The sequence below is a fragment of the Melospiza melodia genome, chromosome 10, assembly GCF_035770615.1.
Source record: "Melospiza melodia melodia isolate bMelMel2 chromosome 10, bMelMel2.pri, whole genome shotgun sequence".
NCBI classification, from domain to species: domain Eukaryota; kingdom Metazoa; phylum Chordata; class Aves; order Passeriformes; family Passerellidae; genus Melospiza; species Melospiza melodia.
In genome coordinates, this window is record NC_086203.1 from 12,746,224 (window position 1) to 12,890,402 (window position 144,179).

At 38.7% G+C, this 144,179-nt stretch overlaps 2 protein-coding genes across 3 annotated transcripts; both read right to left on the bottom strand.

Annotated features, from left to right (window-relative positions):
* Positions 1-566: 566 nt before the first annotated feature.
* On the bottom strand, positions 567-101,913 carry ATG7 (autophagy related 7). 2 transcript variants are annotated; one of them, XM_063164409.1, is made up of 18 exons: positions 101,722-101,913; positions 101,272-101,326; positions 100,353-100,470; positions 99,480-99,557; positions 98,912-99,028; positions 98,220-98,369; positions 97,646-97,734; positions 96,651-96,772; positions 95,573-95,663; positions 94,164-94,308; positions 93,163-93,321; positions 90,376-90,570; positions 83,535-83,741; positions 82,332-82,447; positions 81,223-81,298; positions 80,048-80,128; positions 63,571-63,693; positions 567-3,761 (listed from the first exon to the last, which is right to left on the bottom strand). In XM_063164409.1, the coding sequence occupies exons 1-18, from the start codon at positions 101,897-101,899 to the stop codon at positions 3,729-3,731; spliced, it is 2,133 nt and encodes a 710-aa protein (XP_063020479.1). In that variant the 5' UTR covers positions 101,900-101,913; the 3' UTR covers positions 567-3,728. The 2 variants fall into 2 exon arrangements, with proteins under 2 accessions (XP_063020479.1, XP_063020480.1); XM_063164410.1 differs by lacking the exon at positions 567-3,761 and adding an exon at positions 43,226-43,401.
* A 3,746-nt stretch (positions 101,914-105,659) lies between these two features.
* Positions 105,660-115,836, bottom strand: HRH1 (histamine receptor H1). The gene is made up of 3 exons (XM_063164411.1): positions 115,757-115,836; positions 110,189-110,339; positions 105,660-108,722 (listed from the first exon to the last, which is right to left on the bottom strand). The coding sequence occupies exon 3, from the start codon at positions 108,663-108,665 to the stop codon at positions 107,217-107,219; it is 1,449 nt and encodes a 482-aa protein (XP_063020481.1). The 5' UTR covers positions 108,666-108,722; positions 110,189-110,339; positions 115,757-115,836; the 3' UTR covers positions 105,660-107,216.
* Between the last annotated feature and the right edge of the window lie 28,343 nt (positions 115,837-144,179).

The window sequence follows — 144,179 nt, forward strand, 5'->3', positions numbered from 1 at the left end:
CTTAAAGGATTGGAAAGGGCCTTGAAGATGATCCAGTGCCATGGGCAGGGACATGCAGAAAGTTGGATGAAAGTATCCAAGATGACAAAATGGGAATTTTAGTTTACCTCAGTGGGCTTCTCTGAGGACACAGGGAAGGGCAAACATTTTTCCAAGCTCAAACTCCATGGTTTTAAGGCCTGGAACAGCCACTGCAGTTTCTGCCAAAACACCTTCTGCTGAGGCAAAATCTCCTTGGTTCTTGGGAATGGACCTCCTGTGGTTCCTTCTCAACCAACCTGTCTGGGCCACCATGGACCTTCCTCTCTGGATCTCAGTGGGATTTGCAAATATTTGGGCAAATATCCCAGAGCTGAAGGCTCCAGCCTCAGAGTGGCCACAACTGTGGTGGCACCAGGACAGTCCCAGGTGTCCCTGAGGGAATCCATCCCCCAGAATCTCACACTCCTCCCTCTGATGGATGTGGTTCCCAAATCCTACACCCCAGGCAGCAGAACACACTGCAGGGGTGATGGAGGAGCAAAATCCCAGCTGGCACAAGTGGGAAATGACAACAGGAGCTGCCATTCATTCCATCAGTTCCTTTAATGCTCAAGTACAAAAGTGCTGTCAGAGCTCTCCACTGAGACCTAATTTAACACAATTAATGTCCCCAGATGAGGCAAGGGGGTGTCACAGCTGCAGGCTGCCATAAAATGCCAGTAAATTCCTATTAGATAATGAGGAATGTGAGCAGGATCCTCTGAGGGCTCTCATTCCCTCCTCCCAACAGGTTTGGTCAACACCTGGAAAGCCCTGGCTGGGCTCTCCAGTGGGAGTTCAGGTTCTTCACTGTTTATTGTTTATATTTACTGTTTAAAAGGAATCATAAACAACATTTTGTGAACTGTTGACTGGCACCAATAGAGAGAATTCAGTATTTTTCTCTTCCCTGTGCCATGGTGGAGCACAAATAACATTAAAATCCCAGGAAAGGGATAGTTTATCTTGTCCCAGTAAACAGCAAGCACTGGAGTGGGCTCTGTGCAGAAATCCTGCAGCCAGTGATTACAAGGCAGCAAATAAATGTGTTTATCTGTTGTTAGTATTTGAATGTACATTCATTCATGCATTGGAATGGATTCTCACTCAGTAAATGCCCAGAAATTCAGAAAAAAGCAGCAATTTACAACAGCCTGCTTTGGAGAATCCATCCCTGCTAATGTGGGGGAAATCTGCCTCTGGAAATGGAGATGGACTGGGAATGGAGAGAAAAGGAAAGGAAATTTCAGGACATTTCAGGGAAGGGAAGGGAAGGGAAGGGAAGGGAAGGGAAGGGAAGGGAAGGGAAGGGAAGGGAAGGGAAGGGAAGGGAAGGGAAGGGAAGGGAAGGGAAGGGAAGGGAAGGGAAGGGAAGGAAAGGAAAGGAAAGGAAAGGAAAGGAAAGGAAAGGAAAGGAAAGGAAAGGAAAGGAAAGGAAAGGAAAGGAAAGGAAAAAGGAAAAGGTAAAGGAAAAAGGAAAATGAAAAGAAAAAGAAAAAGAAGAAAGAAAAAGAAAAAGAAAAAAGAAAAGGAGAAAAGGAGAGAGAAAAGAAAGGACACCAAAACCCATCAAACCCCAGAGTTCAAATGTTACAAAACCACAGACATAGAAACTTTTCTGCTTCTTTTCCAGTGAGGAAACAATCCCAGCAGCTCTGCTGGAACAAGAACAATTCTGGGCCACGAGGAGAACAAAAACAACATTTGAGTGAGACAAGGGCAGATATTCCAAGGCAGAGTGAGGAGTTTCTGACATGAGGGCAGGACAGAGCCCAGGCAGTGGCAGAGGGAGGGAAGGACACCTGGCACTGACCCTGAGCCTCCCTGCACAGACACCTCCCAGGCTGAGTTTGGCTCTCCAAACCATCATTAATGTTTACCAGGCCCAGAAAGATGTGCAGCTTTCAAGTCTCGGATAACCCCAAAGTGCAAAGCCATTCACACGCCACGCTCAGCAGCTCCCAAAGATAAAAAATGCAGATTATTCCCTTTAAACTCTCCTGGCACCAGCTCGTGGCTCCAGCTGGACTATGGCATGGCTAAAACCATGGCTGCAAAACCATGTTTAAAAAAAAAAAAAAAAAGCTTTAACATTGCACATTTCAGGGTTTCAGTGTCAGTCTACAGTGCCTGACCACCAAGAGATGATTTGCTCTGATTACCAGCTCAGATTTACCAAATATCTTGCATTCATATATAATTTTTTATATTTTCACTTTTATATTTCACCAGACATTCCCCTAGGTAAGAAATCATGTAAATATAATGATTAGGATAATAAATAAATAGAAATAATTGCTATTTTAGATAATAATGACTATTTTAGACAATAATTGCTATTTTGGACAATAATAACTATTTTAGACAATAATGGCTATTTTAGACACTTGGTGCAAACTTCAGCAGGTTTCAATAAATAATTTCTGATCAGAAGATGGGAGTTGCATATTCTTGACCTGACTGAACTTGTTTTGACTGGGAAATTCTCTACAAAATAAAAATATTCACAGCTTATGTTAAGGAAGGAACTAAAATAATTGGATTGACCAACTAATTTTGATAATATATCTGGGAAATAGAGGCTGCTTGGCAGATAAAGTGATTTACATTTTTTCTAAGTGAGTTAACTCATAAACCCCACAATATAAAGCTATGAAAGGGATTTCAATTTCCTTCTAAAACCTATTCCAAGTTAAGCCCAATAGATTCACTTTCAATTTTGCAGTAAAATGTGCTTTGAGATTTCAAAACTCCATTTTTCTCAAGCTGTTTTTTTAAACTCCAGGATTCTCAAACTCCTGTTTTTGCTTATGGAGCCACTTGAAAAAATTCAACCAACCAAAAAGGAGAAGAGAATTTCTCTTTTTGAACACCTGCAGGGTTCTGCATGAGCACACCCAAGAACAGCAAAGTCAGGGAACAAATTTCTCTTTTCACTGAAGCATTTGACTGAATCAGTGACCCACCACCTCCTAAAGTGATTTTTGACCATAGAACAGAGATTTCTCTGAGCTTCAGGGGAGCCTAAGCATTATATAAAGGTATTTTGGTCTTTCCTGGGCAAAAATCAGCCAATCCACTTTGTTTCCACAGCATGAAAAGATGGGATCTTCACAGGGAATAACAACAACTCCATGGACACATCCAGAACAACTGCACCTGAAATTCGTGTTTGCAAATAATCCCTGTGGTGGAGGCAGCAGGTTCAGCTCCTTCCCCACTCCTCCCCACCTTTAAACATTGAATTTAACTCCCAAGAGCAGAAATCTTCACAAATTCCCACTGAAGTGGCCCAAATCTGAGAGAGATGAAACAAGCCATTCAGAAATGCTGCTTGGACATGGCCACTGAGAAGCAAAATAAAACCTGGCCCAAACAAACCACCCGAAGTTACCTAAGCAGCATTTTTTAGATGTAAGCCATATTTAGAAGCTTAAAAAAAAAAAAAAAACAATAAAAAAAAGAGAGACCAGGTTTAAACACAAGGCCATTGCTGCAGTTATTTACACAATAAAAATGAAAACATGGTGAGCTCTGTCCATAAGAGAAGAGCTGCTGTTGCAGAGGAGTTATTCGTGGCAGGACGTGGGCTCTGTTTGTTTGTCTTTCCAGCAGCCAGGAGGGGAAAGCAATCATTAACTCCTCCAAGCACAGATAAAAGGCAGGGCTGCACCCCGGAGCATCCTCCTCCTCCTCAGCACCTGATTTCAAACTGTTTCATCATCGCTCATGTCCCAGATCTGCAACAGAAAAAAGGAATTTTAGGTTGTGCACTTGAAATATGCTCTTAAAACGCTCTGGAAAATTCACATTTCTGTCTATAAGCAATAATAAATAGCATTTTATGAACTGCTGACTAGCACCAATGGAGCATTACAGAAAATTCAGTATTTTTCTCTCAACAACCGTACACCAACAAGTATTTGTCATCTTGGGGATATTTTTAACACTTACTTTTCAGCATTTGTCACTTTGGTTATTTGGTATTTATTATCATTTACAGACAAGAAATCAATTTGGTTATTTTCTATTTATTGTCATTTACAGATAATGAATAAATGTGGCTATTTGCAAATTTATTATCATTTATAGTGAGTTTTCTTTTTTTGGTAATCTTGGGGGGTATTTTTAACATCTATTTTTCATCATTTTTCACTTTGGCTATTTGGTATTTATTACCATTTCCAGGCAATAAATCAATGTGGCTATTTGCAATTCATTATCATTTACAGATAAATCAATGTGGCTGTTGCTATCTATTATCATTCAAAGTAAGGGTTTTTTTATAATCTTGGGGGTATTTTTAACATCTACTTTTCAGCATTTTTCACTTTGGTTTTTTGGTATTTATTATCATTTACAGAAAATAAATTAATTTGGTTATTTATTATTTATTGCCATTTACAGATAACAAATAAATTGGCTATTTGCACTTTATTACCATTTAAAGATTATAAATCAATGTGGCTCTTTGCTATTTATTATCATTTAAAGTAAGGGGTTTTTTTGTAATCTTTGGGGGTATTTTTAACACCTCCTTTTCAATGTTTGCCACTGGCTATTTGGTATCTATTACCACTTACAGTTAATAAATCAATGTGGCTATTTGCTATTTATTATCATTTACAGATAAATCAATGTGGCTGTTGCTATCTATTATCATTCAAAGTAAGGGGTTTTTTATAATCTTGGGGGTATTTTTAACATCTACTTTTCAGCATTTGTCACTTTGGTTATTTGGTATTTAAAGATAATAAATAAATATGCCTATTTTCTATTTATTATCATTTACAGATAATAAATCAATGAGGCTATTTGCAATTTATTACCATATACAGAAAAGAAATAAATTTGGTTATTTTTTATTTTCATTTACAGATAATAAATAAATCAATGCAGCTATTTGGCATTTATTATAATTTACAGTTTGGCATTGGCACACACTTCATGTGAATAATCACTTCTAATAAACAGCTTATTTTACTAAACACTGCAGAGAAATTCGAGACATTGATGAAGAATTAATTGGTCATTTTCCACTTAGATATTAGATCTCACAAATAGCATCTGAAGGACAAGAAATTATGTGGAAATTTGGACTTTTTTACTGCTTAAAAAAGAATTAAACTACACCTTTTTTTCCTGCTGTATAATATTATTGTACTTTTATTTTCTGACTTGCCCTTGGCCAGTAAATGGTTCTAGAGTGGGGAAAAATGAACATTTCCCCAGAATATCCACGTGTCCTGTGAACACACTGAGGTGCAGTGGTGGAAATTCCCAGCAGGGATTTGCAGAGCTCTCTGGGGGGAGAAAATATTCTCATTAAATCTTTCAAGCTTTTCCTTCCTGAGCAACAGGGATGCTCCTAAAACACCTTTTTCTGATATTTATTCTGATATTTGTTCTGATATTTATTCTGATATTTTTTCTGATATTTCTCAGAGGTTCAGCTCATGGCAAAGCCCCTCTTTGCACCTGGCAGGGTTTAAGCTCAGGATTAACTTGGTACTGAGCCTTGTGCTGGATTTAATCCCAACAACAGCGAGCTTGTAAAGCTGCATCTGTGGCTGGGAGCATTTCAAACTTGCCCAAATGATCTGCAACACTTGTGGAGTGCTGCAGATGACACATGACAAGTGGTTTGGAGCAGAAACACAAAAATGCCATTTTTTGCAGAGCACACAGCCCCCAGAAATCCCCGAGCAAAGGAGCAGCAGCGTTTCTGTGCCCCAGGGGAAATCAAACACAACTCGTGCGCTGGCATGCGGTGGCCAGCTGAGTTAATCTCTCATTTTACATCCTGGCCACTAAAATCCATCCAGCCCCTCTGGCAGCAGCTCCTTGGGCTGTAAATTCTTCAGGGCACAAAGCAGGGTTTGACATGCACCCAGTGCCGGGACAATGGGGCACTGTTCTCACTGCAGTGGGCAGACAAATAAAAAATACAAATAACCCCTTTTCTACACAGGCAACAATTGACCTATAGCTTTAATAAACCCTCAGAGGGAAAAAAAAAAAATGGACTACTTCTGGAATTTAAAAACGTTCTGAAAAATCACTTCCAATCCAACTGGGGAAAGAAATAAAATCAAAGGAAAACTCTAATGGCAAGGTTTTGTCTGTTCCTAGAAGAGGCACAAAATGGTGGTGTAAATCCTTGTGGAAAATGCTGAGGAACAGTTTGTTTACAAAAGGAAAAAAAAGAGTTTTCATCCTGCCCTAGATGAGCAGCTCAGAGCCTGCCAAGGCAAACACAAATGTCCAGCTCGCCAGTCAGGGTCAAGGATGTGGAAAATAAATACAAAAACCCAAATCTTTAAATAGAGTTTAGGGTATGATTCAAGGCAGAGAAAAGCAGAAATCCCAAGCTCAGACAGTCCCCCTAGCCCAGAGCCTGAAAAGAAAGCAGGACTGACAAGGAAACTCCCTCCTATCCAAAGCTCAGCTCTCTCTGAACAAAAAGGAGGCTCTGAACAAAAAATATTCACAAAGACACTGAAAATGAGGTTCCCAGGTACTTAACCAACACTCAAACATCCTGGGTTGAGAAGGATGATTTTTAAATGCTTGAAAGTATTTTCTCTCCAGAACAGAGTTTTATAAGCAGTTTACACTTCATGCAATCCCAGAACCATTAAACCATAGAATGTCTTGGGTTGAAAGGGACTTAAAGCTGATTTTTATTCCATGGGCAGGGACACTTTCCACTATCCCAAATTGCTCCAACCCAAATCCAACCTGGCCTTGGACACTTTCAAAATCCCAGCACAGCATTTTCTATGATTTAGAAACAAGCAGGGTTTTTAATGAAAAGAGAACGCATTCAATTAAATTCATTTATATTTCACTGAATAAGAATATGAATATGAATATTTAATTAAGTAGCTATAAATAATATACATTATATATTATATATTATATATTATATATTATATATTATATAATATATAATATAATATAATATAATATAATATAATATAATATAATATAATATAATATAATATAATATTATATTATATTATATTATATTATATTATATTTTTATTTACATAAAATATAAAAATAAAAATATAAATATATTATATATTTAAATATAAGTATAAATATATTTAATTAATAAAATAAAATCAATTTAATTTATATTTAATATAAATTCAATATATCTAACAAATAGATACAGAGATATCTTAACAAATTACACACAGAGGGAAGAAGAAAACCCAAAACAAAAGAGGAAAATTCAGTGCAGAAGTTAACAATTGCAAATTGACTTTAAGATAACAAACTCCATGGGATTGTGCAAAGGAAATTGTGTGTAACACTGACAGCTGAATCATCACAGGCTCCTGACTAAGAGCAATAAATGTTTTCAAAAATGATGTGTAAACTTTAATAGGTGATGACTGTGCAAACTCTGGGGATGACTTCAAAAGAGTGAACCTTGTAAGAGAGGAAATAAAATACAGAAAGCCAAGAAAGACACTGCGTGAAATGACTGTCAAAAGAGTCTGGTTTGGATTTGAATGATGTGAATTTGGATTTTTTCATGTCTCCTCTGTCCTGCAGCACACCTGCTCTTATGTGTACTATCAAAAAATGGATAATACAGATATAAAGGCAAACCCAAACCCAGCTCCAGAGCCACAATTCCCACTGATTTTCCACACCTCCAGACTGCACTTTCAATAAATCCAATGGGATTGGGAGTCTTGCCTTTCCTCCCTAGCACACAACACCTGCAAACTGAATTTCCACAACAGCAGCTCCAAAACTGGTGCTCACCCAGGCAGGCTTTGCATCTCCCAGTTAAAGATTTCCTTTTAAGAGAGGAAATCAAATACAGAAAGCCAAGAAAGACATTGTATGAAATGACTGTCAAAAGAGTCTGGTTTCCAAAGCAAGCTGTAAATTTGGATTTTTTTCATGTCTCCTCTGTGCTTCAGCACACCTGGGTGAGGCAAACCCAAACCCAGCTCCAGAGCCACAATTCCCACTGATTTTCCACACCTCCAGACCGCACTTTCAATAAATCCAATGGAATTTGAAGTCTTGCATGCCCTCCCTAGCACAGCAACACCTGCAAACTGAATTTCCACAACAGCAGCTCCAGAACTGGTGCTCACCCAGGCAGGCTTTGCATCTTCCAATTAACATCTGTGATTCAACCAGATAATGATTGTTTATCTTCTGAATAAACTTGCAAGAATAGAAATGGACCTTGAGGGGATTCTGAGGAGTTTCTTGCCTCCAAAGCGCCAACCAAGCAAGCAAACCCCACATGTGCTGTTTTCTACACACAAGTGAGGTTAATTTACAGACACATGGAGCAAAACATGGTGCTCAGGAGGACCTGGAGGAGATTTTTTTTTTTTATGCAAACCACAGGGTTTTCTGTGCTGTGAATGCTTCACATATGGTGGGGAGTAAGGAGTAAAATTCTAAAGGCTGAAAATGAAATGTGCCATCAATCAAAGAGCACAGCTGAGGCTCACATGAGGCTTCACTGAGCAACCATCAGAGCTCACTCTGTGATTTAGAAACAATCAGGCTTTTTAACGAATAGACAACACCTTCAAGCAACTTGCTGCTTTACAGCAGTAAAATGTGAGTTTTTTGATAGCTATGAGGTAAATCATGTTCTTTACCACACAGAGGATACATCAGGATTCTGGCAGCCTAAATCCCTTTGCAGTGAGGATATCTGGCACAAGTGGGTCCTTGCTGGATGCATTGTGAAGCTGCAGGCAGCCAGAGGAGAAGCCCTAAAATGGGAAAATAACAAAGTCTGCCTGGGTGACACCAGTCTGGGGCTGTGCTTGTGGCAGGTCAGTTTGCAGGTTCCAGGTGTTCTGTGCTGGGGAGGAAATGCAGGACTCAGCTCCACTGGATTGATTGAGAGAGCAGTCTGGAAAATCAATCAATCTGTGGGAATTGGGGGCTTTCCCCTCCTCATTCTTCCTATTATTTATTATTCCACATATTCCTCTTATTATTTATTTATCTATTTGTGTGGACATGTGGCTGAATGTGCTGAGGTGCCCTGGCCAGGCTGCACCTACCCCTGTACAGTTCCACTGGATTTATTGAAAGTGCAGTCTGGAAGATCAATCAATCAATCAATCAATCAATCAGTCTGTGAGAATTGGGGGCTTTCCCCTGCTCATTCTTCCTATCATTTATTATTCTAGATATTCCTGTTATTATTTATTTATTAATTATTTATTTATTTGTGTGGACATGTGGCTGAATGTGCTGAGATACCCCGGCCAGGTTGCACCACCCCTGTGGGACTCAGTTCCACTGATTTATTGAAAGTGCAGTCTGGAAAATCAATCAACCAATCAATCAACCAATCTGTGGGAATTGGGGGCTTTCCCCTCCTCATTCTTCCTATCATTTATTATTCTAGATATTACTGTCATTTATTTATTTATTTATTTATTTATTTATTTACTTATTTATTTATCTGTCTGTCTATTTGTGTGCACATGTGGCTGAATGTGCTGAGGTGCCCTGGCCAGGCTGCACCTACCCCTGTACAGTTCCACTGGATTTATTGAAAGTGCAGTCTGGAAGATCAATCAATCAATCAATCTGTGAGAATTGGGGGCTTTCCCCTCCTCTTTCTTCCTATTATTTATTATTCTAGATATTCCTGTTATTTATTATTTATTTATTTGTTCATTTATTTATTTATTTATTTATGTGGACACGTGACTGGACTATTTATTTATTTATTTACTTACTTATTTGTGTGGACATGTGGCTGAATTAATTAATTAATTAATTAATTAATGTGGACACGTGGCTGAATCATTTATTTATTTATTTATTTATTTATTTATTTATTTATTTATTTATTTATGTGGACATGTGGCTATTTATTTATTTATTTGTTTGTTTGTTTATTTACTTATTTATTTGTGTGGACACGTGGCTGAACGTGCTGAGGTGCCCTGGCCAGGCTGCACCACCCTCTGTGGGACCTCAGGAACAGCACCAAAAACCAAAGTACACCCTGAATTTATGAAATCCCTGCAAGCCTCAGCCTGCAGCCCGTGCAGACACACTGAGGGGGTGATTACAAAGCTCAGCACCCTCCTCTCATCCCTCCCTCTGCACAGGGATCCCTTCCCTCATTTCCCTCAAACCCAGCACATTTTGAGTTTTCCCCACTCAGCAATTCCCTTCCCATCCCCCTTTCCCACAGGAAAGAAGCCCCAAAATCTCCCACTAAGGGGGGGATTTTGCTTTGCTCAGCCTGAGCAGGGCACTCCTCACTGTCCAAAATCCAGGAAGAAATAATAACAATAAATAAATAATAAATTTAAAATAAAGAAATAAATCATTAAGAAATATCAGGAATATATAGAATAATAAATTATAGGAAGTGCTCAGGGCACTTCTCACTGTACAAGATCCAAGAATTATCAAAAATAATAATAATAATAATGGAAGGAAGGAAGGAAGGAAGGAAGGAAGGAAGGAAGGAAGGAAGGAAGGAAGGAAGGAAGGAAGGAAGGAAGGGAGGAAGGGAGGAAGGGAGGAAGGGAGGAAGGGAGGAAGGGAGGAAGGGAGGAAGGGAGGAAGGGAGGAAGGAAGGAAGGAAGGAAGGAAGGAAGGAAGGAAGGAAGGAAGGAAGGAAGGAAGGAAGGAAGGAAGGAAGAAAGGAAGAAAGAAAGAAAGAAAGAAAGAAAGAAAGAAAGAAAGAAAGAAAGAAAGAAAGAAAGAAAGAAAGAAAGAAAGAAAGAAAGAAAGAAAGAAAGAAAGAAAAGAAAGAAAAGAAAGAAGATATAACAGTAATATCTAGAATAATAAATGATAGGAAGAATGAGGAGGGGAAAGCCCCCAATTCCCACAGATTGATTGATTGACTGATTGATGTATTTTCCAGACTGCACTTTCAATAAATCAGTGGAACTGAGTCCCACAGGGGTGGTGCAACCTGGCCGGGGTATCTCAGCACATTCAGCCACATGTGCACACAAATAAATAAATAATTAATAAATAAATAATAACAGGAATATCTAGAATAATAAATAATAGGAAGAAAGAGGAGGGGAAAGCCCCCAATTCTCACAGATGGATTGATTGATCTTCCAGACTGCACTTTCAATAAATCCAGTGGAACTGTACAGGGGTAGGTGCAGCCTGGCCAGGGCACCTCAGCACATTCAGCCACATGTGCACACAAATAGATGAATAAATAATAACAGGAATATATGGAATAATAAATAATAGGAAGAATGAGGAGGGGAAAGCCCCCAGTTCCCACAGACTGATTGATTTTCCAGACTGCTCTCTCAATCAATCCAGTGGAGCTGAGTCCTGCATTTCCTCCCCAGCACAGAACACCTGGAACCTGCAAACTGACCTGCCACAAGCACAGCCCCAGACTGGTGTCACCCAGACAGGCTTTGTTATTTTCCCATTTTAGGGCTTCTCCTCTGGCTGCCTGCAGCTGCACAATGCATCCAGCAAGGACCCACTTGTGCTCCAAGACCTCATCCTACCCAAGTCATTCCCCCAATTTTTTTTAAATAAAGACCTTCTAATTTCCTCTAATTCAGCCATACCCAGAATCAGGCCACAATCTGAATATTTACCTATCACGTATTTCATCCTGACACATCGATTCCAAACTTAAACATACAGAAATTAACCTAAAAAAAATAAAAATCCAATCCAAGGCTTACAAAAACTGCATTTCTTTCTTCAAGCTCTTTATTTAAGCAGCAGGTGCAGCAAAGGGTGGATAATTTCTCCCTGCACACAGTGGCCCTATCCCAGCTGGCTGACAAATCCCTGGCCTCCCTTGTACCCCCACAAATTCTATTTTTCTGCCTCTGCCCCTCAGTTTTCCCTTCACTATCTTGCAATAAAATCAAGTCCATCGACCTTGCACATTATTTTTTTTGTTGTTTTTCAGTGTTGGTGGCCCTGACTGCTGCTTGTTTTGCCATTCCAACCTTTCCAAAATTCTGTATTTCCAGCCCACAGCCCCAGCTTGCAAGGTCAGGGTGATGGGGATTCTCATTTCAATCTCAGCAAACAAACTCTTCTACAGGTTCCTCTTGTATAAATCTTTTTTTAAATACAACACTTAAAAGCACAGAATTTAGGTTGGAAAGGACCTTAGAGCCTAAACATCTGAAGGGCTTTGAAAGCTGTTTTTAAGAGCAAAACAGAAAAAGGCAATTAAACAGCACAGAAAATATTTATTTACAAATAAACCTTTAGCTAGAAGTTATTCTTAATATCCTCAGTTCCAAGCAGTAGCACCAAGCACTAATTTATCCCTCCTGGGTTCAGAGCAGTTTTCCCAGGTATTCACAGAAAAGGACATGAAAACATTCACAAAAAGGATTTTTTTTTGGTCACCACTAACAATTAATGAAACAATACAAAAAAAAGAGAAACAAACAAAAATGCACACGGGGGTTTTTCTGGTATAAAAGTGCCCCAGACAGATTTCCTTCCATTGTTCCTTTTCTATGAGGGAAGAAAAGTCCCAAAGCACAGCAGCAGCAAACACAAACCCCATTTCTCTCCTGTTTTTGGGCTAAAAAGGGTATTTTTTAGGGCACAGCACTGGAGCTGCTGCAAAGCCTCCAAGAGGAGACTTTTAAATTCCTTTCTTTGATAAGAATATCAAATCTTATTTAATTTCTATTACCAAGCCTTTTCTTCAGGCTCTTAGAAACTGCAAACAAGTGGGAAAATAAACAAACAAATAAATAAACACACCCCAAGCACGTTTGATGATTATTCTGTTTTGGGTGGGATTTTTAATTTCATTTTGCTACCACCAACAGGCAGCTGTCCAAGGAGAAGGTGTGCTTGAAGGAAGCCACAATTAATGGAAATTCTGTCAAAGGGATGATTAAATCTGATAGAAAGCCTTTGACAGAAATGAAAATAAAATTGTAGTGTTGAATAGTGTATGTTTGAATTCTTCTATCACCTTCCCCCTTTGATGTGCCCAGGTTTGACATTAAAAATAAAACTCCAAGTTTATCATATTTATAAGACCTGCACAAAAATTGATAGTACAGATGTAAAGGCAAATTTCCTTTCAAAGCTTGTATAGGAAATGTGGATTGGGCACATAAAGGGATCTCAGAATAATCTCAGAATCCATTTCTACACCTGAATTTCTACACCTACATTTGAATTTGCCGTAAATCCAGAATTTGCCATGTCCCACTGCATCATTTTAACCCCCAGGTGATGCAGAACTGCTGTCAGAGGCCTCTAAATGAGCTTTCAGGTGATAAAAACCAAACATTTGGCAATTCCTGATTAAAATGGAGCAGCAGATTAACTCCACAACTGAGCTGCAGGAATGAAATATGCAGAAATAATGAGGAGATTATAAAAGATGGGACCCAAGGGACACTCAGTGCTCCAAGGGGCTCAGAATCCCTGAGCTCCAGGACTCCTCTGGAAATCATTTTTGTCCACCCTTCACCCAAAGCAGGGCCCAGAGCCTCAGGGAGTTCAGCTCCTGTCACAGAACCACCCCAAATTCCAGAATGGTTTGTCCAATTGGGAGTTTTAACAATTCTGACATTTCCCAGCTCCTCCAAGAACCCTGACATGAGATTAAATCGTCTCTTGAAACAAGGATCATCCTGGTTAAATTAGCCCACAGCTGCCAGAAATTTATACATATTTATCATTATCATCCTCACAATGCTTCTTCACAGCCCCTGACAGAGCAACACCCTCCTGCCAACACCAATCTTCCCAAGAGCTTAAAGATGCTGAAATCTGGAATTCTGTTCATCTCAGAGCACCTAATTCTCATTTATTCCAGGAATTTCATGGAATTAGGATTTTGGGTGGGAGAAGGAACTTGGATTGACATTTTTAAATCAGATCATGAGGGGACACTGCCCCTGAGAACTAAGCAAAAAACTCCAACTCCTTGGATTTGATTTTTGTTTTATTTTTAGGTTAATTTCTGTATGTTTAAGTTTGGAATTGATGTGTCAGGATGAAATAGGTGAATATTCAGATTGTGGCCTGATTCTGCAATTCTGCTCACCTCAGAGCAGCCAATTCTCATTTATTCCAGGAATTGCCACTGTGGGAGGAACCATCCTTCAGCCTTCATGGAATTGAGATTTTGGGGTGGGAGAAGGAACTTGGATTGACATTTTTAAATCAGATCATGAGGGGACACTGCCCCTGAGAAGTGGGCAAAAAACTCCAACTCCTTGGATTTGATTTTTTTTTTTATTTTTAGGTTAATTTCTGTATGTTTAAGTTTGGAATTGATGTGTCAGGATGAAATACGTGATAGGTGAATATTCAGATTGTGGCCTGATTCTGGAATTCTGCTCACTTCAGAGCAGTCAATTCTCATTTATTCCAGGAATTGCCACTGTGGGAGGAACCATCCTTCAGCCTTCATGGAATTGAGATTTTGGGGTGGGAGAAGGAACTTGGATTGACATTTGTAAATCAGATCATGAGGGGACACTGCCCTTGAGAACTAAGCAAAAAACTCCAACTCCTTGGGTTTGATTTTTTTTTTTTATTTTTAGGTTAATTTCTGTATGTTTAAGTTTGGAATTGATGTGTCAGGATGAAATATGTGATAGGTGAATATTCAGATTGTGGCCTGATTCTGCAATTCTGTTCACCTCAGAGCAGCCAATTCTCATTTATTCCAGGCAGGGCACACTGTGGGAGGAACCATCCTTCAGCCTTCATGGAATTGAGATTTTGGGGTGGGAGAAGGAACTTGGATTGATATTTTTAAATCAGATCATGAGGGGACACTGCCCCTGAGAAGTGGGCAAAAAACTCCTCCTCCTTGGGTTTGATTTTTTTTTATTTTTAGGTTAATTTCTGTATGTTTAAGTTTGGAATTGATGTGTCAGGATGAAATACGTGATAGGTGAATATTCAGATTGTGGCCTGATTCTGGGTATAGCTGAATTAAAAGAAGTTAGAAGGTCTTTTAAAAAAAAATCTACAAGGGGAATAAAAAAATCACAGAAATGCTGGAGGGTTTAGTAACTGGTTGGAGAGCTCAGATAATTTTCAGATGAGCAGAGATTCCCATATCAATAAAAAGAATTACTGGAAGGTCACCTAACCCAGACTGAGACACGTTTCAGCATTTCAAGTTTGATCAATCCCACTCTACCCTCAGCAAACACAAGCAAAATATACATTATTCTAAATAATGCCAAACCCAACGACAGGGATCCTTCTCAGCTCAATTCCCACTATCAGAAAAGAACATTTGGCACAAAAACGAGCACATGTCCCACATGCAGTTATGTCACTTAAAATGAGAATTTTGTGCACAGCTTTAGCATCACCCAACTCCCCCTCATGCACCGAGGAACAGAAAAATTGAAATGCACTCAAAATATGAATCCATGAAAAGTTGGATTTACCCAGTGACCTCACTATTCTCATCATTGCTTCCATGGAGATCCATGTGTGTGTACACAACATTTCTGTCTTGTGGGGGAGGCAGAAGGAGGTAGGGAAAGCTTCCTCCTCTCTCCTCTTTTACAGGAGGAATGCTCCTTATAGAGTTAGAAACTGAAATAATTTCTGAAAATATGAATTGAGGGAATTAAATAACATAGTTTGCAGTGTTAAATGCTCAGAGGATAGTGGATTATCAGATTTATTTCATGTTGTATGCTGCAGAAATTAGGGGAGATAAATCCATTTGTTTTAAAATCTTACTGCCAGTTTCCCTCCTGATTATTTCCTGTCACTTTTCCCATCAGCTTTTTCAAAATAAATACTACCCAGAAAATTGCAAGTTGCTGGGATAAAAGCTCAAAGAGGAATAAACCCCAGTAATTAAAGGTAAGGTAATGATGTTCTAGAAATAGAAGAGGCAGATCAGGTTTCTGGGTTGGTTTGGTTACAAATGGACAGAAAAACCTGAAAAACAGAAGGTGCCTCAGCAGTGAGAGACTTCTGTAAGCACCTGCCCTGCTCTGGAAACATTTGCTAGGCTCTTGCAATAAATTATCAATAAATTATCAATAAAATAACATTAAATGAACTATAACAATAAATTATCAATAATTGATAATTTATTGTTCATTTATTGTTCTTTTATTGTTAATTTATTTATAACAATAAATTATTTATTGTTCATTTATTGTTATTTATTGATAACAATCAATTATCAATAAATTAACAGTAAACAACACAGGAAGACTCAACTTCACTCAGAACCTTATGTACTGATTAAAAACCATATTTCCAACCCAGGTTCTGCTGCAAACCTGTGTCCAAGTGTCAGATTTATCCCTGTGGCACTTCAATTAACACAGAAATGGAACAAACCAGAACTTTGATGAGACTGTGCAGAGATTTTGGGCCTGGAGGCTCTTGCAGGGATCTGGATTCTGCAATTCCTTTTAAAATTGCTTTTGATTTTCTGACCACAGAATTTCAACATCTGCTGGACTGACAGACTGTCTGCAAGCAGTTGTGTCCCAGTTATCAAATCTTGCTTAATTTGAATTTTTCTCTGGAGCTGCTGTAACCAAGTGGGTGCCCTCCTGCTCTGCTGCTGGTTTTCCATTCCCAGGAGCAGAACAATGTTCTCCCAAGCTCCTGAAGGAGGGAGGTGGTCCCTCAGCTGATGGGGACATGGTGGAAGTTGTGGGCACCAAAGGATGGACATTGGATGACCATGGGTGGTCATTGGTGGCTGTGGTCACCAAGGATGGACACAGACGACCACAGACGACCATAGATGACCATGGATGACCAGAGATGACCATGAATGACCATGGAAGGATGGGCATTAGATGACCATGGGTGGTCATTGGTGGCTGTCATCACCAAGAATGGACACTGATGACCACAGATGACCATGGATGACCACAGATGGCCATGGAAGGATGAAGGAGGGGCATTGGATGACCATGGGTAGTCACTGGTGGCCGTGGGCACCAAGGATGGACACAGATGACCATGGAAGGATGAAGGATGGACGTTGGATGACCATGGGTGGTCATTGGTGGCTGTGGTCACCAAGGATGGACACAGATGACCACAGATGGCCATGGAAGAATGAAGGATGGACATTGGATGACCATGGGTGGTCATTGGTGGCTGTCATCACCAAGGATGGACACTGATGACCACAGATGGCCATGGATGACCACAGATGACCATGGAAGGATGAAGGATGGACACTGGATGACCATGGGTGGTCATTGGTGGCCATGGGCACCAAGAATGGACACAGATGACCACAGATGACCACAGATGACCACAGGATGACTCCTCCCAAAGCTGCTGGAAGAGTCCATCACCACCCCAACCATTTGGTGTCTCTGAGGGCACTGAACTGTTCAGTGACCCCAGACCAAGCCCACCCTGCTGCACCTCCTCAGCTGGGCTCAGAGGGACAAACACAGCTCCAAACCAGCCCTGTGATTCCAGGTTTGTCCTGCCCAGCTTAGCAGAGCCCAGCTGCAGCCCAGGAGCTCTGGGTGGGGCTGTCCCAGATGTGCCCCAGCACAGCTCCCAGCTGCTTGCAGGGTTTACAGCTTGTTCTGGCTCACAATTCCATCTGGGGTGCCTTTGATCTCCTGGCCTGCTCTGATTGCAGCTCCAGGAGTTTCTGGGATCACAGAGAACTCCTGAGTCCAGCTGAGAGGGACAGAGTGAAAAGCCACTGGAAAATCTGATTGCAGGCAGCAAACAGAGTGAGAGTGGTTTCACAATGGGAATACAGAACTGGGATGTTCAATGGATTGGCCATAAATTGATCCTAAAACAAACAACAGGTCTCCTGTACTGTGAGGACAAACTTCACTTCTTCATGGCACCAAAACTACATTACCCTAAATATCTCATTTTTGTCACTTCACCTCTCCTTCCCCTGCAAAGAAAGATCTGGAATACTCTTATGAGGTTGTTCTGAATAATTTTGAACAATTAAAAGAGTTTGAATTTAAACAGAAAATGGTCAAACACTGCAGGACCCTCAGGGCTATCCCTCTCTTGCTGGGATTCCCAGGTGATTCCAGGCTCCATCAGCACTCAGCAGGGATGCATCCCCGTGCACCCACCCAGAATTGCCAATCCTGCTCCATTTGGTGCCAGGAGGAGCAGGCCCCAGCAGCTTTTGGAACATAGAATATGCCATGAGTGCCACCTTCAGAGGTGCCAAAAAAAATGATATATATATAAATAAAAAGTTAAATATTATAAAATAGCTATTATAGAAATTATATATTTTATAGTATTATAATTATGATATATTTATATTTTATATTATAGAAATTATATATTTATACATCTATCTATCTGTATCTATCTATATATCTATACATATCTATATTTATCTCTATCTCTATCTATCTCTATCTCTATCTCTATCTCTATCTCTATCTCTATCTCTATCTCTATCTCTATCTCTCTCTATCTATCTAAAATTTATATCTATATATATACCTCCCCTATATCTCTATTTATATCTATATGTATATATGTATGTATGTATGTATGTATGTATGTATGTATGTATGTATGTATGTATGTATCTATCTATCTATCTATCTATCTATCTATCTATCTATCTATCTATCTATCTATCTATCTAATCTATCTATCTATCTATCTATCTATCTATCTAAAATGTACATCTATATATACTCCCCCCAACCTAAAAGCAGGTTTATACTCTTTTATAAATATTTAAAATCATATTACACTTCTGCAATCACAGAATCCCAGAATAGTTTGGGTTGGAAGGACCTCAAAGCCCATCCAGTGCCACCCCTGCCATGGGCAGGGACACCTCCACTGTCCCAGGCTGCTCCAAGCCCTGTCCAGCCTGGCCTGGGACACTGCCAGGGATCCCAAGTTCAGCTCCAGAACCTCCTCATTCCCACCCTGATTCCACACCAAATCCCCACATCCCTTTTCCTGGCTCAATGGAACGTCCTTGCAAAATGCCAGGGCTGCATTCAGCTGTTGTGTAATGCAGAGACTTCAAAAAAACCCCAACCCCAACCCAAACAGCCCCATAAAGGACATGGAACACAAAGCACAGATTTCCCAGGAGCAGGATTCCACCCAAACATCCTCACTGGGAGCTCAGAAGTTCTTTGTTCTCAGAACTGTATAAATTTTTTATATTTCAACTACAACCTGAGGTTTTGATTTCCTCCACACCAGGCATGGCTGCTTTCCCCCATTTCATTTTTCATTCTGGGCAGCAGAAGATCTTTTCCAATGAGCTAAATCTGAATTAGGGACAATCTTCTGTGCCCCTCTGCACAACATTTAATACAGTTTAGTTGCATTGTGAAGATGAAGAAAAATTTGCCTTCATCTTTAGAGCCATGAGTTGTTTCTTCCACAGACAAAATTTTGTAGTGGCCAACACTTGGCACAGGCAAATAAATTGATAAATTATTCCAGACACACACAGCTGTAATGGAGAGAATAAACTGTTTACAGGGGTGATTTTTTACAAATCACAGCTCTATCAGTGCACTCTTTAAGATAAAGCAAGTTTTAAAAATCTTCTTGCTCACACATAATTCACCTACAGGAATAACCTCCTTTTACAAAGCAATTTCTTTCTTAAGACAAACTATCAATGCAGTATTTATATATATATATATATTATCTATTTAACATATATATATATATAAAGAGTCTGCAGTGTTTCACCATTTTCTGTTTGAATTCAAACTCTTTATATATAAATAAATAAATAAATAAATAAATAAATAAATAAATAAATAAATCTAAAAATAAGGTTATTAAACAAGTTAAGCTGTGCTGCCATTATGATGTCAAAAAATTTAATCTTCCAGTGAGTTTAGCATCTCAGCTGAATCTTTTTTATTTTAAAGCTTATTTCTTGCTGGCAGAGGGGGATTGCTATAGGAAAGAGGGGTGGCATTTGTTTTTCATGTGCAGCTCCAGCTGAAAAACCTACACAGCAAATTTAAATATTTAACCAAATGCTGTCTAATTATTTCAATAAATAAATAATCTATAATTAGTACAAACCCATGCTATGTAATTCTTGTTTTGAAAGTCGAGGAGATGTTTTTTCAGTTCATAAGGTTTCTGAAGGATGAAATGAAGCTGTCCTAGTGTGGTGTACTCATTCCCCACTGATCTGATCCCTAAACATTGTTCAGAGTGAGGTTGGTGATGTAAGGCAGGAGCTGCTCATGGAAATTTCTGTATCTCTTTGTGCAGCCCCACTAAAAACCCAAAAACAACAACAAAAGTTCCACCACATTAACCAGCAACACAAAACCCACCCAGCCCTTAACAATCCTATCTCAGGTTTGCATCTGCACGCTTCATTTTCTGGGATGAAGAGCAGCCAGGATTCCAGACTGGCTCAGAAATCTCCTCCAATCACCAGAGACAAGGAGGGATGTGAGGGCACAAAGCCCTTCTCAAAATCCCTTTCATCATTATCATCACCATCCCTGTGTGTGTCCAGCTCTGGGTCCTCCAAACCCCATCCTCAGTGCCAGGGCAGCAGGTGATCACTCATCCACCATGGAAAACCTCATTTTGGAGGATTTTCACTTCATTAACAACACCCATTTTACAATGAAAATATATCCCTGAGATACTCAATTATACAATTATGCATTCTCGTTTCTTTCCTACTCTCTGCCCATTAAAAACAACCTCAAAATTTTAGGCTGGAGAAAATGAGAACTTCACTGAAATTGAAGCAGAAATAACCAAGGCAAATAATAAAAACATCATAATTACAAGGTATAATAATCCCTAAAACTAATACTAGATAAACCTTATTTCTGGCTGAGCTTTAATTAGTGATTTCCCTGCTCCGTCTCTTATTCATTGTGCAAAAGCTGCCCTGGGGATGTCCCTGCAGAGCTCCAGACTCACACTCAGGAGTCTCCACAATAAATAAGAACCTGAGCAGAGCTTCTCAGGGTTTTCCTGTGAGTCGTGGTGTCACCAAAGCTGCTGTGGCCATGAATAAACAGCACTGCATTTTCTGGCTTTGTTCTCACAAAAAAGCAAGACCTGCTTCCAGGGAACCCAAAAATCCTGAGGCTGGCAGTGCAGACTGAAGTGTTGCTTGAAAAATTAAAAGTTCCTGAGCAAACCCCCCAGTGAAGAGCCCAGGAACAGCTCAAACATCTGTGCACAAAGTGAAAAACTCCTCTCCCAGTTGGGAGCAAGCTGGAACTTGCGTGGGGCCCTGCAAACTCCTTAATTGTTGGGAGCAGACAAAGTCTGTTTAGTCATGTCTGCTCAGGGGGAAGGGTATTACAACACATCTGCACTGCCTCTCTCCACACAGGTCAAAGCTGCTTTTCCACCCTTTTATTTCCATCTCAGAGCCCCCTCAGCCAGGCTGTGCCCAGGAGCTCCCAAATGAGCAGGGAAAGGACAATCCCCACATGGCTGCAGGGATTTTGTGGAAGAAACAGCTCATGGCTTTAAAGGTGAAGGCAAAGTTTGCTTCATCTTCACAATTCTACGTTAAATGTTGTTCAGAAGGGCAGAGAAGATTGTCTCTAATTCAGATTTAGCTCATTAGAAAATATCTACTGCTACCCATAATAAAAAAATGAAATGGGGAAAAGCAGCCATGCTTGATGTGGAGGAAATCAAAACCTCAGGTTTTAGTTGAAATATAAAAATCTTTACAATGCAACTAAACTATATTTATTTGCCTGTGCCAGGTGTTGGTCACTACAAACTTTTATCTGTGGAAGAAACAGCTCATGACTTTAAAGATGAAGGCAAATTTTGCTTCATCTTTAAACTCTATTAAATGTTGTGCAGAGGGGCAGAGAAGAATGTCTCTAATTCAGATTTAACTCATTAGAAAATATCTTCTGCTACCTATAATGAAAAATGAAATGGGGAAAGCAGCCATGCCTGATGTGGAGGAAATCAAAACCTCAGGTTTTAGTTGCAATATGAAAATTCTATATAATTCTGAGAACAAAGAACTTCAGCGCAATAATGATGCTTTTATTTATCACACCAGAAGGGAAATATCAGAGGTAGACATGACTTTAAAGATGAAGGCAAACTTTGCTTCATCTTCACAATTCTATATTAAATGTTGTGCAGAGGGGCAGAGAAGATTGCCTCTAATTCAGATTTAGCTCATTAGAAAATATCTACTGCTACCCATAATAAAAAATGAAATGGGGAAAAGCAGCCATGCTTGATGTGGAGGAAATCAAAACCTCAGGTTTTAGTTGAAATATAAAAATCTTTACAATGCAACTAAACTATATTTATTTGCCTGTGCCAGGTGTTGGTCACTACAAAATTTTATCTGTGGAAGAAACAGCTCATGACTTTAAAGATGAAGGCAAATTTTGCTTCATCTTTAAACTCTATTAAATGTTGTGCAGAGGGGCAGAGAAGAATGTCTCTAATTCAGATTTAACTCATTAGAAAATATCTTCTGCTACCTATAATGAAAAATGAAATGGGGAAAGCAGCCATGCCTGATGTGGAGGAAATCAAAACCTCAGGTTTTAGTTGCAATATGAAAATTCTATATAATTCTGAGAACAAAGAACTTCAGTGCAATAATGATGCTTTTATTTATCACACCAGAAGGGAAATATCAGAGGTAGACATGACTTTAAAGATGAAGGCAAACTTTGCTTCATCTTCACAATTCTATATTAAATGTTGTGCAGAGGGGCAGAGAGGAATGTCTCTAATTCAGATTTAGCTCATTAGTAAATATCTTCTGCTACCTATAATAAAAAATGAAATGGGGAAAAGCAGCCATTCCTGATGTGGAGGAAATCAAAACCTCAGCTTTCAGTTGCAAAATAAAAATTTTATACAGTTCTGAGGACAAAGAACTTCAGTAGAATAATGATGATTTTATTTATCACACCAGAAGAGAAATATCAGAGGTACATAACAGCTCTTAAATAACTTCTGTGCTAAAGTAGTAGCACTTGATAGGTTAATGCAGAAGGGGGGTCTGAAAATACAAAATTGACTTTTCTGAGCTCCCAGTGAGGATGTTTGGGTGGAATCCTGCTCCTGGGAAAAGTGTGCTTTGTGTTGCACATCCTTTATGGGGCTGTTTGGGTTTAGGAATCCTTGGAGACATCTCCAAACGGAGCTGCAGTGCCCACTGAGGGCCACAGACCAAACTGGGGCAGGAATTCTAAATGCTGTCTCCATTGCTAAGAGGATGGAGCAGGTAGCAGGATTCTTTCTAAAATATTCTAGCAAGGTTTTTATCCATGTTCCCAACCAGCCAACAGCTCTTCCTGCTCCACAAAGCTGGGTTCATGTCCCAAAAGCAGCAAAATATTTAATATTAGCACATTACACACATTATTTGGGTGCTAATTAGCAGATTACACACATTATTTGGGTGCTAATACATTAGCTCACAAGTCTTACTGGTTTGGATCTCTCTGTCTCATTGGGAGCACGAGATGACCAAAGGTGGACTGATTCTGTTGGAGTTTTTAAATTTACATGGAAATTTCCATTCTTCCCTTCAGCTTAATTTTGCATTCTGGAGAATTTTAAGCTTTGCGTGTGATAAAGACACAATTTATTTTACCAAATTATTAATTAATATATAAAAATACATTTAATAAATGGTTTAAACTTCATCCCTTCTGAACAAAAGCTTTGTCTAGGCTTCATGTCTCAATAAAGAACTAAGCAGGATTTATTTTTCACATACAGAAAACCCTAAAAGATCAGGTTCAATAACATAAATTATTTATCTCCATCAATGCCTCCAAGTTCTAATCTGGGCCAGTGATAACATCAGTGCCATTGCTTTGGAGACAATTGCTGTTTGCTTTATTTAGAGCAGCCAATCCAAAAGGGATTTATCTCCAGCCTAGAACTTTTCCCACACCAAGGAGAAAGGAAATTCACGTGGATCCCAAGTTCAGAGCTGGGCAGGCACATCCCATTATCTCACCGGGGGAAATCTGATTTTTCAGTTCTGGCACTGCTGCTAACAAAAGAAAGGAGTCAAACCCCAACAAATCACTCAAAAGGCAGCACAAGTAACAAGTTATTAGAATTATAAAAGTTCATGCAAAGATGAAAAGTGCCATAAAAACTTATGGAAAATTATGCAGTGAGTCAAGGGTTACTAAAAACAATGGGATAAGTGCTGCATTTCTATTTCTTCGTGTTTGTAACAGAGCTCAAAGGACATCAGACCAGCAGGACAATGGGATAGAATTGTGTTCCTTGACTTATTCACAATTATTATGTACTAATAAAGGGAATTTTTGTTACTCTGAAAATATGGTGGTGTCACTTTGATTTACAATCCATAAAAAAGGGAAATTAGAAGCATCTCCAGAAAGGGCAGCACCTAAACGGATGAAATCATGCAGCAGTGAGACTGGAGGATAAACATGTTTAGGTTGTCTGATTATTGCTGACAGCTCTCTGAGAAAATGAGTTCAAGGAGATTTATTGGAAGTGTTTCATAGAAACTGAGATGAAAGATTTATTGGCTGGGTCCTAAAATCACTGCAGAGTGGAAGCATCCTGCAGGGGAAGGAAGGTGCCAGCACTGGGGAACAGAGCTCAAGAGGAGACTAAAAATAAAATAAAATAAAATAAAATAAAATAAAATAAAATAAAATAAAATAAAATAAAATAAAATAAAATAAAATAAAATAAAATAAAATAAAATAAAATAAAATAAAATAATTTTTGAGACAAGCTGAGAGTTTGGTCATGAGATGCACAGATCAAAACGTGGAGGAGCCTGTGGCGATTGACAGCATAAAGGACAAAGGTGCTGGAATGAAAAAATCCCTTGCGCAAAATCCGGACCAGCATCTTTGAGAAATACTGGGATATGTGGGAATATTAAGATTTTTGAAGTTTAAGAACTGGGTTGAACAAAATAACTGAGTTTTAAATATTGGGATGTGTGGCAATATAATGACTTTTGAAGTTTAACAATCGGATTGAACAAAATAAGTCAATCTTAAATATTGTGATATGTGGAAACATTATGATTTTTGAAGTTTAAGAACTGGGTTGAACAAAATAACTGAGTTTTAAATATTGTGATATATGGGAATACTATCATTTTTGAAGTTTAAGAACTGGATTGAACAAAATAACAGAGTTTTAAATATTGGGTTGTATGGAAATATAATGATTTTTGAAGTTTAAGAAACTAGATCAAACAAATAAGTCAATCTGAAACATCATGATATATTTGGAGTATTATGATTATTGAAGTTTAAGAACTGGATTGAACAAACTAAGTGAATCTCAAATACTGTGGTATGTGGGAATATTATGATTTTTGAAGTTTAAGAAACTAGATTAGACAAAATAAGTCAATCTGAAATATTGTGATATACGGGGAATATTATGATTTTTGAAGTTTAAGCACCAGATTGAACAAAATAAGTGAATCTCAAATACTGTGATATGTGGGCATATTATGACTTTTGAAATTTAAGAACCAGACTCAATAAAATGAAGGAATCTTAAATACTGTGATATATGGGCATAATGATTTTTGAAGTTTAAGAGCCCAATTGAACAAAATAAGTGAGTTTAAAATATTGTGATATATGGGAATATAATGATTATTGAAGTTTAAGAACCAGACTAAGCAGGATGGGTTAATTGTGACAGCTCTAACAAAGCAGATCACAACTGCTGTGTTCAAGGACTGGTGGCCACGAGCTCATCCCCACCCCAATGCAATAGGTAAGTTTTAAATATTGTGATATGTGGGAATATAAATGATTTTTGAAGTTTAAGAACTGGATTGAGCAAAATAAGTGAGTTAAAAATATTGTGATATAGGGGAATATAATGATTTTTGAAGAATCAGATTAAACAAAATAAGTGAATCTCAGATATTGTGGTATGTAGGAATATTATGATTTTTTGAAGTATAAGAACTGGATTGAACAAACTAAGTGAATCTCAAATATTGTGATATGTGGGAATATAATGATTTTTGAAGTTTAAGAACCAGAATAAATGAGATGGGTTAATTCTGACAGCTCTAACAAAGCAGATCACAATTTTTGTGTTTAAGGACTGGTGGCCATGTGCCTATCCCCACCCCAACGTAATAAGTGAGTTTTAAATATTGGGATGTATGGGAAAATTATGGTTTTTGAAGTTTAAGAAACTAGATTAAACAAAATAAGTCAATCTGAAACATTGTCATATATGGGGAATATGACAAGATTTGAAGTTTAAGAACTGGATTGAACAAACTAAGTGAATCACAAATATTGTGATATGTGGGAATATTATGATTATTTAAGTTTAAGAACCAGATTAAAGGAGCTGGGTTAATTCTGACAGCTCCAACAAAGCAGATAGCAATTGTTGTGTTCAAGGACTGGTAGCCATGATCCTGCCCCACCCCAGTGTAGTAAGTGAGTTTTAAATACTAGAATATATGGGGATATTATGATTTTTGAAGTTTAAGAAACTAGATTAAACAAAAGAAGTCAATCTAAAACACTGTGATATATGGGGAATATAATGATTTTTGAAGTTTAAGAACCAGACTGAACAAAATAAGGGAATCTTAAATACTGTGATATATGGGAATATAATGATTTTTGAAGTTTAAGAACCAGATTGAACAAACTAAGTGAATCACAAATATTGTGATATGTGGGAATATTATGATTATTGAAGGTTAAGAACCAGATTAAATGAGCTGGGTCAATTCTGACAGCTCCAACAAAGCAGATAGCAATTGTTGTGTTCAAGGACTGGTGGCCACGAGCCTGCCCCACCCCAGTGGAGCTCAGCTGACCAAGCAGGGCAGCTTTTATCACTTGTGACTGATCAAAACCTGCTCCAGACTGCTACTCCCAAAGGGCTGCACAATGGGAATTCCAGCCTCCTGCTGAACCTCGTCCTCCCAAATTGCTTTGTCTGTTTTGGCCCCGGGCTGTGTATTAGAAATGATAAAAGTGCTTCTCTCCAAAAGCTCCGGTGCCAGTGTCAACATGACAGAGTGCTCGTGGCTACGAGGGGGAGAAGGAGGAAGGAGAGGGGCAGGAGGGAGCTCTGCGCTCATGCTGGGCAAGTAGGAACAGAATTTCCCTCCCTGGCTGGAGCCCAGGCTGATCCCACCGTATTTTCAACCTTCTCCAAGTCGGCTCGACTGGAAGAGCTGCTCTGGCAGCAGCCGCAAATCAAACTTGTTGTAATTGTTCTTACAACACAAAAAATGAAGGAACGTCCCTGGAAACGGCTCTGTGCCTTTGATATGTGCTCAGCGCTCTTTCAATCAGGGTTTGCCTCCTTCAGAGACGCTGGAAAGGAACAGCCGACCAAGAAATAAAGAGCATTTCTTGAAAAGAAGCCAAAATGCAATGTTTTATGCTGACCTACACACTGGGGTTTTTTTTCCCCCCCTCAATGAGTGAACAGAAGTTCAGTTTCAGGAGGTGAATACCTTTTTGACAGCACATAAATTAGAATTTGGGACAGACAGACACACAACCCCAGCACGCTGTAGTGGCTTGTCACAGTGCTCAAAAATCACAGAATATTCGGAGTTGGAAGGGACCCACAGGAACATCCAAATTACACCCAAATAAGACTTCTCAAATATAATAATAATAAAAATCATGACCAAGATCATCAATTTTCAAATATAATAATTAAAATCATGACCAAGATCACAGAATCATAAAACGCCTGGGTTTGATGCACACAAATGTTTGACCAAGAGCCAGAAAAGAAAGTCTGAACAGTCACTTATTTAATGCTGAAAAATTATCCCTCTACCTAAGGAGAAATATTTATAATTGCAGACATTATAAGGACATAGAGGATGTGTTTGAGGAATTTGCAAAATTCAAAGGGAGTTCACAACACTGCAAGGCCAATTTGAATTTTTAACTGTTTTGACTCACGCTGTTATTAATTTTTATGAGCAGAAAACACTTTAATAACAAACACAGTCAAAACATCCTGCAGACAAATGCAGGTAAGATTCAATTTAAAATAATACACTTTTAATTTACACAATGTGCACATCCCTGTGGAACACGGCAAAACTTTCCACAGAGCACAAAGCCCAAAACCAGACTGTGAATGCAAACCCAGCAAGTTACCTAGGTTATTCCCTTTAAAATTCAAACAAAATGCAGGATTCTTACCTTAGATTTTTGTTTATGTACAGTAAGCTCCCACAGATTTTATTTATAAACTCTTGCTTGGAATTTTCAATTATTTTATTCTCTACTGCTTCTCCTTTTATGGCCATCTGTTTCTTCCCATATTCTGCCCCAAGGCACATCAGCTGTCTCCACAGCTGAATGAAATCCCCATCTCTGGCTCAAAGGAAAACTTTTTATTTTTTGTTTATTTGTTGAACTAGAAAGAAGCCACCCATCAAAAGGTGAAACCTTTACCTATGAGTTGGGTCTTGGGATGCTGCACACATCCTCCCCACAAATATCTGTATATTCTGACTTGGAAATGCAAGAAAATAAGCAGGTTATTCATTGTGGGAGACATAATTGTTACTAATGTTACAACTGCTCCTAAATGTTTTATAATAGAGTTAATTTCTGAAAATTTTCTCTTCAATCCATGATTCTCAAATGGATCATTTCTTCCATGTAATAACTGAGTAGTGAACAGCAATGTGCAGAAGGAAAAATAATGATCTCAATCAGTGCAACTTAAAATAAAACAAAACCTGGTGCCTGGCTTGGCACAATGCAAGAAAATTCTGTTTAAATTAGAAAATTATAAATGGGCATGGCTGCCATCACTGACTCAGAAGAGAAAGTGAGATACAGTGAGACACAGGAGAGGGGATGTGCAGAATTTGGAAGGAGGAAGTTCACAAAGAGCTATATTTAGGCTTTTTATCTAAAATTTTCCAGAAAATGTTTTACAGCCAAGAGTCTCAAGATGAAAGAAAAGCTGCTTGGAACAAGAGAAGCATCCAGCTATGAACAGCAAAAGAGTTTCCATCAAACCACGCACAAATCCCCACCAGATCAGCCCAAATCCATCAATTCCCACCAGATCAGCCCGAAGTCACCAATACCCACCAGATCAACCCAAATCCACCAATCCCCACCCAACCAGTCCAAAATCCACCAAATCAGCCCAAAGTCACCAATTCCCACCAAACCAGCCCAAAATCCACCAACTCCCACCAGATCAGCCCAAATCCACCAATCCCCACCCAACCAGTCCAAAATCCACCAAATCAGCCCAAAGTCACCAATTCCCACCAAACCAGCCCAAAATCCACCAACTCCCACCAGATCAACCCAAAGCCACCAATTCCTACCAAACCAGCCCAAAGTCACCAACCCCCACCAGACGAACCCAAATCCACCAATTCCCACCAAATCAGTCCAAATCCACCAAACCAGCCCACAGTCACCAATTCCCACCAAACCAGCCCAAAGTCACCAATCCCCACCAAACCAGCCCAAAGTCACCAATCCCCACCAGATCTCAGAGCTCACGCTCCTCATTTTGCCCTGACCACTCAATCCCCTCCAGCCCCTGCTGAATTTGAGCCCCCAGACCCTCCCTGGAGGGCCTGGAAAATGGGAGATGGAGTGGAAGGTGACCCAAACCAGAATCCCACAGCAGTCTCAAAAGGCAGTGGGGATGGCTGAGGATGGAGCTGTGTGCTCAAACAGAGCAAATGAGTGAGCTCAGCCACCCCAGGTTTTGCAGCTTTTTCTTGGCACGTAAATATTCTACACCAAGAGGTTGTTCTGCTTTTCCAGCTACTCGGTGCCCCTAAGACAAGGTGTTTCCTTCTCTACTACAAGATTATTTCCCTCCCTACTACAAGGCATTTCCTTCTCTACTGCAAGGTTATTTCCTTCCCTACTAGAAGGTATTTCCTTCCGTAACACAAGGTTATTTTGCTCCCTACTACAAGGAGATTTCCTTCCCTACTAAAAGGGATTTCCCTCCCTACTACAAGGCAATTCATTCTCTAATAGAAGGCATTTCCTTCCAGAAAACAAGGGATTTCCCTGCCTACTACAAGGTTATTCCATTCCTTACTACAAGCTATTTCCCTCCGTAGTACAAGGCACTTCCTTCTCTACTACAAGGTTATTTCCCTCCCTACTACAAAGTTATTTCCTTCCCTACTATAAGGCATTTCCCTCCCTACTACATGATTATTTCCCTTCCTTATTACAAGGTTATTTCCCTCCCTACTACAAGGGATTTTTCTCCCTACTACAAGGGATTTCCTTCCCTACTACAAGGTTGTTTCCCTCCTTACTTCAAGGCATTTCCTTCCCTACTACAGTGTTATTTCCTTCCCTACTAAAATGTATTTTTCCCTCCCTACTACAAGGCATTTCCTTCTCGAATACAAGGTATTTCCCTCCCTACTACAAGGTTATTTCCTTCCCTACTACAAGGTTATTTCCTTCCCTTCTACAAGGTATTTCCTTCTCTAATACAAGACTATTTCCCTCCCAAGTACAAGGCATTTTCTTCCCTAATACAAGGGATTTCCCTCCCTTCTACAAGGTATTTTTCCTTCCCTACTACAATGTATTTCCTTCTCTACTACAAGGTATTTTTCCCTCCCTACTACAAGGCTATTTCCCTCCCTACTACAAGGTTATTTCCTTCCCTACTACAAGTTTATTTCTCTCCCTATTACAAGCTATTTCCCTCCCTAGTACAAGGCATTTCCTTCTCTACTACTAGGTTATTTCCTTCCCTAATACAAGGGATTTCCCTCCCTACTACAAGGCATTTCTTTCTCTACTACAAGGTTATTTCCTTCCCTTCTAATAGAAGGTATTTCCTTCCCTACTACAAGGCATTTCCTCCCCTACTAAAAGGGATTTTTCCTCCCTACTACAAGGTTATTTCCTTCCCTAATACAAGGTATCCCCTTCCCTACTACAAGGTTATTTTCTTCTCTAATGGAAGGTTATTTCCCTCCCTACTAGAAGGTTATTTCCCTCCCTACTCCAAGGTATATCCTTCCCTGCCAGCCCTGCTGTAGCACACCCATTGCTCCACGTCACCAGCTCCAGCTGAAAAATCAGATTAACAGGGATTGGAGCAAGCAGTCATGTGGAGCAAGCAAGGGGATCACTGAAGGAGTTTTCTTGCTCAGTGCAAGCTGTTACACCCTGACTGCTCAACAACACATCTAAAGAGAGAAAACATCTTTAAAACCAGGCTCAAACCAGGCTAGGCCAGGCTCCATGTGCCTTCAGTGACTGGAACACTGAGGAATCACTCAGGTCCTGATTCCTGCCTATGAAAGAAACCCTGCCCAGAACTTCAACAATCACAATATTCCCACATATCACAATATTTTAGATTCATTTCTTTTGTTTAATCTGGTTCTTAGACTTCAAAAATCCTAATATTCCCACATATCACACAACTCCTCCTGCTCAGGAGATAAAAATCACTCTGTGTCTTTGGGGACTGAGATTTTCATTCTGCTCCCTTTGAAGTCAGCCAGAGTTTTGGCATTTATCTCCCTGATGAAGGATGGGATCCCAAAGTGTTTGTTCAGCCCTTCTGGAAGGATGCCAGCCTTCATAAAATCCATTGAAATGCATTTTAAAGACATGGCCAATCCAAATATTTATTTGCAGGCTCCCAGACACATCCCAGTATCTGGCATTTCTCTTGCAGCTGAAATGCAGGCTGCTGCTGCTTGGCAGAGGCACTGACATGCTCCCCACGTTTCACGAGCCAAAATTCCTGTTCCTGCAAGCATTCAAAGCAGGAGCTTGTAAAGACTCAGCAGCACTGAAATGCTGCTCGTGTTCCCATCTTCACTCACGGAATAGTGCCTTTGATAAATCTGGCCCAGCAAGATTTTAATCCTACTGTTGGAAGAAGTTCATGAACTTAGCAAGGTTTTGCCCTGGAGGAAGAATCCTCCTCAAGATAAGCTATGATATTTATTTTTCCAAAAATTGCTTCTGTTGCTCCAATGAAAAACAAGAAGGCAACAAAAAAAGCTCAGGGTGTTATTAGCAATACTTTCTAAGAGTCCTGGGAACTAATTAGGGTGGAAAACAATTTTTTCCATGGTGTGCTGGTTACCACCATGCCCTTATATTTTCACCACACATTAGAACAATTGGTTTTTTCCCAGGTTATTTTAGAATCACAGATGGAATTAGAAGCTCTTTCCAGGGGAAAGAGAAAAGACAGCAACCATTTTCCACACCTGCACAGTCTGATGCATTTGCAGAGTGCACAGGTGAAAAGATCAAATAAAAGCAAATCCTCAGCACAAGCACTCCAGGCTTCTGAGAGTTCCTGCATGAACACATTTTGAAAAGACTGACCTCCAGCATTCCTTTTTTTGTACTTTTGCTTTTTTCTTTCTGAATTATTAACATGCATTGATTCTCCAGAATTGCTATTTCTGCAGTCTTTTGAAAGCTCCACGATTTCTATAAATATAATTTCCTCACCTTGCTGTCTCCATTATAGGCACAAAGTTCAGCACATATTCTTCATATTTATACTTAATTCATCTTTAAATCTTTCATTATGTCAAGAATTATTTGAGTTTTGCATAGAATTATAGAAAGAAATTAAGTTAGGGACACCTGGAGGTGATTTATTGTATGGGAAACTCATCCCATGGAAAAATCTCCCCTGGGATAATGTCACTGTCTTCACCTTTTTGCTTCCCCACCTCTTTTTCTGCTTAGAAAGACAGAAATGTTGGGTTCCAGGTGCAGTGCCTTAATTACAGGATTATTTTAAATTAATTTAAATTAGATAAAAGTGTGAAAGTGTGGAATAAAATCACTTTTAACCCAAACCCATTCCTCAGGATCCTATAAATTATCCTCAGAGTGAAGACCCCTCTGCTTGCACTGGAAATTTAAAATCAAAATCTCACCACACTCCCGGGGACAAAACTCAAAAGTTCTGCTTTGTAAAATCACAAATATTTATGACTAAAGAATAAATATTTATCACTCTGACAGCAGAGTGATTTTTCTTCAGCCTCACACAAATAAGCCTGTCCTGTAAATTGCCCCTTTTCTTTAATTTTAACCTCAATCAGAACCAATTCAACACCAATTCAAGGACATGACTTCCCTCTAAACAATATCATACAAACCCTAGAGTAAAGGAAACAATGCACAGGTGTAGCCTTGTCTTTTTAACTATGAGAAAAAATTCAGTCAAACCAAACACTTTGGAGGTTGTTTTATTTAGTGAAGACTAACAAGTGCAAACAAGCTAAAGACACCTCTCAATTTAGGATTATTTTCCTCCTAGCAAAAAAAGGAAAAAAAGAGTATTTTTACAGTCAAATGATATTAGATTTTTTTTTAAATATTAAAATATCCCCCTCAATTATTGAAATCCCTCAAAAGACAGCTTGGACACAATAAAGAACCATTTCCTGACTGCTATATATTTTCTATTCAAGACAACTAAAACTAAGATAGCATGACAGCAGAAATACTTCCAAAATCCAGCACTTTGCAGAGAAACTTTTCCCTGTTACATTTCAAACCACCACACACAACAGAAGCTTGAGTTTCCATGTTCAAATATATTCTAATACACTCAATTTTGGTCAGCATCTTACACAACCCAGAGCCACAGAGGTATCTCTAGAAAATAAACCCCAGAATTCCATCTCTATCCCACATCCCAAGGCCCACATGCCACAACTCCAGTTCTGAGTCACAGGTAGCTGGAAAATTGACTAAAAAGTCAAAATAGAGTAGAATAAGCCTGGGTCAGCTTAGAATTGCACCAGGACCCTCCAACTATGTGGAGGAGGAGAGGAAGAGGAGAAGGGGGAGAAAAAGAAGGAAGAGGAGGAAGAGAAGGAAGAGAAAAAAGAGAAGGAAGGAAGAAGAGGAGGAGGAAGAAGAGAAGAAAGGAAAAAGAGAATGAAGAAGAGGAAGGAGGAGGAGAAGCAGCAAGAGAAGAATGAAGGAAGGAGGAGGAGAAGGGACAAGAAGAGGGAAGAGCAGGGAGAGAAGGAGGAGGAGGAAGAGAAGGAAGAGACTGAAGAGAAGGAAGAGAAAGAAGGAAGAAGAGGAGGAGGAAGAAGAGAAGGAGAAGGAAGAGAAGGAGAAGGAAGAGAAGGAGAAGGAAGAGAAGGAAGAGAAAGAAGGAGGAGGAGGAAGAAGAAGAGGGAAGAGGGGGAAGAAGAGGAGGGAGAGGAGGAGGAAGAAGAGGGAAGCATTTACCCCTCACCCGCTCCTTGGGGAACACAGGCAGGTGGATCTGCAGGAAGTTTCCATCACTGAACTGATTTTGCTGTTCAATCATCCCAGCACTGCACTGAGTTTATTCTGCAGCCTGTGCCCTTGCTGGGTTGGGGCTGTAATTTTGCTTTCCTGTGATTCTCCCTGGAAATAGGAGAGGGCTGCTGTGGCATTCACATTTTCTGATAAAATCCCTTCACTCAGGATTTTTCTCCTGGGAAGCTGAGAAGCCTCAGAGAAAAAGGGAAACAATTCTTATCTCATTTGCTTCTCCTGTGTTGTGCTCTGTGGAATGTGTTTGGAGATTGTTTACCCACAGGTGATTGTTCCATTGCATTCTGCTGTGAGTTGTTTTCACTCTTTGGTCAATCAGGACCAAGCTCTGTCAGGACTCTGGAGAGAGTCACAAGTTTTCATTATTATCATTTTAGCTTTCTGTAAGTATCCTTTCTGTATAGATTAGTATTAGCATAATATACTAAACTATTAGCATAGTTTAGTATAGTATTCTTTAAAATAACAGAGTATATAATACATAATATCACAATATATAATATATATTATATAAATATACTAATATATAACATTATATCTTATATCTTATATATATATTATATATTGTATATATGTAATGTAATATATCATAAAATAATAAATTAGCCTTCCAAGAACATGGAGTCAGATTCATCATTCCTGCCCTCATCTGGGGGAACACAAATACACCAGGCTGCTGCAGTGTGAGGAGCTGGAAATGATCACCCAGACTCCTCCTCTGCTGCTCTACCCAAATATTTGCTGAGTACCCCAAAGGCTGAAGCCCCGTGCAGAGGGTGAGCCAAGCTCCAGCTCTCAGCTTTGGGATATTTGCCTGACATTTCTACATTCACAATTTTAATCACTATTTAAATCGTGGTAAGAGGCTCCACAGACACGAAACTCCAGCAGTTTGGCTGCAGAATGAACAACAAAACCTCCTCTGGAATAACAGCAGCAGGAATGTCACTGGGAGCACAGCTCAGGAGCTGAGTGCACACAAGAGGCTCAGTCCAAATCTGCAATTAGGGTTGTTTTTATCCCATAAGAACCCCAAAATATCTGAAGATGAGTATTTTAATGCATGGGAATTTTAATACATTTGACTGTTGAATGGATAAAAATCTATTTCAGCTACTTCCAACAGAGTTTCTATACTTTGATTTTTCAATTCCTTTCCGTAGCAACCAAGATAAATAGCAAAGTGAATTTGTCACCTCCATCTTCACTGCTAGAGTGGCTTGTTTTCTCTCCTGTGCCAGATTTCCCTAAAGAAAAGCATTTCTCAGTGAACCGAAGGAGAAGTTTGGAATATTGGAGTCCCAGTTGCTGAAAATACAATTTTTTCTTTAATTTTTTCCTCCTTGGAGAGGGGAATGTGAGAAACCACGGGCACTCCAGGCAGGAGAACGGAGCTGGAGCGTGAGACAATGCAAGCGGGAATCACATTTTGTCATACCTGCACTCTGGTAAGTCTGAATTTCCCTGATTTTCCCTAGAGAAGTTCTGGAGAACAGCTGGGAAAAGTCTCCTACACAGGCAAGAGCTCTCAAGACTTCATTAATTTCTGTCAAAACTCCATCATGCTAATTAGGAGCTAATTTATAACCTGAAGATATTGACTGGAATGGAGTTAACTTCAAGGAGTTCAAGATGCCTGTGTGTGAAAATTCTGATAGATATTGAGAAATCCCCCAGAGGCTTCAGCTCTAAATTAATCCTTCAAAAGGACACAACTGTACTGCAAGCACCACATCAAGACTGCAGATGTTATCTCCCCTAATTCCCTTCCACAGAACAAATCAAACAGAGCTGCATGTTGTAAAGTTCTCTGGAAATATGGAAATTGTTTGAAATAGTTCAAAGCACAGCCCTTGCAATGGGACAGGGGCTGCAAAGTGAGGAGATTAGAGAGAAAAACACCACTAAATAGATTGAAATTATAATTTTTCAGCATTTCATTGTTACTACAGATACCTCTCTTAAATACAAACAGGATCTGCCTGCTATTATTTATATAATTTATATTTATTTATATTATTTATTGCCCTTGGCTGCAAAGTTACTGCACCTCATGACGTTAGAGAGAAATACCATTAAATATATTGAAATTATAATTTTTCAGCAGTTGATTGTTACAACAGATACCTATATAAATACAATCAGGATTTGCCTGCACTTTGGACAGAACTGCAGGAATAAATTAATTTAAGAGTTGGATTTATATCATTACAACTAAAACTTTAGATTCATATTATTAAAACAATTGCCCTTGAAATGGGACAGTGGCTGCAAAGTTACTGCACCTCATGACATTACAGAGAAATATCACTAAATATCTTGAAATTATAATTTTTCAGCAGTTGATTGTTACTACAGATACCTGCCTTAAATACAAACAACAGGATCTGCCTGTACTTTAGAAAGAACTGCAGGAATAAATTAGAGTTGGAGTTATATCATTACAACTAAAAATTTAGATTTAATTATTGCAACAATTGCCCTTGCAATGGGACAGCGACTGCAAATTACTGCACCTTAAGACATTAGAGAAATGCCACTAAATAGCTTGAAATTAAAATTTCTCAGCATTTCATTGTTACTACAGATACCTATATAAATACAAATAGGATCTGCCTGTTATAATTGATATTATTTACATTATTTATTGCCCTTGCAATGGGACAGTGGCTGCAAAGTTACTGCACCTTAAGACATTAGAGAAATGCCATTAAATAGCTTGAAATTAAAATTTCTCAGCATTTCATTGTTACTACAGATACCTATATAAATACAATCAGGATTCGCCAGCACTTTGGAAAGAACTGCAGGAATAAATTAACTTTAGAGTTGGATTTATATAGTTACAACTAAAAACACTCTTAAGATACTTTAATCACATATCTACTTGTCTGTTTTCACAAAAAGATTAATGAAGTTGATTTAAATACCTAATCCTGCCAGATAACATGATAATTTCAGAGAAGGGAAAACTTAGAAAGCAAGCAAAACCTAGTTTAAAATTTAAAATAATATGTTTAAAAACATACTGAGAGTTATGATCACGGAAAGACCTTGCCCTAAACCCTGACTTTATTCTCAATAACCACAACAGGAAAGCCTGAATGAGCATTTCTGAGCGCCACAGCCCTCAGCAGCTCTTTGATTCTGATTTTTGAAATAAAACCCTTTCATAAAAGAGCTCATGGTACAAATTTTGTGCAAAGAGCCTCCAAAATCTCCCAGTATTTGCTTAGGAGCGCCCTTAACATATTTGATCAACAGCAGGTTCCTATAAAAGCTACAAAAACTATAAAACATTCTTTTATTTGCTCCAATTGCAGACTGCCATATCCATTTCAGAGCTGAGAGGAGCCAAATTTACTTTAATTCACGGTGAATTTTTGTTGTGCTGCTGTCAGACTGGAAGTGCCCATGTCCAATCAGGCCCAGCTGCATTTCCAGCCAAGCACAGAGAGCACAGCAATGCTGAGATAAAAACTGGAAAATGCCTCTCTTTTGCTGGATTAGGGAAATAAATGGTAAAAGAATGCATCCCCCACTCACAACAGGCACTTTCAATGTCATTGGTTTTCTGTTTGGAACTATCACACAGCAAATAAAGATCAACATTTGATTTTGCTTTGATTTTTTTTTTTTTAATTTTAAATTGGGTTTTGCTTGCTTTCTAGGTTTTCCCTCCTCCTTTGAAATGATCATGTTATCTGGAAGGATTAGGTATTTAAATCAACTTCATTAATCACAGTTATTCTGTGAAAGCAGACAGGTAGCTATGTGATAAAAATATCTAATATCTAAATATTTTAAATAATAAACATTTTTAATTATTTAATTACTTTAAATAATTTTTATTACTTATTTAATTATTTAATTATTTAAATATCAAATATTTAAATCAACTTCATTATTCACAGTTATTCTGTGAAAGCAGACAAGTAGATATGTGATTAAAGTATCTAATATTTAAATATTTTAGACATCTTTTAAACATTAAATATTTTTAATTATTTATTTAATTACTTTAAATTATGTTTATTAATTACTTAATTAATTATTTAAAGATCTAATATTTAAATCGACATCATTAATCTTAGTTATTCTGTGGAAGCAGACAGGTAGATATGTGATTAAAATATCTTAATTGTATTTTTAGTTGTATATAAAGTTGTATATATGATATAAAGCCAACTCTTAAGTGAAGGCCCACACAGGGATCAAACCCTGAAATTTGGTGGTTTTAGTACCAGGCTCTGATAAACTGAGCCAATAATAAAAAAATCACCTCAGAATATCTCTGGGGGGTCCCATAAATGCTGTGGGGACACTCCTGAATTGATTCAATACAACAGGAAAATAATCTTATCAGCAAGGAAAATAATCTTATCAGCAGAAGAAAGAAATTGTTGCCTTTCAACTCTGTTTTCTCCTCATCCTCAGCAGCTCTCAGGAGATGCTAGCAGGCACAATATTCTACATTTTATATGTATTTATTTTATATTTTATACATTTAATATATATTTTATTTTATTTATATTTATTTTATATATATTTATTTTATATCTTATTTTTTTACATATATAAATTTTTTTCCCCCTCCCAGGGATCACTTGGGATAATTTTTCTCACAATTCTCAGGGGGAAGGGAGAATTTCTCTCACAGGAATAATTTCCTCTCCTCAGCCATAAATTCTCTGTGGGCCAAGCACAAGCGCCCAATTCCCCTGGACAAAGGAGGAGCTCCACCACTGAGAAACCTGGACTAAAACCCTTCCTGCTCCCTTCCAGAAGAGAGACCTGATAAACATCTGGGCTCTGCAAATCACTTTGGGATGTTTGGATTTGTAGCAAACTGCTCTCACGCTGTGCTCCACCATCACATGACCCTGCCCTTTTCCAAGAAAAACCCAGGCAAACCCAAGCAGAAAGCCTCATTACCATCAACTCTTTTTGCTAAAAACTTACATAATTACCCTGCAATCTCTTCTAAGATCTGATTTATTCTAGCTTTAATCACTCACTTCAATGAAAGGATTATTTCATATAAATCTATCTTTTCACTTCAATGAAAAACACAGGTCTCCTTCTCTTTGCTGCATGTATTTTGTTTACCACTTGCCAAGATGTTATTTCACATATGTGAAAAGAAAACTGGCCTGAGCACATGTGAAATAAACTCCTGGCAAAGGCACTTTGCTGAGAAGATGAGACTCACAAGAAAAGCCTTCTACTTTTTCCAAAATCAACAAAGGTATTAAATAAATAATAAAAAAAAAAAAAACCTCATAAAAAGGAAAAGAAAGGATTTTCCAGGTAACTCTGGATTTCAAAGTTATGAAGATTTTCCTCAGAAGACCTGAACATCTCAATTGTGTGTCCAGCAGAATGGCAGAGTTCCCATGCTGAGACAAGGCAGAATTATAAAATCCTGGTTTTATTCCAGTCTGTGTTCCTCACTTGTTTAATAAGACTGAAAACTCCTGATTAAATCATCAACAACTCTGATTAGAAATGGTTTTATTGATTAGGATTGTTGTTAGAATTCTGATTACAATCGTGGGAGAAAGCACTTAAATTCTGCAGCTTTCCTTGATTTTTGCACCATCTTGCAAACCCCACATTATCATCCATTTTAGTCCATTAGAAATGCTTTAATTACTAATTTGAGAGCTCCAATTTGAGATGTCAAAAACCAAATTTCTGCCCTCCTGAATGCAGAGTTCCAGCAGACCAACACTGAATTGCAGGACAGGAATTTGTTGCACACACAACGTTTGCATCTCTCCAGTTCTCAGCTGGGGCAGAAAATGGTTCCCAGCCAAACGGATGCTTGTAAAATTGAAAATGAAATTATTTCATTGAGCAGCTTCATCTCACCAAATGTGCACAAATTCAGCCCCCAGGAAAGTTTTGCAGGTGCAGATTTACCAGAAGGTATCTCAAAGATGGAATTTTAGGAGACACAAGCTCAGGAAGAAAATTATTACAAAGCTGCTACGTAACTTCAATGTTATAAAGAAACATTTTCTAATATTTATTAAATGGTCATTTAATATTTATGGATATGGATACATATTAATATGGATAATCTAAGTATCTACTTAGTTTATCCATAAAATACTGCTAAAATCAGATTAAATTACAACATCAGCTATGCCACACTTGCCCATAAGAGATCAACTCTGCAGCTTGGACAAACTTACATTTATTTCTTTCAACTTCCCAACAGCCAAAATATAAAAGTAAATGGCACAAACACCCATTAAAAACTCCCTTTTAAAATAATATGAAGGCAAGCAATTTTCTCACAATTCTTAAAACTTTACAGGTGAAAAAACAGAGTGAGATTGAGCTCCTTGATAAAAACCCAGAAGAGGAGAACAAAACTCTGAAAGGATCTGAGGATCCCCAATCACTCTTTTTCTGCAAGAAATTCACATTTCTTTCTAACCTCAAACAAAAAAATATCAAAGCTCTGAGGAGATTTATGACAAATCAAACTGCCCTTTTATCCCTGTCACAAACCACAGATTTTGGTTCAAACCCAGTTATTATGGAAAAAAAGAAATCCAACTTCCACAGCCCAGCACAAAACACTGGCAGATTTAGAGCCCTTCAACGTCTTATTAGCAGAAATTGATGCCTTTCAAGTCTGTGTTCTCCTCACTCTCAGGAGATGCTAGCAGGTATAAACATGTTTTTATTTTAATTACAGAACTGCATTAGTGCTGTAACTGATTCCCAGCCCCAGCAGATTCTAACCGAGTGCCCATTGTGCATAACAATCATTTAATGGCCAACAAACCATCATAAAGAAAGCTTTAATGAAGAAAGCTGGAAAGCTGCCCGAATTTTATGGCAGCACACTCCAAAAGAAAGAGTTACAATCTGTATTTAAGATTAAGAGAGCCTTTTCATCCAGATGGCCAGAATTAAATAAGGCAGCGCAGGGAAATTTTCATCAAAAGCTAGAGCAACATGAAAGTCCCAAAATTCCCCCAGTAAACCACAACTAATTATTTCAAACAGAGGCTGCACGTTCGTTTTGTGTTGGGAAGAAGTCAGAGGGAAATCCAATGTGAATGTGTTGCTTTTTCTGTGATAATTCACTTTGCTTTTCTATCAAAAAAGAAAGCAGCAAGAAATCTCTGCAGGCAGAACAGTTTGGGCAGCTACATAATAAAATTAAAAAAACATATATTTAAAGTTAAAAGTTTAATTAGATTTAATTAATGAAATTAAAATTAAAGTTCAGTGTAATTAAAATTAGAGTCAAAAATTAGAAAATTAAATTCAAGGAGTTTGCAAAATAAATGAAAAATTCTTTCAGATTTTCAGCTTTAAGATACAGCTGAGTAAAACTGAAGCTGTTGGACCTGAAATTTGAAAAGGTCCTTAGAGTCAGTATTGTTAATTAATAAAAGACACCCAAATTTCACCCAAGTTTGCTCCCCTTTGCCTTAATTCTCCTGGAAGTGATCAGCCCTGCTCAGAAGATGTTGCTTTCTCTGTGATAATTCACTTTCTCTGTGATAATTCACTTTACTAGCTTTTCTATAAAAAAAAAGCAGCAAGAAATCTCTGTAGGCAGATTGTATTATTTTATTATTTATTTAACTGTTGGGACAGTTAAATATTAAAATTTTCAAGGAATTCACAAAATAAATGACAAATTATTTCAGATTTGCAGCTTTAGGATACAGCTGACTAAAGCTGACTCTCTCAAATTGTTATTAAAAAGTATAAATCCCAATTTTTAGTAGGGCAATAAAGCAGCAAGAGGCTCTGCTTTTCAATGACTCCCTTTTTGCAGAAACCCCAGCGTGCAGAGGTACACAAAGAACTTGATTGCTCAGCTCCTCTACAAGAAAAACATTTGTCTTTTGCAAAGATTTTTTTTTATGTTGATGAAATAAAACCTCTGTGAAATTCATCAATTAATTAGAAATCACCGAGTCCTGCCAAGTTTGAACTTGCACAGACCCAGCTTGGTTTCACCTCCCAAAACCACCCAGGACCAGCCCAATTTGGACACCTTGCTCTGATCTTCACATCCATTCCTTTGATCTGTTTGCTGAGCTGCTGCCGAGCTCATAAATCACTTTATTTCAGTCAGAAATACTGATTCAGACAGGAAAACAAGGGATTCTGCTGGGAGTGGGTAAATCCAGGGAATAATGTTGTTATTCCACAGCATCCTGCTCCCTGCCTCAGCCCTGGAACACCAGAGCAGCCCTGGAAAATGGAGAAATAATCTGCTTTTTGCCACACTGACTTTCTGCTCTTGCAGAGTTGGAAGGAGATCAGGGCATCTTTGATTTGTGGGCTTTTTTTTCTGTTTCATGATTTTCAGACAGCAGCAAGCTTTGAAAGGCTGCCAGGCTGCCTCAAACGAGGAAGGAGTGACAAGGTCTGAGCACTGATGGCACTGCTGTCCACATTTATATTTTGTGCTATTGATGGAACTGCAGTTCCCTCTGCTCCCAAACATAAACAAAACCACAAAAGCTGCCAGTTAATCTGCTTTTTTTTTCTGTAAAAAACAGCAACATTTCTACCTCAGGGATTATAGAAGTTGAGGAAAAACTTGCTGAGAATGTGACACGCGCAAAGGTTTGACAAAAAGGAAAATAAGACCCAAAAATCTGAAACCTCTGGTGCATTCATCCTGGCTGCACAACATCTTTCAATTTCTAAATGTTATCATTTTCCCTCTGAGCTCTCTCAGGGTGAACAAAATATTATTGACATGACTCAAAATCAGAAAAAAATACTGCAGCAGCAACGTGGGAGCTGAATCCCAAACTGTGCTGCTCCTGCATTATCTGTAAATGGAGCAGTAAAAAGGAAATCCTATCCAAAAGAAATAGTGATGGAATTGCTGCTCCCTGTGGGACAAGGATTGCTCATCCCCCTTATCCCAATTTTTCTAACAAGGCTCTTGTGCAATGTCAGGGTTTGTGCTGCTGTGGACACAAACTGGGCACTGGTTTTTGTGCCAGGAAAATCAGAACTGCCAAGGGTTCAGAAAATCAGAACTCACTCTACAGCAAAAGGCAAATCCAGTGGAGCTGTGGATGTGGGCAGCTATTCAGCAAAAACAGCCCTGAAAGGAGAAAAATCAAACAAAAGAAAATTCACACGTGACGTTTATTAATGAGAGACACGGGAGGGAAATCTAATTGAGGAAAAAGAGATCAAAATTGCCAAAACAAGATGCAAAAGGAAGTTGAAAGCAGCTGGCTTGAACTATTCCAGCTCTTCCTGCAGGACTCCAATAAAGCAGTGAAATATCAGAGTCAGGCCTGGGTCTGCACTTGGGAATTGGCTCCTGCTCCAAAGCTCTGCTCTCTGCTGTACAAGGGAATTCTTAGGATAACTCAGTTAAAAATTACAACATACCACACTGAAATAAACACCGGAGAACAAATAATTATAAAATAGCCATTAAAATGCCCCCCCAAATCAATGTATTGTTTATTTGTGGAATGCCTGCAATTGTTTTTTTAAGGGGGTCATAAAAATTCCTCGCTCACCAGGAGTCCATTCATGAGGGCAATGAATTTCCAGAAAATCCAATTTTTTATATAGCTCAAGAGAAATATTTTTGGATGCAAACTTTTTAAAAAATACCGCTTTTAAACGAATGGCTTTATTCCTTAAAATGAACAAAGACTTGTCTGCAACGTAAGCAATGAAAATAAAATGAAAAGAAAGGAAGACCACAAGTCTTGTAACCTAAACACAATAGCCATTGTCTGGACTTCCCTATTTCCATGAAGAACATCTGATTTTCATTTGGGATTAGAACATTCTGCTAAAAATTACCAATGCACTGGGATAAAACTTAATTTAAAATTTCCAGATGAACAGCTTTTCAGCTAGGATCTGATGGCTGCTCCATAAGCGAGAATTCCCATTGAAACTCTGGAACAATGATTAAAATGCAATATTGAATCCTTGCTGCAATAAGTTTTGATGATCTCAAGAGAGAACAGCAGAAAATAAAAACCCACATAAAACTCAGATCCACTGGCAGCTTTTGTCAGTGCCTGGCCAGGGAAAGCCTGGCTGGTGGCCTGATATGTTTGTAATTCCAAGAACTTCCAGTATTTTTCTGTGAAGGGTTACTCAATTTCCAGGGATAAAAATTCAACTTTCAGCATGCTGGAGTTGATGGTGAGAACAGGGATGAGAAACTTCTCTCTGATTCTTACTTCCTTGCATTTTCTGCTCAACAAAAAGCTATGGAGAGACCTGAGGTGGACAAAAAATGGGAATAGAAGGGGCTCCTTCTCCTTTTTGTTTGTGTGAGGGGGGTGAAAACAAATCTGGGAACTGTTGGTGATGTCAGCATGCTCTGACATGTTTTTATTTTTGCAATAAAAACACACAAAACCCAAGGGCCCAGAGAAGCTTTGCTACAAAAGCTGAAATACAAGAGGTTCAGCCCAGCTTTCCCTTGTGCTCCACTCTTGCCATGGAATTGGGGTGAAATAACAGCAAAAATCCAGAAAAAAATGAAAAATCCTGACAGAAAAAAGAGGGGCAGAAACAGATGGACTCAGTCTTGTCTGAATGAGGGCACACATCTCATTCTGACAGTGGAAATATAATATTTTTTTTTTTTAAAAAAGTTATCTGAGGACATCAGTATCCTGTGGACAGCCTTGAATTTCCAAGAAATTACATAAATTTCAGGCATGAAGAAGATAGAGAAAAAAAAAAGATTTAAAAAAGCTTTTTAATATATATAAATGTTAGAGTTTAAAGTGTAACTTTTGATATTTAATTGTCAATTGTGGAGGTAGCGGGCCTTGGCAAGAGCTGTGGATTGCAATAATTCCCCAGGCACACAGGGGGCAATGGGCTGAAGGAATATTTCCCAAAAATGCCTCCTAAATGACACCTGATCCTCAACAGGCAGGAAAAACAGGTACTGGCAATTTCTCATTGCTCAACGGGGATGCAAATATTGGAAGGTGCATGTTTGTACAAGAAGAATGGAAAATCAAGCAGAATATTAAACTGACTTTATGGGGAGCACAGAATAAATGCTGGGCAAGGCACTCACCTCTCACTAAAGGAGCAAAATAAAACACAGAACTTGATCCTAACCTTAAATCCCGTCTTTGTATGGAGGAAATTTAAATATTTAAATGCAAACAAACAAAAAAAGGGTATAAAAATTAAGTATAAATCAGTTAACAGCACCACAGTATTACTGATGTGATTCATTTGTCCAGTAGCTGTTTAAAATGGAAGTGTTTGCAAGCATAAATTGAATAAATGCTGCATTACTCAACCAGATTATTGTGAAAGAGCAGAAAGACTGAAGAAAAATTATGTTTGGTTTTTTTTTTTTTTTAACATGACAAGGTTCAGGGGAAGTGCAAGAAAGGGCCAGTAATGAGTAGCATTTTTATAATATTCTGCTAAAAAAAAAGTCCATTATTGAAAAGTGAATTGTCTAGAAGCATTCCTGTACCAGTTTACAAACAGCATTAGAACAAAAATATACAAAAAATAACAGGAAGCTGCAAGTGTTGATTCTGAGAGTTTACCATGAAATAAATTTGCAAATCTGGAAGATGTGAAGATTTTTTTTTAATTTAAAATCCAACATGCAGAGAAAGCAAAGGAAACACTCAAAGCCAATGCAAGCAGGTGTGAACCAAACAGAAATTATTGAGCACAGAGGACATGGGAGCACAAGTGTTGGGATGTGGGAAACCCAAAAGAAGCAAAAGATGGGATTGCAGTGAGTGAATGAGACAGGAGAATTTCATCACTGAATTCACAGCAATGACACATTTGGGTAACTAAAGCAAAACTGAGAAAATGTTAAAAATAAACCAAACTCTGTTGGATGGGGCTGGAGCTCTCCATAGTAAACTGGAGGAGCACAATAGGAGGAGGGGAGGTTTTCAGTGCTTAACAGAAAACATTTGTGGCCCATGAATGAAATAGCTCCAGCTCCCAGCAACAACGACAGAATTGTCACAGCAAAAGGGAAACCAGGAACGTACTTAAGAGCAAAAATAATCCCAGTGGCTTGCACAGCAGTAACATCTGCGACCACGGCAATGTAAGCACAATAAAGAATGAGAGCTGTCTTCCTCCAGCTTTAAAAATACCTTTGGTGGCAGACAGAGAGAAAAATGAGCTGAGGGCTTGCAGGGCCAGAGAAATCCCAGCTGACCAACAGATTTTTTTGCTAATTGCCGTGAATTTATAATCTGGGCAAGAGATTATTTCCATTCTTCCCTTCTGCCCTCCAACTCTGTGACATCCAGAACAAACAGATTTTTGCATTTGACGGTTTTGATTCTGTGATGTCCTTCATATCATGGAATGAGAAGTCCTAAATTAAAATATTTCAGTGCCACTTGGCTAATGCAAGGCAACACTTTAGAGCAGGCCAGCCTGTCCACTCTGCTGCCTCTGCAGGCTCTGATTTACCTCCAAAGGGTGAGAAACACACCCCAACACAGCTGGGATGGGCTGGTTTCTGAGCTGGGCTCCTGCAGGACCAGCAATGATCCCCTGAAGGACCAGAAATGATCTCTGCAGGATGAGAAATGATCCCTACAGATCAGGAATGAAGTGTGCAGGACCAGGAATTGTCGGTTTCTCGGCTGTTTAGGTGGCCTGGAAAGGCCCAGGGTGGCCTTGGACAGCCGGCGCTTCAAAGGACGAGAAAAGGCTTCAGGTTTTTTCTCGGTCTCGGTGTTTATTAATTGTTTATCTAAAAGATTTTCTTTCAGCCCAACAGAGGTCTGCACAGCAGCCAGCCATGGGCACACTGAGAGCCCCCGGGGCGGTCACCTATCTTTATACCCGAAGTTACGTATACAATGTTTATCATTTTTCCCCAATACCTTCTACCCTTATTGACCAGTGCTTTACTTTTAGTAATAACCAATCCCAAAGTGCCAACATCACCACAGAAGATGGAGGCCAAGAAGAAGAAGAAGAAGGACAGGACATGCCCCAATTCCTCCACCTTACTTCTTTAGACCCCCCTGTACAGAAATCCTAAACCCTGTGTTTTACACTCTAATTAACTTATCCCTTCACCATTCACCCAGTGAAATCCTCCCATCCTCATACAGGTGTCGTCTCCTGTGTAGGATCAAAGTCCAGCCACCAGACACTTCTGGCAACATTCCAGGACTCCCGAGCCCCCCAAGGGTGATCTCGGCCACTCTGCACCTCCATCCTGAGGTGCTGAGATCCCACAAGGAATGATCCCCTGAAGGACCAGAAACGATCTCTGAAGGATGAGAAATGATCCCTGCAGATCAGGAATGAAGTGTGCAGGACCAGGAATGATCCCTGCAGGACCAGGAACGATCTCTGCTGATTTATACTTAATTTTTGTACCATTTTTTGTATGTTAAAAAAATGTCCTGTTAAAAAAATGATCCCTGCAGGACCAGGGATGATCCCTGCAGGAGCAGGAATGATCTGTGCAGGATGAGAAATGATCCCTGCAGGACCAGGAATGTGTGGAGGATCAGAAATGATCTCTGCAGGACCAGCAATGATCTCCTCAGGACCAGCAATGATCTCTGCAGGACCAGGGATGATCTCTGTAGGACCAGGAATGATCTGTGCAGGATAAGAAATGATCCTACAGGACCAGGAATGATCACTGCACGACCAGCAATGATCTCTGCAGGATGAGGAATGATGTGTGAAGGACCAGGAATGTGTGGAGGATCAGGAATGATCCATCCCTGCAGGACCAGGAATGATCTCTGCACATCAGAAATGATCTCTGCAGGTCAGGAATGATCCTCTGAAAGACCAGGGATGATGTGTGAGGGACCAGGAATGATCTCTGCAGGACCAGGAATGTGTGAAGGACCAGGAATGATCCCTGCAGGACCAGGAATGTGTGGAGGATCAGGAACGATCTCTGCAGATCAGGAATGATGTGTGCAGAATCAGGAATGATCTGTGCAGGATGAGAAATGATCTGTGCAGAATCAGGAATGATCCATGCAGGACCAGGAATGATCTGTGCAGGATCAGAAATGATCTCTGCAGATCAGGAATGATCCCCTGAAAGACCAGGGATGATGTGTGAGGGACCAGGAATGATCCCTGCAGGATCACCAATGATCTCTGCAGGATCAGCAATGATCTCTGTGCTTCCCCAGCTGTTTCCTGGGAATAGGAGCGCCTTTGTGAGTCCCACATGTGTCACACCACATGGGCTGTGGGACTCCTGCAAATCCCCTCATTTGTTTTCTCCCTGGGCTCCTCTCTCTGTCAATCCCATAACCCCAAAGTGCTCCCAGAGCTCACCTGGATCCTCCAATTCCTCTGGAATGTGTCCAGCCTGTCACCCCAGCCAAGCACAAGGTGCACCTGGGTTCCTTTGTGCTCTCTGTCTGCTGAACTTGCCCTGGGAGCTGCTCCACAGCCCCCAGAGATATTTCAAAAGGTACAAAAGACAACAAGTATGAAAAATTACAGGTTTTACCCTGCTGGGAGATGATTTATTGATGCTGGGAGCTTAATTTAGTAATCAGACACTATCTGAAGAGAAAAAAAAAAACCCCACTCAGCCATGGAACAGTTAGATGAGAAAGCTATTCCAACTTTTGATGTAGTTTTGTCCCAAATTCAAAGTTAAAAAGAGTGGGGAAGAAGTTATCCAATTTACTGAAATCCAATCTCACCCTGCATTTCACCCAGGGCTGTCCCTCAGTCAGATTTTTACAGAACCAAATTCCTGAGTCACATTATAGAGGGGAAGAGTCAAAGGCAGCTCCAGAACAATCTCTGCCATTACATATTTGCTCTTTATAGTATTGCTTGTAAGGGATTAATGTTGTAAGACTTATTTCAAAACTGCAAAACCTTTCATCATTGATTGTGGCTCATTGCTCATTCAGACTCACATTAATTCCCACAGCACTAATTCTGCATCGTGCTATCAAGAGCAAATGATGACTGCTGAGCTCATTTGAAGAAAGCAATAAATAATTTGCAATTAATCATCTGTTAAAACAATAATCCTTTTGAAACATCTCTGCACAGAAAGGAAAGGAATGGAATGAAATGCAGCTGTCTAGAAAGCATTTCTGGATCTCCCAGCACTCTCTGAGCTGGGTTAGGGAAGCAATGTCAAAATGCTGCCAGTTTTATCCAGCTGAGATTAATGAAATGATGCAGTGGCTGTGAGATGCACTGAACTCCAAGCTCACACAGAAAAGAGCCCTTGCAGCAGCTCAGCACACTGCAGAGCTGTTTCAACCTGTATTTCTCCTCTGTTTACACCACCCATGACCAAGTTTTGCAGGAAAAAAAAAGCCAATTCCTGTGACGCTGTTCACAGGGTCTGAGGATGAGGGAAGAGATGAGGATCTGACTCCATATTTCAGAAGGCTGATTTATTATTTTATGATATATATTATATTAAAACTGTACTAAAAGAATAGAATAAAGGATTTCATCAGAAGGCTGGCTAAGAATAAAAAAAGAAAGAATGATAACAAAGGTTTGTGGCTGGGTCAGAGAGTCCGAGCCAGCTGACTGTGATTGGCCATTAATTACAAACAACCACATGAGACCAATCCCAGATGCACCTGTTGCATTCCACAGCAGCAGATAATCAATGTTTACATTTTGTTCCTGAGGCCTCTCAGCTTCTCAGGAGGAAAAATCCTAAGGAAAGGATTTTTCATGAAAGTAGTCTGTGACAAATTCCAGTCCTTGGTTTCTAAAGGCACGATTCCCCACTCCCCCTTGCCTCGGCCAGACCCACATGGCCCTTGCTGTCACCCAGCCTTGCTCCCAGAATGTCTGATCCCAGAGATCCAGCCCATCCCAGCAGCTCAGGCCATTTCCTCCCCCACAAACTCAGCAATTACAACTCATTTCAGAAATATAAACCTGATCACATCAACTCTGCTGCAGCTCACTGCACTCATTAAGCTTCATTTCTCTGGGTTTATTCCTTTCTGTACATTATCCAGTGATCTGGAGGCCTAAAGAATGCTCCCATAAAATTCATCAGAGGCTCAGTGTCAGTTCAAAGCTGTCAAACCTGCTGATTCATTTCAGCAGCATTTGCTGTGCTTCATTAATTCTAGATCTCAATGTTTTCAACCAAATAATGAAGTTATATATAACTCCAAGCAGCAGCAGCAGCACCAATAAATCCTTCAAGCCTTTGGCAACTCCTTTAATCCAAGGTAATCATGTTTCCTTGTATAACAAGTCTTGTGATGTCTGTAATAGCAGCTCACTATAGTAACAACAGCCTTCATGTTATAGCTCTCTGCATGCCTCCAGTATTAATCAGTTGCCAGATTTAAATATGAAATTAGAGAACCCTTGATACTCTTCCTGAAACAGATATGCTAATCAGAGCCCCCCCTTCCTCCCAAATTTAAAAAAAAAAATCCAATAAAGATCAGGCCTGTGGAGTTGTTGATGGTGGAGTCAAAGATTGCAGCTTGCTGGTTATTGCTGTGCTCTATTACCTCATCCCTTCCCATTAAAATAACAATCCCAAACAGCCAGGCTGTTCTATAGGCACTTTTCTCTGCCACAAGCTCTTTTCCTTGGCTCTTCAACAGAAGAATGAAAAAAAAATCTCACCAGAAGAGAGGATTGCAGATTCGTGCTAGAACTGGGAATATCATTGGCCTTCGAATGCAGAGGACACAATGATCAGAACATTCATTTTTCAATTTAGAAATTTCTTAATGAAAACAGCATTCTTCTATTTCACAAGTGAGCTTAATCCTAGCAATTTTCCAAATACACTTTTGCTAATACTGTCCTGAAAACTCCTGCAGCATCCTCCAGCAGCTGTTACCTGAAGGGATGTTAGCCTGACCAACCTTGCTGGAATTTAACCTCATTTAGCAGAAACTTTGTGACCTTCATGCCTCAACCTTAATAAAATGATATTTAAATAAAATTATATTTAACTAAAATGATATTTAACAGAAAACTTTATGACCTTTGTGTCTCAACTTAAATAAAATGATATTTAACTAAAACGATATTTAAAAGAAAACTTTGTGATCTTCATGCCTCAACCTAACTAAAGTGATATTTAACAGCATTACTTCCTTTTCCCCAATCTCCCACAACCATCTCTCATTTCTACCCTATAAAAATAAAAGTCACAGTCAGCTCCTTGAACCTTATCAAAATGTTTGGCTATAATCAAGATTTTACTTTGTTGAGCAATCCAAACATAATCTGCCGGCATAGATCTACAAATTAAACCATATTAAATTGCATGTTAAATGCATTCAACAATTTGATCAGAATTCTAAAATACAGATTAAATCCAGAAAGCAGAAATATCAAATGCAAAGAAGTTTCTTTTAGGGGCTGGAAATAACATCTCATTTTGCATTTGCATCTTCTCTGCCTGTTAGCCTTTTCAGATCTAGTAAACATGAAAATCCTTAAATTAAAATCCTTAAATTCTAGTGAGAATTAAAAGCCTCAGTTTTATGACTGCCTGGCCCTGAAAAGAAGCGCAGGGAATCAGAATTTCTTCGATCTGAGCCTATTGCCTGTGGAGGAGGAGCTGCAATGAGTTCCAGAGCGTGAGTTCCTCTTGCAGAAAGGTGAGCACAGCGATGCCAGGCACAGCCCCAGCAGTGTTTTCACAGGCACCATGTGTGGCAAAGGCAGATGCAGAGATTAGCACACGTAAATCACTCACCCAGGCAGGGAAAAAAGCCCTCCTCCACTGCCAGCTAAGACAACTAGCACAAAATGCATGTTTTTACAAGGGCTATTCAAAGAAATAGCAGGAGTGGGGAGAATGACTCACAGGCCAGCAAGCTTCACACACTGCAGCTACTCACAGTGAGAACACAAAGGGAATTAGGACTTAGATGATGATTTTTTTAAAAAAATAACCAAGAAGCATTAGCAAAACCAGCTGCTGCACTGTAATATTTCTAAGCAGCTTTGTTATGCCTTCATGTTCTCTTCCAGTAGGACTTTTCTCTTTCTGACTTGCATTGGTTGTTGGCAGTAGACGTCAGACAAATAAACTTTTCAACAACATAAAGACTTTTAAAGCTGCATCTCTTAACCCCTATCTATCCCCTTGAGAGAGGGCAACTCCTGAAACTCATTGCATCTCTTCCTCCACAGGTAACAGGTTCATAGCTAAGAAATTCTGATACTTTGGGCTTCTTTTCGGGGCCAGGCACTCATGAAGCTGAGGCTGGATTTTAATTCTCCCTAGATCTGAAAAGGTAATGGGCAGAGAAGATGCAAATGCAAAATGAGATGTTATTTCCACCCCCTAAAAGAAGCTTCTTTGCATTTGATATTTCTGCTTTCTGGATTTAATCTATGTTTTAGGATTCAGATCAAATTGGTTCTTTTTTTTTTTTTTTTAATAACCAAGGAGCATTAGCAAAACCAGCTGCTGCACTGTAATATTTCTAAGCAGCTTTGTTATGCCTTCACGTTCTCTTCCAGTAGGAGTTTTCTGACTTGCATTGGCTTTGCTGTTGTTGGCAGGCTGTCTCAGTAGACATCAGACAAATAAACTTTTCAACAACATAAAGACTTTTAAAACTGTATCTCTTAACCCCTATCCCCCTGAGAGCCTGGGAAGTGGTTGCTTAATTCTTTACAGGTTTGGTTGTGCCTCCCTTCTCTATTTCTGTGACTGACTTCCTTTAGTTCCCAAAAAATAAACAAGCCTCTAAGCAGTTATCTCCATCTAAATCACACTTTGTACCTATTTCCTAACCATGGATTTTTTGGATTTGTTGACAAACCTATTGGATTTCACACTTGACTTGCAGGGGATTAAATTCATTGCCTGGTGGGCTTGAGTCACTACTTTACAATTACAGGAGTTTATTTTGTATAGAACAAATACTTCAACAGAACTCTCATTTGCAGATGAGATGTGCTGATGTGCTTGCATACTTAGAGTTTTTACCCAAATTTTTATTATATTGTATTATAAAAATATTTTATTATAAAATATAATATTATTAAAATAATTTATTATTGTCATTATTATTAATATCAAAATTTTATTATTATGATAAATTATAACTTATTATTTTTATTAATACATATTTATATTATTTATTCATCACCCTACTATTATTTATTATTAATTATTTTATTAATTATTCTATTTATTATTATTATTATTATTATTATTATTATTATTATTATTATTATTATTATTATTATTATTATTATTATTATTATTATTATTATTAATTCATAATCTCATCACAGCTTTAAGGTCATTCTAATTAGACCAATTTTATTCCATTTACTTTTGTGTTTTAACTGGAATAGAGTCAATTCCCCTCGTGTCTTAGAGAGCGCCATTAAATGGCATTTTGCAATATTTCACACTTCAATAATCAGACAATTCTGCACATCCCCCTTCCTGCACAGAGATGGCAGCAGAACTGCTACACACAGACTTCAAATCACCTCTGGGAGCTGATCCTGATCACATTTTAGCCATGAATTTCCTTTCCACCTAAAAGTTAGGCTTGCAGCTCAGCCTAACTTTTAAAAAGTTCTGTTGTTAGATTTGCAGGTCTAGCATTTTCTATTTACCAAAACACTCCTATTTATCCAGTAAAATGGCATTATTTTAAGGTTTTTATGTAACAATTAAATGACTAAAAATCATCAGCACACCTGTAGGATAACAAAAAGTTTTCCTGTATATGAAAATAACAAACTCAGTAACTCAGAAGCAGCTTTTGCTTTATGAAATATCACATGGAGGAAAAGCTTTGGTGTCCCAAACTCAACACTACAAAATGCAATAACTCAGCACTAATTTAAAGCACATTATTTAATACCTAGAGTGGGGTTTTTAAAGGTTGAGAGACCAAGAAAACAGAAACTCATCCTAAAACTTTTATTTTTTTTTAATGTTATGATCCCCAAGCTTAAAAGTGAGATACTTTTCTCTTGGCTAATTTTTTATTACATGCATAACTTTTTTGATGTCTCTTCATGAGGTCAGGCACAACTTTAATTTACAATTTACAAGATTTTCCTTTCCAACTAATTTGACTCTGAATCAACTAAGAGAAGTCACTGCTAAGGAGAAATTATCACTGAAGAGATAAGAGAGAACCAATCCTTATCTTCTCAGGCACAAAGTGGCTCATCTTGGAATCAAAGCTGGGTTTTAACTACAGAATTGGTCATTAATTTTTATCTCTATGAAGATATCAGGTGATTTCTCCAGGACTGCAGCCAATTCCATAAAAACAACTATTCTGCATGGCAGATTTCAGCTGGGAGCCAGGTTTTAATGTGTTCCAAAAAAAGTGCTGGAAAAAGGAAACTTCAGGAAAGGAAACTTCAGGAGAACCTGAACTACAGTGAGGGAAAGGGAAAGGAAACACCAGCACTTTGCAGAGATGTTCATTAAAGTGCAAACACCAGGAAAATATTCAAAGAGAAAGAGAGCTCAGGCCAGTAAGAGCCAGGTTAATATTAATTTTAAAGGCTCTCAAATCTGCCTGCTTTATAAATTAGTGTCAACCAAAACTCAGTAGCAATATGGATGCAAATCTTTAAACACTCACTCTGGTAAAATTATTTCATGGTTCACAAACGAAGAAAACCTGAGCCAGGGTTAAAACTGAAGCTGAGAAGTTCCTCACAAACAGTTTTCCATATGAGATTTCCACCTAGGAGCATGTCTTAAAATTGATGTTCTGCTCTTAAAATTCGTGGTGCTTAATTTCCTCTGTGACTTAACAACTGCTGGCATTGAAGAGAGGCTGTGCTGAACCCACAGGATTTTCCAGCAGCTCTTCACATTTCAGTCAAATTCATTTATTACCATTTCCTATATTCCTATATATTTACTATATCCCACTTATATTTACAGGAAAATTGGCCCCAAAGTTGAAAAGAAGCTGATGCTGCTTGTGCAGAGGGGTTTTGGGGTGACAAGCAGCTGGTGACAATCAGAGAAGTCCAGGAGGTGTTTCCAGGGAAATCTGGATTTTAAGGAGCAAATAAAATGAATAAAGAAAATAATCTGCTGGACATTTCACAGGATGATCAGTGGACATTGATCCCTATATATATTCCCATATATTTCCTATATTCCTCCTACATTTACACATATCCTCCCTATATATATTCCTATATATTTGTTACATCCCACCTGTATTTACAGGAAAATTGGCCCCAAAGTTGAAAAGAAGCAGCTGCTGCTTGTGCAGAGGGGTTTTGGGGTGGCAATCAGCTGGTGGCAATCACAGAGCAGCTCCCTTGGGGTATGGGATAATTGCCTGCGTGGGCTCACCCTGACAGAAATGCCCTCAGAGAAGTCCAGGAGATGGTTCCAGAGGAAATCTGGATTTTCAGGAGCAGGCAAACACAATTAACAATGAAAATAATCTGGTGGACAACATTTCACAGGCTCCAGGATGATCAGAACACATTGATCCCTATATATATTCCTATATATTTCCTATATTCTACTTATATTTACACGAAGATTGGCCCCAAAGTTGAAAATAAGCTGGTGCTGCTTGTGCAGTTTTGGGGTGAGAATAGGATGACCAGAGCACATTGATCCCTAATGAAGTGACTTAATTAACCCTTGAGGGCATGCTGAGGCAGCCCTGCCCCAAGACATCCACAGCACCTCTGGGCAAGGCTAAAACAATTGGTGTTTATTGAAATCTGGCACTGATTTCCTCTTCTAAAATTTCAGCAGCAAAATTTCCTCTTCTTTAAAATTTGATTTGATTTGAACAAGCACTCATGTACTCTTGGTCTGAGATGCACATGGTAGAATTTATGGTCTTAATTAGAATTAAGTTCATCAGCGTGTTTGTGTTGTGTAATTTCTTATTCTCCACACGAGAATAACAGAAAGCATCTTGAACAGCCTATTCATTCTTCTTTGTGACAAAGTAAATTGGAATGGAAGAGATTTAATCCCTGAATTTCATTACTTCTTCTTTACTGGAGATTTTTTCTTCAAAGGAAGAAGAGTTAACAGAGTTTGAAACTCTTTCTAGAAGAGAACTGCTTCCCCAAAATAAAGATTTTACAGCTTCAGTCTAGCAAAATTTTGGGGTGCTGCGCTCATCATCAGCTAAAATGACTCTCAAATCTTCAATAAAGTAAAATTTAACATCATTTACCACCAGAGCACAAATCAAAACATTATTTTGTACTCCTTGTTTAGGTGCTGATCTAACCAGGACAGCGAAAATGAGGAATGAAGAAGAGCAGGGCACCTCTGCAACTGGGCTGGAGCTGGATTGTTATTAAAAAAAGAAAAGCCCCAAAAAGCCCAGAAATCCCCTCTGGGAGAGAAGAGCTGATATTGATCACATCACTGATCAATACTGATCACAAGGAGGAAAACCAACCAGCAATTATTGTCTGCAATATTATTCCTGAAGAACAGAGTGCACATTAAAGCTGCTCCAGGTTTGCCCAGGTTCTTCATGTAAAGCAGAGAACTGGGATCCCATCACTTTTATCACATAAAAAGTGATGAAATAGTAGATTTATTCCTATTATAGATTATTATAGATAATAGATTTATTCCTATTATAGATTATTATAGCCACAGATTGTTATAGATAATAGATTTAGTCCTATTACTTTCCATTTTATAGTTACAGGAGATTGACTGTGGCATTTTACATAGAGATTTAAGCTCTATCAATGTTTTGACACTAAGACAGCAATTCATTTCAAAAATAACCCTTAATTGTAAATTAATTTGTGCCTGACCTCATGAAGAGACATCAAAAAACAACCCTATGAAAAAAAAATATAAAAATATATATAAAACAACAAAATCTGTTGCTAACCCAAATGCCATTATTCCATTTCTTTCTGGTTTTTTTTCCCCATATATTTGACATTTCAAATAAAAATGATAACTGGATACCAACCAATTGTCCTTCCCTCCAAAGAAATAAATGTCTGCACAGCCCCTCCCTGCCCTGAAGGGACAAACTCACATTTATTCAGATATCCCCTGAAATAGGAGTATTTGTGCACATCACCCTCTGATGTCAGTCCCAGGAAGATAATTTGAATATAATTAATGAGAATAATTGAAATTATCATTGAAGGTATCAGGGGAAAGGCAAGGAGCTCATGTTTTGGTAGCACACAGAGGCACCACTTTACAGGTCCTTCTAAACCCTTCCAAAAGCAGCAAAAGGCATCAGCAGAAAAAAAAAAATTACCATTGTACAAAGAGCCAGGAAACATTACTCGATAAATGAAGAAAAATGATGACACTAATTGACATCATGAGAAAACTCAAAAAGAAAAAAAAGAAAGAAAACAAATTAAACTCTTAATCTCTTAAGAAAGAAATTCCAGGGCAGGCCTGAATCTGTCAAAATTAATTTCTCCAGAAATGCACCAGATTAAAAACATGAAGGAAAACAAAAAAGCTCCCAGTCACAGAAAAGTTTTAAATATTAATTTTGGGCTACCCATCAGTAATGATTTCTTTAGGAAGTTTTCATAACACCAAATAAAATTACATTCTGAATAATTCTTGGCTAACAGACTAAAACTGCCAAGTTACAGAATTTGCTGTTACAATATTGTTGTAGCTGGTTTTTCTGTTTTGCTTGGAGTTTTTTTTTTTTTGGCTTTTCACATGTTATTGTTTCAGCATCAAATACACTGCATGGTATAATGCAGAATCAGAAACAAGCAGGATATTTTTAATAGAAAAGCACATTGGAAATTCTCAATTTTCTTCCAAATTAGGACAAGCACAAAGTTTCTTTTTCACACCAGCTGCTTATTCTGCAGCTAAGCATTGTTCCTCAAGAAATGACTGAAAAATGCTCAGGCACAAAATAAGTGCAGAAATTATAAAATTGAGTTGTCTGTATTTTCTCTGAGTGTTTTATTAGCATTAATCCTTTTCTTTTTCATTCATTAGGATTGTTTGGGATGCAGAAAAGGGATTTTGGAAATGCCAAACAGGCCTCATTCACTGACTGCAGGAACTTGTCACTGAAACAACAGATACCACATTTTTTGAGAGACAGAAACTTGAAATACAACATTACTGAAGTAAAATAACACAGACATGGAAATACAGCATTACTGAAGTAAAATAACACAGACATAGTGACCTGCTGCCACCGCACCTGACCTTTAAATTCACATTCTAATATAGGAACTCTGCTACATATTTGATTTTTTTTTCCAAAGTTTTTTATGATCCTATTGGATTGCAGCTTCTGCCCCTTCTTGTTTTTTAATCAGAAAACCAAGTGAAAATGTTATTTCTGGCGTGTGTTTTATAATCTTCTTTCATCCTGATGAAAGCAGGAAGTGCAGTAAAGCATCCAAGTAACTCAGGAATTGAAATGCAAAGTAAGAAAAGTATATTTATTTATACTTGTGTCTTATTGCAGAGAGAAATGAGAATTACAGAGAATTGCAGAGAGCAGTGAGTGGAGAATATCTGCGAAGCTGGGAATTAGGAGGAGAAAACTTGGAATTTGAAATTTTAATGAGAATGAGGATGAGAAAACTTGGAATTCGAAATTTTATGTGAATGAGGATGAGAAAACTTTGAATTAGAAATTTTATGTGAATTAGGATGAGAAAACTTGAGACTGAATTAGAAATTTCAGAGGAAGAGTATTTTTACATCTATACATTATATACAATGATATTATATTATATTATATTATATTATATTATATTATATTATATTATATTATATTATATTATATTATATTATATTATATTATATTATATTATATTATATTATATTATATTATATTATATTATATTATATTATATTATATTATATTATCACATCATATATTATATTATACACAATATATAAGATATAAGATATAAGATATATACAATATAGAACATGTATAATATCATATATATTATATATAGTATATAATGTATACATAATATAAAATAATATATAATATATTGCATACACAGTATACAATACATACTATACACAATAGATGATATACATTATATATTATATAAAATATATTATATATTGATATAATATAATATAATACAATAATAATATAAATATTTACATCTATACATCTATATATTAACCCTTTGCAGGGCTCCTCTGGAGCATGTGGGGAGCAAAGCAGTTTGGTTTAGGGACGCATCGATCTGGAACAGTCCTGGGCAGCCCAGCCAAGCTGTGAGCAGGAAATTATTCCCTTTTCTGCCTCCAGTTCCACGCCCCAGCCCTGATGAACAGCCCAACGATGCTCAGGCTGCCTCTGTTTTAAGCCCAGCCATTAAACCTGACTGCAGGGCGAGCAAGGGTCGGGTTTAAAAGTTGAGCTTTGCAGAAAGGAGCCTGAGTGATGTGGAAAGCAGAAATTCCCAGCTTCCATCAGCTCAGGCAGCTCCCCCGATGAACAAATGCAGGGGAAACAGGGCTGAGTGCTGACAGGGGAGTTTCCCACAGCTCCCCTGGCCTGGGGCATCACAGCCTGCTGCCCAAGCTGCGCACAAAGATCCAACTGGGGAAAAAAAATGAAAAAAAAAATGTTCCAGAGAACCCAAATTAAAGCCAGATGTAGAAGGAGCAGATGCCTGAAATGTGCTGTCAGTTCAGGACAGGATAGGAAAGCTTGCTGGTGTTATTATTTATTAATTGGCATGCTAAGGAAGTCACAGAGAACATTTATGATTTAAGAAATAGGTGTTCTGTTGACTAAAAATCCTGCAATTTGTATCAACTTTAAACATATTTAAATGTATTCAAATTTTAAATACATTTAAAAAAATGTATTAAGTGTTTAAGTTAATTAAATTTTAAATGTAGTAGAACTTTGAACATATTTAAATGTATTAAAATATGGTCAACAGTCCAGCCCTGGAATAGGAATTAAACAGTGCAAGTATAAAAAGATTTTCACTAAGTGAAAGGTCTCCCATTTCTTACTGCAAATTGTGTTCCTTAAATGCCACAGAGAACATTTATGATTTAAGAAATAGGTGTTCTGTTGACTAAAAATCCTGCAATTTGTATCAACTTTAAACCTATTCAAATGTATTAAATTTTTAAACATATTTTTTTAAAATGTATTTAATGTTTAAATTAATTAAGTTTTAAATGTATTAAAACTTTGAACATATTTAATTGTATTAAAATATTATGGTCAACCTGGAATAGGAATTAAACAGTGCAAGTAAAAGATTTTCACTAAATGAAAGGTCTCATATCTTACTGCAAATTGAGTTCCTTTAATCTGGGCAAACACACTTGGTGCTAATAATGTGGGGGCAGTTTTCATGGAAATTCAGGTTATATATCCAAAAATGTTGCATTTAACAGTCAGTTCTACAGAACATGCACCACTTATTCAGATTCTCTTTTAGGCAAACTCAAAATTAGAAAAAAAATCCTCGTTAAAGCACTTTTACACACACATCATAAAAGCAGCAAAGCATTTAGGTGAACTAAAAATAAAAAATATTTTTAAAAAATTTGAAACATAAGAACAGCACAACACTTTTTCTGACCACACCAAAACACTCTTGGCAAAATGTTCAATGAAATGCTCTGAGTGAATGCACATTTTAACAGAGAACCTTTTAAAAACAAGCACAAGATTGAGTGGTTCCCCTATCAGATGCAGCTTTATTAGGGAAATATCAGGGATTTATAAATGGAATTACAACCCAATTATGATGTTACTGGGTAAATAAGAGCTTGGATGACATCTAACTTTACGAGTCTATTTTCTTTATAGTTCCGGATAGGTTTTACTAGACAGGAGGAAAGGAAAATCTGCAGTTACCAGAAGCCATTTTATGGCCTCTAAACGCATCAATAATCCACAAAATCTCTCTGAGTGATGAAAAGCAGATAATTTCCCACCAGAAAAATGAAACATTCCCATCCCCAAGCAGGCCATCCACACCTGGTGAAACCTCTCAGTGCTTTTGCTGCAGTCTTCAGAGCGTATTGAGAATATCTCAAATCAAAGGAGCACCAAACTTAAAATCCAATGGCTCCATTTTAGGGAATAATCTGCCAAGAGCAGCTCCAAAGCAGCCAGAAACCCAAAAAAAATCATTTTACAGACTCACAATCCCCAGCTGCAGCATGAGAAAAAGGAGCTCAAAATACAAGAGAAAGGGAGCTCAAGGCAGAAGAGTAATTCTGCAGAAAAGATATTAAAGGACAGCAATTCTGCAGAAAAGATATTAAAGGAGAGTAATTCTGCAGAAAAGATATTAAAAGCACTCTCTTGTGCACTTAAAAAATTTAAGAATTGCCCCAGATGATGAACTGAGAGACTTGTGGAGGAGCACAAAACAACCAGAGCCACAATGTAATGTTTTTCAGGGGCAAAATGTAACAAAGAGCTGGTTTTTAACCCAAAGCAAGCAGGGGGGCTCCAGAACCTCCATAAATAATCTGCCTGACAGCCCTTGCCTTTCAGAAACACAGATTCACCAGGACTATTCAACTGCTGAAAGAGATGGATTTTCCCAAAAATGCAGCAATCCTGGAGGGAAGAATCAAGCAAGCTCTCTGGTTTGATGGCAATTATCCTAATTTGAAAGCATGAGCTCTGCAAATAATTTGTGTATTTGTGTCAGATTTTCCACCTCTGAGCAGTGATTTCACTGCATAAACTTCACTAAAATACCCCAGGATTTTTGAAAGGACACAAATCCTGTGTTTTAAGCAAAACTTTGAACTACAGTAAGTTGCAGTAAGTTCCACCAGACCCTGTATTTTGTAGAGAATATCTAAAACCTCATTAACAAACACCTACTGTGAAGCTGCAGAAGGGATTTATGGATTAATACCTGCTAAATAATACATGACTAATTTTAATTGTTTTTACATTTTTCATTACCAACACTGAAATTCAGGCCTGGCAATCAGATTTTAATTATTCCTACTGTTAATGAGTGGCATGTGTCGAAGGGTGCTTGTTTTCCTTTCTTGGATCCCTCTCATATATATTTTATATATATATATTTTTTTATATATATAGATATATTTTATATATATAGATATAAATATATATAAAATATAGAATATATACAACATATATAAAAATATAAAATATATAAAAATCTATAACATTTTAATATTATATATAATAAAATTTATAGATATTATAACATATAAATATAATATTATATATTATATTTATACTATATATATTGTATTATATATTATTATTTATATTATATATGCACATTTATGTATATTATAATATGATAATAATATAATACTATAAATAGATATATAATATTTATAGTATATAAATATATATATGAGGGATATATATACATATATATACACATATATATTATATAAATAAAATATATAATATAGAATATATACAACATATATAAAATATATATAAATATATAACATATTGATATAATATATAATATGTATAATATATTATATATATTTTATATTAATATATATATATATATTTATATATATAAAGGATATATATACATATATACATATATACATGAGCTAGATATACCTAGAAAGACCTCGAATTTTTTTTCAAGGTATGCCCATGCTGATTTCAAAATTCATTAGGTATTTTACAGCTGTTTCCAGCATCTGCTGCAATTATTTTTCAAAGGTTTAACATGAAACAGAGAGCCAAGCCATCATGATCCACCCCAAATATTAAGAACCACTGTGGAGCCCTTTCCAGCTGTAAAAACAGCAGCAGCACTTGCACAGGCTGCAGGGACTGAATAATCACTGCTGCAGAAGCATCCCTGGCATACAGCTGTGCCAAAATTAAATGGTGATGCACAAGGGCAGAGATATGGGCAGAGGGAGGAAGGAACACAAATCACTGTTAAATATAACATTAGGAGACACTTGTTTGATTTTTTATGGAACAGAAGTCAATATTGAGTTATCACCAGTGCTGCTGTCCATGGGATCAAACATCCCCAACTTTCTGCCCACATTCCATTTTTTGGTCACTAGACAGGTGAACAGCATTTTTCCTCCCCATATTATAATCCATCAAGCAGCATAATTACATTTTAATTGACCTAAAATTGGAATTGATTTCCTCACACCACACAACCCAAATCACCTGCTTCCTTTAAAAATAATATTTAAAGACTCAGATAAAGTTACAGTTAATTTAGGAGACTGTCTAAATCATTGTGTCAATCACTCTGTAAATGAAATACCACTGCTTAATTCTGTCATTTGATCACATGATTAATTAACATCCAAATTTCATTTGCTTACCTCAGCAGCCTGTGTCTCCTGGTGTAATAAAGTCAGACCTGTCAAGTCTTCCAAGAAGGAATGTGAAGAATTAAAAACTTTGGCTAGGAAATTAAACCCTTCTCGTTCATACTGCTCAAGGACCTGCAAAGAAACAAACAGAGAAGAATTTCATGTGTAATACCCATCATCTGATTCATCCTCGTATTTGGCTCACAAAATAAAAGCAGAATGTTTCTGAGCACTCAGAAAATGCCTGGATACTGCAAACAGCTAAAAATGACAGAGAAAAAAATAATTATTTTTGCCAACTCAATCTCTATAGTGAGGAAAGATGGAAGGAAACGGGAAGAGAAATTATTTAAGTATTAATTATATTACGTATTAATTAAATAATAAGGTTTAAGATTTTCTGCTTTAAATGCATTTTTTATGACATGATAGGGCAAGAAGGAAAACATAATATATATATATAATAAGAACCAATTGTATATAAAATATAATATATATACAAAATAAAACATAATTATATATAATTTATAAAATTATATTATAATATAATACAATACAATATAATATAATATAATATAATATAATATAATATAATATAATATAATATAATATAATATAATGCAATATAATATAATATTTCTAAATATTATATTATTTTTATATAGTGTATTCTTACCTATATATAAAATATTGTTATATTATATTTATATTATTATATAATATATAATATAGTATTTATACGTTATACTATATACATTATATTATATAATAAGGTTTAAAATTTCCTGCTTTAAATACATTTTTATGACAGATGATAGGGCAAGAAGGAAAACATAATATATATAATATAAAACATCATTTTATATAAAATATAATATATATACTAAATAAAACATAATTATACACAATATAATTTAAATAATTATATTCTAGAAATTATACTATATATAATATAACTAATATAACAAATGTAACTAATATAATATAATATATTATAATATAAATTATATTATATATAATTTATATAATATTTCTAAATATGATATTTATCTAAATATTACTTTTATATATTGTATTATTATCTATATATAATATATTGTTATATTTATATTATTATATAACATACAATATAGCGTTTATATGTTATATTATATATATCAGACAATAAGGTTTAAGATTTCCTGCTTTAAATACATTTTTTATGCCAGATGATAGGGCCAGAAGGAAAGCTTGGCTGCACAGCCATGAAAGGAGCATTTGAGCACCACCAAACACAGTAAAGCCTGTTTTAATATCAGGGCAAGGAAAGAACCATGCTGGGCCAGCCTGAAAAATTCCCTGAGATGGTGTCCAAGCCCAACACCCCCCAGCCTCCAGAGATCCCTGATTCTGAGGCTTTTGTATCTTTCTCTATTTTTCTGCTTTAATTTCCCCAGCTCAAGTTTTTATTTGGACAATTTTACAAGCTCCTACAAGAACTGAGAGGTTTTAGTTGATATTCCCCTCAAGCCCTGAGCATGAAGAATTTATTTCAGCTTTAGGGCAGGAGTTGCCAGGCTGATTTCAAACAGGGAGATGCAAATTGAGGGAAGAGAAGATAAATATCAAACATTACCCCAATCCTACATCTTTTGGGACAGCAGGCAGGCAGAAAATGGAAGGAACTTATGCCTGGGCAACATCAGGATCCATTGCTTCCTTATTTTTGTTCCAAGTTCTCATCATTTCATCCACACAGAACTTTTCCTGCAGAACCTCAAGGAGCAGAGCAGGATTGATGCAGGGACCTCAAAGCCACACATTTAAATAGAAAGCAGCAGAATGTGTGACAGGGAAAGGACCACCAGGATCAGCCTGGATCCATGTTCTCATCATTTCATCCAAACAGAACTTTTCCTGCAGAACCTCAAGGAGCAGAGCAGGATGGATGCAGGGACCTCAAAACCAAACATTCAAATAGAAAGGAGCAGAATGTGGGACAGGGAAAGGACCACCAGGATCCAGAAGAGGCAGGATTTTCACAAAAATGGAAACACTCCCATCAGAATTCATCAAATCACAACTTACTCTCACAACATTCTCACTCCTTCCTGGTTTAACAATTCCTAATGGTCTCAAACACCCAATTCATTGATAAAACTGTGGGAACTTGCCCAGCCCAACAACATTCTTCAGCAAAACACATCCCATGAGCCCTTACACTGGAATTCAGACTCGTTAAAAACCATATTTATATTTAACTGACAGGATTCTAAGCTTAATGATAAAAATAGACGGGGATCCTCACTCAGCTCTTCATGCAAAACTATCTAATGCATAATTAGGTTTCAAAAAACACAAACAGAAACAACTGAAACACAACTATGAAATGGAAGAGATATAAAAGGTGATTATCAAACATTTGGCATCTTCCTGACCACACTTATTCTTCTAAAATAAACAAAATTAGCAGTTCACATTCTCTTCCTGAATCTACATAAATTGTTCTTCATACTTGAAAGATTTATTTTGCCATAGGTGTTTGGTGTATGTGTGTGCAATGACTGATAAATATAATCATGAATTTAAAAAGAAAAAAGGATTTAAAAAAACAATATTGGGAGCATTTATTTGTATTTTTCTTGGGTTTTTTTATGCCTGAGATAAATGAATAATGTGAACATTCACAATGTAACATAGAGAACTGAGCAGCAATTTCGGCATTTTTTTTGGAGATGTGTCCTCTCAGTATTACCCACTAAATACGGTGGGGATTGCACTGTGGATTTACACATTCCATGAGAATTCTGGGTTCAAAATCCCACTAAAGCAACCCAAGTGCAGCAGTCTAGAAAATCTGGAGAAATTCTTCTTCATACTTGAAAGATTTTTTTTGCCATAGACGTTTGGTGTATGTGTGCAATGACTGATAAATATAATAATGAATTAAAAAATAAAAAAAGATTTAAAAAAAACAATATTGGGAGGATTTCTTTGTATTTTTCTTGGTTTTTTTTTTATTCCTGAGATAAATGAAATAACACAAACATTCACAATGCAACACAGAGAACTGAACAGCAATTTTCTGGAGATGTGTCCTCTCAGCATTATCCACTAAATATGGTTGGGATTCCACTGTGGATTTACACATTCCATGAGAATTCTGGGTTTTAAAATCCCACAAAAACAACCCAAGTGAAGCAGTCTCTTGCACAGATACCAATTTCTGAGCCTGGAGTGTGCTCACAGCCCTGCCTGTGGGAATTCCTCACCCTGGCAGGGGATTTTGGCCTTTTGGCTTTTTTCCCCCGAAAATTTTTGGAGGAAGCACAACTCAGATTTTTGGTGCTGCAGGACAGATGAGAGTTCGTGGCCCACTGAAACCATCCCCAGTGAACCTCAGCCTTATCTGAAATTATTACAGCACCTCAGAGAAACGCAGGGACAACACCACCACTGAGATATTCTGGTCTCTTCCCAGGGGCAAAAATTATTAAAAGATGCAAACCACCTTGGGCTATGCAAATATTATGAGCAGAGCAGGGAATTGAGTGCAAACTTCCTATGTACAGCTCATCCATCAAGGAGTTTTAAAGCTGGCTGGGTTTGTTACTCAATCTCTGCTTTGATCCTTGCTCCCAAAAAGTGGGATTTGAGCCTGCAGTGAGGATTAAGTCCAAGTGCCCTTTGTGTTGTCATCAGTGTGGACAATGCCAGGAAGTCTCTCATTAAGTGCCTTTTAAAGTATTAATATCAATAAAATTAAAAAATTAATAAATCATTAAAGAAAAATAAATTAAAAGAAATTAAAATGTATATATAACTACACAAATTAAAATTTACATTATATATTATTGATATATTATATTACTTTATACCATATTATCCATATATAATATTATTTTATATATTCTATTATTATTTACATATATTATATATAATATTGTTATATTATATTTATATAAGATAATATATATCAATATCTATTGTATTATATAATATAACATATAGTATATAATAATCCATTATATATACTATATAATATATATTATATAGTATATAATATATAGTATATAGTATTTATACTATATTTTTATTATTACATTATATAATACTATATTTTTATTTATTATATATATAATATATTATTTTACATACCATTTATAGATATTAGAAATTATATAAATATAAATGCTTATATAAAACCACAAGATATTACCTTAAAATTAATACAGATATTAATAAAATTAACAAAATATTAATGAGGTCACAGCTGCAGGAGTTGCAGGCACATTATTTTTAGATTTTTTTGTACTGGTACACATTAACGTGACCAAATCTACTGCTATGGAAAGATTTAAACATTTCTCTCCCCTCTGTGTGGCAGAGACCTTCCATGGTGCCACAATGGCAAATTCAGGTTTGGGTAACAAATCTGACCATACACACAGGATTTTAAAGACTTGAACCACAAGAATAAAAACATTCTTTTCCCCTAGCAGCAACCACAGAAGCCTGAAAAGCAGCATTAAAAAGTGCACTTGCTGATTCTAATTACTTGTTTTTTTTTACAATGAGGACAGCCTGCTGAATGGAAGTATTTGTGAAGTAGTTTTAAATCCAGAATTCCAGGCACATAAGCCAACAAATGTCACATCAGAGAGGCAAAAATCCACCTGCAGCAGCACATGGTAGCACCTGAGCAGGTACCTCTGAAGAAGAGACCCACTATAACGAAGTCCTTTTGATACAGGCAGTGACTGGGTGTAGCCATGAGATTTTCTGAAAAATTCTTTTTGCCAGGATTTTTCCTCTTGAGAAGCTGGGAGGCCTCAGGAACAAAATGTAAACATTGATTATCTGCTGCTGTGGAATGCAACAGGTGGATCTGTGATTGGTCTCATGTGGTTGTTTCTAATTAATGGCCAATCACAGCCAGCTGGCTCAGGCTCTCTGGTCAGTCAGAAGATTTTATTTTCATTTCTTTCCTTTCAAGCCTTCTGATGAAATAATTTCTTCTATTCATTTAGTATAGTTTTAATCTATCATTTTAATATAATATATATAATCAAATAATAAATCAGTCTTCTGAGACATGGAGTCAGATCCTCATCTCTTCCCTCATCCTGTGAACACCACCACCACTGGGAGAACATTTTGTCACCCTCTGAGATTTTATCTCCCAACTGAGATGATGGAAACCTTCCAGTGGCACAAAAGCAGGAACTCCACTGCCCACCTCCAATCTTTCCTCCCCAAATTCAGGAGCAGCTTTTCTCTGATAAATGGAACAGGGCACAGCACTGTTCAGCAGCCACTGACCAGCCCTCAGGAAGGAAAAAGAATGAGGCAAAATAATCTCAGATTCTTATGCCAGGAGACCACACAGGGAGTAATCACACAGGAATAAAACCAGTCTGAACAACAAATAGAGACAAAATAATTCTAAAAAATCTTTCCAGATTCAATAAGTGACTAACTTGTTGTCGCATGGAAAGGAAATTTTCTCCTATTTCATCATGTCCAGCAGAGCCCAAAGGCCCAAGGCTGGCATGAATTTGCTTTTGCACTTCTGAACAATTCCCCACCAATCTTGGTCCCAGTGAGATCCTCCCAGGGAACAGCTCCACAGGAGCAGAATACTGGAGAGATGCTATAATTTGTACTGTTCTTGATCTCAAACCAGTCACCTTCTGCCCACAGATGTACAAAATCCCACCTGAACTTTTTCAGGAATAAACCCAGCCCTTCAGTGAAGCGTCACTATGAAGCAATTCATTTTTCCAGGCAGGAAAATAAAATATAGAAGCATAACAAAGAACCAGAAATTAATAATTCTTGCACCCAGACTGGCAAGCTGGAGCAGGAAAGAATTTATTAAGGAACTCTTATTTTCTCCTCACTTGCAGGTCACTTCTCAGAGCTTAGGAGAGCTGGAAATCACCAATTATTTCTGGATTTCCTGGCTGCTGCAAACACTGCCAGGAGAAGCCACATTTTCACACCACCTCTCCTCACATGAAATCTCTCAGGTTGATGCCACAATCTTGATTTCAGCCTCCACTTCACAGAGCTCCAGAACTGTTTTTTTTTTTTTTTTTTTTTTAAATCAATGGCATTTTAACAGAACAAATCAAGATATATGGGTGCACACCATCCCATCAGGACCAAATCCAAAGCTTTCTGAGTAAATGATACCCAGTAACTCATTTCATGAGCAATCTTTTCATTCTGGCCTGTTTACTGAAGTTAAAAAAACCCCAAATCTCATGGCAGAAGGAAAAAAAAAATACAGGCCTGGAGTAAAAGGACTTTGCAATGAGAAACAGATGTGCAGCCTTGGTGTTATATTCTTTTTAACATCATTCTGCACAAAGTCCTCTCAATTGCTGGGTACAGAGAGAGAATCTGGCTCCAGGATTGCTTTACAGCAGAAAAGTTAGTATCTGCTTAGGCAAAAACACAAAAACCAGGCTCCAAACCCAAAGAAACTGGCTACTGATGCAAAACTGGCTCTTGTTTTATTTCTGTCACATCAATTTCAAACTTTTTTTTACCAGTGTTTACATTTGGTTTGGCTTTTCTTTTTTTTTTCCTTTTCAAAGTAGGTTGCATCTGCAGAGCTTGAACCAGTGCTGTTTACTTTCCAGGAAAAATAAAACAAGGAATGAATGCTACCAGCTGGATTATTTACACTAAAGATTTCTGGGGAATTTACCCCCAAAATTACAAATTCGTGGATTATATACACTAAGTCAGATTTTTGGGTAATTTACACCCAAAATAATTTCCTGGATTATTTATATTAAATAGGATTTCTGGGTAATTTACCCCAAAACAAATTCCTGGTTTATATACATTAAGTAAAATTACTCAGAAATCTGCCTTAGAGTAAAATGTCCAGGAACTTGTTTTGGGGATAAATTACTCAGAAACTTACCCCCAAAAACAAGTTCCTGGATTATTTATACTAAATAAGATTTCTGGGTAATTTACCCCCAAAACAAGTTCTGGGATTTTTTACACTAAATCACATTTCTTGGTAATTTATTCCCCAAAACAAGTTCCTGGATTACTTGCACTAAAAATTCCTGGGTAATTTATCCCCCAAATAAGTTCCTGGATTATTTACTAAATAAGATTTCTGGGTAATTTCCCTCCAAAACACGTTCCTGGATTTTTTACACTAAGTCAGATTTCTGGGTAATTTACCTCCAGAACAACTTCCTGGATTTTTCACACTAAATAAGATTTCTGGGTAATTTACCCTCAAAACCAAGTTCCTGGATTATTTACAATAAATAAAATTTCTAGGTAATTTACCCCCAAAACAAATTCCTGGATTATTTACACTAAAGATTTCTGGGTAATTTACCCCCAAATTCTATGTATCTGCTGTTAAAACAGCAATTTAATGAAAATTTTATGCTGTGAAGAATCCTCCTGAATGAGAAGAGAACAAGCTGAACTACTGAGTTAATATTCTAAATTTTATCACACAACCCATAATTCTGGCTTCCTTAAAAAATCCTCTGTTCCAGACTCTTTCCTTTTCACAAAGTTCTCCATTTTTATTTTATTGCCATCTGATCCTAAAAAGTCATCAAGGAAAGTCTAACAAGGTGATGCTGTAAGATAGCTATGAAAAAGAAAGCAATAAAATTGCACTTTTGTGAGGATCATGGAATGACTTTTCAGGCCCTTCCAGTTCATGAGTTTGGAACAGGAAACTTTGAGAATTTTACATGAGAAAAAAGAGAATACTCCAAAAATTACCTCAAATGGAATTACCTAAAACTTGTGCATTCACAAATGATTAAGTCTGAGAACAAAGTTCTGCAGAAAGCTGTGCTCCAGGTGTGCACTGAACAAGGCCACGCTGGAAACACTGGAAATTCAGAAACCATGAGACAAAAATGGCATAATTTTATAATTTTGGGCTCAGGTCCAAATCATGAAATCACCCTCTGCACACACACAGTTCTCTCCTTTCCTCCCCATCATCAGCATTAAAAATGAAAGCAAATCAGTATAAAAGCTTAACTAATCCAAGTACAACGTGCTGAAAAATCATTTAAGGAGGAGATTATTGTTTTAATTCAGAGTAGGAGAGGGGTGATACAAATGAGCTTTGCCTGTTGCTATTTCCTACCCTGATTCTGAACTGCTAGGGGCAGAAAATGGAGAATTAACTCGCTAAAGAACCAGCTCTGAAAGGTCTCAGCAGGGCTTTTTTTAGCTTGGGGTTTTTCAGTTTCTTCTGAATCATGAAAAAGAGGATAGTAGAGTTCTCAGAAATTTAAAAAATGCCAGTTTAAGCATCTTGGCAACATTTAGTGCTTGGGAGATGCATGCATTGTTTTCTGGAATAGTCTTAATCTGCTTCATCAAGTAGCCATTTTCTCTGATAAGGATATCTGACAGATAAAACTGCAGGATTTTGATTTAAGATTTTAAATCTTAAGATTTTAAGATTTAAGATTTTTGATTTAAGACAGCTGCTCTTTACTTTTTAAAATATTTTTTCACAACTTATTTCAAATGCAGCAGCATCCCCAGATTCCAGTCAGTCTAAGGGGGTTTCACTGCACAGCACACAAGCTGAAAGCATTCCCCGGCTGTAAACAGGAGTGTAGAGATGTGAAAGGAAATAAAAGGACCAAGAAAAAAATCAACATCTCTATTTTAGTGAACAAGAGGCACTAAAGGGGTTTTGGGTAGCCAGCACCATTAGATCCTGCTCCTGACCTCCCTGAGCACGTGGGTACATCCCTCATTCCATTCCCCTCCCTGCTCACTCCACGTTTTCCACAGGATGGGTGTTTACAACTTGGATATTTACAACTTCATTTATCCCATTCTGCTTCCTGTCCTGAGCTCATCAGCAGCCCCAGCTCCTTCTGGCATCACTCACCCTCTGCAGAAATCCCTGATCCCTCCCTGCCCCATCCCAGGGAAGGACAACTTGGGGATTTTGGCTAAGTCACGCACAGGGACAGGCACCTCACCCCTAGTTATTGAAGGAGCAGCATCCACTGCCTGCAGAGAGCCCCTAAAGCTGGGAGAGAAGCAAGGGCACTTCCCAACATGTAAAGTAATGTAAAGAAATTATTGTTCTCTCAGCAAAGCATCTGCCTGATGCTGAGCGATGCTTTGGCTGCCTGCACAAAGTGTGGGTTTGCCAAAGGCAGGAGGTGTAGGGGGACACAGTGTGGGTGAATGAAGGTGGTACAGAATGTAATCTCATCCCCCAAAGAGTTGCAGCTGGAGCAATTACTAAAGATTAGGAGCAGGCCTGATGTTAACAGGCCACACCTGTAGCCAATAAGAACAGTGTTACAAAAGAGTGGATTGGTGGGATCTGGAGTCAGATGATTACTGGACAAGGAGCAGTCAGTGCTTAGAGGAGCTGCCCACAAGAAACATTGAGGAGGTATGAAACTGGTGATACGAAACCCTTGTACTATAATGATAATAGAACACTTGATAGATAAGACAACACAGGAGGGACCCAGCTCTGCAGGGCTGGCTGGAGCCAGAAAGGAGTGGGTGCTGCCCAGGAAAAGTCATTTATGGCACCCAGCAGCACCTGAAGGAGGCAGAGCTGGCACACCCTGCAGCTGCTCAGGGCTCCCCAAAGCCACAGCTCCAGCTGGAAAATCCACATTTTATGGATTACCTCAGAGCAGAGGGGTTTGGAATCTGGATGTGCTGCAGTACCTGTGAAAACAGCACTGGAGAAGCAGAAGCATTTTCTTCAAAATAACATTTACTACATTTCATAGATTTCTATTTTACCATCTCTTAAAACTGAATTCCCTCCACTCTTCCAATTTCAAATAAAGCAAAGAATTCTGCAAGGACAGATATATCAACACTGTGGAAAAATTGCAGAAAAGTCAAACAGCTTAAACTGTTCAAAAATACTGCAAACAAAGATCAGCTTTCCCATAAAGCAAAGCTGGTGGTTAGTTAAGTTGAAGAAAACAGACAGCAAGGTAGACAGACACCTGTCAAAGACTGCAATAAGAATGCAGAAAAATCTAAAAAACAATCTACCATAATTAAAACAGAAAAGATCACTAAAATGAGAAACACCTTAGATAATTAAAAATATTGTATCTCCATGAATATGCACTTGGAATCCTTGGAATAACTGAGTAACTTGGGAATAATAATAATTGAATAACTAATTATAACTGAGTAATTTCCCAATAAACCAAGGAATAGAAAGCACTAGGCTGCAAAAATGCTGCAAAAATGCAAAAATCCTATGGAAGGAATAAAGAACAAATACAAATACTCATATCCAGCAAAATAAACAGCTGATCTTTTGATTCCAGGTGAAATCCTAGCGAATGAGGGCTGGAATTGATGGTGGGGTGAACACCATCATCATCATCATCATCCTAGCACCACACATTGAATATTCCTGAGTTTTAATTCCGTTTTCAGTGTTCTCCAAAGTTGGTTTTTGCAGTTATTCAAGCCGAAGTATTTTGAGTTTTAACTGACAGAAAAGGAATTGTGTAACAGCTTCACAGAGAGATGACAAGACAGCACAGATTATCTCTAATATAATTAAAAATGATATTGTAGGCACAGGTAGATATTGAATATGTCAATATTAAAAACTGGAGTGATGCTGTCTTTTTCCTCACTGATAGTGCTTTACTTTTTCCTAATTGTAGTTAGAATTTCACTGAATTGGAAGAAGAATTTCTGGGAAAAAAATACCAAACGAGACCCAAACAATTTCATTTAAATGTAACAGAAATACAGTCTGTCAGAAATTATCCTATTGCCTGAAACAATGGCAGGTTTCCTCTTTTCTTTAAACCCTACTATTCTGAAATTTAAATATAACAATGAGAAAATTAATTTTTATTCATTTCTAAGAGGTGTCCTACATAGAACTCAGGATGCTGAAAACGTGCCTGGCTGTATTAACAATTCATTCTTCAAATCTCAATAAAATCTATCCAATATTAATTTGTACAGAGACTTGTCAAATGCTCACACATATAAATTCAGGAAATAAGGAAAGTTACATGTGGGCTCTGTTTCACTGACTTCACAGCACAGCTACAGATAAAACATTCTTTTAATTTTTGAAATGTTCATTCCTGAAGGACAAACATTTCTCCCCATTTCCTTCATCAATTCTGGAAGCTTTGCAAGTGATATTTTCTTTTTTTTTCTTAGGATAGGAACCACCAAGGCTTTTTCCCCCCATAACTTTTATATCCACACAATACTTGACTTGAGAACTGTCAAGTGTAATGTAAAAATGTATAATATAAAGATGTGTATAATATAAAAAATATTTGAAGGAGTTTCATTGACAGATCATCCATTGCTACTGGGAGAAAGCAAAGAGGAATGTCTTAGCGCAGTCAGGGTAAATCTGAAGGGCCTGGAATCAAAAAATCAAAATTATCTCAACTGAAAAGCATCAGTGAGTGATGGAATCTTGCAGGTTGCTGTCATGAGTGATCAGAACAATTTCAAATAAAAATGCAGGCCCAGCAGTGAGCAGAGGAGAACAATGAGAGCATTGTTGAGGCTCCATGATGACAGATTTCCAAACTGAAACACTCATAAATAACTTACACAACCCCAGCGCTCAGTAAATGTCACAGCAAAAGGGTCTCATGTATTCCTGAGATGGTAAAAAGGGAAAACATCTGCAAGGGCAGGGAATATCCTGAAAGCAGAAATTGTAATAATGCCAACAATGCCATCCCTGATCCCTTTGTGACATGCAGTGAAACTGAGAAACATCCAGCAGGAACTCAGAGGGTGAAAAGGGGTAAAAAGGGCTAAAAAACCCTTTCAGCAGCTCCAGCTCCCAGCAAAGGGAGGAGAAAGGTGGGAAAGTACTGGAAAATCAGCAGAGAACCTTGTGCTGATTTTGATTTCATAGTGGGGGTAGTTCCACATGAGCATGACTGTAGTAGGGGAAGGAGAAATCTCTTTAGGGAGAACAAGGCAGATTTCCAGCACGTGGGTGCTCAGTTTTAACTCTGCAAGAAATGTGAGCTAGGGGTAAAACCAGAGGGTTTCTACACCTTTATATCCAGGTTGCTTGGTGGCAATTATCTTTTGTGACATTGCATCTGTGGGGTCTCCTCATTCATTCCATAATGCACAAGAAGGGGAGCAATAAAAGAAAATGTTCATTGCCCTCATTAAAATAGAAACACTTGCAGTTCTGCAATAAAATACTTTAAAATATTTTTTAAATTTTAAAATACATATTTCAACATTCGTGATTTAAGGCTTTAACCAGTTTTCTAACCAGATCTGTTTTCTAAGGAATTGCAACACTTCTTACCACAACATAATGAGCAAACAGCCTCATTTTGCTCCCAACAGGGTAAACAGGTTAATTAGCCCAGTCAGTAACTAGCTAAATGTTCTCTCCTGTAAGTAAAGCAGTTGTTACAAATTAATATCTGTGGGAAATGGATTTGTAGTGTTTCAGGGCCTGATAGAAGGCTTACACAGTGTGTATTTGTATGTAAACTTTGAGATAAGAAATGCTGATTTAGAAATAATATGGAGTAAGACAGATATTGGTGAGAGAGAAATGGAGTTAGAAAAAAGTTTCAAAAGATGGCTTTGTAAATAAGATTAGATACTTTAGAGAAATAGAACTATGAAATATGCATTTTAGTAAGATTTATGAGGAGTAGTTTTAGATTATTAGTTTTAAGGCATCTATAATATGGTGTGGCAAAAAGCTGATACTCAAGAAATGCTTGTAGTGTTTTGTAATTAAGAAATAGTTAACTTCTGATTGTGATAGTGTGAATTATAACATCTGCATTGTCTCACCCTTCTCATGAGACAGAAAATGGAATAAAGGATTTTAAAATGCCTCTCAGTTGCCCCATCTCTGGGTCAGAAAAAAGTATTGCCTGACAAATATCCATCCAAATATTGCTTGACAAATATCCATCCAAATGTTGCCTGACAAATATCCATCCTAAATATTGCCTGAAAAATACCCATCCTAAATATTGCCTGAAAAATATCCATCCTGAACATTGTCTGACAAATATCCATCCTAAACATTGTCTGAAAAATATCCATCCTAAATATTGCCTGACAAATATCCATCCCAAATATTGCCTGACAGATATCCATCCTAATATTCCCTGACAAATATCCATCCTAAATATTGCCTGAAAAATATCCATCCTAAACATTGTCTGACAAATATCCATCCTAAATTCTGTCTGACAAATATCCATGCAAATATTGCGTGAAAAATATCTATCCAAAATATTATCTGACAAATATCTATTCAAAATATTATCTGACAAATATCCATCCTAAATATTGCCTAACAGATATCCATTCTAATATTCCCTGACAAATATCCATCCTAAATATTGCCTGACAAATATCCATCCAAATATTGCCTGACAAATATCCATCCAAATATTGCCTGACAAATATCCATCCTAAACATTGCCTGACAAATGTCCATCCTAAATATTGCCTGACAAATATCCATCCAAAATATTGCCTGACAAATATCCATCCTAAATTCTGTCTGACAAATATCCATGCAAATATTGTGTGAAAAATATCTATCCAAAATATTATCTGACAAATATCTATCCAAAATATTATCTGACAAATACCATCATAAATATTGCCTGACAAATGTCCATCCTAAATATTGCCTGACAAATATCCATCCAAAATATTGCCTGACAAATATCCATCCAAAATATTGCCTGAAAAATATCCATCCTAAATTCTGTCTGACAAATATCCATGCAAATATTGCATGAAAAGTATCTACCCAAAATATTATCTGACAAATATCTATCCAAAATATTATCTGAGAAATATCCATCCTAAATATTGCCTGACAAATATCCATCCCAAATATTGCCTGACAAATATCCATTCCAAATACTGACTGACAAATATCCATTCAAATATTATCTGAGAAATATCCATCCTAAATATTGCCTGAAAAATACCCATCCTAAACATTGTCTGACAAATATCCATCCTAAATATTGTCTGACAAATATCCATCCAAATATTGCCTGAAAAATATGCATCCAAATATTGCTTGAAAAATATCCATCCTAAACATTGCCTTACAAATATCCATCCTAAATATTGCCTGACAAATATCCATCCTAAATTCTGTCTGACAAATATCCACTCAAATATTGCCTGAAAAATATCCATCCTAAATATTGCCTGACAAATATCCATCCAAAATATTGCCTGACAAATGTCCATCCTAAATATTGCCTGAAAAATATCCAAATTTTGCCTCAAAAATATGCATCCTAAATATTGCCTGACAAATCTCCATCCCAAAGAGCTCTGGAGTGTCCCTTGCTGGTGCCAGAACAAGTCTGGCTCCAGAAGAGCTCTCAGTGCTCTCCCAGTGCCCTGAGCTCTGACAGGGATATTTGACATTCCAGCACAGCTCCTGCAGGACCAGAATAAGACAGAGGGGGAATCATACAGGGAAAAATTGGCCCAGAATAAAAATAGATTGGTTTCCTGCTGTGAGCATCCCAAAATTCCTGAACAATTGCCTGCAGGAAGCTTCTCTGGCACGTGGCCTGGGCAGGACAGTTCTGGTAGGGAAACTTGGCTGCTTGCATGTCTGGCCTCTGCAGCTTCTACAGCAGAGAAATGAAGGAATGACTGAGTCCAAATGAAAATTACCCCAACCTCCAAACATTCAGATCAGCAGCTTCTCCTGAGTCCTCCTGGATGGCTTCAGGCTGTACTGGCATTCTTCTAAAATTCCTAATTCATTCATTTTGCGCTTTAAGAGTTACAGAGAGCTCAAGGAGGAGAATGCTGACAAAAGAAAAACACAATGACAGCAAATTCAATTCTATCTGTGCTGAAAGTCTGAACCTCCAGTCATTCTGACACGGAGCAGGATGAAATCCTAAATTACCTTATTACAAAACAAACCCTCGCACAACAAACCAACACAGAGACAACAATGAAATCATAATTGGATTTGTCATTTCAAAGCATCAGCATCAGATTTCCACATAATGCAGGGTGACATATTCTTATGCTAATAAATAAAGTTAGCAAAGTAAACAAAGGCTGTGTTTCTACTGTAAGGAAATCTGTGAGCCAATGGAGCAACCTTTTCAGCACACAAGAAATTCAATCCCCAAACCACATGAAAAGTGATCTCTCTGGGAATAGCACAGCTGCTAAAATCCAAGGCACTTTTTATTAAATCATCAAGTCTGTTTATGTAAAATGAGGCTCTCTTAAAATGACCTCCAAGAGGAAATGATTTGCTAAGGAAAAATTGATCCCTGCATTGAATTTATCTGTGTGGATGTACGTTTTTATTGTTTTTACATGGCAGTGTTTCCTGAAGTGGAGATAAGGAGAAAATAAGAGGAAAAGTGAAACAAAAAAGCTGCATTTAACAGTTTAAACTCTCCACCATCAAGGTTCCAGCTACTGCTCTTCAACAGGGTAGATCCAACTGCTGTTATTTTTAGAAACACCCAACTTTAGAGCCTCAACTTTGGAAGAGAAAATGCACATTGAGAGTCCTTCAAAACTTGTCAGATGAGATGTACCCAGAAAGCCCAAAGGGAAAAAAAGGATCACTGGAGAAGAATTATTGTGCAAGTTCTCCAGAAATTGCCCCATTATTGTTTGATGGTTCTTTGGAAGGAGGATGAGGACAGTGAAAGAAACAAAAAGAATTTTCTGCAAGCACTTCCTCAAGGTACAGAGGGTGAAATAAACTCATGGCACTTCAAACCATGAGGCAAAAACCCTCTGAATCTCCCTGCTGAGAGATCCCAGGGAAAACTTCTGGAAGTTGCACTCCACAGCCAGAAAAAACTCGCCAGAGGGAAATTTGGAAAGCCACAGGAGAGGGAAACAATGCAAGAGCTGCCCCAGAGAGCCAAGAAACAGCTGGGAACTCTGAGGTGACTCAGGACTGGCAGCACCAGCAGCAAAATGAACAATCTGTTCAAGAAAGAAATAGTAAGAAGCAATTTTTCCCCTTCAATTGTTCATTATTTGTCTGTTTTGTATCACAAACTTGAAATTTTGACAGTTTTGCCTGTTTGGAAAGACATGAAGCTGCAGAAGGCTAAAGGGATATTTATTCAATTTCAGACATCAGAAAGGATTTCTTAAATAATACCAACCTCATTTCTTCCTACAAAGCTGAAAGATAATGACAGTATTTTTGTGATAAGGATTTTTGTGATTTTTTCAGCAATGTCTTGGTCAGTCTCTGCTTGTAATCTTCAGCTGATGGCAACATTTATGTGGTGATAAAAAGAATAGCATGCTAAGAGGTGATGCCAAAGAAATTTAGAAAACAGCTAAAAAAAAAGATTATGAGGGAAAAAGAACTTTTAGCTGAAGTGGGAACAGATTCCAAGTCAAAGAAAATGTTAAAAAGTTCCCCAAAAGTGACCTAGAAATATAAAAATAATAGAAAGCACAAACTCAGCCTTACCTTGGCTGAACAGGCTGTGCACTTATCAAATGCCAGGCTGACTGGAAGAACATTATCAAATCTGGATAAAAATCCTCGGATCTAGAGGATGAAAAGACAAAAATTACATTACTATTTCCAAAATTCAACATGAACTGGACATGTACATTCCAGAAAAATAACATCTACCATGTTCTAACAGTCATTCCCAGTAAAACCTGTAGTGAATTTATACTGAGCACATATTACTGCCCTTTCCCGTGCAAATAATGGCACAATAAATGCAGCTTTACTTTGCCAGAAATAGAGCCACAGCACCATCTGCAGTTGGACTTTCCTGACTGCAAAGTTCCATGAAAAATAAAAAATCATGGTGTGACAGCTCAAAGTGATATTTTTTCTCCATCTCTATAACCTAGAGTCTGAACATTCAATTGCTGTGCATTCCTCAATTATGATGTTAATATGATATTGATAGGCAATTTTAAAATTCCAGGCCACTATTTCTGTTAACAGAGGGAGCTCTGGCAACACTTTGCAGCAGGGTTTGATCACTTCAGTTGGGAACTCTTTGGAGTATTGATCATCCTTTTTATTCTGTTTATTATAAAGACTAGATGTCACCAGGAACAGAACTTCAGTAACTCTGCAATATTAATAATAACACCTCAAATGTGAAATTTTGAAATGGAATTTTTGAAAAACTCTTTAACACGTTTGAAAGTGGAATTTGGGTTGAGATGAAGAAAAAAGTGCTGTATGGTACCAAAACAATGTGAAGACTTTGTGATAACAATAATAAATAAATAAAATCAGCCAATTCACGTAAAAATTCACGTTTGAAAACTCTGAAGAGATTCAAAAAGTGGACTTAAAGATGCTCATAGTGGCAGTTGTGATGGAGAAAAGAAAATTCAGAAATTGCTTTATTCACATGATTTCTGCTCCAAATTCCTGCTCCCAACAAATTCCTGCTCAGTATGTAGCAGGAATTTTGTGTCTATGAGCAGCACAAACACCATGCCAGGAACACCCTGCCTGGGCTGTGAGATGGGTTAATATTATTGATATTTATTTTTTAATAAACATGGAGAATCAGTCCTCTGGGAAATAGAAACAGCATTTTTTAAGGAGACAACATCAATGATGATCAGTTCCCAGCTCTTCAATAAAAGGTTTTACCACCAATGATTTACCTGGTGAGGAACAAGCCCAAGAGAAGTGGGTGGCTCATTCATTCTGTCATCACTGCTGCTGGCCACAGCATAACCACTGCCAAAAACACAACAGGGGAAATTAGAGCAACACAGCACACTCAGAATTTCCAGGCAGCTTCCAGACATTTTGCTACAGCTCAGAGTGAGTCCAGGAATCTGTGTGGAAAGTCTGTTTCATAGGAATCAAGACTCAGCATGATAAATATATATAAAAATCAGTCTGAGACTCATCTGCAACTCCTAAGTCATTTCTTCTCTCCCAGGTTTTAAAGAGAGGAAACAAGTCTCATGTTCAGGGTGCAGAATTCCAGAGTAATTTCTGTGTCACACTCACTGAGTTTTAAATAAGATTTGAAACACAGGGCTTATATCAAAGCCCTTCATGTGCCTGCTACACCTTACTGCATCTCCTCATTGCAGGGAAGGGAAAAGGAAAGGAAAGGGGGAAAAGGAAAGGAAAGGGGGAAAAGGAAAGCAAAGGGGGAAAAGGAAAGCAAAGGGGGAAAAGGAAAGCAAAGGGGGAAAAGGAAAGCAAAGGGGGAAAAGGAAAGCAAAGGGGGAAAAGGAAAGCAAAGGGGGAAAAGGAAAGCAAAGGGGGAAAAGGAAAGCAAAGGGGGAAAAGGAAAGCAAAGGGGGAAAAGGAAAGCAAAGGGGGAAAAGGAAAGCAAAGGGGGAAAAGGAAAGCAAAGGGGGAAAAGGAAAGCAAAGGGGGAAAAGGAAAGCAAAGGGGGAAAAGGAAAGCAAAGGGGGAAAAGAAAAGCAAAGGGGGAAAAGAAAAGCAAAGGGGGAAAAGAAGAGGGGAAAAAGGAAAGGGGGAAAAAAGGAAAAAGACAGCAAATCCAAGATTACTAATATGCTAATAGCAACATTTTCTTCTTTTGAAAGATTCCTAATACCTTTCTGAGGTTAAATTCAGAGAGACAAGAAAAACTTAAGACTTGTTGAAGCAGTTCCCTCCAACACTGCCCATTGCATTAATTTACAGACATCACCCCTGACAGAATTGTCCTTCTTGAGGTGTAATTCCCCCTCCTCACTACAGATTTTGTTAGATTGCTGTGATTTCCCAGAGAACAGCAATGGCTCACCCTTCTGGATGCTGCAGCACAGAAACCATGAGCTCCACTGCCAGGGCTCCAGCCACCATGGCCAGCCCAGGCCTGCTGACCGTGCACTGCTGGTCCAGAGTCCGATCCCTGGTGGACTACAAACACAGACAACCCTGAAGGGAGGGCAGAATAACTCCAAAGGAACCAGCTGCCCTGTGCAAAACACTTCCAGTGCGGTCAAATTCACATCTGTGACCTTCCAAATAAAAATCTGCTATTTCTTTAACTCATGTGCATCAACATGGCGCAGATCCCTTGAGGAAACACCATTACAAATTCAAATAACAATTCAAATTGCAACAAAAGAGAAATATACAATATATAATATATAATATATAATATATACCCTATATATACTCATATATATGTATATATGTTCTACTCACATGCCCTGGTGCCACAACACCATTGCAGAAGTAGCAGATCCCTTTAGGAAACACCATTAATAATTCAAATAAAACTTCAAATTGCAACAAAAGAGAGATAATATATACTATATAATATATAATATATTAATTGTTTGCATAAAGTTCTACTCACATCCCCTGGTGCCATAACACCATTGCAGAAGTAGCAGATCCCTTAAGGAAATGCCATTAAAAATTCAAATAAAAATTTAAGTTGCAACAAAAGAGAGATATTATATATATATATATATATATATATATATATATATATATATATATAAATACATAACATACATACATAATATATTATATATTATATAATATATTCTATATATTGTATAATATACTCTATATATATGCTCTACTCACATACCCTGGTGCCACAACACCATTGCAGAAGTAGCAGTTCCCTTTAGGAAATGCCATTAAAAGCAAATAAAAATTCAAATTGCAACAAAAGAGAGATATATAATATATAATATATAATATATAATATATAATATATAATATATAATATATAATATATAATATATAATATATAATATATAATCACCATTTGCATTAAGTTCTACTCACATCCCCTGGTGCCACAACACCATTGCAGAAGTAGCAGATCCCTTTAGGAAACGCCATTAAGAATTCAATGAAAAATTCGAATTGCAACAAAAGACAGACATATAATATATAACAGAGAGATATATAATATAGAATATAGAATATAGAATAATGTAGAATATATAATATATAATCACTGTTTGCATAAGGTTCTACTCACATCCCCTGGTGCCACAACATCGTTGCAGAAGTAGCAGCCCAGTTTGTAGCCAGGGATATTTGAGAACAGTGAGGATCCCAGCAGATCAGAAGGAGCAGAGGTGTTGCTGAAATGTGAATCACCAGCAGATTCTTGCTGTTTCGGTTTCTTCAGGCCGTGTCTCATAACAACAAAAGTGTCAAATCCCAAGGCAGCATTGATGACCAACTGTGAACAATAAAGAGAGAACAACAGATTTTAAGTGAGCCAAAAAGGGAGGGGAAGAAAAAAGCAGCCTTGAGGGTTTTATTCACTATAAATGCCAAAAAACCCACAGGCTGCAGATGGATGAGCAACCCATTAACTGCATATTTACCACCTTAGCCATAAACAACAGAGCTTCTGAAAGGTGCAGAATTCCAGCTGTCAAGCCCTTAGAAAAAAAACCAAAACCAAAATAAAAGTCTGTTCCAGAAAGTCACAAGGCCTTGTCCTTTTCTGTGCCTTTCAGGGCAATCTGATCTGAATGAATAACTCCCTCTAGTTGTTACACAAACTTGTGACAAAAAAAAAAAAAAGAAGCAACAGCAGCTTCAAGCAATGAAATACCATCTGTTATCCAAAGCAATTTCTGCTCAGTAAGGAAAGCAATTAATGATTACTTATGGGCTTCATCTGCATCTGCTTAGTCACATGGGGAGCAGGAGCAGCTGTGCTGCACAATTCCTGTGTCCTCATTTCCCCTCTCTCTCCACTTTGTGGCAAGTGCACAGAGGAATTTGGAGCACAAATATCAACACAATAATGACTGCAGCCAGTGAAATATAAAGGAAGATGCACTGCTTCCTCTGCACCTCCTGTTGGTAGAAATTCTGCTGCAGCACTTCCTTGTCTTCCATTCTTCCAGCCAGGAATTATTTAAAAGAAGAACTCTGAGGGAAGCTCTGTCAAAAATTAGTCATCTTAATTAACAAGCTTTGAGTCTCATCATCGTTCTCAGTATTTCCAATTATTTTTGCATATTGTTTCAGCCCTGGAGTAGTTTGTTTTTCCTTAGCCCTGAAGTGGAACCCTGCTGTTGAATCTGTGCAATTAAAAGATTCCATCTTCTCACTGCATCTACCTGTAAAACCTGAATAAAGTGTTCCACTACCAAAATATGAGTAAGAGCTGCTATTAGCAGAAATTACTGATATTGTTAAACAATTCCCACTGCAATCAACTGTTTCTTCTCAGTTTACAGGTAACTATTTCATTCTAACTGATTGAGCCTTAATTAAAAAAAACCATCTGGTTTTGATAAAGAGACAATGGAAAAGTACAAGAGACAAATGAAAAAGTATCTTTTGGCAAGGATACATTTTAACAAGCTCCAGTGCTCAGCAGGAGCAGAGATTTAATATCTGACATGAGGATTTAGCATTTGAGGAGTTGGTTTGTCTGAGGTGTTTGTTTTGGGGAAGGACTGCAGGAATGGCAAAGATCCCCAAGGCACTTGAATGGTGGAGTGGGGAAAAGAACTCTTGGCTACTCACAGACCTGGTGGTGTGCATTTCACACAAATCATCTCTCACCACCTTCTTTATTTTCATTTTGAGACCTTTGGGACCAAACTCTGCAGTAATTGAGATCAGCAGGTGCCACACAAACTCACATTTGGAGCAGAGCTCTCATTGGGTGTTTACCAACATAAAATACTGAGCATTTGTTTGGACACCTGGAGATTTCCCTGCTGTTTTTTCAGTGACAGAGTTCCATCTCCTCAGATCTAAGGGATGTTATCAAATCAATCAATTGTGATGCAGACACACTGCACCACGGAGTAACAGAGAAATGTCACCAAAAGTTTCAAAGTTTATCCTCAAAATTATACAAGTGCTGCAAGGAAAATGTAGAGGGGCACTGCTGGCTAAGAAAACATGGGAGGGAAGTTTTGGAGATCATAAAATCATTCTTTCCTGACTGAACCAGACAGGATTAATATAAAACATGCACATAAAACTCCATATAGTGCTGGAAATTCCCAACCATACCATGTGGAAGAGTAGGCTGGCCCTGGCACTTCCCAGCTTCAAACTTTGAAATTTTGAAACTGAAGTTTTGAAAAACTCTTAACACAGTTAAAAGTAGAGTTTGGGTTGAGTTGAAGAAAAAAGTTATGTATGGTACCAAAACAACACAAAGATTTTGTGGTAATAATAATAAAAACTGATAATTAAAATCAGCCAGCTCCCATAATAATTGGGAATTGGCTGATTTGAATTGTTTTAAAACTCTCAAGAAATTTAAAAAGTGGACTTCAAGATGCTCATAGTGGCAGCTCCGAGAGAGAACAGAAAGGTCAGAAATTGCTTTATTCATATAATTTCTGCTCCAAATTTCTGCTCAGTATGTAGCAGGAATTTTGTGTCCATGAGCAGCACAAACACAGTGCCAGGAACACCCTGCCTGGGCTGTGTGATGGGTTAATATTATTGATATTTATTTTTTAATAAACACGGAGAGTCAGTCCTCTGGGGAATAGAATCAGATTTTTTATAAAGAGATAACAAGCCTTGCAAATTTGCTCATTTTGTCATTTCTGTGCTGTTTTTAAACAGCTACAACAGAAAGAATGACCATAAGTGCAAGAAAGGCCAGGAGCATTAAGGAGGAGCTGATGAATTATCAAGTTACACACACTGACATCTGAGGCTGTGACTCAGTGAAGCCCTCACTGAATCTCTCCACTGGCAAAGGGAAGCTCATTTAAGCTATAAAGAAAGAAATCCATTGCTCAGGGCCAGAAATTTAAAAGAAAGGAATTAAAATAAAATAAGAAATAAATGATAATAAAATAAAATAAAGGACTTAAAGGGAGAATGAAAGGGAAGGAAATGAGTGGCTTGGTGGGACACCTTCCTCTTGCTGGCTGCAATGAGAGCAGGAAAGGGGAAAAAGGAGAAGGGAAAGGGGAAGGAAAGGAAATTTCAAGGAAACGAAATTTCAAGGAAATTTCAAGGAAAGGAAAGGAAATTTCAAGGAAAGGAAATTTCAAGGAAAGGAAAGGAAATTTCAAGGAAAGGAAAGGAAATTTCAAGGAAATTTCAAGGAAAGGAAAGGAAATTTCAAGGAAATTTCAAGGAAAGGAAATTTCAAGGAAATTTCAAGGAAAGGAAATTTCAAGGAAAGGAAATTTCAAGGAAAGGAAATTTCAAGGAAAGGAAATTTCAAGGAAAGGAAATTTCAAGGAAAGGAAAGGAAATTTCAAGGAAAGGAAAGGAAATTTCAAGGAAAGGAAAGGAAAGGAAATTTCAAGGAAAGGAAAGGAAATTTCAAGGAAATTTCAAGGAAAGGAAAGGAAATTTCAAGGAAATTTCAAGGAAAGGAAAGGAAATTTCAAGGAAATTTCAAGGAAAGGAAATTTCAAGGAAAGGAAATTTCAAGGAAAGGAAATTTCAAGGAAAGGAAAGGAAATTTCAAGGAAAGGAAAGGAAATTTCAAGGAAAGGAAATTTCAAGGAAAGGAAATTTCAAGGAAAGGAAAGGAAATTTCAAGGAAAGGAAATTTCAAGGAAAGGAAATTTCAAGGAAAGGAAATTTCAAGGAAAGGAAATTTCAAGGAAAGGAAATTTCAAGGAAAGGAAATTTCAAGGAAAGGAAATGAAAGGAAATTTCAAGGAAAGGAAAGGAAAGGAAATTTCAAGGAAAGGAAAGGAAAGGAAATTTCAAGGAAAGGAAAGGAAAGGAAATTTCAAGGAAAGGAAAGGAAAGGAAATTTCAAGGAAAGGAAAGGAAAGGAAATTTCAAGGAAAGGAAATTTCAAGGAAAGGAAATTTCAAGGAAAGGAAATTTCAAGGAAAGGAAATTTCAAGGAAAGGAAAGGAAATTTCAAGGAAAGGAAATTTCAAGGAAAGGAAAGGAAATTTCAAGGAAAGGAAATTTCAAGGAAAGGAAATTTCAAGGAAAGGAAATTTCAAGGAAAGGAAAGGAAATTTCAAGGAAAGGAAATTTCAAGGAAAGGAAATTTCAAGGAAAGGAAAGGAAAGGAAATTTCAAGGAAAGGAAATTTCAAGGAAAGGAAAGGAAAGGAAATTTCAAGGAAAGGAAATTTCAAGGAAAGGAAATTTCAAGGAAATTTCAAGGAAAGGAAATTTCAAGGAAAGGAAATTTCAAGGAAAGGAAATTTCAAGGAAAGGAAATTTCAAGGAAAGGAAATTTCAAGGAAAGGAAATTTCAAGGAAAGGAAAGGAAAGGAAAGGAAATTTCAAGGAAAGGAAAGGAAAGGAAAGGAAATTTCAAGGAAAGGAAAGGAAATTTCAAGGAAATTTCAAGGAAAGGAAATTTCAAGGAAATTTCAAGGAAATTTCAAGGAAATTTCAAGGAAATTTCAAGGAAATTTCAAGGAAAGGAAAGGAAAGGAAAGGAAAGGAAAGGAAAGGAAAGGAAAGGAAAGGAAAGGAAAGGAAAGGAAAGGAAAGGAAAGGAAAGGAAAGGAAAGGAAAGGAAAGGAAATTTCAAGGAAAGGAAATTTCAAGGAAATTTCAAGGAAAGGAAATTTCAAGGAAAGGAAATTTCAAGGAAAGGAAATTTCAAGGAAAGGAAATTTCAAGGAAAGGAAAGGAAAGGAAATTTCAAGGAAAGGAAAGGAAATTTCAAGGAAAGGAAATTTCAAGGAAAGGAAATTTCAAGGAAAGGAAAGGAAATTTCAAGGAAAGGAAATTTCAAGGAAAGGAAAGGAAATTTCAAGGAAAGGAAATTTCAAGGAAAGGAAAGGAAATTTCAAGGAAAGGAAAGGAAATTTCAAGGAAAGGAAAGGAAATTTCAAGGAAAGGAAAGGAAATTTCAAGGAAAGGAAATTTCAAGGAAAGGAAATTTCAAGGAAATTTCAAGGAAATTTCAAGGAAATTTCAAGGAAATTTCAAGGAAATTTCAAGGAAATTTCAAGGAAAGGAAATTTCAAGGAAAGGAAATTTCAAGGAAAGGAAATTTCAAGGAAAGGAAATTTCAAGGAAAGGAAATTTCAAGGAAAGGAAATTTCAAGGAAAGGAAATTTCAAGGAAAGGAAATTTCAAGGAAAGGAAAGGAAAGGAAATTTCAAGGAAAGGAAATTTCAAGGAAAGGAAATTTCAAGGAAAGGAAATTTCAAGGAAAGGAAATTTCAAGGAAAGGAAATTTCAAGGAAAGGAAAGGAAATTTCAAGGAAAGGAAATTTCAAGGAAAGGAAATTTCAAGGAAAGGAAATTTCAAGGAAAGGAAAGGAAATTTCAAGGAAAGGAAATTTCAAGGAAAGGAAATTTCAAGGAAAGGAAATTTCAAGGAAAGGAAATTTCAAGGAAAGGAAATTTCAAGGAAAGGAAAGGAAATTTCAAGGAAAGGAAAGGAAATTTCAAGGAAAGGAAATTTCAAGGAAAGGAAATTTCAAGGAAAGGAAATTTCAAGGAAAGGAAATTTCAAGGAAAGGAAATTTCAAGGAAAGGAAATTTCAAGGAAAGGAAATTTCAAGGAAAGGAAATTTCAAGGAAAGGAAATTTCAAGGAAATTTCAAGGAAAGGAAATTTCAAGGAAATTTCAAGGAAATTTCAAGGAAATTTCAAGGAAATTTCAAGGAAATTTCAAGGAAATTTCAAGGAAATTTCAAGGAAATTTCAAGGAAAGGAAATTTCAAGGAAAGGAAATTTCAAGGAAAGGAAAGGAAAGGAAATTTCAAGGAAAGGAAAGGAAAGGAAATTTCAAGGAAAGGAAAGGAAATTTCAAGGAAAGGAAAGGAAAGGAAAGGAAATTTCAAGAAAGGAAATTCAAGGAAAGGAAAGGAAAGGAAATTTCAAGGAAAGGAAAGGAAAGGAAATTTCAAGGAAAGGAAAGGAAAGAAATTTCAAGGAAAGGAAAGGAAATTTCAAGGAAAGGAAATTTCAAGGAAAGGAAATTTCAAGAAAGAAATTTCAAGGAAAGGAAATTTCAAGGAAAGGAAATTTCAAGGAAAGGAAAGGAAATTTCAAGGAAAGGAAATTTCAAGGAAAGGAAATTTCAAGGAAAGGAAATTTCAAGGAAAGGAAATTTCAAGGAAAGGAAATTTCAAGGAAAGGAAATTCAAGAAAGGAAATTTCAAGGAAAGGAAATTTCAAGGAAAGGAAATTTCAAGGAAAGGAAATTTCAAGGAAAGGAAATTCAAGGAAAGGAAATTTCAAGGAAAGGAAATTTCAAGGAAAGGAAATTTCAAGGAAAGGAAATTTCAAGGAAAGGAAAGGAAAGGAAAGGAAAGGAAAGGAAAGGAAAGAAAGGAAAGGAAAGGAAAGGAAAGGAAAGGAAAGGAAAGGAAAGGAAAGAAAAGAAAGGAAAGGAAAGGAAAGGAAAGGAAAGGAAAGGAAAGGAAAGGAAAGGAAAGGAAAGGAAAGGAAAGGAAAGGAAAGGAAAGGAAAGGAAAGGAAAGGAAAGGAAAAGGAAAGGAAAGGAAGAAAGGAAAGGAAAGGAAAGGAAAGGAAAGGAAAGGAAAGGAAAGGAAAGGAAAAGGAAAGGAAAGGAAAGGAAAGGAAATTAATGGATTGGCAGCACACCTTCCTCTTGCTGGCTGCAATGAGAGCAGGAAAGGAAAAGGGAAGGGAAAAAGGGAAAGGAAAGGGGAAAGTAAGGGGAAAAAGGAAAGGGGGGAAAAGGAAATGAATGGATTGGCAGCACACCTTCAATGAGAGCAGGCAGCCAGCAGCTCTCCCAGGTGTCCATCAGCAGGAACACCACATCTGGCCATTGATGGGGAAGGAAAGGGAAAAAGGAAAGGGAAAAAAAGGAAAGGGGGAAAAAAAGGAAAGGAAAAAAAAAGAAAGGGAAAAAAAAAAGAAAGAAAATGAAAGGAAAGGGAGAAAGGCAATGAATGGCTTGTGGCCCACCTTCCTCTTGCTGGCTGCGATGAGAGCTGGCAGCCAGCGGCTCTCCCTGGTGTCCATCAGCAGGAACACCACGTCGTGGCTCTCAATGAGCTCCTCCAGCTGTGCCACGTCCTTCTGAGCCTGGGCCATGGTCACCTCTGAGAAGTTCACGGGGTGGCCTGGCATGGGGATGCTCATGTTGTAACCCTCAGAGCTCTGGAGAGAGGCAGAGAGAAAATCAGCAGTTCAGAGGGTGACCTTGTGATTAAAGAGGTGTAAAATTCAGCACAGAGCAGAGGACAAATTCAATTCCCCTTGTCAGAATGCAGAACCTCTCTGTGGTACAGTGCTGGGGTTTCTCACTCTGGATTTAGGCAGAACACACTCAAAGTCTCAGCAGGATTAGTAAATCGCTACAAGAACGGAGTGGAGCTGCTCCTGATCCCAGGGGTTACAAACAGCACCCCAATGCCAAGCAGCCACATTTACACATGATTGTGATCAGTGACTGAAAATTGTGTCCTGATTCTCTTTCCAGCCCCTTCCCACATGATTTTAACAGGCTGCAGTTTGTATTTCTGCTGCTAAATCCTGCCTCAGTCACAGCCACGTGCAGCATCACACACACTGCTCCTCATTTTCAGCTCCTCAGGAGGAGAACAGCCTTGGATGATTTTCCTGTAATTCCCAAGCCATGTGGGAATCTGAGACAGCAAAAAGCACTTCTGAGACTTGTCACTGCAGAGCTGCAGGATTTGTTCCTGTGGCAGAAACATTTCCCTCTTCCAGCCCATTACTTGGGCAGGACACACTGAGAGCAAATACTGAGCCAAGAAGCATCTACACAGTGCATGGACAATGCAAACAATTCATTCACTCCTTTGGAAATGTGGCAGCACAAGCTGCCAGAATCTGCTGGAAGGGAAGGGAAGGATGGAGGCCTCATTTATGTCACAGAAGGACAAGCCTTGCCAAAGCCTCCCTGTTTGGCACTGCAGGAAAAATTAGGAACCAAAATACAAAAAACTGGATGAACCGAGCATAAAATTCCATGGGAAGAGAGGAGAGGAAGGTTGGTGGAATGTGCTTTGGCACAGACCAATTAATGATCAGCACAACTCATAAATCCAGGTGAGACAAATGACCAAAAGGATGAACACACATAAATAACAGACAGAAAAAACAGACAGAAAACACAGACAGAAATCACCCTGAGGATAAAAAGAACCAGGCCCATCTAGCAGCTTGCAGAAATGACTGTGGGTAACAGCTGCATTAACCATACCAAAGGATCCACCTCTTTTTCCCCTCTGTACCATCACCAGAGACATCAGGAAATTTTTGGGCAGGCTTTAATTCCAGTGTCATTATCTCCTCCAAAATTCCTGGTAGGAATACAGAACTTAATCCATGTTGTGTATGAATAAAGTGTTCATGGATAACCCATCAAGCCTGTGCTGCTGAAATGCTGATTGATTAGATCAGCTCAATTCACACTGCTGGTGACTTAGGAAGGCCAAATTTATTTGTTTAATAAATTAAAATAAATAAGATGGAATTAACTGCACCACCAAATGGTCAATGTGGTTTGTAAATACTAAAATCCTACCAGAATTCAAAAAAAAAGCTCAATCCAGGCATTGTAGCTGTAGGAATACAGACAAGCCTGGCAACTCCAACAATTTTATTTGAATAACTGTCCCTCAAAACAAAGAGAGCAGTCACCAGCCAAAGTGGCTGAGGTGCATTTGGCAGCCAAACAATGGCAAAAAGAGCTCAAAGAGCACATTGGCATTATTTTAAAGAGGAGTAAGTGTCTATACATATCCCCAAAGAAAGATCTTGCTCATTCCACAGAGTCCCAAAATCTCAGGAATCTAAGAGAAGTTTTAAAATGCCCCCAAATGATCCAAAATATTTAGTTAGCATCTCATAAAATATTAGAATGACATTTAAAAAAGGGGACTGTATGTTGTTCTCTCTGCTGGCTGTTAAAAACCAAGCTATAGCTTCTAATATAGAAAATCAATTTAGAGAAGATTGCAAATTTGGGGTATGAAAAATAATAGGAAATCTCAAAAATACATTTATTTCTTCCCTCAGGACCTGCTCCCAGAGCAGACAATTAATAAATCTGACCTGGCATTACTCAAAGCTCCTTAGGACATCCTAGACAAGAAAAAATTCACTTCACTATCAACAAGCTAAAATTTACTTATTGTTCCTTAATTATATTTCATTACTACAAATATTTACTGTCACCCTGCTCTTCTAAAGTTCTCCTAAGCCTTCTGATGTTTACATTTTTGTATTGGAGTTTCTCATGCACTTTTCATGTAAATAATGATTGGTTTGCATTACTTTCTGGAAGAGGAGAGTATTGATGGACTGTTGGTTTGACCAGTGTGGTTGGAGAGGTGGCAATTTCATCCTCCAATCCATGGTCACTTTTGGAATTCTATAAATATTGAGGTCCAGAAATAAACTAGATTTATTTGCCTTGGACATCTCAGCGTGTGAGTGTCATTCATTTTGTGTCATATTGTGACAATTTACCTCAACAACGTTACCAGGAACAGAAATTTGAAGTAAAATATTTCAGTAGCTAACTGAAATACTTTAGTAACCTCCTGAAATATTTCAGTAACCAACTAAGATATTTCAGTAACCAACTGAAGTATTTCATAAAACCCTACGTAGTGTTTTTAACGTTTAACTACTACAACCCGGAACAGCAATTAAAAGTCACTTTTTTTCTTATTTTTTTTCTTTCCCCCAGTGATAGCAACATGGAAATAATGATTTTACCACTCCTGGGAAGATTTTCTGCAGCCTTTCTGCTGCTGCCAGAGCCTTGGGCTTGCCCCCACTCAGGCAATCCTCGAACTCGTAGAGCGGCTGCCGCACGGGGTTGGAGTAGGAGATCTTTGCATTGTCCACAAAAGTGATTTTCCTCACCCCCCAGCCCTAAAGGAGAGCAAAAGTTAATAAAGATAAGTACAACAGCCTTGGGAAATGTTTTTGTGTGATGTCATACGCTCAACGTTGAGTTTTGTTCTCTTTTTTTAAGCTACAAAAGTTTTTGTAGTTTTTTGAAGTGACTGAAATAAGGGAACAGAAATTTGGTTGCTAAATATCTATATATAATAAATATACAAATTTTATATAAATATATATATAAATAATTTGGTTTTAAATGCTAAATATAGCATTTAACAGAAATCCTCAAACCCTACTGAATTCACTGGAATGGGGTGAACACCCCTGAAAGGAATTACCAGCACAGTTATTTCAAGTGCTTCACTATGAATTTGGTCTTTGTAGCTTGTTAATTTGTTCCAGAATTTATTTTTTTAATATAAATTCAGAATATTCTGCCAAGGTTCCCTTACTTTCTCACCTCAGCAGCTATTGAGAGGTGCCCTTACTATTATAATTATATATATACGTATATAGTATAATAAATATAATATAATATAATATAATATAATATAATATAATATAATATAATATAATATAATATAATATAATATAATATAATATAATATAATATAATATAATATAATATAATATAATATAATATAATATAATATAATATAATAATATTATGTCAGCAGCAATTGAATTATTTATTTCCATTAGGTACAGATCTCTTCCCTGCAATTTCTAATATAACTCATGTGCATTCTGTATATTCTGATGCAGAGAATGCAATTTGGATCTGATGTGTGATGGCAGCTGGACAAAAAAATTAAATTAATTTAGATTTTATGAGAAGCAGGAGATTATTTGTGAGAGGAAGGATTCACCATCAAGGTCCTTGCCACACTGCAGCCCAGGGTGCCAGCTCCCAGCAGCAGACACTTGGCAGCCACAATCTTCTCCAGATCCAGAGTAGGCACCAATCTCCAGCACATCAACTTCAAATTCAGATCCACGGATGATTCTGCCAACCTGTGCCATGGAATACATAGCAACAACTTCTGAACCCTCCTGTGCTTCTCCAACAAAGGAATCCCTCGTATTTCAGCTGAATTAGTTATTTTTTAACAATTTTTTTAAAGGCAAGAATTCAGCAGTATAATAAATAGGTAATATGAAAAACAGACAAGGGCTTCTGAAAAAGTAACAATCTAAAACTAAAATTTCAGTAATAAAATTAATGCAAATATGAAAATAAAAATGATGTCTCAGCCAAGATTCTTGTTAAAGCTGAGTGCTAAGACAGATAATTTGTCCATAAATTTTTGGGTTTTTTTAAAACTACCTGGTTTTCTGTATCCAGTTACACCTGTCCTTAAACTGAAATATTCCACTTGTGCCTAAAGCATCTCTGTGGAAGTTTGAGAAAGAAAATGGCAGATTTTTATATCCATCAGAGCACAGGGTGTTAAAGCCCTCACCAAGCCACACCACCACAGGTCTCAGATTCCTGCAACTTTCATTCCCTCACACATCATAAATAAAATCTTTTCAGCATCCACAAAATTCTTTGTCCAACAAGGATTTAAATTGCAATTGTCAAGGTGGCATTTTACCAACACTTCTTTGGGAAGCTCTTAGATAATTTAATCAAGTAAAGAAGGTCAATAAACCTAAAGAATTAACAACCCTGAGATGAACTTTATTGAATATCTGTGAATACTCTGAGAATTTCCATAAATGCTTCATAAAAATGGCTTTGCTTGATGGGCTGAACCTGAACCATCAGACCAAGAGGTTTTTCCAAGGCAAGGACACAGATGCAGACACTCTGTAACCTCATTCTTTTCAATCCATTGCCCAAACAAAATGATAAAAATTATTAAAGTCACATTTCCTGAGCTCCTTCCTGTCCCACTCTGACAAACCCCAAAGGATGAACTTTCCCCCATGCTCATTTTCATGAACACCCTGCAGGTTATGGAATTCAATGAAATTCCACAGGCCTGTAACAATCTGACCTACATTTCACTCAATTTTAAATAAACGCACTCAGAATTCTCACCTAGAGCCCAAAATTGCCAAGATTTCTGCTGCAGGCAGTGCACTGCATACCCAGTTTTTGGGTATGAAGACAAATTCTAAATATGTGCTCTGTGAAGGCCCTTCCCTCCAAAAGAGAGTCCAAACATTATCCAGTGGATGCTTTACTGCATAATCTTCCCTATTTCACATTTCAACTTGCTATGGATTAAAGTAAAGAAAACTGTGGGAATTTAAAAGATAAAAACCAAACCTTTTTGGATCCATGCATTCACTGAGATTCACCATCCTTGGCCCCATGCTTCCCTTTTGGTTCTTCTCCCATCCAACAGCTTTTGGACAATCTGTTTGAAATATTCAAAACACAAAAGAAAATTAAAAACCCAAACAAAACAAACAAAAACAAAAAAAAAGCAAGAATAAAGGAAAGAAAGAATAAAAACCTTAATATCCTAGGACATAAAAAAATATTTTTTTTTGGACTTAACCCTGTTGGAAAAAGCCTTATTTTAAACCTGCCAGTAAATAACCTGTAGTTTAATTTGCTCTCAGGTGTCCCCTGTGCTGCTTTTGCCTGTTCAGCTTCAAACCCAGCACAGAGCTGGCATCATTCCCCATCAGATCTTTAATGCCAAGCTCAGTAAATTCATAATTCAGTCAATTTTACTAATTTCAGTCATCATTTCATGGTCCCTAGACCCCATCTGCAAATTCAGTGGAGAATTATGTACCTTAATTATATGGAATGAAATAATTTGCAACAAGGACATCTGAAGCATTCAGAACTTTTGGCCTGAGGTAGAGAAAATTTGTGGTGCTGTCCTTTACCTAGAAATTAAATCTGAGATTATGTTTTAATATTTTAAGTTTACTGCTTTAAAATACACCTGGATGTGTCACTATGGGATTAAAGGAACACTCTCATTCTGGGGCAGATTTTTATAATTTTAGAAATTCTCCAGAAATTTTGATCCCATAAATTCACTATCATGTTTTTCCTACCTGAGGGACTGTATACAAATTCAACAAGAAAAAATGAGACATACTGGTGTTTTATTTCGTTTTCTATGCCACCAGCAGGATTTTTCTTAGTTTTCAATTAGAAACACAATTACAGGAGGAACAAATTAAAGACAGAGTATTCTCTCTTCTTTCTTTGTTGAAAAAGGAACCACTTCCTTTAGAGATATTTAACAGAAATTGAAACAATTTAAAATCCATTTGAAACAACTTAGCATAAATAACAACTTTGTAGCAGTAATTTATTTTGCCATGTCAGCAGTGATTAAGAAGGCGAAAAAAAGGGGAAAATGTAGTTTTTAATGGCTTACCTGGGCCCAGGGGTGCCTGTGGCAGTTTGATTTCAAAGATGATGCTGTGGGTGATGTCCCTCACCCCTTGCATGGTCCTGTCTCTGAAGCAGAGCACCTCAAGCCTCTGCAGAGCACTGCCCCTGCCAGCCAGATAAAAGAGAAATAGAGACAGACATGCAACTTTTTTAATGGAAAAGGGATTTGTTTTAGCACCATTTCACACAGCTTTAGTCCTTTGCAGGTTCTGAATGAGCCTTTTTGTCTTGGTACTGATAGTGTTGTCTTTATTATGTACAGAAAGAGAAATAATCCCTGAAGTGTCAGAAAATGACTGGTTTGGTGTGACACAGCTCCAAAGCATTGCCACTGTCAGCCTGTCCTTGCATTCATCCAGCACTGGACAAACTGCAGATTCAGAGGAATAAAAAGCAGAAAAGTACCAGAGCAAACATCAGGTGACATGCTGCGACTTTGCTGCAGCACCAAGATTCTCTGAGTTCTCAATATATATCCTTTTTCCTCCTTATGATTCAAACCCCCAAACAAAAAATGAGAATTCTAGTGCCTAAACCCTTCTCAACCCCAAGACTGTGTAAATGTAACACAGGAAGAAAACCTACTAATATCAATTTTTTAAAGTGTAAGCCTGCTATTACTTGACACTAATTAATTATTTAAATTCACAGGGTATTTTAAATAAGATTTGACACAGCTGGATGGTACTGGCAGGGTGTGAGGCTGGCATTCCCAGGCAAATGCTTCCATTTTAGGATTGTAGGAATTTGTGACTGACAGAAGGAAAAACCAGAATAATGCCCAAAATCAGAATCACTCCAAGTGAATATCAAGGGAAAAAAGAAAATCTCAGGTGGGTGATATGAGTGAAACACCACGGAGAAAATTATCTCATTTCATATCAAGCAATATTGATATTAGTGAAATACCATGGAGAAAATGATCTCATTGCACATCAACCAATAAATAATCTTGGTGGGAAAGAATAAAACAGGTACCATTTGTGGGCTGCCAGGAACAGGAAGTTTCTCAGTGGCCATCCTGGATACTGGGATAAATTACAAGGATCATAAACTCCAACTGTCACCTGCAAATGAAATTATTCAATTGAGAACTCCTCCATCCACAGTCAGGCAAAGGGTATTTGGCATTTTTATTTAAAACTTCTGGCCTACAGACACATTTTGCATATTTATAAATATTTAATCCATGGTCACACCAGGTTTTCCTCAAGCTTTTGCCACAGCTTTGAGATTTCTTCAGTTTGGCCTCTTCAGGGACACTGGATGTTCCCTGCTGTAAATGCATTTTTATTACTTTAAAAACACATTTAGGAGGGAAGCCCAGCAACTGAAGCCATGCTCCAAACCCAAAATTCTGCACTGATTTTGGGATGATCAAAAAGTGACAGGGCACAGGCCAGCAAGAGAACAAATCAAAGGGAAAACAGCACAAAAATCACTTTACAGACACCCTCAGGACACAACCACCGTGCCCAGCTCAGTATGAAAGCCTCAAACCATTCACAGATTAAATATTTAATTACATAAAATTATATAAAATTCTCATTACCTTTTCTCCTTGCTCTTGAAAGAAGCCATCCCACTTTTTCAGCAGGGATATCACAACAGAATTATCATGATATTTGATTAAAAAATAAGGCAGGGCTGTCACCCCCTCCTCCTGGCAGAGGTCATCATAGGCTTTCTGAAGGGCTTGGATCTGAAAGTGCAAACACAACTGAACCAAGAGTTTTAACAATTCTGCACTGTAATGTGGAAGAAATTAAATTTTTTTAATTTTTTTCCTAAAAAATAAAAAAAAACCAAGTTCCTTTTCTTGTCTAAACATGCATTTTATTAATAATTTTGTAATTTTAATGAGCTGGCTCACTCAAGGGATGCCCCTTTATAAAGGTTTTTTAAATGAGTTTCAAAACCAAAGCTGTATCCATAACTACATATTAATATTCATTTTTATATACAGGTTAACATATATATCTCAAAAATAAATATAAAATATATAGCTTAGCATAATCATCTCTTCAAGAACTGTTTGCCATATCTGCACCTAAACTGAGATAATTTAAACAAACCATGGAACAAAAGGTAAATACAAAAACAAACATAGAAATAAAAAAGTGAAGTTTTTAAAATAAATTAGTCTCCAATTAATTCAGGATGTGATGACAAAAAATATTGAGTTTTAAAGCTCACAGGAGTTGTCAGTGGTGCAGAATTCACAATCTTTAGGATTTTGAGTACCTGATTTAGTGAGAACCTGTCCCCAAGACAGACAGGCTTCTGTGTGATCTCAATTCCATCAGGGAAGCAGAGAGCAGGGTAGCAAAACCAGTAATAGAAATGATACTTCTTTAAATCCTAGGGGAAAAAAGAAAAAAGTATAATTAGGTAATAAAGAGACATATCAAAATAAATTATGTAATACTAATTAAAATTAATGGTTTTTTATTTTAACTGTGGGAACCACAGGGGTCTTCACCTCACAATGATTTTAGAAAATCATAAAAATACTACAAGACTTCCATTCTCTGTATATGTTTTAATTTAAGATGTAAACAATGTGTGTACAATCCTTCAGGCTTTGTTAGCAGGAGCATTTAGTAAAGTTTTCAATTAATTAAACATGAAACAGCTACTCTACTTCTACTGATATCTGTAAGGCCATCAGGTAATCTTATAAATTTTTAGAAAATAATATAAAACATATTAATGCAGCATTATTATGAATAGAAAATATATTAATATTCCTAAAAAGAAACTATTTCACTACTTCCACTACAAGTAGGAGACACAAATTATCTGTACTCACTGCAAATGTCAGCAGCAGGAACCTGTTCAGGAGCATTGGGTTCTCCAGGGCAGCTCCAGATTTGATTGATTCCCAGATCTGCCATGGATTGTGGGAAGAATCCAAGGAGGAAATAAAAGGGCAGAGAAACACCAAGAGAAGATGAGAACAGCTGCAAAAATCTATAATTCTTAAAGTTTGGAGATAAACATTCAGTGATTTTTTTTAAACTGAATTTATTCATACAACTATCTGCGTTAAAAGGATTTTAAAGGTCAGACAACAGGGAATTACAAGGCCACAGGAATGCAAAAAAATTCCTAGTTTGGAGTGAAGATATGCATGAAAACTTTGTTACTCAAGGTAAGTAATTGGAGAATCAAGGACAGGTCAAATTAAAGCATCTCAAATTTGACTTTCACCTCTCCCCAGGCCATGACATTGAATTAACTGCTGACAGAGCAGGCAGACCAGCCCCTCTCACCCATCTTTTTCTGGCTTTATCTCAGGTTTCTTGCTCCTGTGGAGCTTCCCCATCTCTCTGTCACACAGATAAATTGCATTAATCTGAGGTTTAAACCAGGCACTGCTGGTTTTTGGGTATGAGCACAAATTTTAAATATATGCTCTACAGAATTCAAGTCCCTGGCAGCTCCAAGAGCATTGCAGAGCTTAAAATGTGTGGAGTTCTCCATGTAGAATTAGTTATCATTAATTAAATCAAATCTTTTGTAGAGAACAGTAAAAAGCAAACACCAAACTCTTCCTTCCAGAATAAGCTAAATCTTGAGGCTACCCAGGACTGGAGTATCCCCAAATTTGGGGCAGAGTGTGAAGCACTTCAAGAGGTAGAAAGGATCTGAAAACACTCAGCGAGTTGATTTTAAATCTCACCTCATTTGCTTCCTTGTCCAGAAGTGCTTTCTTGTCACAGGATTTGAAAGTCTCAAAAGTGTTGGTGTTATACAACGTTCCAAAAGCAGGACAGCAACGTGCTGGTACTGAAGCATTCCTGGGAAAAAGAAGGAATATTTTAAATTCAGCCAGAAGGAGTTAATTTTTTGTGACTCAAAGCAGCCCCTCCACTGCTTTAAAGTTCATTATTAATTTATTCAGGAAAATTGCCTTTTCTGACCTTAAAATGTACTAATACACGACAAAGATCATTGAAAATTGGTCTGAAAAGGATGGTGACTGTGAGAACAAAAATCTTTGGTAAAAAGATTTTTTACCAAAGGGAAATAAACTCCACTCATGAGGAGTTTATTCTTATGTTGAGTTATTTATTCTCATGTAGAATAATTGATTCTCATGTAGAGTTATTGATTCTCATGTAGAATAATTGATTCTCATGCAGAGTTACTTATTCTCATGTAGAATTATTTATTCTTATGTAGATTTACTCTCATGTAGAGTTATTTATTCTCATGCAGAATTATTGATTCTCATGTAGAATTATTGATTCTCATGTAGAATTATTGATTCTCATGCAGAGTTACTTATTCTCATGCAGAATTATTTATTCTCATGTAGAATTATTTACTCTCATGTAGAGTTATTGATTCTCATGTAGTTATTGATTCTCATGCAGAATTACTTATTCTCATGTAGAATTATCTATTCTCATGTTGAGTTATTTATTCTCACATGGAGTTATCTATTCTCGTGTAGAATTATTTATTCTCATGTAGAGTTATCTATTCTCACGTTGAGTTATCTATTCTCACATAGAGTTTCTCTAACTAATATATCAATTTTATGCCAGGAAAGTGTCTCCACACACAATTGAAGGCAAAGCCCAGCCTGTACTTACATATCAAAGGCACTGAACTCCAGTGTCAAGCGAGCTGGCAAACCCAAAGGATCACCTGGACAAAAAAGCAGCAACAAAGCTCCTTTTAAACAAAAACATTGGGGTTACTTCTGTTTTTTGTTGATGTAAATTACAGTGAAACATACAAAACTCCCAGCCACTCTTGGTAGTGTTGCAGAAACATCTGAAATGCGCCAGAGGAGCAGAATAGGCTGAGAGGAGAGGCAGGAATTGGCAGGGCCGGTGGAATTGGCAGGGCCAGTGGGATTGGTAGGGCCTGGTGAAATTGGCAGAGCTGGGTGGAATTGGCAGGGCCAGTGGAATTGGCAGAGCCTGGTAAAACTGGTAGGGCCTGGTGGAACTGGTAGGGCCTGGTGGAACTGGCAGAGCCCGGTGGAATTGGCAGGGCCCGGTGGAATTGGCAGGGTCTGGCGGTCGGTGGGTGCTCACCGTTGTAGTAGTAGCCCTTGATGAGCTTGGGGGTCTCGTCCAGCCGGTACTGGTTGAGTTTCCTCTGGGTCAGCTCGTGCCAGAAGCCCGCGTCCAGCGCGCTGCTGAACGGAGCGAACTGCAGCGGCACCGAACCGGCACGGCCCGGCCCGGCACGGCAGGGGGCTGCTGCGGCCATGGCCCGGCGGGAACGCGGCCCTGTGAACAGAGAGACAGCCGGGCTGGGCACCGGGACATGGACACGGGAACGGGATCGGACACGGACACAGCGGGCACGGCCCGGCACGGCACGGGGCTGCTGCTGCCACGGCCCGGGGGGAGCGCGGCCCTGTGAACAGAGACACTGAGGGGTGGGCACCGGGACACCGGCACCGAACACGGCACAGCCACACGGGAATGGCACCGGGACATCGGCACCGGGACAGCCACACGGGAACGGGACCGGACACGGACACAGCGGGCACGGCCCGGCACGGCACGGGGCTGCTGCGGCCACGGCCCAGCGGGAACGCGGCCCTGCGAACTGAGACACTGAGGGGTGGGCACCGGGACACCGGAACCGGGACAGCCACATGGGAACGGCACCGAGCACGGACACGGCACAGCCACACGGGAACGGGACTGAACAGGGGCACGGACACGGCAGAGGGACACCGGCACCGGACACGGCACAGCCACACGGTACCCGCACCAGCACCGGCCCTGCACAGCGACATGGACGGACAGAGGTCCAACACGGGAAAGGGACCGGACAGGGACACGGGAACGGCACAGCCACACGGTACCGGGACTGGCCCGGAACGTGGCCATGGCACTGTCCCTGTACACAGACACAGGAACGGCACAGCCACACGGCACCGGGACCCGCACAGTGACACGGACTGACAGAGGACCTACATAGCACCGGCACCGGGACCGAACACGGACATGGCACCATCCCCGCATACTGACACGGCCCCGGCCCGGCCCGGGGCAGCCCCCGCCCCGTGTACGCCTGACTGCAGCCCGGGGAGCCGGTGAGGCCCGGGCACACCGACCGCGGGCTGCAAGGGGCAGAGCAGGCACCGTGCCGGGGCTGTGACCCGGCAGTGGCAGTGCCGGGGGCCGTGCCGGTGCCGTGTAGGCTCTCTGGACCCGTGGCGGTCCATCCCCGCTCGCCCTTACCGGCTGCGCCGCTCGCTCCGCACTTCCGGCATGCCCGGCCGGCGCACAGCGGTGATGTTACCGCGGCGGAGCGCGTGACGGGCGGGCGGCGCGGGGTGATGGCGTGAGGGCCACGCTGGGCGGGCCGGTGCCGGTCCCCATCCTCATCCTCATCCCGATCCCCATCCCGGTCCCGGTCCCGATCTCCATCCCCATACCGATCCCGGTCCCGATCCCGAAGGGATGCGGCGGTGCCCGCCCGCCCTCGGTAGCATCCCCCGCCTCGGGGCAGTCCGGCTGACCCGCGTCTCGCAGCGCTCGGAGCCGTCCGTGTGTCCGCTACCGTATGCTGCTCCTACTTCCCCGGCACGCAGCAGAGCCCTCAAAAAATTTAATAATTTGCTATAATTCCATTTTAGACGGTGGGAAAATGCCCACACGTGCTCCTGCACTGCTGTTTCCCCTCCTGTCGGCGGCGTTTGCTGCCGGTGTGGAAGAGCTCGGTGGAATTCCCGGCTGGCCGCGGCATCCCGGGCTCGCTGCTGCCCCGCCAGGTGTCCCTGCTGTCCCACGGAGAGCTCCGAGAGCTGTAAACCAGCGCATCTCAAACCCAGCACACCTCTGTCAGAGATACATAGTATAATACTGGCTTTTCGCAAGCGTTAAAACAGATTTTGTATGTGTAGTGTTAAAGTAACTTTGTTATAAAGATACAGTTTTTATTTCTGTTGTTAAATAAACTCAGTGAAATAGATGATATAAGTGTACTTGTGTTAAAATGCGTGCTGGGATGGGATAACACCCATTCAATACTCCATGAATGAAGAGGACACCTGTACAGATCTGTCAGCTGTCAGCACTCACCCTCTGAAGAAAATATGGATCATATTTTGGACCAAAATAAGGAGAGTTATGGACCAAAGCCCATAACTGGAGTGAAATAGAGGTCTCTTCAAGCCAGGTCTCATAAGCTCTTGGAGATCTATGTCACACCCAAGATAGCTCAGCTGCCTCAGAAGGCATAAAATCAGCAGGATGGCTTCTGTGGTAGTGTTGGAAACAAAAAGTTTTGATAAAAGGCAAAATAACAAAACTCTTTACAGAGAAAAACCTGGTGCAAGAGGTTTTTGCTCCTGGTAAAACACCTCACAAAAGCCATTAGTTTCTTTGTTCTCTTCTTTTTCTAGTAAATTGCTCTTGGGACTTTTTGGCTCCAGTCCAATTGGCCATCCTTAAGTTGAGGTGAAGTCCCCCAGGTCCTATGAGATGTGTTTTTCACTATTTGAGGGAAGAAACTCCTGAGTTTATTTCCCTTTTGAGGAGACAACGGATAGTTTTGTCACTCCCTCAACAGAGGGCACATTCCTGTACTGGATGTGATAAGAAGGGACCAAAACCACAGCCGAGGAATGTGCATGCTCTAAAAAGGTGGAACCGAGGAGGAGCCATGCTAAACAGTTCTTGGAACATGTAAATTAGTTTGGGGAAGGTTTACTATGGGGGAAAGTTTACAAATAATTGTTTGTGAATATGCAACAGCTGATGCAATAGAAATGGTAAATGAAGGGTGTTTCCAAAATAGCAGGCGTGCTTCATGGCTGAGTGCCACGATGCACCCGGCCATAATAACCTTTGCTCCATGCTCCTATTGTCCTTTATTAAACTTTTTAAATTTTCACATGTGAAAAATGTGTATTTTGTGATTGTCTTTTTGCAAATATTAAAATTAATATTATATGTGTTATGTTAGAAAGTTATGTTGTATTAATTTTCTTTAGTAGTCTGTTAAATATAGTTTTAAGTTATAACATAATGTTAAAATAGAAACTATGCTATGGAAGATACTTTTTTTAAAGAGAGGAATGAGGTACTCCCACTGAGATAGCAGGCACAGGACACCTAAATCTTTCAGAGAAAGAGAATTTATTGCTCTCCTATCAGAAGAAATGAACTTCTTCCTGCCTCACTCAGTCCTGAAAATGCCATCAGGATTAAGAGGAAGAAGCTGACACTGCCCAGACAGAATCCTGTATTTGAATGGAATTTATGCATCATGTATGAAGTGTATGAACATGCAACAAGTTATTGTTTTTAAGGGTTAATCCTCTGTTAACATGTGTCCTTTTTCAGGCTTATTTTGCCCAGAAAAAGGTACCCGGATGTCTGTAACTCTTTGTTTTTATTGTCTCATATTGTCCTAAATCCAAATTGTCCAAAATTTTTATTTCTCTAATTATATTGCTATTTTTGCAATCATTTTATAACTATTAAACTTTTAAAATTTTGGAAACAAGTGATTGGTGTTTTTCACTCACCGGAGAGTGAACGTGTTTTTTACAAGAAATCCCCAGACTCTCGTTGTGTTCTCTGAAGCTCAGTGTCCTCTGACCTTGGCTGTCAAATGGAAAACACTGAAAGCATTTTACAGGAAACCACTCCTGAAATATTCTCTTGAGCCTTGCCCCACGTTGGTGGGAGGTTTCTCCATTTCTTACCGTAATTTGCTTTCCTCTGCTTCCCTCACATCCAGAGCCACTGCAACTGCCTGCTCAGTGAAACTCAAAAATTTTCTTAGATACTTGCTATTTAAAATATGCACTGTTCCATTTCCCTGTTTGTTGTTATCTAATAGCTATAAAATTGGTTATCACAAATCCCCTGTCTTTGCTGTTAACACAGTTTACACAAAGATCATGGGTAAAATGGCTTGAAATTAAAAAAAATACTCAGGCATCTTTATTTTCCTGGGTTTAGCTGTTTGAATGTTCTTTATTTTTACCAAACATTTTTGTTGTTACAGTCACCATCATTTTTAGACCAATTTTCAATGATCTTGCTGAAGTTTTGTCATGTATTAGTGCATTTTAAGGTCAGGAAAGGCAATTTTCATGAGCAACAGGACAGATTTCTTGATAACTCTCAGCAGCCCATAGGTAAATGAGTTTTTCAGCACTTATAACTGTGGCTGACTTTTATTTCCTCAGGGATCATCTAAATTACCATCCATTCTGGCCAGAATTGCTGCTGCAAATCAGAATAGAGGAAAAAAACAATTTAATGGCTGTGAACCTCAGCAATTGTTTGTGGAAGGCCATGGATTAGAGAATGTGTTTCAAAAGGTTCTGTTCTCTACTCCAAAAAGGTGCATTTCACTTCTTGTGCAGGTGTTCCTCCTGCAGTGAAAAAGTTGTCTGAATTCTGCAAAGAATTTTTTTGGTTTTATGTTCTCTCTCTGCATTTTGCCTTATTTCTCCTAGATTTAAGTTTCCTAATTGCAGTTTTTCCTGAGTGCAACTTGAATCCAAAGTCAATTAATATCTGAACCTTGCATGATACACTGATGCAGCCTGAATTCAGGTTTATTCCTTTAGCACATTTCCCCAATGTAGTAAAATGCAGATATATTAGGGCTTCATTTAATATTGAATCCTTTAAATGCAATTAAGAAACTGTTCAGAATGTGGGAAATTCAGCAGCATAACAAAATGAATGAGAGGAATTTCTTTTTTCTTTGAAACATCAAAGCCAGCCCAGCTTTCAGTTGTGCTTCAACATCTTCTTGGTCTCTTTTCCAATACCAAATATTAAATTATTTTGTTTTTCTCCTGAAATATTTGGCAGCAAGATTTTTAAAATACAATTAAATATAAAGGATAGAAAAGGTAAACATATTTCATGTATAATCAACTAAATTCTGCAAGTCTAGAAACAGCAACCCACCCTTCTGGAACAGATGATGACAGTATATTGAGCATGGGAACTCTTTTGGGACATAAAAAAATCTACCTTTTTTCCCAGCAAAGTTAATGTACAGTTAATATAAGCATGATATCAAAGAGATACAGTAGGATACACAGTAAAACTTAACATTTTATGAAAAGTTTGCGCTTTGGAGGAAGCTATAAATAAATAGGGGAGTTTTTTTAAACAGGTGCAAGTTCTTTCTTTGACTGTGCAAAGTACCTCCACTTGCAAGTCTCACTTCACAAGCAATGTGTTTCATGGAGTAAGTTGAAAGAGAAAAATGGTTTTGGCCAATGACAGAAATGTGATTTCTTCCTTTTGTGTAGCTGAATAATTTATAATCACTGAGGAGGTTTCTGTGATGGAAGTGGTGGTCTCAAATGGTAAAAGTTGACAACAGCGTAACAGTTCATGTACTGACCTTGAGTTTTTCAGATTCTTGACCTGAAGTTGCTTTTTAAATGTGTTAAAACTATTTAATGCACATTTCCCACTTTTACAGATTACAGTTTGCCAAAGTCTTTCACTGTACCCATCCTTTGGAACCAGAACATTTTGTTTGGTCAAAATCCTGAGCTGCACTTGAGCTCCAAAACCCCAGACCAGCATCAATGAATGTGAAGGATCTTTTTAAAAGTCTTCTTGAAATTCTGGTTGCAGAGAGGGTAGAGGAACGGGTTCAAGGTGGAGTTGATGTAGCCCAGCCATATGGTGGCCCTGTGCAGCTCTGAGAGCTGCTTGTGGTCGTGGAAGGTTATCACCATGAAGAGCACGAAGTAGGGGATCCAGCAGAGCATGAAGGCTGCCATGATCACCCCCAGCTGCCTGGCTGCCTTCCTCTCCCTGTTCCCATGCCAGTGGATGCTCCTGGAGTGCCCGTGCAGGGTGTGCCAGGTTTTCCTCAGGAATGCCATTCCCCTCGAGTCCCTGCGCTCCGTCCTCCCCTGAGGACAGGAGGCTCCTGTGGGGCTGGGCTCTGGCACCTCAGTGAAGGTGTGGTGGTCTGATGCCCCGCTGGAGTCACTGTCCTGGCAGCCAGGCTGCTCCTCATTCCCAGGGTTTTCCGTGGCACACACCCCCCTCTTCCCTGCTTTATCCACGCCAGGCTCAGCCTTGGCTGTGCTGAGAGAGAAGCAGCTCCAGTTCAGGACTTTCCCATTACTCAGGGCCTTTGAAGCCCTGTCAGGATGGCTGAAACAAAGCTCTGCCTCCACTTTATGGGGCTCTGGAGAGCTTTTCTTTTCTGCACCGGGGGTGTTCCCACCTACGACTTGCTCCCGGAGGCAGATATTTTTCCCATCCTTCGTCTTGGTCTGAGGAGTGGTGGCTTTTTCCGCGGAGGACCAGTAGGAGCCATTGCTGAGCTCTCTGTGCTGGCAGTGCTTCCGAACAGTGCTGAAGATTCTGCAGTAGAACCACAGCATCAGCAGCGAGGGCAGGTAGAAGTTGAGGATGGCCGCCAGCACTTTGAACCAGGTCACCTCGAAGAACTCCGTCTCACACTTGCTCCCCTGCACCTTCCTGTGCCCGTTGTTGGCAAAGACGTGCCAGCCCAGGATGGGGATGAGCCAGGTGAAGGAGAGCAGCCAGACCCCCAGGATGAGCAGCGAGGCCCTCATCTTGGTGCGGTACTTGAGGTACCGGAGCGGCTGCTGCACCGAGCGGTACCGGTCCATGCACAGGATGAAGAGGTTGAAAATGGAGGCCGTGCTGGCCACGTAATCCATGGAGAGCCAGAACAAGCAGGCCGCCAGCCCCAGGGGCCACTGGGGGCTCAGCAGGTCCACGATGTTGAGGGGCATGACGGCCGCCCCCACGATCAGGTCGGCGATGGAGAGGCTCACGATGTATAAATTACCCACGGTCTGCAGCTTCTTCTCCGTCCTCACGGCACACAGCACCAGGATGTTCATGACAATGGTGATCAGGGAGATGCTGCCCAGGAACAGGCCTAGGAGGGCTCGGGGAGCGCTGCTGGAGGCCTCTGTTGTGTTGTTGGACATCTTTTTGGTGAGGGAGAAGTGGAGTGGGCGTCCAGGCCTTGGGCGTTCAGTCATGGTTTGCAGTCCTGGCGGAAAACGTGTTGGGCTGCTTGGGGATTTTTATTTCCACAGCTAAAGGAAAGGAAAAAAACCAACTCAGTCACTGCAGTAATAAGATAATAAAGCTAATTTGTGCCTCAGCTTAGCACTGTCCCTTTTAGGGCTTTCCTAAAAAACAAATTTTTAAGACATTTTACATGTTGAGTTTGCTGTGTCTCTTGGATGAGGTGAAAGCTGAGGAATCTGACTCCATGTTCTCAGAAGGGTGATTTATTATTATATGTTATTTATAATATATTAAAGAAATGCTATACTAAAATTATACTAAAGACTAGAGAAAGGATACAGACAGAAGGTTACAAAGGATGATGATGAAAACTCATGGCTCCTTCCAGAGTCTGACACAGCCAGAGAGTGATTTGTCATTAAGTCAAAACAATTCACATTAAACCAATCTAACAATCACCTGTTGGATAAACAATCTCCAACCACATTCCAAAGCAGCAAAACACAGGAGAAGCAAATGAGATAATATTGTTTTGTTTTTTTTTTCTCTGAGGCTTCCTAGCTTCCCAGGAAAGAAATCCTGGTGAAGGGATTTTTCAGAAAATATGACAGTGACATTTACATACAGGTGATTTGTGTTCTAGGAAACCCCACTAACCAATCCCAAACAGTTTTCATAGAGTTTCATCTCTTTCTGATCCCTCAATCTGAAGAAGAAATTTAATTCCTCACAGTTTTAATTCATCATATCTCGTTAAACAGCTGATTGTGAACCATAACATAAGCTCCATATTGGCAAACCAATTTAAAATATGCTAGTAAAAAGCAATATTTACATATTTTGTACTAAATAATTTAAACAAGCCAGTGCTTATTTACAGCCTCCAACAGTTTGGGAATGCAGCAGTTGGCAGTCAGTAGGCAGTTGTTCAAATTATAGGTAATGAGTAATCTCTTCCTACACAATTTAGGCTCACAGAGATTTCAAACACTTAAAGATGCCAGGCCTGTTTGAGATCAAATGCAGAATATTAGGATTTTTCAGGATTAATAAGCATCTTCTGCTTCCCAACTGCTAACTTCATGTATTGATCCACAGTGCAGGATCGATTAATGATATTTTACGTCTTGGAGCAAATGATAACTGACCAAATTCTGCCTCCTATCCATTGATGAAAAATGTCTGTGAGGGTGACACATTCTGTGCCATTTTATAGCTTGTCTGAGTTTTTGTTCTGGTAAATCTCTTCAAGCAATAAGGAAGGAAATTGAGACTGTGCATATATTTGCTCAAATTATTTACACAACTAGCATTGAGGTATGCATGGGATTTCTCACCCTCATAACTCCAAACACAGCCAGAGCAACACAATGCAACAGATTGTTCAATAATCAGCATTTCCTATTGAAACTCAGTGATGCAATACTTCATTTAACTTTATCCCTTTTATTCCAGCAATCAGGGTTTGAGCTCAAATGATTTGTGCTGCCTTGTGAGAGGTCAAATTCCTTCTTGCCTGGGTTTTACTCACAGGTGGGTGTTGGGAGAGGAGCTGTGTCCTTGGTGCCAGCAGCATCCATAGGCAGAGGAGACAGGAGTACCTGGGGAGTGCTGTGATCCTGGATTCCTTCAGGCTCTGCCTGGACAATTCCTCTGAGGCAGCTGCTCACAGCTCACATCTCCTGAGAACGAGGACAGAAATTATTCCATGAGTGTTGAGGACAGAAATTATTCCATGGATGGAGTCATTTCTGCGGACAGGAATTGCTGGACAGGAGCCATTGCTGAGGAGAGAAATGATTCCATGGATGTTGGAGACAGAAACAGCTCCATGGATGTTGAGGACAGAAATTATTCCATGGATGCTGGGGACAGAAACCACTCCATGGATGTTTAGAACAGAAATTATTCCATGGATGCTGAGGGCAGAAATGATTCCATGGGTGTTTAGAACAGAAATTATTCCATGGATGCTGAGGACAGAAATTATTCCATGGATGCTGAGGGCAGAAATGATTCCATGGATGTTGAGGACAGAAATTATTCCATGGATGCTGAGGGCAGAAATGATTCCATGGATGTTGAGGACGGAAATTATTCCATGGATGTTGAGGGCAGAAACTGCTCCATGGATGCTGAGGACAGAAATTACTCCATGGATGATGAGGACAGAAACTGCTCCATGGATGATGAGGACAGAAATTACTCCATGGATGATGAGGACAGAAACTGCTCCATGGATGATGAGGACAGAAATGATTCCATGGATGTTGAGGATAGGAATGGCTCCATGGAAGCTGAGGACAGGAATTATTCCATGGAAATTAAACCAGCATGTCTGGAAAGTGGTTACATCCCAGTCTGTGTCTTTGTCTCCAGCTCTTCGGGTGTGTTTAAGTGCAGGGGCATGGCCAAGGCAAGGAGCTGATGTAAGAAGCTGGAATGACTGATCTTCACCCCCACGTACTCCCATTTAAATTTATGGCAAAATAAAGGGAGAAAAGGCAACTTTAACTCAGTCTTCAGCTGGAAAAAATACCAGCAAAGAAATCTGCCTGGTTAGCCAGCTCTCCTTGGCTGTGTATGGAATACATGAACTGCATTTGGGCCTGGGCTGGATGATCTCCAGAGATCCTTCCAGCCCTGACAATTCTGGGATTCTGTGAACAAACCAGCAGAATACAGTAAATGGTGGTCACTGCTTCCCAAACCTTCTCCTGGCACTGCTGAGGGCAGGATTGAGGAAGCAACGTGCAGAATTGATCAGGGGAACTCCTGCTCCAAAGCAGGTTAACGTGCCCTTTCTTCAGGAGCTACTGATGTCATTCCTTATCTCTAACCCAGTAGAAGAAAGCAATAATCATGAATAAATGGGCTTTAATGTTTGCACAGTTTAATTACACTGAAACAAAGTTCAATAAGAACAGATTTAAAAACAAAAAAGCAGCCCAAAACCTTGGATTGCTTTGTGGAAACTCTAAACCCTGACCTCACCATGAAATGCCTCCTTTATTTTTGCTGTGTGTGAAGAGCTTTTCCTACAGGGAGGCTCAGCAATCATGATTTGTTATTGTATTGCATTTCCAAGGAGCAAGAATCTACTGGGAGATGCAAAGTGGATGCCTGGTGCCTCTTCAGGGCAGGTGCCATCTATTAAGCCCTGAGTGAGTGGGAGAAAGTTTCTAGAAACTGGCAAGTCTCTTGCTGATAGACTTTTAAGAAATTAGAGCTGCAAAGAGCAAAATCCTTGTTCATCAGACTAAATTCAAGCAGAAAGTGAGATTTTGATTCAGACTAAATTCAAGCAGAAGGGGAGATTTTGATTCAGACGGCCTTTACTCACTCTGTTGTACCTAAGAAACTTATTTATTTATGGTGATTTTTTTCCCTTAAATTATCCTTGAGCTGTTGAAAGCACGAACATGTTAGGAGTTTGATTAATTTCCCTCTCAAAAACTCATTTATTTTTCGGTAAGGGAACAGTCTCTATTCAATGCCTGCCAATATTCAAGGAATATTTTTTGATAAAAAGTAAGTGAAAAAACTTGGTAAAGCTGCCTGTTGTTCCCACTGAAATGGCAGTGTCTCAGTCCAGCCAGGACAGTTTGGAAGTGCAGCTTCAGTATCCTTCTAGCAGCATAAACAGCTACTTAATTAAACAATTTTCTACACAGCACTGTGTTTACCTCATTTTTTTTCCCCTAAGTAAATTTATTGTGTTTAAGTTTCAGCCTTAACCTGAAGTTATCAGGAGATAAATTCAGACTTTTTTTTGACACTGGCTGGCATTTTTTAAACAACTCTGTTTAACACTTGGCCTATAGTCCATGAATATTAAAAAGAGTTAACAGAAGATGGCCACATTCCAAAGAATGTTTTGGCCTTCTAAATGTAAGCTCAGACTTCCATGAAAATCCTCTTTTAGCAGCTGAATTTTCTAGTAAAAATGATACTAAATGTCAGTTTTTCCATGACAAAATCCAGTCTTGTTCTTGTGATAGCATTTCCCAAATATGGGTTATTTTTACCAAGAGATTGGAGGAAAATCTCATCTTTACAAGAATCCCAAAGCTTCCAGATATGGCATTAATTTTCTCTGCTAGTCTAAATATTACCAATATCAAAAAAAATGGTCATTAATGTGATCTCTTAGCAAAACAGTATTTAAATATAATTTTCTTCAAGTACTGCCGTGCTGTCTTATATTCTTTGCTCCATTACCTGTGTGTAAAAAGGGAATTTTCTGTAGGTGCCAGACCTGCGAAATCACTGCCGTGATGGATGAAAAGTCCTCTGCGCTGTGATGCAGGAAATAAACCCTTGAGCTGTAAAATCCCTTATAAACAAAGGGGAATTTCCCAGCAATGTGGCTCCTTTAGGGCTGAGCAGCTGCAGTGGTGCCTTTCTGCTCTGGGTTCTCAATCTGTTATCCCAACTCAGTCTAACAGGACATTTTTCCTACAAGGATAGCAAAAACACTTGATTTTTTTTTTTGACTCCAACACCTGACAACTGTAAACCTTGGTGGGTTTAATCCCTCTGCATCAGAAATATAATTAACTTTTAAAAATGTAACTCACCCTGCCATTCAAACACTAAGGTCTGGTTCTTTCCAAGTGGCTTGGGAATCGCTACTCACAAAAGTAAAATACAATATATGAGAGTAAGAGCTGGGAGTTTTTTCAGTGGTGAGATTGATCACTATGAAAACTCTTTGGGGATTTACTTGAATTCAGCTCAAGTGAGCTTTTTATGCTTTGGAACTGTATGAAAGCCATCACAAAAATGCACAGATTTAGAAGCCCTAGTGGGTGTGAGGAGTCACTGTCTCCTTGTACTGGGAATAAAAGTAAAGCCTGTTACTGAAAGGTTTATTTTTATTTTAGGTCACTTTTTTTTTCATCTTTAATTTAGAAGTTGTATTTTCAGTCTCTCCCAAAATCTGGTGAATTTACTGCAGTAATTTGATGAGTTCCTTCATATTTTAGCAATAAATAATTGAAAATACAAAGTTTTTCCTTTATAGAAATACTCATCTGACTTTATATATGTAATATATAAAAAGTTAAAACCATCCCTGATGTACAGTGTGCTACCTGAAACCTGTTTACACCTGTTTGGTTTTTATAAATCTTTAATTTGAAATCTGTATTTTCAATCAATTCCAACATCTGGCAAACTTACTGTTCACCAGACCTGACTTAAACAATGTTCTTTCTTTTTTTTTTTTTTTTTTTTTTTTTTTCTTCAGGCAGTTTTAATGTCTTTTGTTGGATTAAGCAGATGGTAAAGGGGCACAGAGTTTTTTAATAGTGCGAGAGCCTGGTGCCTTGCAAGTAAAAACTTTAAAAACATATTTCCCAAGAATTCCCATTCCCCTCCATCATTCCTGTCTGTAAAGGAAGGCTCCATCAAGAATGAGGTAAGGTTTAGGGCAGGTCATGTCCCTGCTGCAGGGTCACCCCCCTCAGGATGTGCTGCACTTGTGCTTGAGGAGAGATCTCGATGAAATTAATGCATTTAGGATTTCTCCTCTCAAGAGCACAATTGTTTTCAGAAGGTCCTGAGGGTTTAAGTTCTTTCTCGTCCTCTTTCTTCAGCCAAGCCCCTGTTCTCCTTAAACCAGGAACCAACCCCTCCCTGCCTGTTTTTCCCTTCCCTCACCAGAAAGATGCTTGAAACAAGAGCAGAAATATTTTCTGCGCTGAAAGGAGCTCCCCTGAACCATATTAATTCAAGTGTGGTTGCTGAGTGCAATGGGGAACCTGGACTTTATCTGCTTCCCTTCTGACAGGAGTACTGGATTTGTCTTTCCAAACAAGCTGTGGGTCTGCAGGTGGATAAAACCAGCACTGGGAGATAAAAGAAACAATGGGAAGGGTTCCACTGATTGATGAATGGAAAAAGATATTTGCTTTTACAAATAAACATTAGGTTTGCTGATAAATGAAATTAGACATTGAAAGATGAAAGAAACAACGAGGAATAAAAACCCCTAAATTCCATAAGAATTAAAAATGAAAAGGGAGGGTTGTGCATTAGAGGGAAATATCAGGTGTTTTGGGAAGTCGGAACCACTCAAGTACCTCAGAAACGGGGAAAGAGAGAAGGGAAATGGGAAATTGGGATAAAAAGGAGGCTGCATCCTCCAAAAATTGGAGAGACCCCAGGGGAATGCCCCATGGCCTCTCCCTTTACTCAAATAAAGCCAAAAAAGGACTCTTCTGTCTCCTTTTTGGATATAAACCTCTGGTGTTTGCGGGTTAATTTTCCTAACGCTTCCTTTCCTTCCCATTTCCACCTGAGCAATCCCTCCGTGCCTGACCCGCAGCGACTCCTCTGTGCCCCGGGGACCTTTGGGGCAGCTGGATCTTCAGCTGGGACAAATGTCCTCATGGTGGGGAAGCTGGCTGAGCTTACTGCAGCCTGTTGCTGCACTTTTGGGGTTTTCCTCCGGCTTGGTTTGCCCTTAGGGAGCCCCTCTGCTCCACGCTCCCCTCCGCTGTTCTGCGCTGGGATGCGCAGGGTGAGGAGCAGCCAGAACCTGCCAGAGCTCCTGGTTTGTGCTGAGGGAGAGCTCTCAAAAGCGGGGAGAGTTCTCCAAGGTGGGGTGCAGACCTGTGATTTCATAGGTCTGGCACCTGTAGCAAATTTGCTCTCCTCCCCCGCTCCTCTCGCTGCTCTCAGGGGGGACAAGCGAGCTCCGAGGAGCCTCCTGTGCTCCCCCAGCCTCCAATTCCTCCAATCTCTCCAATGCCTCCAGTTCCTCCAGTTCCACCAATCCCTCCAGTTCCTCCAATCTCTCCAGTCTCTCCAGTCTCTCCAGTTCCACCAAACCCTCCAGTTCCTCCAGTCCCTCCAATTCCTCCAATTCCCCCAGTTCCTCCAGCTCCTGCAATTCCTCCAGTCCCTCCAATCCCTCCAGTCCCTCCAATCCCTCCAGTCCCTCCAAACCCTCCAGTTCCTCCAATCCTTCCAGTTCCTCCAAGCTCTCCAATTCCTCCAATTCCCCCAGTTCCTCCAGCTCCTGCAATCTCCCCAGCTCCTCCAATCCCCCCAGTCCCTCCCGCTGTCCCTGTCCCCGTGGCAGGTCACTCACCGAGGGCAGCAGGAGCAGGGCAGCGGCTGCGGCAGCTCGGGCAGCGCGGCCGGGAGGAGCCGCCGCTCCCGCTGGGGCTGGGCTGGAACGCGGGGGAGGCGGAGGATGCGATGGGAGGCGAGGCGATGGATGAGATGAGAAGCGGTGGGATGTGGTGGGAGGCGGTGGGAAGGGGTGGAATACGGTGGGATGAGGTGGGAGGCTATGGGATAAGGTGGGAGGCGATGGGATGCGGTGGGAAGTGGTAGAATGGGATGGGATGCGGTGCGAGGCGGCGGGATGAAGTGGGAAGCGGTGACAGGCGGTGAATGCGATGGGAAGCGGTGGGATCTGATGGGAGGCGGTGGGATGTGGTGGGATCTGATAGGAAGCGACGAGAAGCGATAGGAAGCGGTGGGATCTGATGGGAAGCAGTGGATGCGGTGGGATGCCCGGCTCCGTCCCGCCGCTGTGTCCCGGAACGCTGCCGAGGGATGCTCCGCTCTCCCCGGGCAAGATCCCGGCTCTGCCCGCGGTTCTGCTCTCCCTGCCCGCCGGAGAGCCCCGGGTGTGTCCGCAGAGCCCTGGGAATGAGAGCTGGCTGAGCTGGCTGGGCTGTGAGCGCTCACCTGAGGTAACCCGAGAGTCTGCGGAGCATCCGGGAGCAGCCCAGCCCATCAGTCACAGCGCTGCCATCCTCCCCTGGTCATCAGCGCTACAGAATTACCTGGAGTTTCTTTTAGTGCAGCTGTCTTGCACAACTAATTCAAGACCTAGAAAAATCCCGTTGCATATTTAGCTAAATTGATGTTTTTGTGATTCACGCAGGTCCAGCACATCTGCTCTGTGTTAAACGTGCACGCAGGGCTTGGGAGATTTTATTGCAATATTCATTCCTTTCTTTAAGATCATGCTTATTTTCCCCCTCATTTTAAACAATGTTTAGAAATGTCTTGCACAAAACTCTCCGTGGTTTCAAAGGGGGAATTTTGTGATGCAGGTCACGAAGAACTTGTGCAATGATGTTTTTGCAAACAGCATTGTTGGGCACTTGGTAACTTCATTGTTTGAGAAGCTGGTGAAGAGGAATTGTAAACTTTGCACAATTGCTCTCCACCATGAGCAAACAGGAAAATGCAGGAAATCCCCATGTTCCTGCCCTCAGTCTGAAAGGATAATACCCATTGCCAAAAAGTGAAACTCTCAGCAAAGTGTTACATCCATTAACTCTTTTTTTGGTGTTACTAAAGCAATCTTTTTGCTCTTGAGTTTTTCCCTGTCCCATTGCCATTATGATAAACCCAATTTGGGTCTTGGGAGCCTGCTTGGGCCCTGTCTCTGGGTGTCAGAGCAGGGAGCAGGCTCTGCTCAGAGAAACAGAAGAGGCACAGGCAGGGACTGGTGCCCAGGAAGTTCCACCTGCACAGGAGGTGTCACCATCCCATTTTCTGAAAAATCCCTTCACCAGGATTTCATCTCCTGGGAAGCTGAGAGGCCTCAGAAAAGAATGAAAACCATAATTATCTGATTGTTTGGGAATGTGGTCTGGAGATCCTTTACCAACAGGTGAATCTTTGATTGGTTCCATGCGAGTTGTTTTTAGTTAATGACCAATCACAGACAGCTGTGTCGGACTCTGAGGAGTCAGTCACAAGATTTTATTATTCATTCTTGTTAAGGTTTCTGATGTATCCTTTCTATTTCTTTAGTATAGTTTTAGTATATACTAAAATTTATATTATATTATATTGTATTATATTGTATTATATTGTATTATATTGTATTATATTATATTTACATATTTTATATTATATATTATATGCACTATATACATTATATGTATAATAATACATATTATTATAATTATAACAATAATATAATACTATAATGTGTAATTTAATACTATTATAATATTAATATAATATCATGATATATTAATATAATATAATATGGCATTATTAGATTATAATATAATTATAATATTATATTATAGAATTTTAATTATATATATTAATATGTATAATTTTATATAATTATATACATATATAAATATATTATATTACATTACATTACATTACATTATATTACATTATATTACATTATATTATATTTTATTATATTATATTTTATTATATTATATTTATATTATTTTTATATAAAACTGATTTGCAACTGCTCTGTGTGTTTTTATTCTCCTTTGGACCTCTTCCATGCAGACAATGCTTCCTGCAGGCCCCCCCGGAGATGTTGTGCTTAGCCCCCTGCTGAAGGGTTTTTTGTGAGATGTTCCTGTCTCTCAGAAAACCTGTTTGTTCCAAACTAGATTTAACCTCCTTCAGAGTGCCAGGGGCTTTGTGCTGCTGAAGGTAGAACAGAAATTTGCATTTATATAGAAATTACCAAAGTACAGCGCAGAATGCCAGCATGGCTCAGGCTTGGAGGGACCACAGGGCTCAGCTGGTGCCACCTCCCTGCTCCAGCAGGGCCATCCCTGGGCACATGGATGGGATTGTGGGCACACAGCTCTGGAATATCCCCAGGGAGGGGAGCCCACGGCCTCTCTGCTCCCTGCTCAGGGCTGGGCATAGGGGCAGGATCCTCCAGATGTGCCCCCAGGGCTGGGCAGAGGGGCAGGATCCTCCAGATGTTCCCACAGGGCTGGCCAGAGGGGCAGGAACCCTCCATGCCCTCTGGGAGTGCTCCTCCTGATGTCCCCAGGATGTTTTTGGCCCCTGTCCCCAGCTGGTCACACACCTGAGGAGCCCCAGCTGGCACAGGAGGGAGCTTGGGGGATGTGCCTCCATTGTCTCCTGCCCAGAGCTCTGCATTTATTTTGAAATTGTAATTTATATTGCCAGGCAAAGCTAAAAACTTGCCATAACATGAACAAGCTCCCAGAGGCTTGCAGATCACAGAATCACAGAATCACAGAATTTCTAGGTTGGAAGAGACCTTTAAGATCATCGAGTCCAACCCATGTTCTAACACCTCAACTAGATCATGGCACCAAGTGCCACATCCAGTCTTCTTTTAAAATCTTCGAGGGATGGTGACTCTACCACCTCCCTTGGTAGATGATTCCAGTATTTGACCACTCTTTCTGTGAAATATTTCCTTCTTAATTCTAACTTGCATCTCCCTTGACGCAGCTTGAGACTGTGTTCTCTTGTTCTGTCTGTTGTCGCCCGGAGAAAGAGGCCGACCCCAGCTCAGCACAGGCACCCTTCAGGAGAGACTGACCCCAGCTCAGCACAGGCACCCTTCAGGAGAGACCGACCCCAGCTCAGCACAGGCACCCTTCAGGAGAGGCCGACCCCAGCTCAGCACAGGCACCCTTCAGGAGAGACTGACCCCAGCTCAGCACAGGCACCCTTCAGGAGAGGCCGACCCCAGCTCAGCACAGGCACCCTTCAGGAGAGGCCGACCCCAGCTCAGCACAGCCACCCTTCAGGAGAGGCCGACCCCAGCTCACCATGGCCACCCTTCAGGAGAGACCGACCCCAGCTCAGCACAGGCACCCTTCAGGAGAGGCCGACCCCAGCTCAGCACAGGCACCCTTCAGGAAGTTGAAGAGAGTGATGAGGTCACCCCTGAGTCTCCTTTTCTCCAGGCTGAACAACCCCAGCTCCCTCAGTCGTTCTTCACACAGCTTGTGCTCCAAGCCCCTCACCAGTCTCGTTGCTCTCCTCTGGACACGCTCAAGTAACTCAATGTCCCTCCTAAAGTGAGGGGCCCAGAACTGGATACAATACTCCAGGTGAGGCCTCACCAGTGCCGAGTACAGGGGAAGAATGACCTCCCTGCTCCTGCTGGCCACTCCATTTCTGATACTGGCCAGGATGGCATTGGCCTTCTTGGCCACCTGGGCACACTGCTGGCTCATATTCAATTGACTGTCACCAGCACCCCCAGGTCCCTTTCCACCTGAGCACTGTCCAGCCACACCATCCCCAGCTTATATCGGTGCAGGGGGTTATTGTGGCCGAAGTGCAGGACTCGGCACTTGGTCTTATTGAACTTCATCCCATTCGATTCTGCCCATCCATCCAACCATTCCAAGTCCCTCTGCAAAGCCCTACGTCCCTCTAACAGATCAACACACGTTCCCAGCTTAGTGTCATCTGCAAATTTGCTAATAAAAGACTCTAAATCCTCATCCATGTCATCAATAAAAATATTAAACAGAACTGGCCCCAGCACAGACCCCTGAGGGACACCACTGGTGCCTGGCTGCCAGCTGGATGCAGCACCATTCACCACCACTCTCTGGGCCTGGCCATGCAGCCAGTTCCTAACCCAGCAAAGAGTGCTCCTGTCCAAGCCACGGCCTGCGAGTTTGTCTGGGAGTGTGCTGTGGGAGACAGTGTCAAAGGCCTTGCTGAAATCCAAGTAAACAACACCTACAGCCTTCCCTGCATCCACTAGCCGGGTTACCTGGTCATAAAAGGTGACCAGGTTGGTCAAACATGACCTACCCCTCCTAAATCCATGCTGGCTGGGTCTGATAAAAGTTTCACAAAACACTCTGACAAATTTAGCAGGCTGTTAACAATTTATCACTTCTCAAGCTTCCTCCTCAAAACTTCCAACCCAGACTCCTGTGGCTGGAGGATTCTGAAGAAATCCTGTTTCAAACAAGCCCTGATGGAATTTCAAACAAAGCAAATGGATTATGGTCTGGGACATGGAGCCCTCTTGATTTACACTGCCATTAGTTTTTATTTGGGAAAACTGAGTAACAGGCTAATAATAGTGCAAGTGTTTGAGTGTTTGTCAGGGTTTTTTAGACTTTGTTTAAATGTTCATTGTGTCTGCATGCTCACTACTCTTGTTTTTAATTCTGCTTGTTAGACTTCAGGGCACTGCAAGCAGTTATTAGATTTTTGATTGAATTTGCAGATTTGTCTTTATAATAAAAATTAAAAATTAATAAATAATACATAACAAATAACAAATAATACATAACAAATTCATCTGCCTTTGCCAATGAGTAAATCTTTGTGAATTCTTTTTGGTGCCCATTATGCCAGAAGTAGTAATATGTAATACCTCAAATATGTGCTGGGGTTGTTTTTCTGTATTTTTTCTACTGATTCTTTTGGATACAAACAATCTTCTCTTGCCAGCATGCATTTGAAATATCTGTAAGCTTTATGTCTTTAATGATCTCCATGATTTGCTGCTTCCAGTGCACATAAACCATTGAGGTATTGTGGACAATTTCCCAATTTGAGAGACTATTAATATTAAACTCATTTAACAGGTTTTTTTTCTCATTGAAAAACTGCTGTTGCATTGGCTTTATCCCCCTCTCTCTCTTTTTAAAATTACTAAAACATTTAGTTCACATATATGCTATTTATATTTATATCCTTTATGTTATTCCTATTATTTCTATTATATGTATTATTTCTATTATATATATTATTTCTATTTTTTATATTTTTATTCCTATTCCTATCAAGTTTTTTTCTTCTCATTGAAAAACTGCCTGTTGCATTGGCTTTATCCCCTCCTCTCTCTTTTGGTTGTCTCTCTTTTTAAAATAACTAAAATCTTTAGTTCACATATGTACTATTTATATGTCTATAATTTCTATTTTTATATTTTTATATCTTTATATCTTTCTATTTTTATTTGTATTCATGTTTGTGTGGCTATTCCTGACTGATCCCAATAAATGTGAAGCTGTGCACCAAAAGATTCTGGGAGTGGAAAATGAAGCCCATGTGTCTTAATCTCAAATTAAACATCTGCAAAGCAAAAGCTGAGATGCAAAAAATCAAAAAATCATCTTTAGAACATCCTAAGCATTCATGGAGCTGCAGAAGGAGACAGGTGGGTCCTAGCCCTGTTTGTGCTATTATAAAATATATATTATACATATACATGTACATGTATATATATACACATATATATATGCAGGTGAAGTTTGACACTCCCTGACCAGGAGTTCTGCTTTGAGGTTTGAATTCTGACTCCACATTTGTTTTGTGCTGATTCTTCATCTTTTGGGTGTTATTTTTGTCCTTAGGGGTTGCTTTGTTATCAGTGGATCCATGGGATTGCTATATAAACATGAAGTATTTAATAAAGGCGATTTTTCTGGTGCTGCCTTTAATATAAATCATTGAATAGAGGTATAATTGATATTATGGTGTCTTTGCTAATCTGTCTCCAATGATAATTTTTTTGTTTGGGTTTCTTTTCAACAGTCTGGTGGGTGTTTTGTTCAGATAGTGCTGAGTTTTGAGAAATGGAGCTCTGGGATGTACAAATAATGTAAAATTATGAAATAAAATTACAATTTTATAAAATTAACATATAGTATGTGATAGTAATATGTAATATGTAATATGTAATATGTAATATGTAATATGTAATATGTAATATATAATATATAATATATAATATATATTATATAATAATTATAATACAATTATAATATGAAATTATAATTTTAAAATAAAAGGTTATCCCACATAAAATTGCTATTATAGTTTCAACATTGCAGGTAAACCTGTTTAAGTGTAAGTGAATGCCCTACTGTCCATTTGGGTCATCAATTTTTCAGCCATAGATCAAACACATTCCCATGGAAAAGGTGAATCAAAGTTCCTGAGAATATTACCAGCAATTAAACCCTTAGAGATCTGTGATGTGGTAAAATTTCCTTAGAAATCTCAAAATAGTCTTCAGGAAGCACTTTAGAACTTGGCTTTTGGGACTGAAATTGCCTGGTTGCTGTCTTGCAGGTTGTGAGAGGCCCTGCTCCGGACAAATGGAGTTTTGTTCTATTTTATAAACATGCTCAGTCTCTCTTTGCGCTTACAGTGAGGGATTTATTCTGGCACGGGATAAAACATTTCTGTCAGGGAAACTGCCCAGCAAAGATAAACCAGGGGAGATAAGAAACAGATTTCTACCCTTCAAAGGGCTCTGTTGTGCCACAAGGCCTGAATATACATTAACCATAAGCAGGGAAATAAAAACCAGAAAAAAAAAGGAATTTTGCTGTCTTGTGGTGGTGTGTGCAGAGGCCCCAGGATGAGGGAAGAGATGAGAATCTTGACTCCATGTTTTAGAAGGCTGGTTTATTATTTTATGACATATATTATATTAAAAGAAAACGATATATTAAAACTATACTAAAAGAATAGAAGAAAGGATTTCATCAGAAGGCTTGTAAGGAATAGAAAGGAATGATAATAAAATCTTATGACTGACCAGAGAGTCCGAGCCAGCTGACTGTGATTGGCCATTAATTAGAAACATCCACACGATTATGGTAGTGTATATTTTTAATAAATCTCCCACATTTTAACCAAGGGAATAAGGCTAAAAAAAGTATAATTACAAATGCCTTTAAAAATGCTGTTCTAGGTATTCAGTTTAAGTATGAAGACTTTTTGGTGTGGGAAATCATGCTTTCATCCTGAACTCACTGTTTACATCCGTGCTTTAAATGCCCTTGCATGGTTTGGGGGTGGCTGTGAGCCAGGGAACGCTGTCAGCCTAAAATTTATGATGGTCATGGCTGTGGGGCTGAGTCACAGAGTAGTGTGGGAAGGATGGGCAACATTTCATTGTCATTCATTTCTCTGGGGTCTTTCAACTCAGTCTGAGCTTTTCCACAGAGGGATACAAAGGGTGGAGGGTGAATCTCTGGTGAAAATAAATTATCCTCCCTCCAGACCCTCCAACTTTCCTGTTGTGGACAGAACATAATTCAAAAACTGAAAGGCCACATCCGTGATTAATCACAAATAAAGACACCAGATTCAATTTTCTAATGCAATCAAAGTCAATATTTCCTAGTGAAAATACTTCCATTTCTCCATGCATGGATGTTGATAATGCAGAGTTTTCTCCAAAGGAGATGAGTTTATTTTTTCTTTTCAGACTGTGATGAGAGACAAGAAAAATCAATTTCCTAAACATGGGAGCATTGTGGAAGCTCCTGAAAGGAAGAACTAAAAGAACCTTGATTTATTTCAGATCTGTGACTCAGCAATGTTTTTCTTTTTATAGTTTTTGTAAAGAATGGAAACACCTTGTGGGGGGAATTTTTTTGGGATTTCCTTGGTTTGTTTGTGCTTTCTAGAGTTAAATAGAAATAGATAGATAGATAGATAGATAGATAGATAGATAGATAGATAGATAGATAGATAGATAGATAGATAGATAGATAGATAGATTATTCTTATTAGAGCTTCTGCTAAGGACTGTTCCAGCGTCTCAGCTTTTGAGCTTCTAAGAGTTAGCTCTGCTGGAGATTTCCAGAAATTCTGGACTTTGATGGGAGTTTTACACTGCCTTTCTTTATTCTGATTCTGTCATTGCTGTAACTTCCTACATAAATGGTATTTATGTTCCTGCCTCCACACTGGAGCTGTTGAGGTGGGTAATGGCCCATGAATTTCAGACAATACTGGCTGATTGTCTCTGTGGATGAACAGAAACTGGCCAGGGAGAGGATTCTGTTCCTTTCTAATTCCACTGTCTGCAGGAGAGGATCTGTTTTTAGCTGGAGCTGAAAGGTGAGCCTCCTTCCACACCAGGCACCGATGCAGAAATGCCTTTTAAAAACACAAAAGTGCTTTTTTAGTGACCCACAGAGCTCTTTTTATCCATTAAACAACCATAAACCACATGAAAGTGCTCGTAAGTCTGGTGTTTACACTTCTAAAATATTAATTTAAATCTGTGTTTTATTGATACTGGAAATCATGAGGAGTTTTGTGTCCTGAAAAGCAGTCTGGGGGAATGTGCAATCTTGAGAAACTTCACTGTTCCTGCTCAAAAATCCTAAGTTTTAGATACTTGGGAAGTTATTCATGTTTGGTAATTGTGTTTTATGAAGGAAGAAGAAAGGTTTTCATGTTCAAGATAAGGAAAACAAAATTATATTCAGCCAGTCTGTATTGAAGGAAGGTGGTGGAAATGAGAACATTCAATTGGTTTTTAGTGGCAGGGGGCCAGGGGCAAAACGAAAGGAAATTATTTTAGATCCTGAAGAGGCTTGGAGGAGCTGAAACTTGAATTTGGCCTCAACTGAATTCAGCAAAGAAAAACTGAGTTGTTTCCACAAATGCGTTTGAGTTTTTAGGCATGAAAAGTTGCACCTTCCCCCTCCCTGCTTTTCTTTATTGAGAAGTTTTTGCAAAACTTTTAATCCTGAAAATTGCCTCAGGAAGTCCAACACATCCTGGAGGTGTGTGTGCATGTGGGGAATATATATGTTAGATATTTATGAACTTAAATATTACTTCTGGGTGATATAGTCACAATTAATCATGTAGGGAACAACACAGACCTGCCAGGAGGGCTCTCTGATTTATTTATTTATTTATATATAATTAAAAAAAATATTTATTTATTTATTTATTTATTTATTTATTTTTATTTTGTTGCTTCAGACTCTTGTGGCATGGTTTCAGTAGGAAGGAACAGTGGCTAATTGCATTTCCTGAGCAAGATTCCACACAAATCCTGAGCTCAGCTTCAGGGAATTCTGGAGCTTACCACTGCAAGGGAAATAAAAAAAAAAAAAAATCAGTGTTGAGGAGCCACTCTCCTTTGTGCCTGCAGTGGTCACAGGAGGAGCAGGGGAGGGAAGAATTCACAGTTTTTTCCCTATTTCAGGTGATTCTCAGCAGGCTGTTCCTGAGCTGTGCTCAGTTTCTTGTCTCAGCACCTGGAGAAGTTCTCCTGATGGCAGTGAAGAGTTCTTCTGGTGTCTGATGGAAAATAATTAGTGATGCTCATTTTGGTGATGCTGAGAAACTCCCTGAGAGGTGGAAATGTGTAATTTTCATTGGCTAGGTCCAGAATTCCCAGGGAATAGGTACATTTATAAATGTTTTATTTATATATCTGTTATATAAATTTAAACTTTATATAAATGTTCTTAAATTTTACTTAAATGTTATATAAATGTTATATTTAAATGTTTTATGTGGAGCTGTGTGTCTATTCCTCTGTATGGCTTTATGGATGTCAGAAGGATGTGAGCATGGTTTTATTCCCATTACATAAATAAACGTAGTCATTCTCCCATTATTTTTTCCCTCAGGGCGTCCTATTTTTCATACTTAAGTTTCTTCCTAAGCTCAGCTCGCAGGATTAGAAGCAAATATTATGTGTGTGAATTTATGATTGCAAGTAAGTCATGATGGGTAATATATATAATATTTAATAATTTGCCTCTACAGACTTCTCCCACTCGTTTTTCACACACTCCATTATGACTGCTAATTGAATTTTCCCTTCTGCCCCATTTCCACATGAAAATATGGCAATATTTTGCAGAGCCTAGGTTGAATCAAGTCTCATTTTACAAACACTAAAATACCCGTCAATTTGCAAACAAATCCAATATTTGCTGTGTTACAAGGACAAGGATCTCCTGCTCTCTGCTCTGTCAGACAAAAGAACTGGCAGCACATAGAATTATTTATCAGAAAGGCAGATTTGAGCTGGATACCCTGGATTCTCTCAGGTTAGCAGATGTGGCAGCAAGAAACTGCTGTGGGAACGTGGCACAAATCAGGTCTCTTAATGAACTTTTAGGCACTAATTGCTCTACATTTGTTGGCTGAGAGGTGAAGCAATTTCAAACTAGAAAATGTACTGAAATTGCCTCACTTCCAAGAATTGAAACCTTAGCTGGTTTTAATTTCTCTGAAAAGCAGAAAGAATATTATTCTGGAAATATTGTTGTGAGTCTGAGTGCACTTTTCTGTGGACGAGTGATGTTGTGACAGGTTCCTAGTGCAGGGAATATTTTTTTTCTCATTAGACATTTATTTTCCATAAACCAAGTCTTTGAGATGTGATCAGCTCAAATCAGGCTGCCTTTCTAATAAATGGTTCTGTGCGCTGCCAGTTTTTTTTATCTGACAGAGCAGAGAGCAGGAGATCCTTGTCCTTGTAACAGAGAAAATATTGGATTTGTTTGCAAATTGATGGGCATTTTAGTATTTGCAAAATGAGACTTGATTCAACATAAGATCTGCGAAAGTACCCGAATTTAACTGGACTTAGCAAAACAACTTTAAATTAATTTTTATACTGGATTAGATTCCAAAAATGTGCAAATATTTTGAGTGAGAAAGTGAAATCTGCCCACACTAAAAATTAAGGTTAAGGCTAAGATGCTTTCCTAACCAAACCAACAACATTTCTGAGGAAAAATATTTTATACAACCTCTGAACATGATCACTTGTGGGAAAGGTGCTGTAGCTGCAACAGGAGTGATTAAAAAGAGGCACTCTGGATTATGTCAGATCTCTGTAATTTCTTAAGTGCAGGGTCTAAAATTTGAACCACTTAAACTCTGATTATTTGATTATTTCCCCCCTTTAAAATTCTTTTTTTTCCCCCTAATTATTACTTGGCTCTGAAGGAGCAATAGCAGGAAACCTGGCAGCCAGGATTAAATGAAAATATTTCTATTTTAATTTTCCATTAGGCTGTTTGTGACAGAGGAATAAATGTGTTTGTGCCATTTAAAATGCAGCTGCAGGTGGCACCCAGGGACATGATTTAGTGCTGGACTTGGCATTTCTGGTGTAATTGATGCTCTTAGAGGTCTTTTCCAAGCTAAACGATTCTCTGAACACACATTTGTGCCTTAAAAATGCTTTAAGGGGAGAGGAAAATGACCCAAGGTGTTTGAAATGTTTCATTAATGCTTCTTGAGGGTGGTGATGGCACAAAAAAGCATCTCAAGAACCTCAGTGCAGGTTGGCATCAGCTCCACCAGCACTTTGGGGGACACAGAGCTGGCAAATACCTTTATTTTCAGCTTCCATAGCCTTCACAGAAAATGTATGAAGGAATACTGAGGGCAAAGCTGATAAAAATTCCAAAATCCCTTTTCGACAGAATTAAACTTCCAGTGAAAACCTGAGTCTCAGCTGTTCCAAGGGTAAAGATTATTGTGGAATTTTTGGAGGCAGAGATTGTTTTCCTCCTTGTTTTTGCAGCTCTTAGAAGGATTCTGAGTCACTTTAAGGCTTGGTTTTGGCAGAATTTTGCATTTTTCTGTTGCAAGTATTGTCTTTGGGGACAGTCTCTTCCCATCAATGAAATTCTCCCCGTGGCTGCTCCTCATAATCTTTTCAGGGCTGAAAGGTGAGAAATGCTAAAATATTTCCAAGTGGTTTGTATCCAAACAGTCTGAGCTCAGTTTTGGTGAATTTGACAAAAATGACACCAAAAATCTGGTGCCAGCTTTCATTTAACATCCTTGCTGATTCTTACGGAGTTCTTGAAATGGACAAATGTAGAAAATGGGTAGAAATTTTTTCACAGATTCTTGTGCTACAGCCACAGAAATTCACTTTTCTACATGATTTAGGGCTCTTTTCAGTAAAATACATAAATTAATTTCAGGATAAGATGAGAATATAAGATAATAGGAAAAATATAAGAATATAGGATGGTTAATATATAATATAATGGTTAATATATAAGAATAGTGTAATATAATATAATATAATATAATATAATATAATATAATATAATATAATATAATATAATATAATATAATATAATATAATATAATATAATATAATATAATATAATATAACATAATATACATAATATATGTAATATAATATAATATAATATAATATAATATAATATAATATAATATAATATAATATAATATAATATAATATAATATAATATAATATAATATAATATAATATACATAATATTATTTATAATGTATAGTGTATATATTATAATATATAATATAATAATATGATATATATTATAGATAATGTATTTATATTATATTATATTATATTATATTATATTATATTATATTATATTATATTATATTATATTATATTATATTATATTATATTATATTATATTATATTATATTATATTATATTATGTTATGTTATGTAATGTTATGTTATATTATATTTTAACCATCTTCTTACATATGATATATAAGAAGATGGTTAATTAATAAGAATAATATAAGAATAGGATGGTTAATATAAGATAATAAGAATAATATAAGAATATAGAACATATATTTATTATATAATATAAGGTAGCACCCACATTGCTTGATCACATCTGGGAATTGTTCTCCTCATGGATCAGACTGATTTTCTGTGCTATGAGGAAGAGCAGCCAGGCCACCCAGGAGAATCTGTGATAAACATGTCAGATTGTAATTGTGAGGGGAAAAAATTACACTGAGAAATGCCTTACACTCTTGAAAAATGTGAAAAAATAGCAGCAGAAACTGTTGAAGTGTTTTGCTGCTGTTTTGTGGAATTCATTGCCCTGCCCTGGATTTAAAAATCTCCTTAAAAGCCATGTTGCCCTGGATATAAAACCTATGCAAAAAAATAAATATTTCTGAGTGATAGAAAGGGTCCTTAATAATTGTAATGTGGATTCAGGGAGACAGAAGGGTTTTCAGTGGCATATTAAGTGCTTTTCCAATCACTTTATCCATTTGCTTTCACCTTCTACTGCATGTACTGTTTATTATTTTGCTTCAAACAAAAACTTGGTCTCATCTGCACACTTACTCTTGGAGCTTGGCCTACAAACAAGTTTATTTTATATATATATATATATATATATATATATATATATATATATGTATATACATAAAATAAATTATATCTATCTTTCATCATAAATTAATATGTAATGTATAATATATAATATAAAAATATATATTAATATATATAAAATATATGACATTAAGTATAATAGAAATATATATTTATATACACACATATATAAATATATAAATATCTAGATATGTCTAGATGTATATGTACTGAAACAAAGTACAAAATGATCCCAGGGGAAGAAAAAGCTACTAAATAAACTTTGTCCACTACAAGTATGCACTTGAACTTTATCACATTTAATGTACACCACGGGGTATGGGGAGTTAAAGAAATTAAGATATATTAAGCCAATATATATGAAATAGAAGTATAAATTTAAGTTTTAAATAAGTGCCAATGTAAGTTATATTTTTAAGTAAGCAGAAATCCATTTTAAGTGCCTTAAGAAGCTGTGTTAGCTATAAAGGCCCTAAGGTCCAGTTTAAAGTTCAGTAACTTAGCTCCAGACTTAAAACATAATAACATAATAAATAATAAACATAATAACATAGTAAAATTTTGCTTACATCTCTAGAACAGATAGCACTGTATGTGTAAATAAATAGAATTATTCATGTAAATAGATAAATTTATATATGTAAATTTTAGGTAAGAAAACAGATAGCATGCTTGGGTGAATAGATAATATTATTACCTATAAGAAATAAATTATTTCTTTAAATAGATAAATTTATAGAAATTATAAATACATAAAGAAATCTATATAGAAATATTTATTTTATTTATATTTATTTCTACATATAGAAATAAGTATATCCAGAAATAATAAATATATACATTTATAGAAATAATTGATTATTTATATAAATAATTAAATTTAATTTATTTATATAATTAATTATACAATTTATATAATGAATTAAATCTATAAAATCTATAAAATCTATATTAATTTAGTAATAATCTATCTATTACAATTATATCTATTAATTTAATTTATATAATTGAATCTATATTATTAAGTAAGAACTGTCCCTATTTTCATACTACTTTCACACATCAGAATTAAATTCAGATTGGTTTAGAAAATGTTTTAGAATGGTGCTTTTAGCTGATTGCTTGTTTTGTGTATAAAAATCACCCTGTACTGGAAGGATCTTGAGCTTTTAGCAAAACCAAAGCTTTTAGGTTTAGCTTTTAGCATGGATTTTAATACTTTAGCACAGACTTTAAACCTTGAGCTCTTTGCCTTTCAGACTGATTTATTGATGCAATAAACAACCTTATAGCAACCAACGACTGCTTGTTTCTCCTTGGGGACCCCAGACCCAATTCCAGCCTGGACAGGGAGCAAAATCCAAAATTCCTCAGCTCTCCTGCCTCCATGTGAAGGCTGATCCCACGGATTGCTGCCTGCAGCTTTGTGTAAATATTTTGTGTAAATGTTTTGCGTAAATGTTTGGTGTAAATATTTTTTGTTGTAAAGGGCTGTTTGAATGGAAGGGTTATATAAAATTAGCTACCCTGTGGAAGGAAGGAGCTGAGGGAATTTTGTTTCTGCACAAACAAAGTGTCAGAATCTGGACTTCACTCCAGGAACATCTGGGCTGTCACAGGTGAGCCAGAGATGCTCAGTGGCTGTGGTGACATTGGAGATCTGTATTCCATTCCATGGATTCCGTTGGAAAATTGCCTTCCATTCCATGTATTCTATTGGAAATTTGCATTCCTTTCCATGTATTCCATTGGAGATTTTTATTCCATTCCATGTTTTCCATTGGAGATTTGCATTGCATTGCATTCCATTGCATTATTGCATTGCATTGCATTGCATTGCATTGCATTCCATTCCATTCCATTCCATATATTCTATTGGAAATTTGCATTTCATTCCATGTATTCCCTTGGATTTTTGCATTTCATTCCATGTATTCCATTGGAAAGTTGCATTCCATTCCATGTATTCCATTGGAGATCTGCATTTCATTTCATGGATTCCACTGGAGATTTGTATTCCATTCCATGTACTCCATTGGAAATTTATACCATTGAAAATTTGTATTGCATTCCATTCCACGTATTCCATTGGAAATTTGCATTCCTTTCCATGTATTCCATTGGAAATTTGCATTCCATTCCATGGATTTCATAGGAGATTTGCATTCCATTCCATTCCATTCCATTCCATTCCATTCCATTCCATTCCATTCCATTCCATTCCATTGCATGTATTCAATTGGAGATTTGCATTGCATTCCGTGTATTATATTGGAAATTTAATGAAGGAATACTGAAGACAAAGCTGATAAAAATTACAAAATCCCTTTTCAACAGAATTAAACTTCCAAGGAAAGTGTGAGCCTCAGCTGGTCTCGAGGTTATTTTGGAATATCATTTCATTCCATTCCATTCCATTCCATTCCATTCCATTCCATTCCATTCCATTCCATTCCATTCCATGTATTCCATTGGAAATTTGTGTTTCATTGGAAATTTGTATTCCATTCCATTCCATTCCATGTATTCAATTGGAAATTTGCATTCCATTGTAAACAATGGAATACAAAGTAGAAGTAGTGCTCAGTAATGAAGGATGATACATCCCCAAAGCAACTTTTACGCACATAAAATCATAAAAATTGGAAAAGATCTCCAAGGCTACCAAGGCCCAGCTGTGCCCACCTTGTCCCCAGCCCAGAGCACTGAGTGCCACATCCAGGAATTCCTTGGGCACTCCAGGTTTGGGCACTCCAAACCCCCCTGGGCAGTTACAGTTCCTGAGCTCCCTTTCCATGCGGAAATTCCTGCCTGAGGCCGTTCCCTCTCCTCCTGTCCCTGTCCCTGGGCTTGGATCCCAAACCCCCCTGGCTGTCCCCTCCTGGCAGGAGCTGTGCAGCGCCAGAAGGGCTCCCCTGAGCCCCCTCTGCTCCATTCTGAGCCCCTTTTTTGCCTCAAAATGTGAAAACTCAAGACCCATTGTCCATTTTGAGTGTATCCCCTGGGGGTCTTTGTCTGCCCTAAATGTACCTGAAGGCCCTTCAATAAATAGAAATGCTTTTTATTCCCTTAATTCTGTCTGGCCTCTGGTTTTAGGCAGCCCTAAAGGCATCACCTCAGCCTCTCATGGGTCTTACATGATCATTTCATCATTCTCCTTTGCAGCTCTTGCTCTAAATCCAGAATATTCACAAACTAGGAGAGTTTTCCCTGAGTGTTGTCCTCGCTCTCCCCCAGTAAATTGGCAGGGATAAATCACCTCACTTTTCCAGCCACGGAGCTTTGGGCTCTCACATTAATTAATAAATGACATTAATTTCCTTCCTGAGAGCCGTCCAGTCCCGTTTTCTTCCTGGGCACTGTGAATCAGAAAACAAAGGAGCTCTGTGTTTGCCCCAGGGAAATCATTGTGCTCCTTTAACATGAGTGATCTCCTAATTCTGCTGGGTCACAGCAAAGGTGGCAATGTGTTTCCATGCATATATTTAGGTAGCTAATTATAGAATGCTCTAATTTATCCAGGAGTGCACTGGAACAGGCTTTGGATGGTCACTAATTCCATCAGGTGTTCATGAAGCACCATTATAGGGCAGCATGAAACTGCCCCACAGGGTGCTGCTGTCATTTTTTCTTTACAAACACATTATTTCCCAGGCAATACAAGAAGTTATCATTATAATTGTAATTGTAAGACGTCATCACCAGCAAATACAGAGAACTTTCAATTATAATCCCTCAGGTGAACCTGTTAAAATAGAAATAAATCAGGAATATAATTCCCTTTTAGCTGCTTTCCTAGAACTGAGGCAACATCTTTACAGGAATAGGAGGATTTTTATAGGATTTTTTTCATCTTTGCAGGAGGATTTTTCCCTTTTTCCCATGAGAAGAAATTCTTTGGTAATGCTCTGCCCAAACTGAGATGATATAAAAATTTACAAGAGCAAATGACTTGTTTGAAAGATTTACACAATAAATAAATAAAGTATATCTGTGTGAGTGGATTTATGTCATGGAAATAATCAGGAAAAACTGAAATAAAATCAGAATCCTGGTCAGGACTGTGTGAAAGCAGTTTTTGCTTCTGTTCCCACTTTTAATGGGAACCATGCTCAGTGCAACACAAATCCTGTCCCAGGATTACCTCAGGATCTGTAAAAATCCACAACTTCTCCAGAGATGGTGGCCATGGTTCACCTGAGTCCTGTTTGTGTCCTTAAAATTGGTCATTTTTGGCTACTTCTGGATGCAAAGAAGGAGAATTCTGCTTTTTCAAAACTTAAAATGAACCTAATTTCTTTCTTTCTTTCTCCATTTGCCTTGTCATAATGATGATGATGATGAAGACATGAGAGGAAGAACAAATTCTGGGAAAACAAAACAGAGGGAGTGGAAAGAAAGCTACAGGAAGCATCAAGAAAAAGAAACAGAATAATGTATTGTTATTATTGTTATTATTATTATTACTAGTCTCTGTAACTACCAGCTTCAATGAGGTGACAAATCCAAAACAAAGAGTGGCTGAAGGGTTTACTTTGAGTTTAGAAGAAGAAACAGCCCAGCTCTGTTTGGTTTTTAGAGCAAACAAACCAAAGTGTTGGTAGTGAAAGGAAATAATGGGCTGTCAGCAATATCAACAAACCCAGCAATGTGGTTTGCCACTGCTGCTTAAGTCAAACAAAGAATATCTCTAAAAGCTGCGGAACTGGAAGGTGTTTAATGCTGTAACCTTGAAGTCTTGCAGTTAGAAACCTGTGTGTGGATGCCTTTATGCCTTTCCCTGGTTTTTGTGGGGTCTGTTTGGGGCAGGCACTGATGCTTTGAGAAGGTTGAGCTATAACAGAAGCTGGACAGAGTTGAAGAATAAAGCAGGGATTTATTAAAAGGATCTCCTCCACGGATCCAGCTTGGGCAGCACAAGAGCCCAGCCAGGGCTGCACCCAAGATGAACCAAAATGGCCCCAAAATGCACGAGCAGTCATGGGCTCTGTCACTGAGATCAGTTCTGCTCCATTTGCACCTTGCAGTTCATTGTCCCATTCCAGCTTTAGCCCAGGCAGTCCCACCCTGCTTGTTTTTCTCTCTCCAGCCCACGGTGTTTGTGCTCATGGGCTGAGATTGGGATCATTTGTCCTTGGTGCCCAGCTGGAGCAGGAATTGTTTTGTCTCCCTGCTCTGTGCACAGAGCTCAGCATCACTGATGTGAAGCCAAGACCCACACACTAAAGCAGCACAGAACCTGAAAATATAAAAGATAAACCTGAGGCATCAGCCCATGTGCACAGAGTTGTGGCTGCCCTGAATTCTTTTTTCTCCCAAAATTTGTTCCTGTAATAAGCTGGTGATGAAAAATCAGTGTAGGAAGTGTCTGGGTTGAAGCAGTGAGCAGGTGAACAAAAATCTGGCGTGGTGTTCAGGGACAGCAGGGATTTCATCCTGGAAGTGACAGACATTCACAGATTTTAGCCCATTTTCTCTACGTTTGCACAGGAACTCAACCCTGGAGGAAATATTTTGAAAAAATAACTTTAAATTCCCTGCTAATGCTCACAAAAAGGGAAAATAGATAAAAGCATAAAAGCGCGAGCAGGGATTCTCTAAATTGAAAACCTGGCTGACAGTTTTTACACAGAGGAATATCTTCTCTGTGATGTTTCATTGAAAAAAAAAAGGAAAAAATATGTAAAAGTACCTTTTAAACACTCACTTTCCCCTCCTTTCCTGTTGGTCTGTCATTTATCATGGATTCACTGAAAGTTTCACCTCTCAGTGCTTCTTCAAAGAGCTGCCAGTCCTGTGAGAGAGCATCCTGCTGTCCCTGCCAGGTACAGAGCCTAGGGGTGAGGGAGGAAAGGAAAGGATAAAAAAGGAAAGGAAAGGAAATTTCAGGAAAGGAAATTTCAAGGAGAAGGAAATTTCAAGGAAATGAAATTTCAAGAAAAGGAAATTTCAAGGAAATTTCAAGCAAAGGAAAGGAAGACATCTTTTATGGAAAATCCTTTCTTTATGATTTTCCCTCTTGAGAAGCTGAGAAGCTTCAAGAACAAAATGTAAATATTAATTATCTGCTGCTGGCTGCTGTGGAATGCAACAAGTACATCTTTGATTAACTTATATTAATTGTTATTAATTAATAACTAATCACAGCCTAGCTGGCTCAGACAGAGCGCCAAGCCACAAACCTTTGTTATCATTCGTTCTTATTCTATTCTTAGCCAGCCTTCTGATGAAATACTTTCTTCTATTCTTTTAGTATAGTTTTAATATAATATATATCATAAAATAATAAATCAGCCTTCTGAAACATGGAGTCAGATCCTCATCTCTTAGGTAAACAATATAGGTAAACAATATTCTCATCAATTTTTACAGGCTTCCAGAAAAACTGTGTGGCAGAAAATGCCTTGCTGACAGATCTACATCAGCCAGGCACAGGGTTTTGTAGATAGAAAATGAAATTTTTGATGCTTGTGCAGAACAGAAGGCTGAATTTATGGGGGGAAGGTGCAAAAGATGGGTTTGATTGAATACTTTGCAAGTTACAACCTCATAATCAGGTTGTTAGAGGAAATCATAACTTCCTAAATCCAGGCAGAAGCATTGCAGGTAGGGAGAAGAATTCTCTTTTTCAGCATGTCCTGCATTTTTCAAAGCAGAGTCATGCTTTAAACACATCTGTACATACACAAGTATTTAAAGCATGGCTCAGAGGTGAAAATATGTGTTAAAAATAAGTGTGCGAGGAAAAAGAGGGGGCTTTAAAAATCCTTCAGGATGAGGATGAGGAATTCCGTCTTTGATGTTGTGGGGAAGTTAAGGGGAATAAAAGCCATAAATACATGGATATATTTTCTCCTTGCTGCGTTTGCTTCCCTAAGTTGCTGCAGAAGGGGCATTTTCCTGGTGTCTCTCACTGGAAGGAATAAAGTTCATCTCCTCCAAAACTCCTTCAGTACATGGAATAATGAGTGCAGGTTCTGCTGCTGTGGATTTCTACAAGGATGCTTCATCTGGAAGTGTTTACAGTTAAAAGAAATATTTTCGTGGGGATACTCAGCAGGAATAATAAAGGAAAACATGGATGATGATAATGTGGAAAATCACTAAGAACTAGAGTTAATTGCTAAAAGTGAAGGATTCTTGTTTCCTTCTGTTTTTTCCTAGGAAACATTCCAGGGAAAAATAGAATTGAGATCATAACCTTTGGTTAATGCAATGTTGCCCTCTTTTTCTTGTTTACTTGTGTTTTCCTGTGTTCCTGGGCACTGATGGTCAACATCTGCTGTTCTGAAGAAGCATCAGCACACTTCTGAAGGATTTCTTGAAGTGCTGAATAAAATAATTTTTCTTCAGATGCTTTGAATATCATGCATTGTTTCAAATGATAGCAAGAGATTGTGAGATGGGAATTTCAGAATTCAGTTCTGCGAGGAAAGCTTTTCCAGGCTTCAAAAGACAATTCAGAAATTGATAAGAAATTCTGAAAGTTTGGAAAGCTCTGCTGACTTCAGAACTGTTCTGTGCAATTTTTAAATGGTGAATTAACGTGGATGGGCAGAGGTGGTGGATGGAGAGGGTGAGGGAGATGGGTGATGGAGGATTTGATGTGTGCACACAGCAGGGCTGGGAATTTTGACTTGCTTCACCTCCTGACACACAAATCCCTGCTGTGAACCCCTCCCAGACTCTGCAAAAGGACGGGTAAATAACCCCAGAGCCTCCCAGTCCCTGCACCAAGGTGAAATTCTGGCAAAAATCTAAAATTCTTGTCACTTTGGGATTTCCTGAGAGCTGCAGGGTTTCCCTTCCAGCAGCCCAGCCCATTTTTTGTCAGCCCTGCTCTTTGGCCTGGCTGCTGGGAGGAATTTCTGCCTCTCTGCAGACACATTCTGCTGCTGCTTCCTCACTCAAAAACCCACTTTTCACAGGGATTTTATAATTGTTCTCAAACAATGAGAGCTGCTGCAATAGAAGTGATATTGCTTAAAAATCAATGATGAATTCTTCAGATCCTCAAACCTAAAATGAAGGGGAAGCAGTGAGCGGGGTGTATTTGGCTCTCATGAAAATGGAATCATGGTTTAAATCACTGCCTTTATTTCTTAATTTCCTCTCTGTGCCTTGTCTTTGTTGGATTTATTACCTGGCCATTTTCCTGGGTAAGGCAATTCTGGGGTGAGTGTAAACTCCTGGGCTGTTCAGTGATTTTATAATTCTTTCTAAAACAATGACACTGCTGCAATAGAAGTGATATTCCTTAAAAATCAATGATGAATTCTTCAGATCCTCAAACCTAAACCAAAATTATATTCCTTAAAAAAATCTGATAAATCCTTCAGATCCTCAAACCTAAAATGAAGGGCAAGCAGTGAGTGAGATTTGGACACCTGGATTTTTTTCCAGACTTTGCAAAGATGGATGAAGTATTTTCTCCATGCTGCAGAGCTGAGAAAATAAAACTCTCTTTCTCCTGAGGTGCATAAATATCTCAGCAATAAATATTATAGAAAAGCTGATAAATATTGTTGAAATTAATATATTTGCTGAATGAAGTTGCAACTTTTAAATTCTTTGACCTGAGTGAAATAAACAGAAATTATTAAACTTTTGCTGAGGAGCATTGGAGGATAAATGAGGGGGGTAAGATTTAGAGTAAACCACGTGATTGTTTGCTTAATTTCAAGTGTTCCTGATTTCATTAGGAGGAGCAATTTCCACAGGATGTCATTCCCTGGATTGTTGTGTTTATGGGGCTGGTGTGTATTTTCTGAGCTAAAACAAAACAGCAGCCTCTGCTGGCAAAAACCCCAGGTGAAAACAACAACAAAAATTAATAAAAACCTACCCAGCCTTCCAGAAAAAAGGCATTTTTCAGCTGCATATACCAATTTGTGGGGCTGAAAGTGTGAATAAAACAAATAAAATGTGGATTTCTCTGTGAGATTTGATATTTCTTACACCACCTTGGGGTCTGGGTTGAAGCTACCCTGAAAATTCCCAAATTTCTGAGCAGCTTTTCCCAGCTGCCCCATCACAGGCACATCCTGCACATCCTGCTCAGCTCACAGGAGCTGAGGAACTTTGGGAAACTCACGGATATATCAAGATTTTGAGGCTGCAGGGAAAGAAATTGAGCTTTTCAGCAGCACCAGTAAAGTGCAGTTTGAATATTTATTCCTTCCTCCTTCATTCCTTCCCTCCCTCCCTTTGCCCTCTCCCAAAGGAAAGTTATATTCTGCATTTTTTTTTGGTGTGTCTGTGTTAAATCTTTTGCTCCCTCGAGGTTCTGCACCCTGTGAGAGGTTTAACAGTGCAGCATCCACCTCTGCCAGCACTGGGCTGAGGAAAAACTTTCCATTTTAATGTGTAAATGTGTAAATGGGTAAATTCACTTTCCACTCTGTTTGGCCCTTTAATGTCTATTTTTAATCTTATTATTTGGAGGAAATCTTTGTGTATTTTGACAAATTGCTGTCAAGTAAAGGTTTCAAATGCTGATAATTCAGAATTTGTGCTGCAGGTGGAATTTCAGTTGAATTTGTAACAACTCTTTTTTTTGTCCTTGTATGTGTGTGTGAATTAAACAACCAGGCCAAAATCCCACTGTGTCAGGATGTAAAATGCATATTTTTTTTTCCTAAAAAATAAAAAGCACAGCATCCACCTCTGCCAGCACTGGGCTGAGGTAAAAATTTCCATTTTAATGTGTAAATTCACTTTTCACTCTGTTTGGCCCTTGAATGTGTATTTTTAATCATGTTATTTGGAGGAAGTCCTTGTATGTTTTGATAAATTGCTGTCAAGTAAGGGTTTCAAATGCTGATAATTCAGAATTTGTTCTTGTTATTTGGAGGAAGTCTGTGTATTTTCACAAATTGTTGTCAAGCAAGGGTTTCAAATGCTGATAATTCAGAATTTGTGCTGCAGGTGGAATTCCAGTTCAATTTCAACTCCTTTTTTTTTCCTTGTGTATGTGTGGATTAAATAACCAGGCAAAATCTCGCTGTGCTAAGATGTACAATGCACATTTTTTCCTAAAATATTTTTCCTAAAATAATAGATCTTGTCCTAAAAAAATAATTTTTTTTCCTAAAATAATTTTTCCTAAAATAATATTTTTCCTAAAAAATAAAAACAAACTGCCAAAAATCTTTCTGCTTCAATTGACCACTTCCTCTCCTTTCTCTTGGCTGAAATATTCCTTCTCAGGAAAACCAAGCACCAATTTTTAGCAGCAAAATGCCCCAGGAAATTTATTGGGATGTGGAAGGAATTGAATTGTTATCCCACTTAGAAAAATCAAGATCTGCAGCTGCTCAGATGGGAATAATGAATGGGAATTTGGAATATGGGAATAATTAATTATATGGGAGCAGTGGAGAACTTTGATGAATTTGTAGTGAACAATTCCAAGGATTCTAAGCCACATTCAGAGTGTTAAACGAGGAAAGAGGACTGAAGCTTAAATTATTGGGCTGAAACCGTGAATTTTGCTGCTCCAGCAGCTTGTTCTGTAAAAAGCACAAGGCAAAACGAGGGATTGGATGCCTTTCCAGCCATGCTGGGAGCTCAGAACTTGCGTGATGTTCCTGAGAACCTCTGAGCACCTCTGAGAATGTTCCTGAGCCCCTCTGAGGGTGTTCCTGTTCCTGAACACCTTCGAGGATCTTCCTGAGAACTTCTGAGGGTTCCTGAGCACCTCTCAGGGTGTTCCTGAGCACCTCCTGTGTTCCTGAGCACTTCTGAGGGCTCCTGAGCACCTCTGAGGACGTTCCTGTTCCGGAGCATTTGTGAGGGTGCTCCTGAGCATTTCTGAGGGTGTTCCTGTTCCCGAGCAGCCCCGAGGATGTTTCTGAGAACCTCTGAGCTCCTCTGAGGATGTTCCTGAGCACCTGAGGGTGTTCCTGAGCACCTTTGATGGTGTTCCTGTTCCTGAGCACCTCCGAACACCTCTGAGGGTGTTCCTGAGCAACTCTGAGCACCTCTGAGGACGTTCCTGAGCCAAAAAAAGAGCGATTCACTCATCTTCCCTCGTTTAACAACACCCCTGAGGGTGCTCCTGAGCACCTGAGAATGTTCCTGATCACCTCCTGAGGATGTCCCTGAGCACCCCTGAGGGCGTTCCTGTTGCTGAGCACCTCTGAGGGTTCCTGAGCAGCTCTGAGAGTGTCTCTGAACTCTTCTGAGGGCGTTCCTGTTGCTGAGCACCCCTGATCCCCTCTGAGGGTGTTCCTGAGCACCCCTGAGGGTTCCTGAGCACCCCTGAGGGTGTTCCTGTTCCTGAGCACCTCTGAGGGTTCCTGAGCAGCTCTGAGGGTGTCTCTGAACTCTTCTGAGGGTGTTCCTGTGGCTGAGCACCCCTGATCCCCTCTGAGGGTGTTCCTGAGCACCCCTGAGGGTTCCTGAGCACCTCTGAGGGTGTCTCTGAACTCTTCTGAGGGCGTTCCTGTTGCTGAGCACCTCTGAGGGTTCCTGAGCAGCTCTGAGGGTATCTCTGAACTCTTCTGAGGGCGTTCCTGTGGCTGAGCACCCCTGATCCCCTCTGAGGGTGTTCCTGAGCACCCCTGAGGGTTCCTGAGCACCCCTGAGGGTGTTCCTGTTCCTGAGCACCTCTGAGGGTTCCTGAGCACCTCTGAGGGTGTCTCTGAACTCTTCTGAGGGTGTTCCTGTTCCTGAGCACCTCTGAGGGTTCCTGAGCACCTCTGAGGGTGTCTCTGAACTCTTCTGAGGGCGTTCCTGTTGCTGAGCACCCCTGGTCCCCTCTGAGGGTGTTCCTGAGCACCCCTGAGGGTGTTCCTGTTCCTGAGCACCTCTGAGGGTATCTCTGAACTCTTCTGAGGGCGTTCCTGTGGCTGAGCACCCCTGATCCCCTCTGAGGGTGTTCCTGAGCACCCCCGAGGGTTCCTGAGCACCTGAGGGTGATCCCTGAGCACCTCTGAAGATGTTCCTGTTTCTGAGCACCCCCGAGAGTGTTCCTGTTCCTAAGCACCTGTGTGGGTGTTCCTGAGGACTTCTGAGGGTTTCTGATCCCCTCTGAGGGTGTTCCTGTTTCTGATCCCCTCTGAGGGTGTTCCTGAGCACCACACGCCGATCAGGGCCCTGGGTGCAGATTCACTCCCTGTGATCTTTCCTTAACAATAGTAATGAGCATAATTAGAGCATTCTGCTGAAAGGTTAACGACTTGCAGGACTTGTGGGAATTTTAAAGCGTGTGGATTTTTCATTTCCCCCCCCCCCCAAGTTTCTAATTAGAAATCTCATCTCCTGAATTTTTTTTCCCCTAGGATTATCCCACCAGGACATGACTTTGTATGTTAAGCAGAATATATATCCTTGCTTATCTTTTTCCCCCTATATCTTTTTAAATTGTTTAATTTACAGCAGCCCTTTAATTAGTGGCTGGTTAAATGCTGTGAGGGAAAAAGCTGAGCTGGGCTTGATTATGATTTCAGTAAATTGCAGAGTGGGCTGGGGAATAGTTGGATCCTGGAATCTGATGGAATCTGGTGCAGGAGAAAGAAATGAAGGGCTCAGTTCATATTTCCATCCCAGAGTGGGAATTGGTACAGACTCAGAGCTGCCTCAAGTGCCAGGGTAGGATCAGAAAAGTCCCAGCTGAGCTTAAACATCGAGGAAAATTTAAACAAATGCTTTTCAAATCTCAGCATTTGCTCTGATGAGCTTGTAGAGAGGAGCTTTTTTACCTACATAATCCTTCTGCTGTCTAATGTGAAATTAGAACTGAATGTGGCAGCAGGAAATAAAATTACCAACTTAATTTGCCTGTGTCGTTCTGAGGCCAGGTGGCACTGGAAAAAGAGATTTGTTAGTTGGCAGTGCCAGCAATGTTCTTCCTGCCACTGGATGGCAATGTTTGACTAAAAATTTAAATATTTGTGAGGAAATAAAACTGATTCCCTCTTTTCATGACACGTCTTCCTTTGGGTCTGTGGCTTTCTGAAATCTGAAGGGGAGGAAAATATAATATTGCATTAAACTGCAGCTAAAATTCCTTGCTCTGTTTGTCATTATTAACAGGACTTAAAACCTCTTGGGCTCTGAACTTCAGTGGGTTGGATGTTGAAGGAAACGTTGGATGCTGTAGAAAATTCCCATTTTACGTAAGTGCAGCTGTCTGTGAACTCAACACTGTGAAAAACACAAACCTCAGTGCCCCCTTTGCCATCCTGCCTCTTGCTAGAAAAGCAGGTTGATAATTAATTTTGCACATTAATTTTTCCACAATGAATATTTCTGCTTCAAATGGCACAGGTGCTTTAAACACTGAAACACTCTCGTGTGTCAGGCCAGGTTCCAGTGGTGTTTGTCAGACAGGATTAATTTGAGGGAAACAAATAAGGGTTAATAGAGCTGTTTATTCCTGCTTAAATGGGGAATGTTTAATTGATGGCGGAACTCAGAACAAGTTTAATTGGGTGGGTCAAAAGAAGTATTTAATTTAACACTGTATCTTCAGCAGGGAATAAAGTAAGAGCTTGGTAAAAAAATTCAGGGGTCTCCTCTTTGGAAAGGCTTCTCCCACAGATTTGTTGGAGGCATTTTTTGTTGTTTTTGCTTTTTAAAACTCTTTAGAGGAGTTCCACAGCTCTATTACATTTTGAGCAAACACCTAATTTCTTGGAGGTTTTGGACTTATTTAGTTGTATAAAAAGCATGTCAGAATCTTAAAAAAAAACTCATTTTTTGTAGCTCTGCTCTGCCATCAGCCAGAATTTTTGTGGATTTCTGGGCTTTGGGCCAAGTCAGCAGTTGCTTGGGGACTCATTTTGTTTGATTTATTTACAAATGGCCAGTGAGGAAGGAAAAAGTGGATTGCAGTGGAGACAGATTGAAATTCTGTGGCTGTGTCTGGAGCAGGGCTTGTTTGCAGGATAAACTTGAGGAGCCTGGACATGAAGGAAGAGAGGAGTGTGAGCAGGGCAGGCACCCACCTGGCTGAGCAGATAGAGAGGAAATTCACAGTTGCTTTAACAGGCCATTTTTCTCATGAAGGGATTTCTTTTTACCACTGCTCTTAGTCCAGCCTGCTAATTCCATGGAAAGCACCAAGAGCCCTGTTCTGCTTTAAAAGCACAAATCCCAGACTGGTTTGGGCTGGGAGGGACCTCAAAGCCCATCCAGTGCCACCCCATGCTGTAGTAAGGTAGAAGAATTACAAAGAAAAGCCTTATAAAATCAGGCCTGCTCTGCTAGCCTGTCATTTCTTCAAAGCCAAGCCAGCATTTTGCGAGTTCCCATGTAAAAGCAATCCTGGTGGGAGCAGTTTGTTAACATAACAATCTACTCCTGGGTGAAAAACAACTTACACCTGTATAAACTGGTTTTACACCATCAGACAGAAAAATGAAAACTGTCTCTCACAAACAACTGTCCCTGCATGTTCACACCAAGGGTTTGAGAGACCAATACAGAATAACAACTTGTTAATAACCAATAAAGTAATTGGCAAAAAACTACTGAACAATTGGAGTCACACACGGGTGTCACCGTGATATTTTCTGAAAAATCCTCTTTGCCCAGGATTTTCTCCTGGAAGGCTGAGAAGCCTCAGAGAGGAATGAAAACAATAATTATTGATTATTGCTGATTGCTGCTCCTGTGTTTGCTGCTTTGGAATGTGCCTTGGACATTGTTTACCAACAGGTGAATGTTTGATTGGTTCCATGTGAATTGTTTTTAATTAATGACCAATCACAGCCGGCTGTGTTGGACTCTCTGCGTGAGTAATGAGTTTTTATTATTCATTCTTGTTAAGCCTTCTGATATATCCTTTCTCTTTCTTTAGTATAGTTTTAGTATAGCTATAATA

What these genes read in the sequence shown, in the direction of transcription:
- ATG7 (XM_063164409.1), bottom strand. Translation starts at nt 101,899, where the DNA reads ATGGCCGCAGCAGCCCCCTGCCGTGCCGGGCCGGGCCGTGCCGGTTCG. An exon ending in GAGTTCAGTGCCTTTGATAT is followed by an intron (nt 100,471 to 101,271) that starts GTAAGTACAGGC and finishes TCTTTTTCCCAG; the next exon opens with GAATGCTTCAGTACCAGCAC. An exon ending in GCACAGCCTGTTCAGCCAAG is followed by an intron (nt 63,694 to 80,047) that starts GTAAGGCTGAGT and finishes GTTTCTTTGCAG; the next exon opens with GTCCTTGAGCAGTATGAACG.
- HRH1 (XM_063164411.1), bottom strand. Translation starts at nt 108,665, where the DNA reads ATGACTGAACGCCCAAGGCCTGGACGCCCACTCCACTTCTCCCTCACC.